Source organism: Anabas testudineus, chromosome 23, assembly GCF_900324465.2.
Source record: "Anabas testudineus chromosome 23, fAnaTes1.2, whole genome shotgun sequence".
Lineage (NCBI taxonomy): Eukaryota > Metazoa > Chordata > Actinopteri > Anabantiformes > Anabantidae > Anabas > Anabas testudineus.
This window is the reverse complement of record NC_046631.1, coordinates 12,210,106-12,317,245: the sequence shown is the minus strand read 5'-3', so window position 1 is coordinate 12,317,245 and position 107,140 is coordinate 12,210,106. Positions and strand designations below refer to the sequence as shown.

Sequence of the window (107,140 nt, the reverse complement as noted above, 5' to 3'; positions counted from 1 at the left end):
ATTGGATTTCCTGACAAAACTAAGATGAAGTGCAGAGCTGTTCTCTCATTTTTAACCATTCACCTTTAAAATCTCTATGTAGCACTTGTTCTTTCAGTCTGCCACCAGTTAATCATACACAAAACACAAGCTGCCATAATGCAAAACAGATTTAATGCCAGAAAATATAACATATAAATAGAGTAAACCTCAAAATGTCTTAACCCAAGCACCCTCTAATCCATTTGAACCCTAATCCTTTTAGTGTTCCCAAATATTCCAACACAGAACATTCACAGTCTGTTTTTTCTGCTGTTGATTTAAATTTATCTGTGAATGTCTTTACATCGTGGATTGATCGATGACTCGACGCTAGAATTTGAATCCAAGTTCTGCGTTTTTGTTCACACAGTGTGAGGAAATACAGCTGGATCGTCCAGTGGTGAGTTTATTATAAAAATAAAATATGTGATTTCAAGACAAAATTTCAAACTGTGGCTTTACCAGCAGAGCTAATATTACTTTTGGCCACGCGTTCAGCAGTGGCTCGATATCATTTCCTCGGAGAGTCCCCTCTGTAGGTGTAGGCTCTGTAGGCTCACAAAAAAAAAAACTAGCAGAACCACAAGAATCCTTTGGTGGGTTTCCACATGCATTGCACAAAATTAATCCTCCTGTAAGAGCTGAATTTGAGTAGCAGCAAATCCAGCAAAGCCCCCCCCCCAACACAATCTGTGTCTCTTTGAAGAACATGAATTTGTATGAGGAGCTCAGTCGAAAAATCTTCTTATTCTTGCACTTATTTATGAAATGGTGATGAAATGTCCATATTTTCTATATTATCTGCTGGTTTTCATAAAACATTTATTTTTAAGTTTCTCGGTTTGATGTAAAGGAAGGATTAAAAACACACACACACACACACACACACACACACACACACAGCGGACATGTAATTGTAAAACGTTATTCTTTTGTACAGAGCATCGATACGGGACTGAGGGACGAAGCTTGCACTCTTTTTTTTTTTACACACGTTGCCATGGAAACCAGCCCAGCAGCCAACCAGCTGCTGCAACAATCCAGAAACACCCCCCCCCCTTCCCCTCCTCCTCCCATCCATCTTTTACACACTGACACCCCCCCTCTTCTGCACATTCATATTGCATGCCAGCACGTGTATTATTGCAATCCGACCACTGTGTGTTTTACAAACTGAAAAAGAAAAAGCACACGCTCACCTTCTACCTGGGTACAACACACACACACCACACTCACCTTTGCACACACTTGCAGTGCAGCAAGCTGATGCATAACCAAACTGTGAACGGCTGTGCAGCAGTTGATAATACGGAATAAGACACAGCAGGAAATGAGTCAGCTATTTGAGAGCAAAAAAAAAAAAAAGAAGATAACCGCAAAATTCGCAGTGCAGGTAAAGTGAAACTAGTCAAAGTGTAGAATTTATTTAACTACCAGGTATAGGATGAGACAAACAGTTATTTGGTATTTTTGGTGAAAACAGGCCAGTTTATGTTCACACATGAACAAAAAAAACATAACTGCACACTTGGTGCAACTACTGTAGGCGTCTGCACACAAATAGAGCATGAGAATTGCAAAGCTGTGTGTTTAACAAATGGACAGCCCTCACTGTGTGCAGCACTGTATAAGACAATACTACTGTATGTACGCTGTAGTGGTCTAAATAGCAAGTGAAGATGTGTGAACAGCAGAAAGAAAATCAGGAAAGAATTAAGTATTTACATGGATAAATACTTTATTATGGGAAACCTCCTACATCTACATTATACTTATACAAAATTACAGTATCAATGAGTATTGTATGATTAAATGAATATAATGAAGGAACGGTGTCAGACATTTTGTTTGTAGCTTCTCCTGTTTTATATCATTGTGTGTTGAATATCTTCCGGTTTTTTGGTTTTGAAATAAACAGGACATTTGAATAAGTCACATTGAGCTTTGAGATCACGATTAGTCTTGACCATTATTAAAAGGTCTTTTGCTTTTCTGTTTATGTGCTTGCATTTGTTGCGATGATGCTGTAATTGTCACTGATTATTGAGTTAAATGACAAATAAGAAACCAGTAGAAAGAAAGAATGAAAATTTTTTTTACAGGCTTCACAAACTTCTTGTCATTGGATACCTAATACTGATTAAAGTCCGGGATCAGCCAGATAAATCTGCGCAGCCTCGGTTTGTTGTGTTGTCGTCTGTGACTCCGGTGAGGTTTTAAATTTCTCTGACACAGTGAGGAAGATGAGAGCTGTGTTTCCGTGACCTTCCAAAAATGGACCCTCTAACCACCAATACACACCTGGTTTCACATTACAGACATCACACACACACTAGAGGGATCTTTCTCTAGTCGATGAATCCACTTCAGTCATTCTCAATCTACATTTACGCCAGCAAGTAACAGCCAACTTATTATTAGTATGGTACTTAATATATGTATATTCATTTTGGGAGACTTGACTATGTGTACTCTAGTAGTGTACTCTAGTTGAGAAGGAAATACACCAGTTTATCTATTTGATGTTGAGTTACTGCTTACTTTGCATATTACTTTGTTACCTGGGAAAAATGTGCACTTTGTACTTCATACTATATTTTAAATATAGTATGAAGTAGATAATTAATTCCTGTCCTCTCCTAGTCCTCATCTCACAAACCATCAGATTTAAGTACTTACCCAAAAATACTCCACTACAAGAAAAAGCACGCTTTATTTCTTCTACACCCTCTAATTTTTACAGTAGATGGAAACTACTGAATTAAATATCCAACAGTAAACAGCAGTAGCTCCACCTGGTGCAGCTACAACAGAAAATTAAAGATGTTTAATTTAGCATTTAATTAACAAATAAATCAGAATCTTCTCTGGTCTCTGTTTCACATTTTGATTAAAAGGTTTGATTAAATGGAGGTGACAACAAGACTGTACCAGGAATCCATCTTTGATTTCACATCTCTGATGTGATGGATATGACGCAGGTTGATTGATTAGATAGTGTATCAATCATACGGATCAATATCAAACTGAAGCACCTGACCTGGAATCAATATGTATTGGAGATGTTAGTGCAGTTTCAACCAAGTATGCATACATAATCAGAGTTAACGTTAGTTTTTTAGGCTGAGATTATTTACTGAGGCCCTCTTTAGTGTACATCTTGATTAGAGTTAAGAGCTGCAGTGTGTCTCCTACTGTCTCAGCCGTTTGTGCATACACTGTAATAAAAATTACTGTGCTGCTGTCAGGATACCTTAATCATTTCCATGCACCTATTGCTTGTTTCGAGCCGTCATCATCCACTTTTGTATGGAAGCTGGGAGAGAACAATAAAATATTAGAAACACACTTTTCCATTATGTTTTTATGTAAAATAAAATTTCTAAAACTTTTGTGAGGCCGTCTAGTTGTCAACTGAGTCAGAGGGTAGCTTTACGGAGGGATTCTTTTTGAAAAGAAAATTCAATTTATTTTCTGTCACAAATTGTATCAGCCACTCAAACCACAGCTCCATCTACATATCCAACAGCTTCACATGGAGAAGCTCTGTTGCAAATTTCATTAATTTAGCACGAGTATCGAACTCTGCTGGAACACTGAAACTCAATTACTGGATTTCTGTTTTTCGCATTGTGAATATATTACATTTCCAGCTTGTAAAAGTTGGCATAAAGTAGAAGTGGCTTCAGTGAACTGAGATAAAGGTGTGAAGAAATGAGAAAAAACAATGTTGAAATTGCAAAAAACAAAAAACTTTTGCAGCAAATTATTCAGTGTGAATTTCCATGCAGGCAGGCTGCTCGGCCAACTCCTAATTATACATTTCTCTTTATTTTCTTTTTAAATTCTCTCCCCTGCCGCACACCCACAATACTCAAACACACTTCTCTCTTCCCACACCAGTCCCTCTTGTTTCCCAGTACACATCTCTCTCTCTCTCTGTTCAAAGCAGCAATTTATTTCCATTTTTATCATTTCATCCATTCCCCCAATGATAACATCAATGAATGCATTACCTTTTGAAAGAGAGATGAAGGAAGCTAAAGGAGATGAATTTATATCCTCCCTCTGCTTCCCTCTCACTCTCTCTCCACATATCAGATGTATGCTTCGCTTGGTCGAGCCGGGCATATGGAAATGGAGCCGTAGCAGATGGGAGGGAGTCCCACAGGCGGTCCAGATGACTAATGAATAATGAACAATAGAGAGGAAACTGCTCTGTCGTATAAACAGAGGTGTGATGTTCGAGATAGGCCTCGGTTCGGCCCCCGCTAACGCTAATCAATACTGAATCAAGTCTTGGTGTCTAAATCACATGAGCGCAGCATCAATTTGCCTCCACTCAGATGTCTATTAGCTTATCAAAAGCTCAGGGAGCGCATAATTTATGAGACATGCCTTGCTGGATTCAGATTGTGATCTGTCGGAGGAGAGGATACATACACATCTCAGTGCAATTTAATAGAAATAAGGACAGATTACTCCAAGAAAAAAGAAATGTGGACAAGTTTGGATCCAGTTTGCAAGAGGGGAAAGTGTCCACGCAGAGCAGGTTGGTTAATCAAGCTGCTGCTGCTGATGCACTTTGAATTTCTGGAGCTATTTTTTAAAATTAGTTTTTATTATTCCTGTGGAAACTGAGCAAATGCTGTGAAGATATTCCTACTGCAGCTGCTAAATTATGCAGTTTGTTCACTGTAAAGATTTTATGGTTTGTCCCTCAGGACAAAACAATGTCCTATTTATAATGCTGTTGTGAACTTTCAAGAAATATGTGTAACAAATTTGCAGTGATGCTAGTTTAAATATCATGTTGTGTTCACACTCATCAACTGACCTTCACTGACATCCACCACCTGGAAAGTGAAGACAAAACACAAAGTAGTACCCAAAATAAAAACTGACAGTAAACAACCAAACATCACATGTTTTTCAGTTTAACAGTATAAATGTCATTTAGCCATGTTATCAGGCCAAAAACAACACTAGCATTTGCTTGTTGTTGCTTTATTCTGATTGAAAGATAAAGTGTAAGGAAGCAGAAGCAAGTGGCCACAGAAAACGAACTGAACATAAAACAAACAAATAAAAAAAAACCCACCATTCAACAATTGTTTTTATTTAAGCTACAAACAGAGAGCGTAGGTTGGAAAAACACATAAAGTAACACTACTTCAACACTATTCGACCTTTGCTCTTAAGACTGTTTTTTCCAAAGGCCAATTATTAACCTCAGTTATGTTTCCATGAACATGTTTTGCACATTTAAGTGGATTGCCTCCACAATAAAAATTGCCTAAATACAGGATATTACAACACATGTATATACAGTATATAACTCTAGTAATGCCTGCTACCCCCGATTTTGTTTTTAGGACATCCAGCACAGTGGATGATTTTAACTGTAAATGGCAGCACAACATGGATCGTTGGATACATGAAAGTGCTGTTTGTCTTGCAAATTGTCCTCCTTAAGTGAGACAGAACCCTTTGTCTTTTTCAATGTTTGTGCACTATTTGGTCAAATTAATTAGATTTTTGCTAAGTACATGTATAGGTACTTATAGACAAGTGGAAGTCAATGTGTAGAATCATTTTTGTAATTTCATAACCATTATGCCCATTTCTTTTTACAAAAGCATTCTCAAAGGCAGCTCCGGGGACGTTGTATGTAAACTGAGGCTCCACAGTCTCTAGGGGATGTGCTAACAAGCAAATTACAGATCACTTCTATAAATTTTTTATGTATTTATTTATATAATATTATCTCATTTATGTTAGAATTTTGTACAAAACAACCAATGGTTCTGTTATTTCTGCAGCACTTGTTTAACACATTGACCACCATATTTTTAAAGGAAAAAAAATCCTGTTTCAAATATATTAAATAGAAAGCAGAGGAGAGTTCCTTTAAACTTTACACATCCCTGAAGACTCAGTCCACTTTGGTCTAACCACTTCAGCTTTTTGAAATTACAGATACAGCAGCGTGTCATCAGCGTAATAATTAATATATGTGACCTACGACCTGAAAACTGCCTTTTTCTCAGCTGGAAAAACCTACCCTGCTTTTGCCATCTCTGTGATCTCACTTCTAACCCGCAGCTCACTGCAAGATGTTCACACATTTACTGCCTTGTGCTACAAGGCATCAAGTCATACTACACAGAACAGGTTGAGAGAAACTGGCAGCAACAGAGAGAGCAAAGCGCAACACCTCATCAAAAACAACTTGTGAGAGCCTGTGAGAACTGAAACACTGATAAGATCTACGTGTTTTCTTCTTCTTCTTCTTCTTTTTTTTTTTTAGAGTGGGTGGATTTAGTGAACAGTTTGAAGTAGAAATAGGGGAGAATTGACAGATCGAGCGTCGTCTTCATCGCATCTGATTGTCCTCTCTTCCAGTTGAGCCTTTAAACTCAACTGTGTGGTTGCACGGGCCTGTGTAGTACCGTGACCTAGATTTCAAGTCTGCAGCGCAATGGAAAGGATGGTTTGTGTGTGTGTGACACAGAGAGCACAGTCTATGGTTAACCATACACCTCACCTTCCCCCCACATCCACACATACACACACACACACACACTAACACACATGTTGAAATTTACCATCATGCTCCTGTGTCGTGTCACAGAATTGAGTGTAATGTGTTTTTTTTTTTGTTGTTGTTGTTGTTTTTTAAACCAATCCGACCATGTGCCACAACCTTTATTATTACATCTTTGGTTTTGTGTGATAGATTTTTGGCTCCTTTAGTGGATAATTTGTATTTTGGTTTCCATATAAAGATGATGTTGTCTGTGGCCACCATTATGAGGATGTACAGTCTGTTAGCATTTGAGATTATCTAGATTTTAATTATATTTAAACAGTTGTTGCATGATGTAACAGGTTTTTACAAATCCAAACTAGCTTTAAGAAAGCAACAGTGCATAATTAGTAAGCATGGATTAAAAGTTGTTTTGTGTCAACATAGCATTGGCTTTACTTCATCCTTTTCGCCCCTTTAATCATTTAAAATGCAGTTAGACTACAATAAATACTGAAATGATTTGTTAAAATCTGATTTCTTGTTGTCAGTAATTTTGTGACAGTCGCCTCTAAAACTGTGGTGACGTTGGAGCTTCATTACAGTGGCACCATCCAGTCTTTTTCTGAGTAGTATTTGTATCTGTTCTTATTTTGGTTTCTAAAATGAGAATATTTTCTGGTTTCTTTTCTTTATTAGTAGTTTAAACAGGAAGAAGTTTTTATTTGCTCAGTGTTGCTCAGATTGCATGTGCAGGAATTTCAGTGTGGTCCAGTCCTCACAGCATAACCACAAACACAGTAAAATAGATACAATAATAGTAATAATAATAATTATTATTATTAGAGAAATGGCCCTAACAGTGGCAGAGAGGTAATGATGGATTGAGTGCACACTGACATGTATATACAGACCTAATGGACACAGGTTGTGGTGTGGCTGTGTTTGCAGCCTCTTACTGTCCTCGTTAGAGATGGCTATCGCATGAGGTCTGTCACATGCCTGTCCGTTTTAAACGATGGATCTTTCTCTTTATTTTGCCTTTGTTAGTTTCTTTGTGTGAGTTTTTTCCAATTGAGGATCTAAGAATAGAAGGTGTTCTATGTAGATTTATGATCTGTCATTTTGGCTTGATAAATTAAATTGTCATAACCTGATGCCTCTGTTATTATCCTACATGTAGAATCAAATGATCTTTTGTCGATTATCTTCATTAGCTTAACATAAATATATGTTTTGTTAATTTTAAATTAATTCTACTTAACAATTATATATATTTCCAGTATTCAAAGTGTTTTAAACCTCAGTCACATAAAGTGTTGTTGAATTGGTTGTTTTTGAAATGTTTAATATACTGTACCATGCAAACTGATGCTTGAATGTTAAACTGATGATCAGAACACGGCACTAAAATGATCTAAAGATTTATCAAAATCTAAATTTGTTGAGTGTAGTTCAGCTCACTCACCAACAAAAGAACCTCGACTCAAGGTCGACCTGCTCAAGACAGAGAATACTTCACAGCAAAGAAACAGTGATGTGAAGTCATTCAGACTTAAATGACTTCTGCTATTTGATTCAGACGTGACAGCACTTTTATGGTAGGGGCGCTGGTGCTCGTGCAATATTTGGAAACTGTTGCAATATAGAGAAGCTCGCCGACCTTCTCACTGCAAATCCACCTTCACATTAGTTTGTTTTTCTAGAGAGTAAATTATTCTTTCTGCATTTCTTACTCATTTATGACCTGCATATGTGATTTAGCACAAATTTGATGTTGATTGATTTTGTTCATTTATTCATCCACACAGAATGAAAGCTTTTAAAGACTGTGTGTGTCTGACAAGGAGACAAGTGGCCGAGAAAACTGAGAAGAACCCAACAAGACAGAAACCATTAAACAGAACTTTATTTTCCAGAGTCAGGTCTAACTTTTCATAAAACATCAACCTCCAACTGATGCATCAGTATAAACAGTTTCTTTCTCGTTCTCCTTTCCAACCACCAGACCTCAGTTTGCTTGCTTTCCCTCCCCCTCACTCGTCCTCCAGTGCACTCCTCCTCTCCTTGTTGAACCTCTGCCTCCCACCTTTTTCCTCTCAGACTCACCCACAGCAAGAGTCCTTGAAGCTCCTCTCAGAGCCGCTCCAGGATAATGACCTGACATGGTGCTGAAGAGAGGCGGTTGTTGCAGAAACAGAAACGGCAAAAGCAGTTTTACTATGAGTGTAGACAGAATTGGATTCCTAACAACTGAAGAATTAGCTTATGTAAATAAAGTTTTATTACAAGTTCAGTTTCACCTGTGGAATCAATAGCAGCTTTTGTGTAACCACTGCACAGTGTGATTTCCTACATTACCCAGAGTGTCTCTGACACATAGCCCGCATAGCAGGGGGGCACAATCTTGTTCCATATAGCTGTGGGCTCAGCATGTAGGAGGAGCGAGCGAGAGCAATAATTTTCCAGTTAAGAAAAAATAAGAACCACATAGTCCACTGAAAAAAGTCTCCGACCACGTTGTCTTTTGGTCCCTGCTCTCTTCTTAAGGCTGGAAAAGACCCCACAATTTAATATATAACAATTTGGTCGTTAGTTTTTGGATTGTAATTCAGCTCAACCTGATTACTTTCCTCAAGCAAAGAACATCTTCACACTTTACACCTGAATCTCTGACAGAACTGTGGATGATCGAGTTGCATTGTGGGTATTGTAGGCACCAGACAACAACCACAGATAGACCGGTTTTGAGCCTTATATTTGCTTTCATTTATCAGCCCAACATCTTTACAGGAATGTAAATACACTGGTGGACTGACATTGTTTAGTTTATTGAGTCTAAATAAATTAGCAATGATCTCTGGCCTTCTTTGAATGAGATACACAGTTTTCTTTGTGCAATATTTGACATTAGTTTAACATCGATTGTACTGTACGCTTGTTTACTGTGCAAACACCAGGCAGCACAGCATCGAGCTGCAGGATATATTGGAATATTGGAAACATTTCAATGTCATGTCAAGTTGTTGGATTGTAGAAAAATGGTCCAAAATCAAAGCTGGATCATGAATAGCTGCTGAAACATGGGTCACTGATGGATTGTCCCTTCAACAAAGACGAGCTTTGATCAGTCAGAGTCTGACAACGTCACCGACAAGATATCTGCTCTCCTGTCAATAGTGTTGATCCGTTACATCTGTCACCGCCTTTAACTGGAACTATTAAAACCACAGCAGCTGAATATGAAACCTAAATTCCCTGTCTGCTCACATCCCGGGCTTCCCTTAAAATCAAACGTCTGTTTACTCCTCTGCTGTCATGACTTAGTTTGTATTCACATACAACGGGAGGAAAATCATGCAAAGCAGACGTTTGATGTGAGGTTGCCAGGCAACAGTATAAGGTAGCAGCTTCTCAGAGTGACTCAATACAAAGTGTCAGAGTTGGGGAAGTGCTCTGTGTGTGAGAGAGAGAGAGAGAAAGCTAATAAATTAATTCAGCTGCACCCATACACAGAGAGGGTGAGGCGCAACACATCGCTGCTGAATGTGAATCGCTTCTGTTTCGAATATCTATTGGCTAGAATAGTGCAAATGAATCAGCACATCAGGTCATGTGCTGCATACCTGACTAACACAGCATTACCTCCAATTATGCTGCTACATGAACCAGCCACCATCACCACGTAGGGGGGTAATTGCTTTTATTTAGCGACCACAAACTGTTCTGTCAATAAAACGCCTACCTAATGGCTCCATCATCTCACATATAGAGTTCACTGCTCCTTATTTTTCTCCATTTGTCTGTTTGATAAACAACAGCGGGTCAAACTAGAGTGAGATTCACCATCATAATGTCATTTTCTTTATCTCTAGACATGAGAGCGCTCCTAAAAAGTGTCACAGGTGTTAAATTTCATGCTCCTTTCAAGCACAGTGCAGCTTAAACTGTCATCGTTCTGTTTTCTTTTTTTCATAAAAATCACACAAATACAACCAACAAAGTAACTCTGCTGCACATATTCAGTGTTTGTTCGCGGTTGAGTCTCTGATGCCAGTAAATCTGATATAGTTTCCTGGAAACCTGATCCTAAGAGCACCTATCACGTGTCTTTCTGTACAGGCCTTACGTTAAGAAAATAACACTGGGTCTATGTAGAAGTTGTACCATGAGCTGTATGACAGCTGCAGCTCTGGTGTGCTGTGTTCAGGGACAGTACAAGCTGTAGGTTATCTGTGTTTTGAATATCCATGAGAGCAAGAATGCTACAAAACAAAAAAAAAACAGGTATAAAAAGGTATAAATAGAAGTAAATCTCCCCTTCCAGGACTCAGGATAATCATCTCCAGTGAAAGTTGAATATATCGAGCAGGGACACGTGTTTGCATTCACATACATACATGAAGCGGGTTTCATCTACTTCGACTTCACCTTTAACAAACTCTGCAAACTGGGTTATAGAGTAACAAACAGACCACAAATTATCAGAACGGGCAATCGCATTTCCTCCATCTTCATTTAGAATGCAGGCACACCAGAGTGTGCTCAGTTCAGTCGTCAGCACCTCCTTCACCCATGAATGCATCCTAGTTCATTCCTTTAATACTGTAGTAAAGTTCACTGATGACACCACTACTGGGACTCGTATGTGGCAATGAAGAGAGTGGGAGGAGAGGATGAGGTCCAGCATCTGGTGGAGTGCTGTACAGACAACAATCAGGCCTGGGACACTACAAAACCAATGTCATGGTTCCTTAACACCACCCACCCAGTGAACAGAGCTCAACAGAGGCTGTTCTTTTTAAGGAAACCCAAACGGCCCCCACAGTGAGCTTTTATTGCAGCACCCTCCTCCTCACTCCACCCAAGTGCTAATTACTAAGGACTCCAAAGTCTGCTTTGCACATCAAACTGCTGCACAGATCACTGCTATGAGCAAACATAGTTTTCTTTTAGCGCTCTCTTCTTTCCAAACTAGAATCTGGAACTCAACAGAGTAACAACTAACTATAAAAGTCAGGATTAGTGCTGTCAGCCATGTTAGAGGTTGAAAGCCCTTAAACACTTTGAGAGTGTTTCCCGTAATTCTTCTCTATACCTTCAAGCAACTGCCTTAAAATCTTTTTCTTTTTTCTTTTTACTTTTTATTGTTAACAAATTGAGACTAAAACCAACAAGCATGTGATTATTCAACTTTCTCTTGTGTGCTGTAGAGCTCCATTGTCTGAAAACTGTTACCCTTTAACTGAGCCTGATTTCTTTTATTAGCTTGTTCTGTTGTTTTTTTTTCAGTTTGGTCTTTTTACCAAAATTTGTTTCAGCTTTGCTGTAAAGATTTGTCTGCTCGGCCAAAACTGCAGCACAAGCCTAAATCAATTGAAATGAGGGATTTTAACTTTATGGCAGGTTTTCTTTTTCATGTGAAAGAAGTGATTTTCGGGGAGCTCTCACCCTTTGTATGAAAAGACATTTTTATTTCAAGGAAAAGAGATAAATTGCAGCTTTTGTTTACACAGTTTTTGCTCTCAGTGGCATTTCGCGTTGTTTGTTTTGATAACAGTGTCTGATGTCGTGTAATTGCACTGTCTGGTTTTTGAGGAATGCATTAGTGTCTGTCAAAGCTCTGTTTTCTTTTAACCAAGGAAAGCTTAGAAAGCCATTTTATAAACCATCGTGATTTTACAAGGTTCCTCTTCCTGCATTGCTTATTGAAATCCAATGAACAGCTTACAATTACAGTATATAAATTACTTTGACCAACGTTGCTAATTTCTTCATTATATTTTGATATTTCAAATGATTACCCAGTACTTTTACTCATTTATCTAGTGCTTTTAGCGCTAACGTGTGTCTCTTACTTTACCTATTTATCCAATATATTTAATGTCATTTTGGTATCCATTACTTTTAGAAATTTCAATAATTTAACCATCAGTCTTAGCTATTTAAATAGTTTATCCATTACCTTTACCCATTTATCCAGTAGCTAAGCTTTTCAACCTTCTCTACCATATACAGTATCCATTACTTTAGCTATTTCAGCCACTTACCCATGATTTTAGCTATTTGACTTTAGCTCAAATCATTTATTCATTTCTCCATCAACATTTAGCCCATACTTTAATCTATTTCTGTTTCTATTTCAGACATTTCTCTATTCTTTTTAGCTATTTCACTCATTTCACAAGTTAATTTGTAGCTTTTTCAATTGTTATCCATTAGTTTTATCTAACCTCTTGTTGCCATGCAGCCCTTACTTCAGCTTACCCTTACTCAACCAGTTTTCCATTACTGTTAGCTAATGTTTTCAAAATTTTCTTCATTATTTTATGTTTTCCAACCATTTATTCATTATCTTTAGCAATTTAACCATCTTGTTGTCATTTAGCCAAAATACGTTCAAGCTAAATCAATGTATACATACTTTTAGCTGACATTTTTAATTATTTATTTATTACTTTAGCTATTTTAACCCATTTAGCTTTTATCTATTTAAATCATGTATTCATAAAGCTGTTTTAATAAAAGTCATTTATCTATTATTTTACTTACTTGATCCATTATTTTGATCTAACTTTTTCAATCATTTATTTAATATTATTGCCATACAGCTGATACTTTTTGGTATTTTTTACCATTTATTTTTTATTTTTAGCCAACTTTTCAACCACTTATTTGCTACATCCAGCCGTATAGATATTGCTCTTTGTTTTTCATATAATTCCAGCTACTGTAGTTAGTTTTTCTGCATACACACTGACAATTGCATAAGTACTACATGGGGCTTGAGAATCACTTAATACGTTATGTTAGAATGTAAATAGCCTACTGATAAATGCATCTTGTTAAGTAATTCTAATGCTATAATTTTAATAAGTTAATAATTACAACACACTTATCGGTTAATAATTAAGCAGCCTAAACGTCTAAATGAAGGGGCAAAATGCACCAACAGGATGTTTAAATGTTTCAATAGGGAAACAGAAGTGTAGTTCCTCTTTAAACTGTGACTTTGTGCATCACACAGTGTTTGCTCTGTTAACCACAGTGAGATCTGACTTCCTATATCTCACCATGCAGGACGGAGTTAACCCTTATTTTTTTATTGAAACAGCTGTGGCTGTGTGTGTGTGTGTGTGTGTATATATATATATATATATATATATATATATATATATATATATATATATATATATATATATATATATATATATATATACATATATATATATATATATATACACACACACACACACACACACACACACACACACACACAAATATATACAAATATATACATATATATACCTAGTTAAAGCAGTAACTGTGAAGCAGTGAAGAAAAGTACAACACAAAAACACATAAAAATCAATAGAAATTTATTTTCTTACTTATCAAAAATATTTGCAACACATTTGCATAGATGGACACAAAATAGCTTACATGATTACTTCATGTGATTGTAACAATGAGAAGAGAGCAGCTGGGTCTGAACTATTTTGGAGTGTGTTAGCCTTTCAAACAACAAGTGGGGCATTCCCCCCCCCCCCCACAACCACAAACTGAGGTGTGAATCTCAATGAAAGCCTCTTCTAGTTTTCGTTTGTGAATTAACATAAATGCATTCTTTATATTTTGGTTCACAGAGAAGGAGTTGACATGATAAAACCATTGAATTATTTTTTTCTGCGTCCAAATAGATTACTCCTTGTAAATAAGGATAACTATAAATATTCCAAATATATTACTTCTTGGATTGTTAAATACTTTTTGAATATACTTTTACAGAACCAATGTGTCACACAAAAAGGGAAAAATTCTTACGGTCAATACTTATTTTTAGTTAAATTCTATAATGCTCCTCTATCACAAATAAAATGGAAATTAAAAGTAAGAAATAAACACAGACATCTTCACAAATGTGTCCTCAGCTTCTCATAATATCTTCTTCACAGATCAGTAAAGCACACGGATTAACTCCAACGGGTTTTTGTTTGAAGTTTGTGTCACATTTTGACCCCAGCAGTACCCAAGAAATAATCCTTCAACTCCTTTTAGGCAAATGTCCTTCAGAATTCACTGTCTTATCACTTAGTTTGTGCTTTTCCAATGCAACAGCTCTGAAAATAAGTTGGAAATCTGCAGCAACTCCACATGGCCAAAAGTCAAAAGTTTTCCACCAGGAGGCAGCTAATCCAACATTTCCCAGTCATGCAAAACCACAACATTCCTCTCGACTGTTTGGATGTTCAGTGGGAGTCTTGGCGTTGCTGCTTCTCGATCAGTTGGCGTACTGTCTGTAAAAGGCAACCTTGACACGCTCTATCTGGTGACACAGTTTGATGGCAGGACCGAGCTTCAGGTCCATACACTCCTGGACTGTGGGCAGAGTCAACAACAGCAGCGCCTGACCATCAATGTCCTGCAAAGACAGAATACAAGGAGCTGTTTAGGATGAGATTTCAAGTCCTCATATGTCTTTTTACTTTTCTTTCACCAGTAGTACTGCTTTCCTTCAAAGCCCACATATTGAGACATTTTTCTTTCTCCTCCCTCTTCAAAGTCATATTCAGACAGTTTCACCATGACGTGTGTGAAAAAACACTTGGCCAGTACATTTATTTGAAAGATTGAGTTCACGTAACTACACCACTGAGGCCTTCAGCAAAACAACACAGTGGAGCAGAAGTTGGATCATGTTCAAGTTTGTCTGCAGCAACACCCAGCAAGACCCTGTTTAGGCCAATCACGTGAATGTAAGTGAGCATTTATAGTGGATTACTCCACTATAATGACTCATGAGAATCAGAGAAAAAGTAATTTTACCTCTCTACGTACATAGAGCCGAACTTTTCATGGACACATACCTGCTCCTGGAAGATGTTGGCCAGAGAGGCACAGTCAGTAGAGTTGATAAACTGAACAACTTCGTCCACAGTCCACTCCAGAGGGTTTCTATCCAAAACCAGCTGACCCTCCTCCTCCTCCACCTGACACACAACAAACACACAAACAAATGAAAATCAAGCTAAGTTACTAAAACCCTTATAAACACAACATATTGAAAAAAATCTGCTTCAAGTCTTGTGGAACTGCTCCATATTTTTTCTAGTGAGATATCGTGATGCTGTAAATAAATGCTTTATTACTGGGCCTTTTCCGTTACACCTGTCTCACCTGCATGTCTTGTCCCTTAGGGGGCTGGTACTTGTTGTTGTTCTGGTTGTAGACTGACAGCGAGCGCGTTGACCTCCTGCGGCCCTCGGCGGCCTCCTGGCTGCCCATGGCGGTTCCCATGCTGATGGCCCTGCGCAGCGTCGCGGCCCTGCGAGGTCGGCTGGTGGTAACCTCGACAGAGGAGGCGTCGGTATGATCCTCACGTGGCTCTGAGCTGGTGCCTTCGCTGCCCGACTGCAACGCCATCTCTTCATCTTCCACCTCGTCATCACTGTCCTGAAGGAGGAAGACAATGCTAGGTGTGAAGCAGGTAAGGTGCTCTTTATTCTGGTGTTGGACAGCAACATCAAACTCTTTATTTGATTGTTGTTCATTAGTGTTCTGTTCTGAGTTTGAGCATCTTTTGTAAACAGTTTGGTAACAGACAAACAGATGGTGTCACACAGAAGGAGACATCTGAGAGGTGAGATAAGTCTGAGGTTCCCTGTCAGTGACGTCAGCCATGACTCATTGTCTTCTTCGTGGGTTTCAAGTTTCCACTAAAGACAATGATTTATGTTTAGACAGGAGGTGGATGACTTTGTTCAGCATGGCTAGGTTTCAGTAGCCTGGTCCAGTTTGGTAAAGCACACAGTTACAGATTAAAGAGTCTAAGCAGAAGCAAAACAAACAAATAAATAAACACAATCCCAAAAGAGTTTGTTGTTTAAGGAACAGAAATCCCCCTAGAGATGGATGAGGTGTGAGGTATAATGCTAAAAAAATGGGTAAGGTGTTCCACCATACTCCAAATCAACATTACATAGTTCATTGAGCTTTTTTAAGGCATCTTTGTGGGGTTTTGGACTTTTGGACAATTATGTGTATCTATGGAAGAAACTGCTGAATCTTTTCTCAGTTAAACCATTGAGTTGGTCTTTAACTGTCTTAATAAATAAATATTTTAACATTTAACTAACTAATTAAGGAGGTGATTTTCAGATGAAACTAAATAATTAGCCTCAGCCCAGTTTTCCTGTGACCAGAGCTACCAACCAGTCACAACTCTCCGCATTTGCCTGGTAAAACATGTACAAACACTCATTACAGAGTTGTTAAGACTATTTATTTCTTGTACAACATCACATAAAACCCAAGCACATATTCAAAGTTCGGGGCCTTCAATTTGTGTGACCAAAATATAACATGTAAATTTGTAGACTGTGTGAAGTAAACTCTAAATCACTGCCGAGCTACCCGTCTTCTCGCCTCGTGGAGACATATGTTTGTATATGTTGGAATGAAGGCCCCTGTTGACACCTGTTAACAGGAAAAAGAAAGACGGGGCGGAAAGTGAAGAAGAGAAGTGTTGACTAACCTGCGGTGAGCCAGCAGGAGTGTAATCCACAGCGGACGAGCGTCTTTTCTTCTGCACAAAGATAGCTTTCCTCTTCTTCCTGCGGCGCGTCGGCTTGGCCAGCTCTCCCCCCGCTGTCTCCTCTCCACCCATTGGCTTGGACAGCTTCCTCTTCTTCCCATAGTAATAGGCTGCGAACACAGAGCAGATGTTGAAAACAATGCGCCCAAAGCAAGACTTAAGCTACTCATCACGCCCAATTATACACTTTGCAGCGCCTCCTTCATAGCTGTGGCAAAGGAAGTGACGCATATAATTACAGAAACTCACTGTATTTGGTTTTTGTCTGAACAAAGCAGTTCTCTGGGCACTTGTCGGTGACGAGGATGGGACTGAAGAGGTTCGGGCAGCACTGCAGCTTGACGCACACCTTCCGGCAGAAGTCTGGGATCTGGTCTGCTAGACGTACGATCCGGATGGTGGAGCGATAGGTTTTCCCTTTATATCTGGAAGAAAATAAATAAAAGAAGGAGCAGGGAGGACATGTCGTGTCAGCCAGTGATTCTGTTTTTAAGCACTTGATAATAAATGATAATTGCCTGCGCAGCAGTGACGTGAAAGGGGGCAATTTATTTGAGAGCTGGCATGAATCCAGATTGTCTTGTTGTTGAGGGTGATCCAGGAGAGCTAAGTGCTCCACAGGGTCAAGTTTGTGATCCTTAATGGCTAAGGTCAGGAGAGGTGAGCTGATCTGTTGGCAGCTCTTCAGGACAGATCTGCAAACAGCAGTGAAGTCTGTCTACTGTACAGTATAGTGAAGCCACGATTACACTTTTCCAAAGGTTTTTGAGTTTTATATTCAGGATTTAAAATTTAATACTGAACTGACTGTGACGGATATAAAAAGAAAATGTAAAAAGATAAGGAAGTGTTCACTAATGTAAACAGAATAACAACTGATGATGTAAAACTTGACTAGTTGATCATCACAAATGAGCTCATGTAAAAACATATTTATGAAGAAATAACCTGAATCATTAATACTCATGAAAACATAATTTTCTGCTAATTAACTTATTTATTTTTATTTCTGATTACTGCGCTGATTAACATTTGGGTAATTCAAAAATGAATTGGTCCATAAATACTCCGGATAATTAAATGTAACCCCTTTGTCGAGTTGTGAAAACATTCATGCCTGGATGTGATCGCTGTGCTCTGCAGGCCAACTGCAGGTGACTCACTGGGCCTTATGACTGACCAACTGTTTCTCGTTTCAGCTGGAAAAAAATGGGGCAGTTTTTGATTAGAAAACGCAGAGCGTGCCGCCTGAAGCGGTGGAATAATTTGGCTCCATGCAGCCAGCAGTGGGAGAAAATGCAGACCCTCACACAAACTAGTGCAGCTAGAAAAAATAAAAACATTCAACGGATGGATGAAAACGACTCGTAGGGGCAGAGATTAAAAGGTGCGCTCTCCTGTGAGGCCTGTTAATGACTCTGAACAGCAGGAAAGATGTGATGATAGTCTGCGTTAGTATGATTTAGACAACATTACGCGTAAAAGTAATAGGGAATCAAACTCGAGTGCTTCATAGTTGAATTATTGCGGTGCACACTTGGCTGCACTTTTGTTTTGCATTTTGGTCTCCTCACTTGGCTTTGAGGGTCTCCTCCTGGCAGTCCCAGCTCGGATCCTCCAGCTCCTGCAGCTCTTTCAGGACTCGTCCAGGCTTGTAGGCAGCGTTAATCAGCATGCTCAGCAGCTGGGGGGCAAAAGCAGAACTCAGATGAATACAAAAAAAACCAAAACAAAATAAATTCCTGGTTCAACTGAACAATTCTCAAGAAGAATCAGCATTAGCTAGATAAACACAAAGCAGGAGCCAAACTAAACCAAAAGGATAAATGCAGATCACACTTGAGTCTTGCAAACCTACAAGCTCACACACACACAGAGAACGTGCACGTGCATATGCACTAACAGTCTCTAGAGAAATTAAGAGGCTGTTTTTCTGACTGTGTGTATGTGTAAACACACTTGACTGACAGGTCCCCACATTAAAATGAAGGCACTGCTGGGAAACTGCAGGTGGTTAACAAGACATCACTGTTTCTCTCGGCATCTTTTCACCTCCTCCTTCTTTCAATCTCTGTCGACCGTCCTCTCCCTTTGAAAGCGTGTAACTCTTTGATTAAACCTGCTCCTCTCCGTGCCCCCCCCCCCCCCCCCCCCCCCCCCTGCCTTGACATCAGCCCACCTCTTTGAGGACCAGCGTGCATTTTCCGGGTCCGACGGCCTGCGGCAGCTCTGCAATACGTCCCTTGTTGAGATAGGGTCCAGAGAAACAGCGGTGGTTGACAAAAATCTTGGAGCAGCAGTATCTGCCATTGGCTGAGCCTAAAGGAGGAGAGATCATAAACAGGAACATTTACCAGCATTTTTAAAAAGAAACTATTGATTTAACTTTGCTATTATTAAACACTGGTCTACAGGGATTTAATCATCTCTACACTTACTCATCTATATATCTATCCATCTATAAAAATGGCGTTCTAACCTAAGACAAACAAACTTTTATCAACTTTTGATTGCCAGATCTGAGTCTTCATATATTTCTACGGACTGTAAACTAGATTTGAACTGACCTCAGACTATTTTATATTTGGGTTTTGTAACTGTCTACACCTCCTGCAGCAGCCTGTTCCAGTTTTTGTGCTGTTAATTTGTCTTGAACTTTTCAGTAATCTCAGAACCAGGTCAACTAGTTTGTGAGCTATGTGTTCAGTAGAAGCTTTGTGACTACAGCTGTGCAGTTGTTCCACTGTGGCGGTGATGCTACAATGATTTTAATGCATATTCACTGCATGACTGATCAATTTCACACTGGTTGTTAGTATCAGTTGGACGAGTGTCCTCTTTTAAAACTCACTTTTATAAACCTGCTGTCACATAACAGTCTGATTCAGCAGCCTCAAAGTTTTCAGATTGAATGTCTTTAGTTACATTTTAAGCGTTTTAATTCACCATAATAACGTTTGAAGCCAAAAAACGCTTTTCTTATATTAATATCTAAATCTGATTTTTACACATACACGCCCCTAACACTTAACAGCATCATTGATTTGCTGACCTGCCTTTGACCCACAGACAAAAGCCTTTGTTCTTCGTTCTTTGTTCAGTATTACTAATAAATGAATCAGAGAAGAGGATATTATTAAACTATTATAATACTGATAGGGACAGTTATTCAGGTGGATTTTGAATAAACAATTATAATTTGACTAAACAGCATTTATTTCATTTACTGGAAACATATGATGCAGTGTGATCCAAACAATGATATGCACAGCTCTCAGCTTCAGGTCTAATCTATCTAGCAAATAAATGTTGATGAATTTAAACACACCTGGCCTCAGTCATTAGCTCAATGTGCAATAATCAAATTTACCCTTGGGGTAAATCCTGTGTATAAATAATAATTATGACATACTTTATTGATCCCCTTGGGGGAGTTGTGGTTGGACAACTGCCAGACAGTACATATCGGTGCTACTACGGAGGGTTTCTGTGTCTTATTCAAGGACACCTCGACAAGTAGCCAGGAGGAACTGGGAATCGAGCCACTAACCCTAAAGTCTATAGACCCCTCTACCCACCGAGCTACTGCCGCCCCTGAATTGTATATGTCTTTTTGCTGTTAATGTAATTAGCATGCAACCCTGCATTTCGCCACATACACCAGGTGAATACAGAGTCAAACTGGCCTGAGTACTGTTCTTATGACTTCACCTCTCGACCGTGAATCGAGGGTCAACTGGACTACTCTGTTCTCCGTCCTCCCTGCAGCCCCTGATTACCACTGGCACCTGGAACCGCACCGCCAGGGGTGAATAGTAATTAGTTAAGGTCATGAATATGTATGAGCAAGTGGGTGGTTTTTAAACAGGGAACTTGAAAAAGAGGGCAAGTGTCTCGTGGAAACAATGTTTAACCTTCTTTTCTCTTTGTATGCGAACAGACATGCTGTTTACATAGAGATCCACCACAAAGAAAACACTGGATCTTCAGGTTTAGTGTCTGAAATGAATCCAGGACATATACAGTACTTGACCAGACTTTGTCCACCACCAGTCTATTCAGGCCAGATAACTTAGTTATGTTTGGCACTACACCTGTATTTATCTACTTGTCCACTGCATTGCAACTTACTGTACAATGCATAAAAACACACTGCAAAGACAGGTGAAAATACATACAACATATACTGTGCATTCGTTTCCCAGAATACTATTAAAATAATAATATATGTTCAAAAACTTAACTGAATTAAATAACGGATCATAATCGTGGCTAAAACTGCACAAATAAGGCTATAAATAAATAAAAAAATGTAAAAATGTTTTCTAATGAGTGATTCACATTCTGCAGTTCATAGTCTAAATAAAGGACGCGACATCAGTGCCTCTAATCTTTTGTTTGTGGGCGTGTTTTTCTTCTTCCAGCTGATAAAACACGCACAGAGTAGTTTCACTGCAGCTACAATAATGCTTAAAAGCGTAATGTTTCAGCTTTCCTTTGCAGCAACATTCAATAAGCACAAAAGGAAATATTCTTCAGTTGTGTATTTTTTTGTAGCATGAGAGAGAGAAATAAGTGCTTCACTGAAGAGGAAATGAGACTCGACAGGCCGTAGTGCAAAATATAGCCACAAGTTGCATCTTGTTGTAGCTGCTCTTTGTGTTCTTTAATAATCTCTTGAATCAAACCAGGCACACACAACAATATTCAGTCACCAGTGCAGCTTTTCCTCGATTGATATGAGTTATACTGAGTCAGTGTTATTGTACGTTCATTGCCTGCCATGTAAACAACAGTGTTTGGGATGGTAAAAGCACTCTGAAGTTTTATATCCAACATGGCTGGATTAAATTGTACTACAACAACTTTTTACATGCACATGTGCACTTGTAATAAGACTTAGACCTGTTTTAATGTCCACTTGGCAGAGAAATCTACATGAAAGTTGGAAATCAGGTTTCTTACCCTGATTGTAATCAGTTTATTTACATTTACACATTTGTTTAAATTGTCTGTTCGTATTCTCAGAGTATGATCCAACATGACAGATCCTACTGGCAGACAGGTCTTTGTTGTTAGTAATTATTGTCCAAACTAGGCCTATTATTATTAGTAGCAGTACAATGCTTTCCACATCAGCACTGCTTCTCTAGATTTCAGATTTTTATTCTTGGCAGCTGCAGGAGTGAATAAATAAATATTGAGTGTTTTCTGTGAGAGCAAACATCAGTTAAACAGGAGTCTCAACATGTCATTCTATCCTTGAACATTATAAAATACACTCACACTATGTAATGAATGATTAAAAGGATGAGAATTTACTGACTGATTCACTCAAAACTGGACATTTTTTAGACTTTTTACACGAGAGCATGTGTAGGACAATAGACTGCAGACAGGGCAAGTAACAGACCAGAGCAGCTGAATGAAAGCCAAGATGTTAAAGGTGTCGTATTATGCTTTTTGTCTTCTGGTGTTATTTATATATATATACACATAAACTGCCCGTTCGAAAAGAAATAGTGGATTTAACTAAGCAAATAAGTAAGAGCCTCAAAGTGGATAATTACTGCATGGATGATTGTTTTTCAGCTGGAAACAAGTTATTTAACACTAACTGATGCAGTGAGTAGCTTCTCATTTCTTAAACAACCATGTCAGAAGACACATCCTGTGGTCGGAAAAGATGTTCTATTTCAGAAAGGAAACAAGCAAAGAAAACATCTAAGGAGATTGATGAAACTACTAAAACTGGGTAAAGAACTGTCCTGTGATCTGATGAGTCCAGATTTACCCTGTTCCAGAGTGATCGGAGCATCAGGGTAAGAAGAGAGGAGGGTGAAGTGAGGCACCCAACGTGTCTAGTGTCTACTGTACAAGCCTGTGGGGGCAGTGCAATGATCTGGGGTTGCTGCAGTTGGTCAGCTGACTACCTGAATATACTGAATGACCAGATTATTCCATGAATGGATTTTTTCTTTCCTGATGACATGGATATATTCCAAGATGACACTGCCAGGATTCACTGGGCTTAAATTGTGAAAGAGTGGTTCAGGGAGCATGACCCAACATTTTCACACATGGATTGACCACCACAGAGTCCAGACTTTAACCCCATTGAGAATCTTTGGGATGTGCTGGAGAAGCCTTTGACAGTGTCTGACTCCCATCATCAATACAAGATCTTAGCGGAAAGCTAATGCAGCTCTGGACTGGAATAAATGTTGTGACATTGCAGCAGCTCATTGAAACGATGCCACGGTAAATGCGTGTAATCAAACCTAAAGGCAGTCCAACATAATATTAGTGTGTGTGACTGTTTCCTTTGGACTGGATGTATATACGCTTTTCTGAAGTTGAATGACAATGTTAGATGTGGACAGAGGCCTTTTGTCTGATAAATTCTTTTTTTTTTTCTTTTCAAAGCTAAGCCATCTGACATCAAGTGCTGTTACAACTGGGCATAGTTTGCCCTACAGGAGGACTTCCACAAGCTGACCAATTAAAGAACAGAGTGTGATGGGAGGATAGGTATTATAATACGGCCACCCAAAGTCTGACTACAACTGAATCTAACATAAATTGGAAATCAAAATAAGTGACATCATGAACATTGTGAAACAGCATTGTTTTCTTTCACTAGTCACTGCTCTATTTCGCCCGATACTGTAAATATTATTTTCACCTTTGACTGAACAACATAAAGCCCCAACTCCAACAGATAAAAACAGTCAACAATGATTAATGTCAGACAGAGCTTCTAAAGAAGATGAGGGGACTTTTTTCAACCTGGTGGTGTTTATGAGCGTAGGAGTATTGAAGAGCACCGTTTCCCTTTACTCTCGATAGCAGCTCATTTGCATTAATTACTGCAGATAAATCATGTGCATCGTGGCTTTTGATTACCTGGATCCACAGTGATGAGCTGGCAGTGGTTGACAGGCGTTGTCTCCACTGGCTGGGATGGAGCCAATCTGTGGGAAAAGGTAATCAATCCAGTTGAACTACTCAATGAAATCGTCCTGCTGATCTAATCGAACAGGAAACAACAGAGTAACTGAAATGATGGTGCATTCAGCCAATCAAGAGCAGTTTTAGCCACTTTTAGAAGCAGGTGAGCTAAAAGGACTGGGGGCAAGAACAGAACGGCGAACAATATGGAATTACTGGTTAGACGTGAAAGCTGACAATGTTCCGCTGAAGACCTTGTGTTTTTCCTGCTCTCCTTCCACCATTTCCCCCTTCGTACTCCTGAGGCTGTGTTTGCCAGCCAACAGTGTAACACGTCATTTGTCAACAAAATCAATCAGCGCCCCAGGAAAAGCAATTTCTACTCAAAAAAACGCCCCTGTTTCAATTAATGGCTTGGAGTCAGAGAAAGGGACAAAAGCCTGAGGGTTTTTCTGAAGAAACCTTCATTGAGATTTTTGCTCATAGGTAGAAAGAGCTGTGACTGAAACGACTTTCCCGATCATAAGTGAAAAAGACACGTGGTTGTGGTTAGATAGTAAAATATCCGTTTATGATACATGTGGCAGCTATTTTTAGTTTCAGTTTCTATTTAACTGTTACTTAACACTAGAAAATGTCTTTGTGGAGTAGTGACAAACCTATTGACTTTAAATTCAAAGAGATAAAAAGCAGACCATACCCACAGTCCTTTAAAATTCACCAAACACTAATTTAAATATTTATTTAATTTTTAATGTCTGAGTGTGAATTTTATGATCTCTGTAACGCCTCGGTGTTGTTGGCTTTTAACTACTATCAGCCGCCTTATTTTTCTATTTACTTACATGATTAGATAAGGTTCATGCTTGCAGTGATACCAATACGAATATTACTACTAAACTAAAACCTTCCTATGATAATACACTTGACTCAACAGAAACAAAAATATCGTGACTGTGCAGCTAAAATATGAGATCACAATGCCCAGAGGCAGCTCTAGAATCTATTTGATTTGAAAAAATGACAAATATGCAACTTTATGACTTTTAGAACAATAAGAAAAAACAATAAACAAATATTAATAAACTCTAATGTGATGTTTTTCTTACTGTTTCTCTGGTTGGACCACTGCTATCTTCTTCTGCTTCTGGCCTGTGGGGACGACAATTAAAGAGAGAGTTTGCTTTAAGACGTCCATCCATGGGAAATGTGTGTGTGTGTGTGTGTGGGGGGGGGGGATACATACAGACAGGCTTGAATGGGGGGGTCAGGGGGTAAGCGTTGGCCTCGCACCAGCCAACAGGAAATATGTCCATGGATTCGACATCCACGATGCACTCTGACAGGGGCTTCGCCACACCTGGAGACAGGTAGACAGTGGAGAGACCCGGGTTTTAGCTTCACTCTGAGACACAGTGGGAGTCCTGACATTTAATCCTCTACACAAACACACACACACACACACTTCTGTACCTTCCAGTCGGAGCCACAGCAGGCGTCCTCTGACCTGTGTGATCTGAGCCACACACACCTCTGCCGGTTGGTGAGGGTTTACCGCCTCCAGCCACATGTCCTTGGCAAAGCCTCGGTTCTGCCAGGTCTAAACACACACACAGACACACACACACACAAGAGGAGACAGACTGTATTTTACATTCAGGACAATGATCTACCCTGAGATAACCTAAAGCTGGGCTCACATTACAACATATTCAAATTGATTTCACTCCGGTTTTCCCCTTGAAGGCCCTTTTTACAAGGTGCAGTTACAGTGACTTTGCAGGTTTATTGCATTTTCAGCTGTGCCACATCTGTTCCATCGTACTCTGTCACTTCGGAGGCAGGTTACGATTAGACGAGCGCATAGTCCTGTTTGGTTTGGTTTTGCTTATAAAATAAAATAAAACATACCGTTAGCCCAGACTTTGGAGATACAATCCATTAAATCAACTGTGAGGAACTTTCTGCAATTCTCAAAGATCTCAAAGAGTCTCATTCAAATTTTGAATGAATGAGATATAAACACAGTAAAAGGCCGTGTAATAATGACATTCAGTCGCTCTGGTCTTACATCTGGAAAGCAGGCATCAGGAGCCGCCTCGGTCCCACTGTGCTTCAGGTAGTCGGCCCAGTCAAAGTCTTGTCCCTCGTAGCCCCAGGGCCGCTCCAGACTCACGCCGTTCTTCAGACACCACTGGACGGGCAGGATGCCCGGCGAGTTGCTGTGACACACCACACACTGCGGCTTAGCGTCAGCAGACATATCGTCCAGCGTGACCTGGAAGTAGATCTCGTTGTAGACCTGAAGATGAAAAGACGGCAGAGAAACTTACATTTTCTTGTAACAGAGTGCTTTTAGATTTCAGTACTGCAGCTCTCAGGATCTAAATACTTCCTTCTGCGCCACAGTCTAACCATGGTGCTGTGGTATTACAGCGTCTTCTTCTGCAGACTTTTTTCCTTCTATTTATTTATTATTTAATTCAATTATATGTTTTTCACAGATAAGCCGCTGTTTTCATAGTGTTTGGCTGTGACTCACCTTGGTGACAGAAACAGGACAGATCTGGAGCTGAGAGCTGGGAGAAACCATCTCCAGCTTCATCCCCATCTTGAAAGAGTGCTTGGGCAGGTCTACGTGGTCCTAACACAGTAGAGTCAAGACTTTCAGACAAATGTGCTCCACTTTTGATAACACACACACACACACATTCAGGACAATGTAGGTCAGACAACCCTGCTGAGTGTAGTGTAATGAGTGAAGCGCTCAGTGTTACTCCCAGTTTAGTTACTGAAAAGGTGGATGAAATGTTTCATTAGACCAAACTAAATGAGATTTTTGATTTTTTTTTTATGGATAAATATGTAATTTTGTGGGATTTAGGTTTTTGTCTCTTGACACAGTTTTTCTCTTATTTCATGTTGAATACGTTTTACTTTCTGTTTGCCATATAGCCGCTCCACATGCCAACAGAAAAAAAAAACCCACAACACTTCCTGTATGACAATTATTTTGTTTTGGCTCAGGAAAGAACGACTGTACCACACAGTGAGTGTGTAGACACACGTATCAGTGATCCTGTCAGGTTTGGTGAAGCGTCTTTGTTAGTGGATGCTGTTGCGATTAGGACTCTCTGGCAGTTTTTAGACAGGAAACGATTGCTTCCTTTTTCTCTTGTATTTATTATTATTCGTTTTCTTGGAGCAAGTTTTGTTGCTGTTAAGCTTTTAAAAAAATATCACATTTGGACTCAAACTTCAAGAGACCTTACTTAATCTCCCTATTAACGCATACGATGGCAGTACAAAGAAAAAACAGCTGGTACCATTCAGGTGCTGTAGTGTACCTGTAGACTCACCTTGAAAACCTCGAGCGGTAGTGGACTCTTCTGTCCATCGAGCTGAGTGTCCTCCAGAGCCTGCTGCCAGTCGGGGGCGCTCTTTAGAGACCTGAGCTCTGAGTAGAGGAGAGAGCGTTCAGCAGCTTTTAACATTTAAATGCAATATGTTCAAGATGTTTAGAATTTATTTACTTAAGCCTGAATTAAGATAAATATTCTGCACAGTTGAAATGAAAAGTGCTCACTGATATATCTGCGTTTTTGTTTTATGCAACAAAAATCCAACGTATTAAATTAATTAAATATTAACTTATTCCATTTGATGGTAATAAACATACTTAAAATATATTTAAGGAATAAAATAATATATATAATATAAAAACTTGTTTGGAAACAGATTAGATGATATTATACCTGCAGGTGGTTCTAAGGCGAGATGGTTCTCCATGGCCCATCCAAGGGGCCGGAGTCGAACATCTAGGTAGAACAGCCAGGTATCCTGGTCCTTGCGGTCTTCAGAGAGACCGGCGTAGCGTAAACGAAGCCTTCCCCCGATGTTCTGGACGACTCGGACGGGCCAGTACAGGAAAGGATCAGACATATCCTGAAGCTCCAAGACCGAGCCCTCAACAATCAGGTCCACCGTGTTCTTACCTCGCAGAGGCTGATGGAGAAAGAGAGATTCCAATCATTAGGAAAAAATTTAGGACCCAGAAAATATTTCAGTGTTAAAGGTTTATTTTACGGTTAAACCAATGGATGGATTACAGAACGAGTCCCAGGGCTTCTGTATGATGTGTTAATATTTGTGTTTGAAATATACGTAGCTCAGTTTACAGGATACAAACTGACCAAAAATAATTGTAAAGACAAAAAAAAAAAGACAAAAATGACCACTAAGAGACATCTAACAATGATAAATGGAAATAAAAAGACTATAAGCATTTGAAAAATGACTGTAAGAGACAAACAACATCAAAAAATGACCACTAGGAGACCTGTGACAAATGTAAGAAGACACAAATGACCAAAAGTAAATATCAGTCTGGTTCTTCCTTCTAGTTCGACCTGACCGTACAGGTATCCAGGTAGGATGGTTAATTAGCCTGAAACTCTAAAGAAGCCAACTAACACAGAAAACACTTAAACTGCTCAGAAAAAGTGTTAAAAGCTGGTGTCAACATGTAAAAAAAGTCAACAGACCAATTAATTTTAACGAGGTTCCTTTCTAGCACCTTGTTTTTTAAGCTCTATGGGTGTTTTCTTTCGACTGTGTAGGATCCATCTTAAGAAATAATTTGACAATCTAAGAAATTCCAGCTTTTATGTGCATTTGTGCCCAGTGTTAGACAAAAAGATCGATAGCTGACATCTGAGTACAAATACAGACAGAAAGTGTTTCAGTTAGAAAATGGCTGATGGAGACTGGTTAGCTTAATAGTTTCATATTACAATGAGCTAAGGATGAAACACCTCCTTATGTTATTACTTCCCCTATTTACTTACAGGTCGCTGCAGTAACAGCCTGAATAACTTCATTGTTTATGAGAGGATTATAAAAAAAAGGATATTTTTAGTTGTTATTTCCCTTTTTGCTTATTTTTTTTACTTCTTTGTATGTCTGTTTTAATGTTTTGTGTTTATTTTTGGTAATTACCTACTTATTGCTCGTCATTTTGCATATATTTTTTGTTGTTTTGTCACTTTTGTGTTATTCTTCAACTGTTTATGGTAATTCTTTGTCTTTTGGGGTGTTTTTCATCTTCATGGGTAATCATTTTTTTGGTTGTTCTGTCACTTTTTGAAATTTTTTCACTAACTAACTCCATCATCATAGATAACAGCTAAAAGCACCACTAAAGCCACAACAGTCTGGCCTTTTCAGTGAGAACGTACTGTATGTTTAGGAAACATTAAACAAGAGAAAACTTGTCATTGGTACAGTTGAGTTGAGTTCTCGATGTAAATCCACACTCACCCCCTCCAGCAGATTGGCCGGTGCCGTTCTGGAGCCAGTCAAGTCCTGAATGAGGAACTCTGTCCAGTCGCTGTATTTCTCCTTGATGGCTGTGAAGAGACAAACAGTGTGGAGTGAGCATATCATTGTGTTCTTGTGTCATTGTTAATTATTAAAGAGCTTTGTTAAGTACAGCCACCAGATAACAGCACGTACTTACTTTCAGCATGTTGTAATTAAAACTACAGATTTGCTCACTTCGAACAACAAATAGCTCTGAATTAAATTAGTTTTATGCAAAAGAAGTGAGAATAAATTGACATGTTCAGTGTTTTTTTACTTTTTTCCTCTCATTTCTCAATGGTTTTGTTCACGCTTCAAACATAAATGCTGATTTATAGCTGCAATCAGACATTTATAGGCTTGCAAATGCAAAAGAGAAAGGTAAGAAAAGACATTACATACGCCAGCCTTCTGAAGAAGTAAACATCAAAATGAAAAACAGAGTAATGCTGTACTGAATGGTGTCATCTCAGTGTTTATGTGCAAAACAACAGCTGCAAATATAAGCAAATAGTCGAGATGTGAGACCAGCAGTGTGAACAGAAAAGTGTTTCATCCAAAAAATTCAGGTAACGCAGGTTATCGGGTTACTTGTAACTTCCTCTTGTGAGTGGTAAATGGTGCATGCATTTAAAAGGAATTAAATAATATATAAAAAATAGGACTGATAAGGCTGAGGTTACGTAGCCAAAAAAAATTTGGTTGGTCTCGGGGTTAAAAACCACATGTGGAAACGGCGCAAAACAAAACCGAAAATGTCAGATCCCATCCAGTTAACTGAACTAAAATTAAGTGGCGCTAGGGCTTTCCCCTGAAAAAATACCCAGAGGATAATAAATGAGATTAAAACCTGATTTTGTGATAAAGATGTAAGGGTAATGTCATGAGAAGAGGTGTAATCAGGCAAAATAAACTGCGTGAACTTAGCATTGGTCTTTTAAATGAATAAATTTATGTTGTAGTTTAACTATATTAATTACTCAGAGGGTTCCCTCCCCATTTTTCTCTAAACTGTCTTTTACTGGAAGCATTTTGTGAGCTGTCCTCAACACAGATGACGTTGTTTATAGTAAACTGCAGTGCAGAGAGAAAATAAATCTATTTCTGGAAGCACAGGAGATATTAATCCATGAGAAAAAATCTTACAATGAACTGCATGTGGGGACATGAGTCAGGAAACTTCTCAAACGTCATTCCTGAAAAATACAGACTGAATTTTTCTTTGGAATTTTAAATTTTTCCTTGGAGACTTGAGTTTTTACCTGGAAACTCATGGAAGATTTAAAAATAAACATAAACCCACATAAGTCATTTACATGGAATGAGTTGGCCTGTGAAGTAAAACGTGTGCAAGCAAAAAGTTATTTTGTTTTTTCTGGGTCAGCGTCCAGAGAAAAACCTTCAACAGGACGTGCACTTCGCTATGAAAACTTGACTTGAACTAATTTTGATATAGTCTTAAACTAAAAGGCTTGAGGGTAATGATTGTGCAGATCCACGGTTTGGTTCATAGCCACAACCGAGACATGGCTACAGCCCTTTAACCATCTTCATGCTCTGTGTAATGCCTCTTACCTTAACCTGAGTGTTATTCTAACTATTGACCAAACACACAGATGGTTTTTGAGCGTTTACATGTGGGTGGTATTTTTAATTATGTAGCCATGATAGGAAAAATGAAACCACTGCAACTTATATTAAACTGTTTGTCACAGACTGATCCTAAGGGGAAAAACCTGCAATCCCCAACATTAGCTGCATCTCCTGTCTCTTATAAGCACCATTGTTTCCCTCATTTGCATCTTTTTGCTGCTGTGAAGAGTTTGTATTTGCCCATTTACTCATTATCCAAATAATAATTAGAAAGCACAGTTGAAAGTATTATTATTAATAATATTAATATTGACAGCAGTCGATAATGCACTGTAATGTATTACTTAATTTCTATGTCTCTATGTTACAGAATGGAAATAAATATGGATGATACAGACGGGAGGAGATAACAGAAGAGAGACATCCATCAAATTAATGAAGAAAGCTGTTGAAGGGTCTTTTGTCCATCTGACCAGATCTACAGCCATTAATGAGGTGGTGAGTTTCAAAACAAATTAAACCTCTGAAGTCTGATATAACACATTTCAAGACATTCACATTCATGTCAGGTTGACCACACCTCCTCCTCCACAGTCAGGGCTAAAAAGCTCAACTGTGCTTTTTTATCTGCTTCCTGTTTCCCCTCCTCCTCCAAAATACAAAGCTAACAATCCAGGGAATTCAAGGAAGATGCTGAGTGACCTTCAGGGTCCTGCATTTTTCATCTTAGTCACTTACACACACACACACACACACACAAAAAAAACCCTTCACAAACTCAGACACTTGTTGGTGTCCATGAAACGCTGCCAAATGAGTCATGGTTGCGGAATGAGTCTAAAGGCGCCGTGGCATTCCCTGCAGCAACGATTAGCATAAAACTGAAGTGAAAGTGAAATTTAATCGACACACACTGGAGCATGCCACTGCTAATGATGAATAACTTTTTCGTTGTGAAGCGTTTTGGGTTTGTTGGGTTTGCTGGAGCTGAATGTGCATTTCCAAGGTTTCACAATATTATTTTACACTACATGTCTTTAGTAAACATCTGGAGAAAAACAGGAACAACAGGATTTTACGCAAACACTAATAAACCGGTATTTCCCAGAAAAAACAAGGATCCACATTAACAATTTATAACCATTGTCATTACAATAATTGAAGTTCAATTAACTTGTCAGAGATTTACGTAATTAAAGACACACACCTTTAGTGCTGAGTTACAACTATGAGACAGTATCTCATACATTTGTATCTCCAATATAAAGCATGAAATAAATTATGATGAAAATGTATCAACATGGTGAAGATTAAATTCCTAATCAGATTTCAAAATATGTCAAACCTGCGTAAATCATGATTATGAAATGCCTAAGTCAGTCTCAAAACATCTTAAAAGATTTCTAAGCTTTTTTAACTAATCCAAACTCCCTTCCCGTTCTATGCTGGTATAATGTTGCCTTTAAGTGTAATCACACATGTTGTCTTTCAGGAAACACTCCAAACCTGTTTGCTTCAATCAACTGTAACCTCCATGCAATATTTTACATGCATAGAATCAGGAACGTGCTGTTTCTTAAGGGCTTCAATTTGAAAAAAGGAGGCATCTGTCAATATTTAGGTGTCAGATTAATGTTACAGTGGAAATGTAACAAACTTTGGAGCAGGTAATTGGAAACGTTTTCAATTTTACTGAGGCTTCAAAACCACAATTTGCACATACTAAGTTTCAAGTTTCAACATCGACCATATTTTGAGTTCAGATGTTTTATGTTCAGAGATCATTAAAAGGTCTATGTCCAATGAAAACCAAATCACAGGGACAAGCAGCAGCAGGTGCATCAGTGTGTTTGTGTAAGTTAACAAGACATCTCCTGTTGAGTAGTGTGGAAAAGCTAATTTAAAATATAGCTGATAGTGATGTAAAATTGGTGCCAATATTTCTTAATGACATTTGCAAGAAGGCTTGTGGGTTAGAGTCATGCTGCAAAGTTTCTAATTCTGTTTCACATTTCCTTTTTTATTTTTCCTTTATAACAAGACATCTCTACCAGATAAATTGCAAAGATACCAGAGGGTTAATTAGCACTGAAGGGGAACCTTTTATTAATCTGTGAAAAGGAGCTGGGCTTGAGCCCCCACCGTCCCCCTTTCTGCATGTGCCTGCAACAAAATAACTTTAAAACACAGTGTACATCTGCAATTCTCAGCAAAAACGTTCCTCTAAAATGTTCATATCATATTCTAGTTCCACTTCTTTGGCTCTCAGCCTACAGGCTGTAAATAGAAATATTCCACTTCTTAAGAAGATGCACACTACTTTCTTCCTTCTGTTTTAGTTTAAAAAATACTTAACTCTTGCAGCACCAAGCGCTTAAAGCCTTTTTAAAAAATGTATATTTATTAAAATGACTTCTGAAATTATAGATTTGAGTAAATACAGCGGACAGCTCCACTGAGGCTGCTCAAGATTTCAAATACTGTACGTAATTAACTTGAAGCCAAATCAGTAAATTCTTTCATGGGTCTGGACTCGAGCAGTGAATCAAATAAACTGTGGAATTTTCTGGCAAATAAATCAAAGTGTCAACACAGCAGAAGCCATTTTTGTGTTAGAAAGGTGAACAACAAACATCTATGTGACCCAGACAATCTGTGTGTGTGTGTGTGTGTGTGTGTGTGTCTGTTTAATAATAGTGTTTTCTTTCCTGTGAGACTATTTTCCTTCCTCAATGGTGCTGCTGGACTTTGCAAATGCACACACACACACACATGGTACACACACTGTGTTGAACTCAGCTGTGCAGAAATAGATAAACTATTTTTACAGATCCTGCCAAGATTAGTCATGAAGCCATTTACAGCTCAGCTGAATGGCAACAGCAGAAGCTAAAAGATGCAAACTTCAGCTTCTTCATTCCTCTCTCTCTCTTTTCTCAGCAGCCATCTTGCAGTTTCATCCTGCTGCATATAAAAGCAATTATGTCTTTTTCTTCATTCCCATCCTGAAGGCAGCAGACACATAGAGGTGACTGCTTGACTTTCACATTACAATACGTGCATAATTAACCTTGAGGGATGAGATCTCCAAAACACACCACCACTCCACCTCCTCCCCTATTCTCCAACATATCTCCAAGCTACACTAAAGCCCGCTCAAGTCTCCGGGAAAATATTTTGCATTAAAAACAAACAACAAAAACAAATATGAATATATTTGAAACTTGATATTTGCATATGTGCCAGCTCCTCTATTCTGTAAACAATCACATCTCCATGCACAAGGCTTATTTAAACACTTTACTTCAGATAATCACTGTTAGAATTACAGAAGAAAAATCCTCTCTGTTTTTAGCCGTGATCACAGCAGTGCTGCAGATCCTAATCAGAGTTAATGGGAGCAAATTATGCTCGATTCCCCCTCTGTCTGGCATGGAGATGAGCAGCACAGCGCTGGAAACACCAAGTCGATTCAAACAATTACATACTTCCATTTTTAACTGACAGGCTTTCCAAACAGGCCATGAGCATAATGACTGCAGGTAAGATACCAAACACCACAATTTGTGAGTTTATTGAGAGACGTCTCTCTGTTCTGTTTGCCAGATTTATGCCCGGACAGTTTCAGACACCATGATGTTAACATTTTTATTGCCCTTTTTATGACAGGAGCAAAGAGATATTAGAGCAATTTGTGTTCATGAATTATCTAAGGGGTGTGTTCGTGGTGAAAAGCCCCACGTACAGTGAATATGTGTGGGTGCTGTCATTGTGTGCGTCTGTTTTGATCTACGCTGCCTTTGATTCTGCTCTTCATTCATGAAAAGTCACATACTGCTTATGAATATTAAACCTATTTACAAAAAGGCAAACACTCATCCACTGTTGTTTAGTGTGCTGCACAAGAGAAACACACAACCATTGTGAGTTTATGCAAATCTGGAGGTTAATGCAGGAAGGGACCAAACTAGAGCTCTGCCTCCCTCCAACCACCTTATTTTACATGATATTTGACTATTTACTAGGCTGGTAAGGCTTAATATAAGACACTCCAGAGCTGGGTAATATGGTTGAAATCATTATACTGTGTTAGTTCAGAGCACAAATACAAATACTCTTTACTGAAGGTGTAACGAAAAATACTGTTGTACTGGACTGCAGTAAAGTCAGAGGTGTTCCTAATATTTGGGCCCCTATATGTTTATAAATGGTAAAAACAAAAAAATAGACACATCACTGAATTTGAAAGAGATCGAATGACTGTAGATTTATATCTAAATGTGACTTTTACACATTTAACACAAAGATATACTCATCCTTATATTGTGTTTTACTATGATATTTATTTTTATACGATTAGTTGTAGTATTCAGAGATTTCTTGAATATCTGATGTTGTATTTTAAAGCTCTAATTTGACCTTTTTCCAGTGATGCTTTTTTTCTTTAATCGCCATTTATTCTGTTTTACACCAACTTGCGGACAGAATACAGCCATAAATGTATTGAATTAACAACTTTAATTATTTAAAAATATAGTATTAAGTCATGTAAATGTTGGAGAGGAGAGGTCATGCCTGTAGAATCACCCCTGGTATTTACTGGTACTGTTTTGTAGTAGGAGTGTTATTAATTAATTATTTTAACTATTATTACTAATAATTATTAGTGTTAATTCCTGCTGTATATAAGCAGAAACTGTCTTTCCACTTGTTCCCAAGAGTCACTAACTCAACCAACAACAATGTTAGCTGGATACAGAGACAACACATGGTGCGTGCAGGGTGTTCCTAATATCAAGTTAATGTTCACATCTGAACGGTGATCCAAGGTGCTTCAGTTTGGTGGAATGCTGGGCAACTACTGCAGGGCATTCATCTCATATTTAGTTGCAAGACTAGGTGAACCTGTCCACCAAATCTTACTAATATCCATCATTAACTAGTTGTCATATAGTTGAGCACCTCTCCCAACTCTACTTCATGCTCAGCACTTCATATAGATGTGTAATTACAATAAATAAGAACGCTCTAAAACCTACTAAGCAAGTCTGATTGGTTAGAGGGCGAGACTCAGTCAACCTTTAGAAGACCTGCTAAATTTATCTGGGCCTTGGGAGGCTTCTCCACATTCCGCCTTCCTCTCTTTCTTTCTTTATCCTTTCTTATCATAAAATGAGAATTTTCAGCTAAGTGGAGCGAAACTAGTGACATAAAGTCATCATCTTGACCTTTGGGAAACTGTAAATTAACAATTTATTGACCAAGTAATTTGTCTAATTATTTTTCATTGCAAACCACAGCCTTATCATGTACAAACATGCTGCAGTGGATCTATAAGAGGTCAAACCTAAGCCTGGAGCCACCTATTGCTGGACTGATGTACACCAGAATCCAGAAGCCTTAACCCTCCACCTTTCATCCCAGCTAAAGCAGCCTCTTGTATTTTCATACCACAGAGCTAATGTCAGTTTGAACACAGCCTAGGACTTAGAAAACACACAGCACAGCACACACAGAGCAAAAGACATGTCTGCCTCAGAGCATCATCTCCAGCAGGCCCTGGCAGGAAGCAGTGTGGTGAATTCATTATGCAAATGATCTCTGTTGGGATCTGTTAAGCGAGCAGCTACCTTACCACACGACCAAACTTGTGATTTAGGATTAAAAAGCCCTTCACATGAACAAGCAGGTTTGTTGGTTGCACAGAAGAAGAGGCCTGTTTATCAAAGCACCACATTTCTGACTGAGCTGCTGTGTTTTGCACTAGTTATCATATGAGCACAGCTTGGTCTTAGCAGGCACAAACAGCAGTGTGTGCATGTGTGTGTGCATGTGTGTGTTATCGCTCTGCTAAGACGCTCACTCAGCACTCGGCTAAAAACATGCAAGAAGAGGCAAGCGTGACAAATGAGCTGTGAGGTCACTTCCTGTAAAGAGGTTAAAAAAGGGAAGAGGAGAAGGAGGAGGTAGCACACTGTACTGTACATGCAGCTCTGCGGCCTAACACTGACACAGAGTTGATTTTATGTTAGCCACTAGCGAGTCAGACAGGCGAGTTAGTCACAGGCACTGTTAGAGCTGCTTACCTTTTCTTAGGTAAATGTTATCTGAGAAACGAAACACAAATAAAACAGGTGACTGTAACACAGGTGTAAGCACTCAAAAATACACACTCTCTCTTTACTCTGCTCTCATATTCTAGCTGACTTAGCTGAACACACACACACACATACACAAAAACATGTGCAGTAGATGATGCAAAGGCTTGAAAGAAGCAACAAAGTTCTATTTCTGGTCACATTCAAGTTGACAGTATCTTGCAGAAGCTTCATGAGGGAATATTGAGCTGCCTTCATTACAGGAGTTATGCTCAGGTTTGCGTCATTAAACATGCAGCGATATCCGCTGTCTGTCATTAAAAGAAAAAGGAAAGAGTTTGACATAGGAATCTGGTGGAAGAGACAGTTAATAGCAGTGGTCAGTTAAGCTTTTTGATGTTTTACATGCCTCCAGATTTTTATTCAAGCAACTCAAATACATCTGTTAACATAATACTACCCTTCCTTAACCAGATCTGCTTTGGAGGACGTGTAAATACTGCATGGCTTACTTTCACTCCCAAAGGTTGGAACATGCCTCTGTGGGGCGAGGTGATCGTGCATGGGTGTCATCTACAGATGATTTTTGTGCAGTTCTAATGCTTGGGTTTGGTTTAGGTGTTGAAGTTTTTCAGGTGTGTGTATCAGGCTCTGCAAGTCTAGACCCACAGCATCTTCAGAAAAAATAATTCCAAAGCCACATGGATCAGTGGACCAAATTTAACACAATAATAATAAAATAAAATAAAACAAATACAGTTTTGCTTAAATAATAATAATAATATCTTTCTGTTTTCTTATTGGTGCTTGAAGTGCTTTAAGTTGCACATGCTGAATTGCACAAGTTACCACAGGCTGGTATTTAGAATTAGAGTTCCTGAGATTTGCAAGTGAAAGTTAATTGCATAAATTATTTGGTTTTGTAAGAGAAAGGATTACTCTAATACATTATATTACAAAATAAAGCCTCATTAGTCATCACTGCTGAACATCTGGGTTTAGGTTTAAATTTATTAAACAAGGCATTAAAATAGCACCTTTCCTTTTGTCCCGCTAAATGTGAACTTGCTGGATTTCTTAGATCCCAATCAGAGGGAGAAAGAGCACAATGATAAAAACTACAATTAAAAAAAAAAAGAGCAGCTCCCTGTATCTTCCTACTAGGAAACCACCACCGAGTCACTGTCCTTAGCCTAACTGCTATTCAAACTTCAAACATTTATATCAAAATGCATTTTTCTAAACAACAACAATAAAAAAAAAAAAAATTGTCTTTGTTATCTATAATTTGATGTAGGGAATATCATTATTTTCTTCCTTTAAAAAGATACTAAAATGTTCAGTAAGGCATCCAAGACGATGCCATTTCCTGTTGTCATCTTCGTTTTTGTAAAGTGGAATTCATCATCCCTGGACTGAAATTCTAGTTTTGCAAGAGTGAAGCAGTTTGTGTTTGACTCCGATCATCTACAATAACCTATGAGGATTCGGAAAATACCTTCAGAGTTTAGACGATGTTGTAAAAACGGTGCCATGTGCTGCTTTTCAGGGCATCAAGAGAGTTAACATCGACTCATGCGTATGTGGTGGAATACATGAGAAGCACAAGCTCAGGCTAAATTTTTCCAGGGTGTTACTTAAAAAACTAGCAGAGAAATGCGACTCAGCAACACAAAATCAGTGAGCAAAACACTTCACTCTCATTGAAAACAACTACAAACAGCTGCTAAAAACCTCTCTGACTGAGCTGCACCTTTATACTAAACTGAGCATCTCTGATTTTCTGCCAAAACAAGCCATATGAATGTGTTAACGTGCCTTTGGAGAGATTGTTTCATGGATAAATAACTGAAAGAAAGTCATTGACAGATGGATTGATGATTAAAATAATCCTAGCTGGATTCAGTCGTCTTATGATTGGTGAAATACAAAAAGGAAAAAAAAGCTACTCCACTGCAGTATTGAAAAGAAATTTAATGGATGGCTTCCCTGCTTGATAGATAATCCACTGAGATGTGAATAAAACAGCTTGTGCATACAGACATTCAGGAACCGCCTGGTGCTACAAAAGGAAAAAAAAAAGACTGGTGCTGACTGAAAAGGACATATGGGGCTGGTGTGAGGGCAAGGACGCCCGAATCAGGTGCGAACATATCCAGGTCATCTCCACAACAACAGAAGCGCACGCTATCCATCAGCGAGGAAGTGTCGAGAAGAATAAATGGACTGAACGAGGCAGAGGAGGGCGAGTCATCCATTTGGGAGTGAGGGGAGGGAAATGTCTCTGCTGAAAGAGCTTTGGCAAAGTTGTGACATTGAGAAAGAAGCAGCAGGAAGAATAGCCACCGGAGAAGTAAGAGATGGAGCCTTGTTGTGGAAAGGCTAAAGCGGGAAGTCAAAGGTGCTCGCAGAGGCTAAACACAGTTGTTTTAGAAAAATAGGCGACCTGTCTTGCGTTCAACCGGACTGAGGGTGCATTTCTCTCAGGGTGTGATGTGTCAGGTAGAAAAATGGCAGTTGAGCCGTCTTTACAATCAAAGCATTTCAAGGAAAACCTGTCTTTCCACTTAGTTTATTTGAAGTATTCTTTGGAAGGTAAAGATGGGAGGTGTTCACACGTGTACAGGTGTGTGTTGAGATCGCGCTGATAAGTTATTTAATCAACTATATTTCAATAAAAATCTACTAAAAATGTCCCTTTTCACGTCAAACATTTGGATTTCTTGGAAATTTATCTTTTTCCCCTATAACATCTAAACGATATCATTCATCTGCACTCACAGTGAACCAGTTCCTGTTGTAACAAGCACTGCTCAGAAAATCATCTGCATACAGAAACTGAAGAGAGAATAGGGAAGAAATGTAAATAGAGTGGCACATTTTATGACACGGAGCCTTTGCAGATTCTGCCCTTACCTTTATTATTAATGGTTTTTATGTTAAAAATACCAAACGCTGATTAATATCTAGAAAAACTGAACCAATATCTCGCCTTAAATGATGTACAGTAAAGTAAAATGCAGCTAAATCAGGCGCAGAAAGCTGCAGATTGAAGCCTGTGTCATAAAGTGACATCATAATACAACAACTTAGCAATGTTATTATAAATATGTTATTATGCAATAAAAATAACTACGGTAGCTGATTTGGATCTAAGCTGTGTGTGAGAGACCCGGTGTATCCAAGTGTTTCTTCCTACCTTCAGGGGGCATTAAGCTCTTGTTGTTCTGGGTGCACCAGCCCACCGGGTGCAGCTCGGCGGTCATGACATCGCACCAGAAGTCGGCCTTGCGGTCCTCGCCGTAGCCGCTGAAGCGCAGCAGCAGCAGCTGGCCACATGTGGTGATAATGGTGGCCACCCAGTACGAGTCCGGGTTGTTCTTATTGGCCACTTCCAGCTTCATACCAGGCTGAAAGCTGCTCTGCAGGCTGATCTCCACCTGAGAGGGACAGAGATGCAGCACATTGGTAAATGAGTCTTCTTTTATTTCTATTGTTTTCGATTGTTTATGAGCGTTTTACTCCACGTCATAAACCAGTTAACCACATAAACTTGGAGGTGAAACCAAAATGAGTGAAATGCCAGGTGTACCGGTTTAATGCACAGAAAAACAGGATGTTCACATACAAAGTGACTAATATGTTTAATGCTTCACATGTATTCATTTATTTGCCTTTCAAATAAGCAAAGTAAATAAGTGAAATATGAAAATTTGGTCCTAAGAAAGAACTAAGCTGGTTTAAATGTGTTACTAAACATTGGTGGAAAATTGCCCTGAGTGATTGATGAAATACCACATAAAAAAATATAAGAGGAACTCCAGTAACTCAAACAAAGGTCACTTCATAGGAAGTACACAGCCTGTGTTGTTTAATCGGACGAGTACTGTAAAGGCAGAGGAAATAACCTTTGACGGTTTCACTGGGGTCATCTTGACTTGAACTTTAGATTTTTAATTAATAACAGAAAACTATGTATTACTATAAATTCATCAAACTAAAGGTTTAAACTTCATAAAATTAATAAATCAGTTTAATCTGTATAGTTCTGGACTGTCCGCTGAATGAACGAAGCATTTCTGATGAGTATTTTATTCACTAATCAACTGGTTCTTGTGCACTGAAAGAGATAAATCTGGGAATACAGCACAAGTCTATGCGTTTCCACCATAGCTACAGGCTGCCATACAATTCTTGAGCACACTACAAGCCCGACAGGATGTTCACATTCAACACTCATACAAATGCACACACTCACAAGTGAATGGAAAAAGCCAACATCTTAGAAATAAACACAATACAAATGGCCCCGTGACTTCCTGCAACAACAATGCAAACGTGCTGCATCACTCTGTTTGGCTTATGTAAGAGAGCTACGGGCAGCCTCAGCAGCAAACACTGACTGTGTGTGTGTGTGTGTGTGTGTGTGTGTGTGTGTGTGTGTGTGTGTGTGTGTGTGTGGACCCAAGAGAAATCACTGTTTCACTTTGTTCAGGCAGAGAGAGAGATGAGGGCTCCACTTTACTGAATCACATTTTACTGGGGAATTCATGGTCCGTTTCCCAGTGACTAAATCCACTTACCAACAAGACAATTTAGGTTCCCAGGAGACCTCAGCCACTCAGACCACAACAACACAACAGTGTGGCTTGCTCATACAACCTACATGTTCTAATCTTGCTGTTATTACTATCACTGCAAGTGATGTAAGAAGCTGAAACAGTGACACACTTCTTCAGATCTCAAATTACGAGCAGACACGTCTTCACCGTCCTGCTTGACGGCGGAAGACTTCACATCCAGGATAAACTGAATTCACCCATCTGGCCCTCTGCTGTGATGTAACATGTTAATGGAGGCAAAGCCTTGTAACTGTTTGGTAACAGGCTTTGGGATTGCAAGTAAAATTACGTCAGGCGGAAGCTTGAAAAAAAAAAAAACCCAAAAAACTAAAAGCAGAAGTGCTATGAAAAACAAAACACAACATTTTTTGCACAATCTTCTGAATCTTATCACATGAAAATGACAACAGCAGTAACAGTAGTATTTCTACATTTATAATGTTTGATCAAGTGTTTGGAAGTATAAATAAATAAATAAAAGCCACTGTGAAACTATATTAACATTTCATAATATGTGCCATAACAAAGAAACGTCATTAATTCAGGTTGCTGCCCTTTAAAGTCCTGCACCAGCGTCCGACAAGCTAGTGATGGATGATAAAAATATAAAACAAAAAACAACTGGAGCTCTACACTAATATTTCAAACTGTATGCATCATCCTTTTTCAGGCCAAGTATGATAAACGTCCTTCAGATATACAGATGTTAATAAGTTGGCGAAATGCCCCTTTAACTACTAACTCCAAATCTCACAGTTAATTCCGTGACAACTTTTGGTACATTATGAGTTCACTAAAATTAAATAAATTCACATCTGACCATTATTAACATATTCAAGAGAGCTCAGCTTTGCTTTAGGAAGTATCCATTATTCAAGTCATTGTTATTTTAGCACCATAAATCCCACTGAGCTCAACATTAGACAACGTTTGCTGTAGCAGAATTAAAAAAACAAACAATTAACTCATTCTGCATTTTTTTTGGGAAAACCCCTTGATTCAGTTGCTCGACGCCCACATATTGTAACACACAGCAATTATCGGTCTAATCAAATCAGACGCTGAATAGGAACATTTAAACTAAAAACTAATGCACAGTAGTCCTCTGTTGGGTTTGAGTGGTTCATAGCCACTGTGGTCATGCCTGATTCCTTTGAAATGTAGTGATTCACTTTTACTGTTGCAGATAACTGAGATAACACTTTTTGGTACTTTTTACTTTGGCGTCGATCGACGTTCAGTGAAAATAATTAGTGTTTTTTATTTAACACATGAAGAGGTAGTTTATTTTAAGGTAAAAGCTAATGTTATTCTGTTTTCCTAATTTTGAAGAAACAAAAGAAAAAAAGGCTAAAATCAACAATGAATTAATAAAACTAGATAGTAATACTAAAATAATGTGTGTGCATATAAACCTTCATATCTAATCCTCACTTTAAGAGCTCCAGAAGTGTTTTTTTTAATTCACAGCTGAAAATGATTCCCCAACAAAGTTATTTATAACTTTACTTTTAAGAGGTTGAGAAGTATACTACTTATATTAGTCAACTGTTTTTCTATATATTTACATCTTCTATTTGCTGATAACAAGATAAATAATGTGATTTTGCATACATCAGCCATGCATGTTACATGTATATCATATATATCCTTATATTATAATAATGATTTGAACCACACTGTCCACCTTTACTTCAGAGTGCTGCTGAAATTGAAATATGTGCCTCATAAAAGTGATTTACCAGGACTTTTCTGGCACTAAATCCTTTAAAATGACCTTCCTCTGAAGCAAAAATATGAGCCAGCAGGGTTCTTGTTTGTATTCATTGTATTACTTTCTTTTGTGCCTCAGTAATTACCCACAATTGTGTTTTCACAAACTGGCAGAGGTTGTCTAACGACATAGGCGTCATAGGGAAACAAAGCCAATGAGAGCACACTATTGAACAGCATTAATGCTGTGATAACAAGGCCTGGCTCTCTCCAGCATGTCATTAAAGTATTTGTGCATATGGTACTTATCTATGAGGCTGTATTTAAAGGATCTCAAATGAGATGGGATTAAAGTGTGAGGTGAAGATCATACGCAGCCACTCACATGTTTGAAGGTAGTGTGCGGGGCGGCGTTTGCTCCAGTCTCCTCCATGTACTCCTCCCAGTTAAACTCTGCCTCTTCCTCCATGGAATCTGCATCTAAACAAACAAATCGCTCGTCAGCCAGTCATCGCTGATTAAACGAGTCGCCTTAGCTGGAGGCAAAAAATGCATTTCACATGTGGGTTAGGTAACAGTTCAATAAGGCATGCGGATCTCGCACAGAAGTCACAGGAAGTTATCTGGAGTATGTGATGTGTGCGCATTACATGTTACAAGTCATCTTTCGTAATGCCACTATCGATTCTCCTGAAGGTGACACCTGTTCACTTTGCCTGTGGGACATTTGATGTGTCTCTGGGGACTCCTCAGTATGAGGAGTGCAGGACTGAACCTGCTCTGTCTAATGAGAGGGAACAGGAGGAAGCTGATGTTTAGACGGAGTTTGTCTTGAACAGATTGTAACGTCTGCTCGCTTCTTCTTCAGCGCATGCACAAGTTAGGACTGCTCCACTTCAGCACAACCTAATGCCTTCAAGTGTTTAACCTCAAAAATCTCTTTGAAGGTCTGTCAGAAAGGAAAGTGAGGACCAGCCAAAATGTTCTTACTCCCAAGGTATAAAACTGAAACAGGTTCTCACAAATAGAGCTTAACCCTTAACACCCAACTAGGAAAATGTATTAAAACCATTAAAACAGCCTCATATTCAAGAAATTAAGACCTTTTCTTTGACATTTAACAGTAATTAGGCCACAGGACTTTTCATGGTCCAGATTGACAAAATATAAACCAATATAGCCAAATAGGAAGCTGAGCGTCTGTTTAAATGCCATCACACACATTAGATAATAATAATAATGGATTTTTTTGAGAAGATTCAGTTCAGTCGTTCATTCATCATCCTGTCCAGTGACACTTTGACATGTGGCCAATCAGGGAGAATCAGGAGTCCAAGCACTCAGACGACTTCCCTTTCACCTGAGTGATGGTAACCACACATTGAATCACTCAAACCTACATGGCCATCAAAATGTAAGATTGTTGTTTTGTGTAAAAGTTGTTTTTTTGCCCAGAATCATTCATACAGCACGCTTTACCATTAAATCCAAAATTCATCTAAAATAGGTTTTAACGTATTTTTCCAGCTGTGAACAGCTCCTCTATCTCCTTTGTAAAGATGTTAAATACGTTTTGCGGCTTCGTATTTGTTGTGATGAAAGTGAAGCAGTGAACTTTAGTGAGTTAGTTTCATATTTCAGCTTTAAGTATAAACCCAAAACCTGATTAGAGCTAGGGTGTCAACATATTCACAGGTAAATAGGTAAAATAATTTCAGTGACAAAATACATAAAACTGCGTATTTTAAACTACTGTAACAATATGTTCACTTTTACGGTTTTATTGTGCTTTTATTTTTTAAAGAGCTAAACAGTTAGGGGTGGGGGTGGTTGTGAGTGGATAGCAGCGTCCCCTTGTCCCCCTGCAGATCAGCCCCTGCTGTGATGTCCCAATCTAGAGAGCCAGTTGCTCTCGTGGTGACTTGAGTGTTTGTACAGGGACATAGGGCAGTTACATGTCCTGATGTGTTAATGTGCAATGACGTGCGTAAATATGCCTCAGTGTACAGAAAACAACACAAGGTGAATGTTGGTAAGAACGACAATGAAGAAACAAATGCAATATTTCCTGTGTAGGAAAATAATAATCACAGAGAAAACAGCAAACTTACCAAATCGAAAAGTTGTCTTTCCACTGTTGTCTTTCCAGCGTTATCAGCAACAGAGAGATTCCTCGTATGCATTTTTGTCTAATCTGTCTCTACCATACTTGATCAGATAAAGACGGCTTCATGAAACCAAGCTGGCCACATTTAAGATAAAAACATAAAGCCATAGAGCCTAACCTGTGTTCAGCTCTTCTTCCTTCCCGTTGGTCGAACTGTATGTCTTGACTGTGGTCAGGGCCAACGGCTGCTCCTGAGAGTGAGACTGCATCATCCACTGGCGACTGTTACAATTGACCTGAAGTGTTTTTGTTTTCTTCACTGCATCGCTCACTTTCCTCAGTGACTCTGGAGGAGAAAAGATTAATTAATGTTCTAATTTAATGTCCAAAACATCCCACGGTTAATTTAGCTGCTCTTCACTCAGAGCAACACAACAGTGATTCAACTTGATATGTTTTTAAAAAGCTTGCTGTAAGATTTAGTCAAATAAACATGGACTATTTGCTAAGAATTTCTTTGGAAAAATGATGTGTCAGACAGGAAGTGATGCACTTTGCATTTCCACTTTCTTCAGAATAAACAAAAGAAGAAGTGAGTGGTTAGCATGAACAGCTAAGGGCCCCGGTGGCTGCATATGGCAAGCAAATAAACGCCACTTCAAGACGTTTTAACTTCATCAACACAAGCTGGAAAAGATTTCCAGGAGCTAAAACTCTGCAGCAATAAGCAGCCAAAGCAGATGTGAAGCGTAAGGAGAGAATCATAACAAGGAGAGAATTTGCAATTTTCAACACTCAAACTAATTTTCAGCATCATTAAAGCTGAGGGAAAAGCCTGGTATTCTATTAAACTGCACACCAGCCTGTGTTCTGTAATATCTGGGTGTGCATCCTTTCTGCCGCCTACTATTTGCATACCACAGTAAAACTCCATCAGAGTCAAACAAAGTAGAAAAACTGGAGAGACATGAATGACACTAGAGGCCAATTAATTAGTCTGAACTGAAGAAGAAGAGGCGAGATAATAAATATGTATTTGTGGGCTATACATCATGTAATGATACAGTATATTAAACACAATGAGTTTTACTAATGAGGCCATTAGTTAAGCAGATTAATGTGTTAACCTGCTAATATGTCTTTCTTAAAATTAGTCTTGAAATACAAATTTATGTTTTTATTCTGTATGGATCATTGCACAACCTTTTCTATTCTAAGTTATTACTCATGAGAAAAAAATGAATTTTCATTCCTTATTCATCTATTTTCTACATCCCAGTAGAGAAGCTGCATCCAGAGAATATTAGCTTTAAAAATGGATTAAAAAAATTATGAAATAGTTGCTGCTTATTTTTCTGTTGATCAACCAATTGGATCTGCTCTAGTGAAATCACAGTGATGGCCTGAAGCACAAAGCCACCAGACGTTTGCGTACATTAGCATTAGCACTCCAAATATCACTGAAGTTATTTCATTTGTGTATTTTTAAGTTCCTGAGCTCACTTACTTTTAAGGAGTGTCCAAAATATCTGATTTGGCCACACCTAATTTTTAGTTTTCTCTCTGCGTCTCTCTCTTTCATGGATTTGTTTTGATGTTTCAGCCTAATGATGGCTCACTTCGCTGACAGTGACAGCTCTTTGGGCTTCATTTTGACAGCTAACAAGAATAAATTCCAAATGCAAGTAAGATCTTTTATCAACTGATCACAGAACAGCTGAGCAGACAGTTGTCCAAATACTTTTTAGCTGCTAAAAATGAATAAACATGTCTGTAGTTCCTACATGGTTCATAGAATATTTTTCCATTTACCAAACCCTTAAATTAAATCCACTGTTTGTCACAGTCTAAATATAGACCTCAATCCATGTGGAAATAATTTGTATTAAATGGATAATAAAGCAGAAGCAGAGTGACAAACGGTATGTAATCTGACTTTTCTAGGTTTGAAACAACTGACTTTAATAATCAGTGCAACAATATATGAAAATTATCTTCACAACAACAACAAGGGGCCTTGTTTGTCACTTGCCTGGCAGTTGTCCTTGGTCATGCAGTCACATCACCAATGAGTCACTGACTTCCACCCACATTCATCAAACTGGTAATTAACACCGAGGCACGCTGCTGCTGCCACAAAGCGATCCTCAATCAAGCCAAAACACATAGTGGAAAATTCAAAATATTCGAAAAGGAAAAAAATATCCTTATTCTGTGATTAAGCCACCCCTACTGAGATATTAAGGAGGGGGGAAAAAGTGAGAATCCATCAGTCATCTGAAGAAAATAGACAAAAAACCCAGAGAAAATCAAAGCCCACAGAAACTGCTCCCGCTGCTGTTTGAACTGAGAGTATTTACAGAACTGTGAGGCTACAAAGAGTCTCCACAACCATCCCTCTGTCTGTGTGTGTGCCACCCCCCACCACCACTACACACACCCCCCTGACGTCCCAAAGTGGCTCCAGTATACATCCATTGCGTAAACAACAAGCTGAGCTAATTTGGCTCACATGACGCAGTTCGCTGCCCCTCTTCCCCCCCCCTCACAGCCTATCAGTGTTTCTTGCCTAAGTGGCCCACAATCTTCAGCTGCATTGACACATCGCTGTTGTCAAAGGGCAGTCCTCTACAGCGCTCATTAAAACTCATCAAAGTACACTCAGACACTTGTAGAGAGCGGCACGAGGAGTAGTTCACAGCATCACATGCATCTGCATCTTCAGGGAAACTATTTATAAAGACTGAGTGAACCATTCAAACGGCAGATGCCATTTTATGACGGCATTAAGCTCAAATGAATGTTGATTAACAGTTAAATCAATCAACAACAGATCATATGTCGAGCAAAAATGCTGAAGGTCTGCAGGTTCCAGCCTCTTTTATCATCATTTAAAAGCAAATACCTTCAGGGTTTTGACTTGTTCATCACATAAAATAAGAGATTTAAGCGGTTTCTGGGAACTTGTGTCACTATTTTCTGTTCTTTTCTAATCTTAAATGATCAGCAGACTTAGCAAAAATATAATTAGTGGTACATTAATTAAGAAAATGATTCTTTGGGAACCTAAAAAAAAGCTTATTTGATGTATATTTCTGCATTTTCAGTGCCGCCTTTATCGATATTCAAACATTTTTGCATTGTTTTGGCTCTTTCCTGTGGTGCACTGGATTTGAACTTAAACAGTGACTATGAGGTTCAAGCCTCTGAGCTTTAATTTGAGGGTTTTAACAACCACATTAGATGAACAGTGCAGAAACTGCAGCCCTGTCATTGTCCTCCTGTGCTGTCCAGAAAACATATGAGACAATATGTATGAAACACAAACGTGAACACTCTGAAAATGTCAAAACTGAAAGTAGATTCATTTTAGATCCAATGAGCTGGAATTCAGAGACTAAAAAAAGAAAAAAGAAAACAGGAAATGTGTCACCATCTAAATACCTATGAACTGCATTGCTCATTTTCCCAATGCACGCCCTGACATTATTGTCGTCTCGGCAAAGTTTTGGATGTTCTCTGGAATTTTACAGGTCAAATGTTTTAACCGCTTGTTTTAAAAAACTCCCGCTTTGCCTTAAAGTAGGTTCACATTTCATAGACGCAGGGTCCAACTGTATTTAGGGAGTGTGTTTCTGAGGGCGTTAACAGTTTGGACATGAGTGTCTAAAAGTGGATAAAACAGGTTGGAGGAGGTTAAGTTAATTGGAAATGAATTAATTCTCTTAAAACACCAAATGAATAATCAGTTCTAATCATCCTTCCTTCATTATTAGCTTCCTGTAAGAGCCTGTTGAGCTCTGCTGTTTGGTCCCTCACTGGTTAAACAAGCACATCTTGTAAATACGTTACAACCCTCGGGGAGAGAGAAACATCCACGGGCTTTTTGTTCAGACTGTGGTGGTCAGTGTCGACTATTTGACTCAGTCTTTGTCCCTGAAACAAGCTTTTTTTCATTAGAGTTTTGTTTGTACTTGATGAAGCTTACTGGCCTGAAGCGTTTCTGCAGAAAAAGCCCAGATTGGGCGCTGGGGGATTAAACTGGTATGGGAGAGTTAATCTCAGACGCAGGACATTTGTGCCTCTGTGGCCTTAGATTGGGAGGATTTTTTTATTGATTAGCCCCTGATGGGGCTCTGGTCGTCCATGTGTTGTCCTCCTGCCTACCCTAAACCCATCCACACCAGGTTCTCCTCTTTTAGACCCATCCAAGACTCGTTTCCTCCTGGCAACAGGAGGCCGATCCAACAATTTGCTCTCTGTTTCCTTCTCTAGATTCCTACAGTTTATAACATAGATGTGTACACAATGCAGCCAGTGTGTTTATGCCCAATTACAAAAGCCTGTGATGCTCACTGGGATCAGCTAACTACAACATGGTGAAGTGTAGACAGCAACTGCCCCTGGTGGGCCACAAAAAGCAGAAGAGGAAAACAGTGCAGCAGCCAAGGGGGAAACTCCCTCAGCCCAGAGTTTTCTTATTTCAACATCAATGACTGGAAACAGCTTCCTACAACACACACACACACACACACACACACACACACACACACACACACACACACACACACACACACACGTGCACAAGCTTTCTGCACAGCCTACAGCTCTGGGGCTTTTTTTATGTCTATTAAAAACGGGAGAGGTCAGGTCTGATATTTTCCTACATCCTCCCCTTATTCAAATACTAGGCTGGGAGTTAGTTTGCCAACAGCACAACAAAAAGAAAAAGATATAATCAATATTTCCTGTTTCTCTATCTCTCCCTCTCTGTTTGATGCAGACTTGCTGACTGTGTGAGTGTCTTTGTGAAGAAACATTCACAGAAAATTAACATACAATGCCTCATCAAAACCAGCTAGATGATAATAAAACAGGACGGGTACAAAAAGCCTCCATCAGTAATGTGCGCCAGAGAAAATGGATCCTACAGCAGATATTTGAATTTGATGTTTTCACGTTTCTCTTACAATTTGCACATTTTTTTGCGTGTTTCTTTTATCTACACACACATTCCCACTCCCAGCTCCATGGAAAAGATCTTTGGAGCAACAAGAAGTCTAAAAGCATGATTTATTCATAGTGAACACGAACGGCTCTCGTCGGCTCCGCAACGTGCGGTCTTTATTGTTTCTGTTCATTATGGTGACGAATTTAATCTGGAGGAGGAATCCTCGGAAATAATGCAAAGCTGTTAACCCCGGATTTGCAGACCGACAGCTAAAGAGAAATAATTAAAGAGATACGCGCGGTGTAACCTAATTATCTGCGTAATCTTTGCAAATGTACCCAAAGAGAAACAATACGCATGGGAAAAAGAAATCGCCCGCAACATATTAATCTAAGATGTACCGCGAAATGTCGGTTTTATTTGAGGAAATAATTTAAAATCTGATATAGCCCACTGTAATCTAGGAACAGACACATCGAATGAGCTACAGTATTTCTGATAAAAGTGAAAGAGGAAACGTTGGTGCACATAAGGAAGATGAGGCTGTGAGGGGTGTAGCCGACCAGCAGCCTGGCTGGCACTCCGGTCATGTACTTTGCACACTCAAAACTGCAGCGGAAAAAAACTCCCACGGAGTTGCCAAATGCACACTTTGAATTTAATTGATTAAACCTCGTGTATGTCCATCAAAAGAAACAGAACCGGTCGCGTTATGTGCCGTCATTTTATTTTTTCCTCGTTCAAAGATTTTAAGGCGCAGTTTTCTCCCACGAACACCAGAACCCGCCATGTTGAAAGTGGTTTGACATTTTGGCAGTGTCCGGTATTTTCCGATGGCTTTTACGCACCTAAGGCTGAATGAAACAAAAAATCCACATGACTCATCTCCAGGCGATTGTCGGTAATAAGTGGTTTCTAACAGGAATCCGTACAAACTACTTGGTGCTTCTTCTTCTTCTTCTTCTGCTTCTCCTCTTTTCTGTCTGTGCGTTAAAACACGTTAGAGCCGCTCCGGTGTTTTCCAGCACATCCGTCAAACTCACCTTATTCGCAGACAGACAGCTGATTACAGGACACACGTGAACACCGAGGGGGGAAATAAACGGTTTTACCGAGAGTGCCACGAGACTGCGTCCTCTGCACCGGGAGAGCGCGTGAGGCACTTTGAACAACTTGGGCTCGCGAACGACACGCTCGCGCCTCCTTCGTGGTTTCTACAGAAACCGCCTCGGGAGCACTTCGGGATTTTTAACGCGGAGGAGGAGAAAAAGAACTCTCCCTGTGCTTCTACCGTCGACACAGCGCGGAGAGGAGAGCGCAGCAGCCGCGGGGAAGCCTTCCGGGACCGCCGGAGCCGTCACCTGTCTTACCTGTCTCACCTGTCCAAGTTTTTCTGTCGCCTCTCCTTCTCGAGACCCCCTCGTTTTTTTTCCCCCCTCCTCGTTCGCGTGAGCTCCAGCAAAGCGACGCGAGCGACGTCTTTCTGCTGCTGCCCCCGTTCCAATATGGCATCTCCCGTCTGCGCATGTCCAAAAACATGTACAGATATTTTTAAGCCAACTCCTTCTTTGACCTTTTTGTGCAGTAGCAAAAAAGATATTTGGATTATAGCGATTAATATAAATAAGGGGAGCACAGCACAACAGAAACATCTGTTACACAATTATTACTGTTTATCTTCGCATTAAAGATTATTCTGACGTAATGGCATTAACCTACTAATATCTACTCCAAAATAAATCAATTTAACATCGTTGCTTGCTCAAATTATACTAAACCAATCGTTTATTTTAGTGTTAACAATTAGTTATTCGATCCCACACCCAAGACACAATATCTCCTTTATTACCAACAGGAAGATAAACCTCTATAGTCATCAAAACAATAATAAAATATACATATCTAGGTGATAGACAGCTGATACAGCTGCGCCACTCCTGCTTTATCATCATTAGCTGTTTCTGGAAAATCAATAATTTATTCTCTTTAGGATTTGCACTTTATTCCAATTGGATTTCCCACTTTCCTCCAAACAATTCTTCTCTTGTATCCTAATATTAAATATCATCAGACTTCTGTTATTTTAATAAGCCCGGTTCATCTCCTAATCAAAGTCAACACTATCCTCTAGTGGCAGGAGCCTTTTGCACATTTGATAAGCAGTCATACCACAGTTCAAAGTTTGGCAGTGTTTACATAAATGCACTGAAACTCGCAGATAATAGGAGTAAAGGATTCCCACGATCATACAGTTTTACTGCACCTCACAGACCCGTGCGTCAGGCTACATAATAAGTGCACGCCATTATGAGCAATATCAGCACAGCTATTCATAACAAGAGTTGGGTTTTATTTTGAAATTGGTCACGGGAAGTTCGTTGTTTTATTTACAGAGGTAGATGTGATTCATAAAGACGCAGAGGAATCATAAAGACAGGACAGGAGGTGCGGCTGTCGGTGTGATGCCGCTGGAGGAACAGATGGCTGAAGCGTGCGCCGTGCGCCATTAATCTGCCAGGGAAGGAGCTTTTCCAAGCGAGCTGGGGAAAAGGATTATGCACACACATACACACACTGTGCACAAGTCGCATGTGCACACAGATATCTATTTTGTTGTTTAACTCTTAATTCAGTCATAATACCTAAAGATGCATTTGTCTCCAACTGTTAGTTACTGTGACACAACTTTTCCCCGCTGCTCTTTACCTGGAAGCTCCAGTAGAGACGTTAATTCAGTAATTTTAATGGGACTAAATTGAGCCAGTGATGTTGGGTCTCAGTGTGGTTGTGTTCACGGACCCATTCTTTAATCAGATTTACCAGCAATTAGAGTTATTAATGACATTTAAGGGCCAACAATGGAATAAACATTTAATCATTGAGCCCATCGCATGGCTGAACATGTTCAACATACTGTTCGTGTTTTGTGTATAAGCTGAACCAAAATATGTCGAATGATCTATTTATTTTATTGCAGACTTATAGTTTAAGCCTGTTCTTTATTTAAAGTAAATCATGCAAAGACACAGATATATTTTATTTTGTTATTATGATGTTTATTGATATTGCCAATAACAACACACCCTCTCTGATGCATGCTGCATCTTCAGATATGCAGTAATTTGTAATACTTATCTACACCCTCTTTACCTCCCACTATTATTTATATCTCAGTATTTTCACCGGAAAAAGCTTCATCCAAGAAAGAAAAAACACACTGAACTTAAAATTTCCTTTATTGCATCTTTACATGAGTTATTTACCTCAGGGGAACGTGTGCGCGCACGAGCGAGGCCACACAAACAAACGAAGAGGCTCCGACGCGGCGCCGCGCACATTCAAGAAATTCTGCACCGAGCAGCGTCAGGTGAGCGGAAACACAACAGGAAGTCAGGAAGGGGTTATTTCAAAATAAAGAGGAGGGTACGTCAAGACTGCTGCTGGTTGGAGTAGCTGACTATTATTTGTTCTGGAGTTGCCCAGGTGAAGAAGGCACCTGTACAGGGGCTCCAGAAGCTCCATGTTTACTGTACGGCTGTGTGTTGTGGTCATTTGTGGATGTGTTCTATAACAAAATCTATTTTTAAGACCTCAATGGTTTTAATTTAACAAAACAATCCCAAACCAGGATCTACCTGCACTTTATGTCTGTGCTTTTAACTCTAGTAACCAGACAGATAATATGTTTTTATACAAATACATTTCTTTAATTTGGTATAAGATAACACCCATATAACACCTATGTGTAGACTACAGAGGTAATAAAAAACTGTCTTCAGATAGACTGCATTTAGAGGTAGTTCAGTAAAACAATCTGCCATGTCAACTGACAAGGAATAGTCCAAGAAAGATAATAAGAGTTATTAATCACTCTGTACCTGTCTATTTGTGTGAAATATATCCTTTCATCTTTTTTTTTTCTCTTATGCTATTTATTTATTTTTATGGATTTTTTTTACTCTGTTTTATAAAATACAAACAAACAAAAAACTGCTACTGGTTCAAGTTGACTATTGGATGCAGTTGTTCACATCTGGGGTTTATACAACTCAAATTATTTTGTATTTTTACTTATTTTAATTCATCAGGATAATCTACTCAGTGTCAGTACTACTTGGGTACATACAATATATAATAACACATAATAAAATACATTTACATATAATATGTACAGCATTTATAAATATATAAATAGAGAAAAAATTCTAAGGCGCACAGCCAAACCTTTTATTTTGAAATAGAGTTACCGGAAGCTGGACTTCCTGTTCCGGACACTTGACAGCTGGTGTCTTCGTGTCTGAAACATGGACGCGAGTCACCGAATTAATGCTTTTGTTTTGTTTTGCACCGTGAAATGTAGCATCAGCCTTTGGAGACACTGAAGGGAAACTTTATCTTGAATCGATCCCCGGATATTAAGAGCAGCGTTTTGTTTTTCTCGGGTAAAGAAAGTCTCCCTCCTTTTGTCTCCAGGGCTGCTGCTGTTTTTAATCCTCATCATGGACATGTACGGATTCAGCGGCGTCTTCTTGGTGAAACGATTCCTGGACAATGCTCCGTTTGAAATCACGAACATGTCCGACATCAACAAGGCGAACCCCCACGGCTGTGACAACGGAGCTCTGACGGACCGGTTCGGCGTCCTGATCCAGGGACTGCTGGCCGTCGTCGCCTTCAGTACTCTGATGTGTGAGTGTCCGGTTTGTTTCCATCGAGCTGCTGTTGTTTCTGAAACCTCTGCGGTGTCACAGTATTCCTGCAGACGATGGTGGAAACTCAGTCTGCACAAATAGAAACGCTTTAAAAAGCCACACCAGTCCACGTGGCGCTTTGTTGACGTTTGTTTTCACACAGCTTCATTAGCTTGACGCCGAACTCCATTGGAAGAGGCGTCGATTTAATTTTGACTTGCTCTTGGGAAACAAGACACAGTAGATTAAACAACGTGTTAAAACATTAACTTGATTACACAGATTTTCTGCTTATTTCGGCATAAATTATGAAGGATTCCAGCAAACATCTTCCACGTCCACTGAACAGAGCGTTGTAATGTGCCGTGGCAGCATATACGCAATATTTATGTGTATATTCATAAACAATAAAAAAAATAAGAGGCGTTTGGGACATAGCTACACCCCGAATTTGCCTTTAGCACCCAATTGATCCATAAACATAAACAGTTAATCCCATCACACCAACATGATTGTCCATAAGCAAAGCGATGACACAATTTGTTTTTTTTCTAATGTAAGTCTCGCCAGCGTCCTTCCATAAGTCAGAAAGCTTTATGGAGTAGCAGTGCTGCACTTTTCTTGCTCGTTACCAACCAAAGGCCTGCTAACAGCAAACTACTACAACCACTGTTTATTCAGTGAAATGTAATATTCAACAACAACAAAGTAACTGCTGCTCTGGAAATACATCATGATTGATTTGAAGAAACTTGAGATTCTAATTGAATGTCAGTCTGTTTTTAATTATATAAAGCCACAGACATTTAATCAGTAGGTCCCACAGTAGTGTTTCTTTTAACTGAGACAGAATTTGAGAATTTCAGTTTATTTCTTAGTGTTGTTGTCTTCCTTGCTCTCCTTTAACTCCTTGTGGATGTACTCAGACAGAACAATGCCTATTGACTCCTAAACTTGTGATACTGTGGCAGCTGATTTCAAGAATGCTCATATTTCACCGTGCTCGCTGGCACTGCAGGCACTTTCCACTACTTCTGCAGCAGTTTCAGCTGAACATTGTACTTGGTGCAGGGTCAGATATGAACAGTAAAAAAAAACAAGCTTTTACAAGAATGCACAAATCCAACCTCATATATTCCCTCATGATTTCCTTTGCAGCATTTGATAGTTCTAGTTCTTCCTCTTTCAGCATCCTGTAACTTTCCACTGACATCCTTTTTGTCTAGATTCACAGCCAAACTGCTCACATTCATGACCCCTGATAACTTAGTGTGCTACGTGGAAATGACATAAATTCAAATGCATGTGCACGCTGTGTAGTGCTGAGTTACTTTACGAGTGTGTTGGCGTATAATCAAATTATCAGTGTGTAATCTGTGTTTCAAAAGGTCAATGCAGTCATGATGATTAAATCAGCTAATCAAGCAGCCAAGTTCAGATTTCAGCAGATGAATCTGAATGAGTGTTGCAGAAGTAGGCCAGGCCATGGGGGTGAGTGTGATCAATGAACTATAACCTCCATTCGGTTACTTATTACAGTAGTAGAAATATCAATATTGCTCTCTTCTCCTTTCCCCTTTTGTGTTGTCAGCATGTACACAAGTGCACACAAGAGCGTGCATCTGTTAACATTTACACCTCATGCTTTACATGCAGCAGAGTGTTAATAGCCCTTCAGCCATGTCACAGCCAAGCCTGCACCATGCATCCCTGTGCTGATCTGTGTTAGGAGTGTTCTTCCTCAAAGCTATTTTTAGGAGTTTCCCTCCATTGACTCATTATGCCTGCACTCACAGTTCAGATTAAGGCGAAATCTTCTGTACAGCTACTAAAGGTCTTTTTAATGCGAAATATTTATGTACTCTGACATCTGAATTGTGCAGTGTCCCTTTTCGTCTGCATTTCTTCTGTCCTTGACCTACTCTGTGCTACAGCTCTGCAGAGAGTTGAAGCTCATGTTGGAGGTCAAACCAACTGCAGGGAAACTGTGCTACGCCTCTGCTTTGCAGGATAAACACACATTTTATTTTAACAAAGTTATTGTTTAGTTGACTTACTTTTATTTCTATTTGCAGTGAAGAGGTTCCGCGAGCCGGCAGGGATCAGGCGGCCGTGGAGAATCTGGTTAGAAATTAATATCTTCCTTTAGTCTCAGTTGCATAATTAAATAAAGTCAATAAAAACAGTGAAAACTAATTTTCAGGGATTGCAAAGGCTTTTTTTAAATTGCAGAACTCCTTTTCTTTAGGTTTTTCGATACATCCAAACAGGCCATTGGTGCTCTTTTCATCCACTTCGCCAACGTCTTCCTGTCCACACTCACCAAAGAGGACCCATGCTCCCTGTGAGTTATGTATCACCACAAACAAGCCATGATAAGGTGGTGTAGCCAACGGGAAAGTCTTACCAATAATACCATTTCTTGTTTTGCCACAGGTATCTTATGAACTTCCTGCTGGACGCCACGCTGGGAATGCTGGTCATCTGGGTGGCTGTCAAGTTGGTGTCCAAGTTGGTGGAGTACAAGCAGTGGACGCTGCTCATTTTTGGAGAATATGGTGAGTGAGGTGTGAAGTGCGTCTTGGAGGAGGGAGTTTTTAAATTTAAAATTGCCACTTGTGGGCAGTGTTGGCCAGCTGGAAGCAGACAGGGAGGAGAGCCAGCATCTCCAGCTGCAGCAGAGTCTGGAAAACATTCCTGGTGGTTTCAGAGAATGATTAACTCCACACCAGTTATTACACCAACACTCTCTACTGTCTTTTGCATTCCTCATCCGTGATGGAAATCTTTGCTGAAGCAGTTTGCAAGCCTGAGCTGTGATCACTTGTCTCAGAGGTTCAAGTTTAAATTAGATTTAGTCGCTCTGTTTCAAAGGAACATAAGATCCATTTTTAGCATTTCATTAAACTGGATAAGATGAGCTCCTTTAAGCCGAGAACAGTAAATGATGATCACTAGTTTGTGTGTTTGGTTCATTCTGTGTCTGTATTTTCTTCCCCTTCCTGTCTTAATGACAGACCTGTCCTCCTTTGTGTCTGCTGTGGCGAGACACCTGCATATTGGACCTCTTGGATAGGTGTAGACCAAGGGAAGAAAGACTACTAAACTTTTTTTTGATAGTTGCTGTGAGAGGTGGCTCATTAAATTAATCAAATCAAAATGAAATCAAGCTCAACTGACCTTGATTAGACAATAGACAAACAAAATTCATACTAACATTTAATATAAATAATAATAACAAAAGTATTATTTAACCATCACATTAACAGTAATTAAAGCTAGACGTCTTATTTAACCATGGGCTGGTGCTTTCTGCTCCTCTCTTCTGCTCCAGGTGACCCTCCTCAGGCAGCGGCCTGGCTGGGTCAGTGTGGCATCTACCTGCTCATCATGGTGCTGGAGAAAGGTGTAATCAGCCTGGTGCTGCTCATCCCTGGATGGTCCAAAGTAAGTAGACTGTAAATAGATTTGTGCTGCTTTCAAGTCCTGTGGGAAAGTTGGCATCCTGCTGTATTACCATACATCAGCGTAGTGTGACCTGCCAATCTAATATGTTGTGTGTCATAAATAAACCTCAGCGTACTTCAGCAGTAACCTGTGATTTCATTTATTTCTATTGCAACACATGGAACATGCCGCAACAAAACGGATCCTTTAATTAACCAGACTACTTGAAAAAAACAGCAGATTTTATCAGCCTTCCCGTATTTCTATTTTGGCTCTGTTTGGCTTGTTGTTTGGTATTCCCTGGCAACATTAAGAGATGAAAGTCATCAAGAATAAACAAGCAGAAAATAAAAAATGACTTGTCCTTTGATTCTAATGGGAACATTAAAGTAATTCTAATGTATTTAGAGGAAGGTTTGTTTGCATGACATTGAAGATCATATTTGTTTATTCAAATTGGGCCTCATCAGAGCAACAGCTACCCCTCCAAGGAATACAAGACTGTTTATCTGTTTACCTTTACATAGAAATAAGTTTGGATCTCTGTGCTAATTGGGGGACTTCCGCTGTTCAAACACTGACTTTGACAAAATGTTCAGTAAACTCAGTTAGAACTAGTTATTTCACATTCAAGGATAAGTTGAGGATTGTTCATATGTGTCACATGTGTCATACATATATTTGTTGTTAGTTCTTCTTCATTCTTAATAATAATCATATGAAACGTTGCAGTTGCAGGAGGTGTTGCTGAGCTACATTGCTAACCCTCAGCTGGAGCTGGCGCTGGTCATGCTTATTGTGCCCTTCATAGTAAATGTAAGTGATCCAGTTTCCACATCTGAAAAAAACACCAGGAGTTTAACCGAGTCTCTGCAGCATTAATAACACAGTCTCTTCTGTCCGGTGCCCCCTTGTAGTCCATCATGTTCTGGGTGGTGGACAGCCTGATGATGAGGAAGTACAAGACGATGAAGAGCCTGGACGACTCCTGTGACAGCTCGGTGAAGAAGGTGGACTCCCTCCCCTGGGAGAACAACGAGGAGTCACGGGTGAGAGGAACTGATTGTTAAGAGCTGGTTATTGTGTTAAACTAGCTGCTTCATTCCACACTTGATCTGTTGGTCTACTGAGCTTCATTAGATCCGTATTTGGAAAAAGACCAAAAACAGAATTACAACATGATTGTTAGTGTCTCAGTAGAACCATTATTTGTTGTTTTGGTACTATAACAACCAATAAGATAATATGAAGATGAAGAGTCGGAAAATCTACTTCAGTTCCATGTTTATAACATTCAACAGAACTTTTAATTATTCAGTACAGGTTGCATCAACCCCATGAAATAGGACCACTTAGACTTAGACACCCAAACCTATACAAACGGGAATGTGTCACTTTAACACAGTCTCTTTGCTTTTGATGAAGAACATTAGACATGTGTTTGACCACTCTGTCTGCACCTTATTTATTAAGAAACAAACCCAAATAAGTTCAGTCCAAAAAACACAGTCACACAAATTTTGGCTTTTTCTTTGCAGGATTTGTTTGCTCTTATTATTGTGAAATAGTTCCTTAGAATTTAGAACTAAAGAATTTTGGACTCTCTGAGTCTTGACAGAAATAAGTGGTTGATTTGTTCTCGATGCCGTTAAGATGTGTTTAGTTTTACAGGTTGTTTTAACAATACTGTGCATTTAGGGAAAAAATAAATCTGGTTTAATGAGCTAATGAGCACCACATGAAGTCAAAAGTTAAAGGGTTAGTTCACACAAATTAATAAAAAACATTATATTTGAATACATTTGATCACTTTACTGTACCTCCACCATCTAATCGAGTAACTGAGTGCTCCGAGTTGAGTTCTGTTGCTGAAGGTGTCTCGTTTATCAAATGTGTAAAACCTTAGCCGATCCAATCAGACCTTCTTTTACCTCTGATCATTTGCTACATGACATTATTACAAAAGAATAATGTGTTTTTGGACAATGAGGTAAATGACATGTGCTACTAGTCTTCACGACTCCTTGTTACAGTAATTGGTGCATTGTGTTTCTTGTGTCTAATCCACTGGACAAACTGTGGCACTGAGTTGTTGGCTCAAATGCTCCACATTAAGTTCTGGTTTGTCTGAGCTCATTCACACAGCACAGAAGCCTGTGTCATTTCTTTTTTCATCTCTCAGGAAAGATTGAGCTAAAAGCCTTAAAGAGGAGGTGGCTGTTGGGGTGCATGATCTTCATGTTCACTGGGATGAGTGTTTATCCCTCCCTCCCTTTTCCTTTTCCTGGGTCATCTGCCAGACAGCTATAACTCAAGCCTTCATCCCGGGCATAAAAGTGACATTTAGAAGTCGTTTCTACGTGCTGATGTTATGGAAAGAGAAGTGGAGTGGAGGAGGATGACTAACAGACGGGCATTGATTTGGATGAGATCTTTGTGGGGGTGGTGGTTAGAGCTAGAGCCACAATGCTGTTGTTGTGCCTGGCTCGGGATTATAGGGAAGATGATCAGATCCCTGTTTATCATCAGAATCATTCAAGACTTCTGCTCTACGGAGATCTGTAAAAAGACGTTGACCCTCAAATCCATCTCTTGCATAATTTAATTTGCTAAATTATGTTAAGCGTTAAGTGCCACAACAGAAAGACATTGTAACTTATACTACTACTTACTAATATTTGGTCTTTTTGTCCCATCATGTGTTTGATTAGTCTTATTGTCATTCTGTAATGGTGACACCTGCTGTAGATGCAGGTGCCTGACTCAGTGGCTCTATTCAACATATATTTATTATAACGCTGGTTCATCTAATAACCGGGAAAATATCCTGTACTGTCTCCATCATCTTCACCACTAACACGAAGCAAGTCAATTAAAGCTTAAGAGAGCAAAGCAAAAGTCAAACAACTGTTTGAGAGCGTGAAGGGATTCTCTGTATACTCTGTCACCTGCTGCTTCTAGTGAAAACAAGTCTCTGCAAATATCAGAACAGGGAAGCATTCTGTCCTCAGTTACCACAACTCGTATTAAAGTTGAAAAGTTGGTAATGGAGGTAGTGTTAGTGCTCCAAGCCTCCCAATAAAACAACACATGGACGTTGGTAAAGCTCTGAATTTCATACAGTTGTGGATTTTGACTCCTCTGAGATTTGGGTTCATGCTGCTGCTAATAAATAGAGACATTTTCCACTTTAGGCTGGGAATGCGGGGCTGAGATATTTCCCAGCTTTTTGTTTAAGATGCAAAATCCAAACACACCACAGCTGCAAACTCCTCTCTGTGCTTCGACTTTAAGCTGTTGGCTGCTGCTGTGCTCCTACCGTCGTGTGGGTTTATCTGAATATTGAGCACTAACAAAATCTCCTCTCTCAGGTCCTACTGACCGTTGATACAGACACAGATGAGGCTTCAGAGGGGGAAGAGGAGCCCGATGATGTGGAACATATCCCCCATGTGCAATATTCTGGAGGACCATTGAGACCCAGCTGGGTGACGGTGTAAACCCAGGTGACATGACCTCTTAACTCATCCGTCCGCTGTCTACACACACCACACAAAAGAACAACAGCGAAAAAATAAAACTTCCTTCCTTATCTCGCTTCCTAACAAGCATCATTAAAGGTCATATAACCTGTGAATGTGAACACTACAGCCTTTGCTGCCTTCTTCTGTACTTCAGGTGTGAATAGTCCAATGCTCACAATATGCATGTAAATCCAAAAGCATTTTGGGAAATACTTTAAAATGCCTCTATCTTCCCTTCTCCACACCCATGTTTGCTGCAAGAGAACATCAGAGTAACCACACCTAAATGGGAGCTAATTAAGGAGTGCAGCGCACGCAAGTCAAAGTGTGCGGGTGGTGCTTGACATTTAGGAATGATCTGTCTCTATAAGTCATGTATGGTGCACAAGTGGGAAACATATATATATATATAGTAAGTCCTCTAAAATGTTACATCATCAAATATAATCACACTAATTGAGTTGCAATTATAGCAACACTGCACGTAGTCCCTCTGACTGCTTTTAATGTCATAAGGATGGTCATTGATGTTTATTTTGAACCATGCACACGTTGATTCTTTGGCTGCTACTGTCTTCATGGACCAAACAACATGGGTAGTCAGGAGATGTGACCAATGATTTTTGGATATTGGAATATTCGTAATGTACAAAGGGATATTAGGACCACTGTTACAGTTGAAAATGTGTTTTTCTACTATATAGTATTTGAAGAAAAGGATGTCAGTGTTATAAGAAACAAGATCGTAAGAAATAATTAAAGTTATAATTCATGTGAAAAGGTCACTATAATATGAGAACAGTTCAATCACGGCCTTTGTGTTCGACTCTTTTAAACTGTGTTTGGGGAATACATGTATGTGAATGATCAGAAACGTTCTGCTTTTAGCTGTAAAACTCCTCCACATGATGTCATCTCCAGTCGGCTCCTCCAGAGCGAAAAACTCCATCTGATGCGAAGATGGAGAAGGAGTTTTTCAGGTAGAAGTAGAAAACGAATAAATGGACGTTTGGTACCGTTCATACCATTCATATCGTCTACACGTACTCCTCAGGCTAGAATCATCAGGCAGCTGGAAGATCTGTGAAGTTCTCTTTTAAAGAAGTAGCTGCGTATTGATGACAGTGAGTTGAGGAGATTATTACCATTCTTGTATTTGCACAGTAAAAGTGAGGCTACTGCTCGTGCCCGTCCATCTTATAGCACCTTATAAGTTTAATCTTTACAAAGTGTAAAAAGGACATGCTGTGGCTTCATGGAGACTGTGCAGGACTATTGAATAGCTTCCCATGTGCAGAATCAGCTGGTCGAACTCTCTGCAAAAAGTGAATCAGCTAATTTCCAAAAATATTTCTTTACAATGACCTCATGTGATGAGAACTGCCATGTTGGTAGTTACACTTTTTAAAACTGTTACAGCTTTGTTCATGAAATGCTATAACTTTATTATCTGGTGATTTTTTTTTTCTTATTACAAAGATTACAAAGAACTAAATTATACAAAACATTGTGAAAGTACTTGAAATCCCCCCTAGTACGATGTAGTAGCTGTATAACAACAATTTATCATCAGTATATTCCCATTAGCTAGTTTATTTTTACAATTTATCAGCCCAAAGCTCTACAATCTGACACATTCTGTGTGTAATGTTTTATTTTGTATTTTCTAAATCAGATTATGAACATGTGGTTGAAACGTCACAGCACGTCAACAACCGCTGTGCACCTCACCGAATGTATCTCTCCGGTCTGTGCTATGAATAAAGATGATTGACACATGAACCAGTGTTTGGTGTTGAATTCCTGCAGCGGCTGGGGAGAGGCAGCGCGATGACAGACGACCTGAGAGGGATCTGGACAGAGCACACCTGTGTGGGCGGGGCTAACAGCCCTGTGACCTCCAGCTGATGACAGGGAGGTGTAGAGAGCTGTGTGTGTGTGTGTGTGTAGTTGTGGGTTGCGTGCGCATCTTGTCATTGGCGCCGGGACAAGGGGTTAGTTAATGGGTTGGTCTCCATGGTAACCAGGTGTGAGCTTTACCTTGAGGTTGACATGGAGTCAACACACAGACTTTGAGTGTTTCTGCTGTGTGTCTCAGAAAACAACTGAAATATGAGTTTAAATGTTTTATTTACAAAAAAAAATAATACACATCATATAATTAAAAAAACATTGAATTCCTATTAGAAATAGTAAAAAAATATATTCAAAAGAGTGTGAAGTTGTGGCATTTTAAATAATTTCAATCTATGGGAAAGTGATAATTATAGATACACGGTGAAAGAGTTAAGTCAAATAATTAAATGCCACAGCTCTCATGCTCTGTTAGTCCCATGTGGCCAGTCCCCTGTGTCGAACATGTGTGACGCCAGATAGTCCTCGTACTGTCCGTCTATCAGTTTGGCTGCATTGTTCTTGGCGAACCAGCAGTCCACAGTCTGTGTCCCGCTGTAGATCCGCCGGCTCTTTTGAACCACCGGCACGGAGCGGCTGTTCACCTTTAGGACTTTGGAGGGTTTCATGTCGCCCTGTGCAGGAAGCTCTGCCAGTCCCACTTCCTCATACAGGAACTGACCTAAAAGTGAATCAATGGTGAAATTTATTTTAGTTGAAGAGTATTTGAAGCCCAGTCACTTGATTTTCTGATATTGTGTGATCGTCTGAAACCTTTGTGATCAATAGTTCCCACAAAAATAAAACAGGATTCAAGAATTTTGGTAATAAGTTTGGTAAATTACTGTCCACAAAGCTTGAAGAAACAATTTCACACTCATGCAAACCTGTGAATTTACACTGCTTTGAAATTGCGCGTCATTTTGATATTAACTTAAACTACAATTGTTATAGATCATGATGCCCCTTCAGGCTCTCAGACATATTCACCAACTTCATCTGTTCAAGAAGACATAATCAGTCAGCACATAATCATTGCTAACACGTACCTAGCAGGCCATGGCAGTTGTGAGACAGCCCTTTGCTGTTAGCGATGTAGAAACCCAGATGGTCTCTCTGGTAGGGGGCTGGGTTCTTGTACTGATGCAGCAAGATCACAAAGCTGATGTTCCCACCGACCACCACGGTCACGTTGGACTTTCCTACAATAGCCACTGACAGTGCACCGCTGTCCACTGAGGCAGTAGAGTCACAGGGCAGGACCATGCGGTCCCGTCCGTCCAGGATGACTTTCTTTGGGGTCACCTCGATGTAGGCTCGTTTGGGATGATCCACCACGATGGTGATGGTGCTGAAGTAGGTACGCTGGTGCTTGTGGCTGCCTGGTGGCGCTGGGGCACCGATTAGCTTACCATTCACTGTCACACCTGGACGACAGAAATTACCCATCAACAGATCGCGCTGTAAAATACGTTTAATAATGTTTAACAGTATCATGCATCTCACCAGAGTACTTGTGGTCAGAGACCAGGCGAAGGATGTGTCCAGGGTCACCATTGATGTTAAAGCACACAGTCAGTTTACTGAGGGGGAACTCCACCACAAAGTGAGGATCACCGTCCGCTAAAGTCGTAGGGAATAAGAGGGGTCAAGAAACACTGCTTTTAAAAAGCATATAGCAACGGAGTCTGTAAACAGATCATTCCTTAATTTGACTTCTTTCTGATTATAACAGAAGACGGTGAACCGAAGAGATCTGAGTAAGGGAGAAGAGTTTGATTCTGCATTTTTGGATACAAGACATGAGTAAACTCTCACTAAACAGAAAATAACAAAATGTAATTGGTGATTAGGACAGTAGATGTCTTGGTATGGACTAAGACATTAGTGAGCTCAGTTCTTGGAGATTGTTTTTATCTTCAGCTGGAGTCTTTTCAGGCGTGTGAGAACCAGCTAAGAAGAGTGATGAGATGACACGAGATGATAGAGCAACAGTAATGATGGGGTCATTAGCCCTGGCTAACTGCTTCTGATGGAGTCCTTCTCTTTACTGTAAAGAATCCACTTCTAAACTCTGTCTCATTTGCCCACTCAGTGTGTGTGTGTGTGTGTGTTAAAGTGCCACGTAGTGCCTGTCTTAGCATTTGAATTAGACCCTGCACACTCTTTCCTCTTTCCTTTCGTTAAGAGGCATCCTTGAACACCTCGCTGACTGTGTGATCACTGCCGACTGTCTGAGAAACATCCCAATTACAGCCTGCTCACACAGAAAGTGCAGGGAGAGAGTCTACTGTACGTTCCCTCCTCTCCTCTCTTTCAAGTTTTACCATGGAGCCATGTAACTGCACAGTATACAGTGTTCATTGACTATCAGATGAAGCAGCTAGGGGGATATATAACTGCTCATATATGAGAGAGAGAGAGAATGTGGAGTCACCTGATGTTTTGGAGATGATGATGGATTTCTTGGCGGGTCTTCTCTCAACTGTACCTACAACAGAAAGAGAGTATTCACCTATAGTGCATCGGACAGAGAGAGAGGCGTTGTATGGGTGCATGGTCTCAGCTCTTCACCAGAATTCATTGTCATCCCTTACAGTTTTAAACGTGTTTGTGCTGAAGACAATAGATTGAGTTAAACAGCTGTAATAAGCTAATCATGATACGCCCCAAAACGTAACCCAACAAACAGTACATTGTAAGTTATTTTGCTATATTTGGTGAAAAACCTCAATATTTAGTATGGACTGTTTTTCAGGTTTCTACCATCTATTCCAATTCCAATCTAGGTCGTCCTCCACAATAAACAATTAAACAGACTCTGTCTTTGTGTATATGCCTGGTAGGAGACCTTTCAAATACCCTGTGCAACCAAATCTAGGAGACAAAACCTCACCAATCATGTTGCTCAGAGGTGAAGTGTGGCTGCCTGGCTTCCCGGTGGATTTCTGTGACTTTCCATCCTCCGTGTCACCTGGCATCTCATTTGAAGTTGAAACAGCCATGCCTGCAGCCGGACTCATGGTGGGTGCTGGAGCCATGGTGCCATCAGCCAGGACCTCCGGCTTCTCCACCACCAGGTTGGTGAGGGGAGTGAGGAAGTTATAGGTGAGGGACAGGTTGGTGGCCTGATGAGAGTGGTCTTCTCTCTCTTTGCTGGTTTGGCTGCGCAGCTGAGATCGCAGTTCCTCCTTCACACTCAGGAAACCCCATACACGTTCCACAAAGTCTTCTGCTATTGAACCCAGAGCGTTTCCTAATCCCTGTGAGCCTTCTGATCCTGGAGCTTTGGGACCAGCTGCCATTGCTGCTTTAGCTGCTTTCACATGTTTCTCAGTCTCTAGCTGTCGGTGCTGCAGGGGCACATCTGTCTCCAGTGTGATGCTCTTGTCACTGTTGCTGGCAGTAACCTGGATGTGAAGGGATTCTGCACTGTGGTTAGTGAGCTTGCCGGCAATGACGATCTCAGAGCCGTTGAAATAGTTGGTGAAAAGATGTTGAGTGACGTACTGGACCGAGTCCTCTGTGTAGTTGATCCTTATATCAGACAGCAGAGGAGTCCCTATTTCATCATAGAATCTAGAAAAGAACATGAAGACATTGGATTGCAGCTGACTGTTGCAATAACTGTAATGCCGATTCCCCTTTCTTATCAGTGAGACCACGGCACTAGTGTGTTGGGTGTTACTGTAAAGTGCACTAGGAAAAAGATCCTGCATTTAACCAGGAGTGACGGAGCCAAATCAAATGTATTAGCCTTGTCTTGAATACGTCCCTATACTGAAATGGCAAATTGGTGGCATATTAGGCAGACTCATGACTTCAATTAAGGTTTGGTTAAGTTTGGTCAACTAGAACTTGGTTAGGTTTAGATTAATGGTGTGATCATGGCTGAAAGAAACCACAGTTTGTTTTTGGTTGGAGATGGAATGAAAACCACCCTCTCCAGGTCAAAGTCCAACATATTTGTGGTTTAGCAACAACAACGCTGTGCTCTGTCTGCCTTTGCTTCTGAAAGAACATGGTTATTATTTGCAAGACCACAAAGAAACTTAAACACTGGTTGTTTTAATTGTTTGAACAGATGACTAATGCTGCTGTTAGGGTTCTTGTAGGGACAGTCTCCAGTTGTAGCACTGTGCTCATTTTACCTTGCAAGAGGATTGCAAATTATTCAAACTTGACCTGCACAAATCATATTTCTTCTCCTTACCAATATCCTGCAGCCACATCAACATAGATCAGAACATATCTGTGTAGTTTTCGAGGGAGGGCTACAAGGTTGTTGATTTCATCAAATGTCTTGTTTATTCAATTAAGTCACCTCCTGGTCATTAGTGTGCTTGTCTAACCTCTGAAGCTTCTATCACCCCACTTCAGAGTCTGTGCACACATAAAGGAGTGTGTGTAAACTGTGTATGTGCATAATTCCCGTGTCCTGTCCTTGTCACGCCGCACTAAACTTCCTCACTTGTTACCCAGTGTGTTTGTTCAAGTAGGACGAAGGCTATTATCTGTGGAGTCTGTTAACCCCCCATACATACCCAGACACAGGTTTCACAACACAAACACACATTCCTGCTCAACTGAACAAACACCTTGGTGTGTCTGAGGGCGGAAGAGAGAGAGAGAAAGAGAAGAGGGCTGTGTGCAGAGGGTAAAATAGGTCTGACAGAGAAAGAGAGTGGCTGTTGTAGTCTGTGGCTGTCACATGTTGAAGCTGATTAAAGAGATCTGTTGTCAGCACCGTCACATTTACGGCCTCGGCTCCTTCGTAGATTGATGAAAGATGGAAGTACGTGTCAGAGAGGAGAAAGGAGGCATTAAGGAGAACTAATGGGCTCAGAAAGAAAGAATTAGACAATATTTCTTTAAGAGTTACACAATAATTAGGCTTCAGACCCTGGCTTAAGACCACATTTGGAGGAGTTTTAGTTTTCATAACAGTTGCAGTAAATTTCCTCTCAGTTCAAACCAGTTTTTTAGACCATTATCTTTCCTCATCTTCGTCACATATTGACCAATTTTAACATTTCACTTTCACCCCAGTGTTGAACAACATTTAAATCAGTCTTATGCTAATGGTGCCATAGTGTCAAGGCCAGTTTCAGATAAACAAACATTCTTTTACCCCTTGAGCATTGTGCTGGCGTCGGCCTCCTCGTGAATGCGTCTCATCATGCCACAGTTTTCCAGAGCCATTCGCTCCAGCAGCCGGTAGTCCACATCGTTCCCAATCCCAATGGTGAAGATGCAGAACTTTTCCTGCACGGCTGAGCGAGTGTTCCCCAGGATCGCAAAGGACTGGGTCTCCCCAACAGTGGGCCGTCCGTCCGTCAGGAAAATAATGAGGGAGACACTGTTCGAGTTGGCATCAGGACCCGAGAGATGATCACGAAGCAGAGAGGAGCCAGTCTGGATCGCCCCATCAATGTTTGTGCCTGAAGTTGTGGGACAGCAATGAAGCTTATGAGTCACACTTTACAGGTTTTATTTGCCCTGAAGCAATATGGAAACCAAACCTCATAACAAAAGAAGAACCAGGAGAAGAGTCCGGGAGTCAGGTCTCTCAAAATACAGGACTAGTGTAAAGAAGATAAACCGTGAGGACAATGAAGTCTCACCTCCATTTGGAACTAACGTGAAAATAAACTTCTTGGCGTCTCTGACAGAAAGAGGTGTTACTGGAACAAGACGGTCCGGCTGCCAAACTTTGATCTTGTTGGAGAAGCTGATGAAGTTAAACCGATCACCAGGACGCAGATCCCTCAAAATGGTGAATAGGGCGTCTTTAGTCTGAGGGAGAAAGAGAGAAAGAGATAATGACGGAAGGTTTGAAACGGAGGTTCTGTGTGGTTAGATTTTATTTGAAGGAACTTTTTTCCAGAATCAAGCACTTCATGTTGCACCCCTCCATTGGCTGTGGCCTTCACTAGGGAGCATCACACCACAAAACCTTTAGTTTGAAACCTATAGTCCTGTAGTCCTGACAGTTTTCATCTTGTGTAAACATCTATTTGACGCTGACGTTTGTGTTTTGTAGGATGAGTTATGGGTCGAGCTTTTCATGGATAATGAGGTTTTCAGCCTTATTGTAATACAAAACTACAACAGTGCAATATTTGGAAACAGAACACACACATCGTTAATCAGCAACACAGCCTTTTGACAAGCTGTGGTGTTTTCCTCATACACCCATTCCACCCTTTAAATCACGCTCTGGAGGGTGGTGTCAATAATGATGAAAACTGGTGTCAAAAATGGTTGTAGAGCAACAGAAAGCCTTTTCATCTAATAGATAATAGTCTTCTCTTTATCTTCACTCCAGTTATGTTTCATCCAAAAAACTGCGTTAGCTTCATTGCACAGAGACTGATGAGTGTAGACTTCTACTTAATAATCATACAACCTGATGTGCACGTTAAAGTAAAAAGAAAAATGAAAAACTAAAGTGATTTGCACTTCTCTGTCCTGAATTTTTACAGTTTCCACATTGCCAGATGTGCAGAGTGTGGGTGTGATATATAATTTGGTGCTGGGGGGGCTCATAGATATCTATACAGGCTGTATACAGCAGGGGTCAGAACCACAGATTGACCTACACTGAAACCCTCTATTGTGAAGCCACATCAAACACACTTGTTGTTCTGTTCATGTGGTCCGCTGGGGGCTGGCAATGGGTGGGGGGACAGATCAAGGGGTCGAGGGTGCTGTTGTCCACAAAGTTCCATTACCCCATAGACACTGACCTTCCTCCCTCACAGAATGGCCTTGTGCTTAAATCTGCTTCTCAGTTTCTCTGGCCTTTTTATGTTTCTGTACTCTTCGCTCACGGCAGCTGCAGCGATCAGCTCTGAGTCCGTCCAACGGGATTATCGTGCTATTGCAGACGGAGGAAAAAGTCTGATATTGATATTCCAGTGTGGGAGTGAGGAGTTGGGGGTTCAGGTTTCCTTTCCAATACGGCAAATGAAATCCTGCTTAAAAACATGGTGAATTTCTTTGCGAGCAACATTTCCTCTGACAATTGTTTCACACGTATGTTTCCAGGTGGAACTTTAATTTGCCATCTGCTTACAGTAAATTAAGACTCTACCAGATGTTCTAAATGCAGTAGAGCCAAGTTTATGAGTAACAAATAAAGGATAACATATCTGCACATTTTATTCCCTTCACATTAAAACCAAGATCATCAAAATGACATTTCACAAAGTAATCCAAACTCAAAGTCCACCTACTAACTTTTTCTGCATGTTTCAACTACATTTCATTGTTTTACCAGCAGTTGCTGTTTGTCCAGAACCCCACCCCCTGATGAAAATCTTTCTCAAGAATGATCAAATGTCTTAAATAAAAAAAAAATCTCCTCTATAGCTCACAGATACTTGCTTAATTTACCAATGGATTTCACTACACCCACAGGTATTTAAGCTTAACAACAGTTTTCAAGATCACGTTACCTGTCTGATCTTAGTCCCCAACATGGAGGCACTGGTGTCGATCACAAACACCACGTTCTTGGGCACAACTGGCAGGTCTTTGGGAGCAAAGTAATGGACGAAATGGCCATTTAAAACCTGGGAAGGAAAGATTTATAGCAGGCAGTGAGAACAGTTGAAGTAATTGTGTGTGATTAGTACATCATAGTAATAGAAGAGGTTGGCGGTGGACTGAAGCTGCTGGAAGGACGCCAAAGAAATGAGTGACTAGCAGGTGGTGGATGAGTGTGTGTGTTAAAGCCAGTTAATAGACTGCTGTTAAAGACATGATGTGCTCTCACCTGAATGTCTCCTATCCCCATGTCTCTCTGGACATCGTAACGGATCACAAAGTCTCCCAGATTGCCGTTGGTCGTGATCTTGGCCTGCTGGACGATGTTGGGTTTGAAGGTGATCTTGTAGACGTTCTTTTCATTTGTTATCACAGTGGTGATGGGGGGTTCGAGCTTGGCTGGACAACAAACACAGTGTTGTGTTTTAACTGGCAGCAGAACAAAACTCTGAGGTGAAGTGGCTGTGACCTAAAAGTGGACAGATGGGGCTAAACATGATGTATTTTTACTTGCATTATGATGATTGATATGTGAACCTGGTATCTTTGGTGCAGTGTTGGTGGCACCGTTGCTTCTGCCGTTGCGGAGCGGCAGCACTTTAAGGTCTGTGATGAGGGAGTGGTCAACAATGGTGACATCCAGGCTGAGGCGGCTGACCAGCTGCAGCGGGCGCAGGCTGGTCACGTGCTCGTAACGCCCCAGTCGGCGCTGGAGAAGCTCCTCGTAGGTGAGCAGGAAGACGGCCCGGTTCTTACCTGGTATATTAGCTGCCATTTTGAACACCTCCACCTCTGATTCAGCACTGGGGAGGAGGAAAGAGTGGGATAGACTGGTCACTTCACAGTGTCTATAGTTTAAAGGGTATGATAGGAAAGTTCCATATGTTCATGTTCTTGCTCTGCTCAATATATATTGTTCTATTATTACCAGTAGAGGTCACCATGGTGCAAAGTGCTAAAATTTGAAAGGCCTGCTGCTCTGACATCAGTTTCATTAGTTTATTTTATTTCACTGTTAATAAGAGTTTGTGTTTTGCCTTTAAACTTTATTACAGAGAGTATATGTTCGCTGTGTGTGTACACTGATGATGCTGACGACCGGCCCCTCTTCCAATTGCTGCATTATAAGTTCGATTTAAAAATTAAAAATAAATAAATCTGAAATTGAAAGCAGCTGTAAAATAAAACTCTATGTAAGAGAGAAGAGAAACGGTGGAGCAATTAGAAGAGGTGGAGAATAGGTGGAGCACCGGACTGCAGAGTCCAACTGGTGATATCATATCATAAATATGGGAGTTCAGCTTCTGCCTCATGTCACATCCTCCACTTCATCCGCCTCCTTTCTCCTCTGCTCTGTTTACAGTGCAGTCAGTGAATTGGAAAAATCTCATTTATTGAAATGTCACTTGTCACATAACAGCTGGAACATGATGTCACCTCTTCCATATGTCACTAGTTAGGTCACAGATTTGTTGACGGTTTGTTTCTGGACGTAGGATGTAAGTCTGTCACTTACTCTGTGGCAGGAGGAGACCACAGCAGTGGCCACTCTCACACACTCACTCTCAGGTTTCTCTTACCTTGCGTCAACTGACTCTTTGCTCTTGGATTTGCCGTTCTCCTGTTTGACCCTCTTCTTTTCCTTTGGCCTGACCTCACTCTGGTAGACACGCCCTCCAATGATCCTTATTCACAAGGGTCAAAGGTCAAGGATTAGAACAGTTCAGGACCACCTATTGTCACAGTTCAACTGAGTTTTCTCTTACAAAAGAGGACATTTGTGGACAAAATCCTGTCGCTCCCCATTTATGGTTACCGGTCCTGTGCATGAATGAACATGGCTGCTGTCTGAACAGCAGTATAAAAGTAGACACCCCGTTTTGTCTCTTAGCTAACATCTCCATAGCAACTGAAACACCATAAATCTACCAGCCACTAAATCCATTCATGAAATACCTTTCCAAGCTGCTCAGATTGGGGACAACCTGGATCAAACACCGACAGGGGGGGGGGTGTTAGTGCAGGTGTTTTATTTGTAAAGCAGAGAAGGAAGGAAACGGCAAGTTCTGAGGTTTATTATTTAATCTCTGATTTTAATTTTAATGAAGACTAAGGGTGGCAAGTACTTTAAAACTTGCCAACCATTGTTGGCTGTAGTCTGCCTACAGGAAAGAGAAATAACGTCTTAATGGAAACTCATTTAAAAGAACCTTTTCCAATACGGGTGATACTGCTCCAGGTGATACTAATGTCAATGTAAATCATCTGTCAGTTATTGTTGCTGCTCAGGTGACTCTTACATGGTGAAGTTGGAGACGTAAGCGCCTGCGGGGATTTGAAACTGGAACACGCCATCCGCAGCGGCGGAGTGCCGGTTGAGCATGGCGCAGTACACCGCGGTGAAGGCATAGCGGGAGATGATGGTGGTCTTGATGGAGAGTTCCTGGATGTGAGGCTTAGTCTCCTGCAGCAGAAACATTAAAACACAATTACTGAGCAGCCATCTAATCAAAACCTGGACCAGTGCCGCTGATGCTAAATATGGCAGGATTTTACGCGCCGTGCGTATTTGTGCGTATTTCCAGTTCTCTCTTTTTATTTTTGTTCACCAGGATACATAACTCATCCCAGCAAAGCTAGAATTCACCATAGTAACAATAACAAAATAGCAACTGGAATTTATTCCCATGAGCTGTGATCCAGCACATTGCAACTTCTCTGGCACATCTGCGCCTTTGGCGGATCACTGTGCGTCACGCCCAAAGCGCACACGTCTTGGATAACAAAATCAATGTCGAAATAACTGGGTCATGCATTCAGGGTCACGACCACATATAGAGAGTTTTGTTTAACCTTTTTTTTTTCTGTTGAGGTGAGATCATTATATTTACAGCTGACAGTTAATGAAAACCTGTGGGATAAGATGTGACTCTGTGTCTTATCCTCAAATTTCAAAAGCATCTATCTGCAGTAAATGTCACTTTACCTTGGACAGCAAAGTTTTCACCTGTCGAGGGACCCTGCGCGGCGCCTGTGGGCACAGAAATGATCAGAGACACAAATCCAAACACCAGAATGCGTAATAAAGGGTTCAGTCTTTAAATTCTTACAATGCCTAAATCAAAATCTGCCAAATCAGAATCAGTGTCATCTTCAAAAAGGGAATCCTCCAGTTGTCCCAGCACACTCGGACTGACACATAACAATAAAGCCAACAGCAGCATCTTTCAGTCCTGCTCGGTCAAAACTCAAAAAGATGAATGGGACATTATTTCCTTCACCGCGCAGCGTCCCCGACTCTTAGTCCGTGTGTCCAGATCAGAGCGACCTGACAGAGGAGTGACACAGCGTGGAGCAGTAAATTAGGCCCACCCACGGGAGGAGAGAGATGCTTTATGTTAGCCCCACTCTTGAGACTGAGAGGCAGATTGGGCTGGCTCTGCTGCCTTTAGGGGGCATGGGAATTGGTGCTTATTTCGAGCAATGCCGGATCCAGTCGTGCGGGACGGGGCCGTGAGACGTTCAAGATGCAGTGTGGAATAAAATATTTTATCTGAAAGATTTTTAGAAGTGAATGAAGCTGGTTTAATTTGTATAATTATCATTACTTATTCGTATTAAAGGTGTAGTACTCGTTATCACCACCAAGTGTCTGACATGCTCTTAAAATTCTTTACCGAGCTCAGGTTGAGCTGAGTCCCCCCCACCACTAAGACCCCGGACTGAAAGACACACAAAAAGACAGAGAAGGCTGTTATTCTTTGACATTTAGACATTTTTTCCTTTCTTTTTGATTGTTTTTTATTCATTTGAGATAGATTTTTAGTTTCTCTGGTCTATTTCTAGTTGCCCCATATCTGTTATTGGTCATTTTGTGTCTCTGTGACTTTCAAACAGAAAATATTTTTAATTATTCTGCTTGACACCTTGAGAAAGAGAAACCAGTGCAGGAATATTGTGAGTTTGTAGGTTCCTACATGGAGATTTTGGGTGAACTTGTGTGTTGTGTTATATGTGTTGGTGTAAATTAAAATACTCATATTTTTACTCTTAAATATCAAGTCACATGTCTGGAATTGAATTGAATTTAATACATTTAATACCAGAAGCTCTTGTTTTTTATTCTGTTTGAGGGTGAGAACAAAATGACACTGATGTACGTCACAACTTATTTCAATATTTACTCTGTGTTTTAGGACGTTTCACTGCCTCTTGTTTTCTAGGTTTTGTGTTTTTATTGTTTTTCTTCTATCATACTTCACATCTGTATTGTAGTTTATATCCGTGAATGTTACTGACCTGTTTCGTCTCTCTGTAGATTTTCCTTTCAACTGAGATTGTTTTAAGATGTGATATAAAAAATCTCATTATTTTCGTTCTTGTGTTAATTTAGATTTGTGTTTATATTTGCTTATATTCATATGTTTTGTTTTTTTTGTGTTGATGTGTTGCTGTTTCTGGTCGTGTTTTATTTTTATCTTTGCTTTTTGAACTGAGAGAAGCTGTAATAAAGTTTATTAAATCTTAAATTTAACTGTAAGAACCAGCTTCATCAACATTTCAACCTACACTGGCGTCATCTTGTGGGAAATATGCAGCATTGCATGTTTCTCATATAAACTGCAGTTGTTTGTATTTTGAAATTGTTCAGTTTTGTACCTTTACAATCATAAAGAATCACAGTGACGCTTCTTGTTTGTGAGACTTTTTATATCACATCTTAAAACAATCTCAGTTGAATCTGTGAATGTGTCTGATCTGTCCTGTTTACCCTGCCCACACTGCAGGCCAAGTTTCAAAGATCCTTCTCCTTCTGTGGTTTACACGAACACTACAAATATTGACTGGGGCCAGGAGTCGATCAGTTCATTGGATTTTAACCTTCAGTTTTCAGCCGTGCCGTGCTTCAGGAGGCTCCTCGCAGAAGTTGAATTGTTTTAATGAGTGTGTCTGAGCCCACAGGCCTGGAAACATGAGGCGACCGCTGCTGCTACTTCTGGGGCTCCTGCTCCTGCATCAGGGCCACTGCTTTGAGTTTGTCATAGATGGAGAATGGGAGGAAGAAGCGGTAAGGTGGAGGGTGTTAAAGCTTAACTGACTGTTGATTAAAGATTTTAAGTAGTATGATAGGAAATTAAGGCAAACATGCATTTCTATTCTGTATGTGTTGTTGTTTTTTTTTGTTTCCCTGACTCTTTAAAACTCACTGAAAAACTCATTTTTCTGGTTAGTTATGCAGATTTTTTGAAGAAAAATGTTCGATTTTAGATTTTAAATTAAATCTAGATGTTTGCTTTAACTCTACTCTGTAAAATCGTTCTTTCTCCCACCAGTCAGAAGTACAAGATCATCGACAGAGACACAAGGTGAGAGCTTCTTCCAAGTCTTTGAATATGGGTTGTTCTCACTGATGTTCCAACAGCAGCGATCACTGATCCTGCAGCTACATTACACAAATATAAAGAAAGACACCACTGAACTAATCAACTCTGATTGTGACTGTTAATCTGCATCAACTCATTTAATAACAGCAGCTTTTTGTTAGCTCAGAAAGCAGATAGTGATTCTCTGTGTTTGTTTCAGAGAGCGATATTGACCAGTGAGGAGGAGGAAGACTTTCAGGTAGGACTTGTGGAGCTTGTTGTTCGAGCGCTGTCCACTGTGACAGAGTTTAACCTTATCTGAGAATCAATATGCTGCTGTTTGAAGAGATTCACATGACTGACGGGTTACTGACTTTGTTTCATGAACACAGTGTCGTTAGAGTTTTAATCAGAAGTTGAATGCCTCAAACCACTGATAGAACAAACGTTAATAAGTAGACCTGTCATTAAAAACTCACACTGACCACGTTTGTTAGATTAGAGTCAAGAGCAACTCGAGACAGTGACGAGAGGTTTTTCTTTAACTGTTAAAGACAGATGTAAGATCTTAGAGTGAAAGAAATCTTTAAAAATTCTTCAAGTACAGGTCATATGTTGTTTAAAAACACGTCCTCTAAACTGTTCAGACTCATGTTTTCTGTCCCAGGCCATTCGTGGAGATGACATCACTGTCAAGAGCTACAGGGTGGAGAGCCGCATCACGTCCCGCTTCGCCCACGTCACTGTCAGGAGCTCGGTGGTCAACTCGGGCTCCAAAGCCCAGAGCATCGGCTTCAACGTCCAGATTCCCAAACAGGCTTTTATTACCAACTTCACCATGTGAGATCCACACACATCACATCTGGACATCCCTAAAAATTCTTCTCTACAGAGTCCAGTTAGAACTTTTCCCGTTTTGTGTTGCAGGAATGTAAATGGGATAACCTTTGTGGGCTCAGTGAAGGAGAAGACAGTGGCCAGGAACTTGTACACTCAGGCCAGAGCCAGAGGCAAAGCAGCAGGCATCATCAGGTACATGACTGTCCCTCTAGACTGGATTCAATCCTCTGTGGAGCTCAATAGCCTCATAAAGACTGGACTGATTCTGCTTTACAGGGCTAATTCCCAAGACATGGAGACCTTTAAGACAGAGGTCCACGTTCCCTCTGGCAGCAACATTGAGTTTGAGCTTCACTACCAGGAGATGATGCACAGGAAGCTGGGGCATTATGAGCACAACCTGTACCTGCAGCCCGGGAGGCTGGTTCCACAGTTCCAGGCAGGAATATCATTATAGAATATTTCTGTTTCTGCCTGTCTGTACGTGATCTTAGAAACGTGTTTGACCCGGTCCTTCTTTAGGTGGATGTATACATCTTTGAGCCAAAAGGAATTTCCATGGTACAAACATCGAACACACTGGGACAACAGTTTACAGAGCTGATCAAAGTTGTATCCACCGACAACAAGGTGACAGAACATTTATCTACATTTGATGTTTCAGGTAAAAATCAGTTAAGAAAGGGCAAAGTAGCAAATTATCTATTTAATGTGTCCGCAGGCTCATATCGTCTTTAAGCCCAACCTACAGCAGCAGAGGAAGTGCGACAACTGCACTGACAGCGCTATAGATGGCACATTTACCGTCATGTACGATGTGAAGCGAGACAGCAACGCTGGGGAACTACAGGTGTCGCACACTCATCCAAGCGCATCATTTAAATGCTCATTAACTAAACTCCTTTAAACAGTCCACTCAACTGTCTTCTGCAGGTCTCTGACGGCCACTTTGTCCATTTCTTTGCTCCAACAAACCTCTCCCCTCTTCCTAAAAACATTGTGTTTGTTATTGATGTCAGTGGGTCCATGTGGGGGGTCAAGATGAAGCAAGTAAGTCATAGTTTTCCAACAGCACTGCCACTCTGTGGTCCTCCTGCAAAATGCATTTAAATCATATAACTTCTCCCACAGACGGTCGAGGCCATGCAGGCTATTTTAGACGACCTGACCCTAGACGATCAATTCAGCATCATCGACTTCAACCACAATGTGCGTTGCTGGAGTGAGGATCTTGTATCTGGCTCCTCCATTCAGATTGCAGATGCCAAGAAATATATCCAGAACATCAAACCCAATGGAGGTGTGAGGTCATATTATTCTTCTGTTGAGTAAAAGGCTCTTTGATCGCTCTGATAAACCCATTCACACTAACATCTGTCTGCTGCCTTTGACATAAGGCACCAACATCAATGAAGCCCTGATGAGAGCAGTTCAGATGCTGCTGAAGGCGTCTAATCAGGGTCTGATCGACTCTCGCTCCGTCTCCATGATCATTCTGGTGTCTGATGGAGACCCCACAGTTGGTAAGACCGACCAGCTCAGTTTCTGGTCCTGTTTAATCAGCCTGTGACTAATTGGATTTGAGCTGTTGAGATGCTGTTTTACATGACTTTTATAACAGGAGAGATCAAGCTTAGCGCCATCCAGAAGAATGTGAGGAAAATAATGAGGGAGGAGTTTTCTCTCTTCTCACTGGGCATCGGTTTCGACGTGGACTTTGACTTCCTTGAACGCATCGCCATGGAGAACAGAGGCATAGCTCAGAGGATCTATGCTAACCATGATGCTGCAGAGCAGCTACGGGTACGACATCTTCAAGAAATACCTTCACTTTATATAAACAGCTGTTTATACTCATTTTCTCAACAACAAACGCAGAATGAAAAGAAGAATCTGTCTATTTTGGAAAACAGATGAAATTCTGAAATTAAAGGTAGAAACAAACTCTTTCCATTCAACTTGCTGCCTCTTCTGTTGCCCTGCAGACATTTTACAGCCAGGTTTCCTCTCCTCTGCTGAGGAGAATCGCCATTCAGTTCCCTGAGGATTCTGTGTCCGAAGTCACTCAGAACCGCTTTGATAAATACTTCAGCGGCTCAGAGCTGGTGGTGGCTGGGAAGGTGCTGCCATCTGAGAGCAACACCCTGACGAGCTTCACCACTGCATCTGCTGTAAGTATAACACTCCAGCATGCACCAACAGTCAGGTTTGCATCATCACATCTACACATATGTTATTTTCTACATCAACATGAGTATTTCTACTGCCCCATCGTGTTCTGCAGGCTCGGCTGGACATACGCATGGACACGGGGGCTGACATAGCAGAGCTGGACACAGAGTTGGTCAAGCATCAACACTCGTTCACCGGCTTCGCCAGACAGATGTGGGCTTACATCACCATCAAACAACTGATCTCTGACAGGTGAGAGACTTGAGAGTAAACACTGACTTGCACACTGTTGATACTTTAAATTGTTTATTACTATGTGCAGATCTCTGGCTCAGACAGCTGCCAAGAAAAGGATGGTCACCAAGCAGATCATGTCGTTGGCTTTGGAGCATCAGTTCGTCACTCCACTCACTGCTCTGCTGGTGGAGAGTGAAGACGCCACAGAGAGGCTGTTGGCCGACTCCCCAAGGGACCCAAAACATGGCTGCTGCTCAGGTGCCTGACAAAACCTCAATTACTTACAGTACAATAACCAAACCAGACGTAGTACGAGTAAAACCACTTTACAGGGGCTTAAACCATATCAAAGACAAAAGATAACAAACAAACATACATGTAAAAGTGCTATCTCGTGTATGCAGGAGGAGGGATTGGAGGACCAAGACATCCTGTGCCTAAGGTCCCTATCGTCTACCAGGTTCCACCCTGGGTCCAAATGAGCACTCCAGCCCCCCCGAGTTCAGTTGAGAAGGGTCCGGTGGAGTGGACTGTGCCTGAGAAGGTCACCTTAGGTAACACACACTTACACACTCGTCTGGTGACTGTCAGACCGCCGTTTAAACTCTTAGAGCCACAGTTTTAAATGGAAGCTGCAGACCACATATGTGTGCTTCTCATCCAGTGGATAACGACCCTCACTTTATCGTCCACCTGCCTGGAAGTAACATGGACGTCTGCTTCAACATCGACTCTAAACCTGGTCATATTCTCAACCTGGTGTCTGACAGGGGAACAGGTACTGGCTCTCCACACTTTATTTTCACTCCATGTTCACACCTTCTATCTCCTGGGTTCCACCTCCTCTATAACCTTCTCTCCTGTCCTGAAGGTGTGGTGGTGAACGGTCAGTTAATCAGCTCAAAGCAGGTGCATAACAGCAAACTCAGCACCTATTTCGGCACCATCTCGGTTGACTACCAGCCTGACGGAGTCAGTGTGACCATCACAACCGACATGATCGCCATGAGTGACGGCAGCAACAACCACTCCTTCACCTGGGCAGCCACTGCTGAAATTACACAGGATGGGTAATCACCACACCTTTAGTTTGTTTGACTTGCTTCTTTCACATCTGGTTTTTACTCTGTCTCGTATCATCATGTTTCAGGGTGAGGATTAACATTGTGAAGAACTCTCATGTCATAGTCACAGTAAATGATAATATCCAGGTGATGGTGCTGCTTCACCGTGTGTATAAGAAACATCCTGTCAACGTCGATTTCCTTGGTGTCTACATTCCCAACGACAACCAGTACTCCCCTGTAGTGCACGGACTCATAGGTACATTAAATCTCCATGGCTTTAATGTTGTGTCAGTACATCGCAAGAAAGCAGCAGAAGCAGTCGGCTAAAATCAAACACTCCCTGTTCTGAATAACCAAAGTTCCTAATGTACTGCATATTGTGAATTATGGCCAATGTGATATAATGCTGCTGCTGAAAGTGTGAAAAAGTTTTGAAGTAAACAAGATAGATGAACTAGTTCAGCCTCTGTCCAGCCCTACAGTTTAAGATTTTAAACACTAAACTTTGTGTGAATCCCACAGGGCAGTTTTCTAGAGAGCCTGAGGTGAATGTGTTCGACATTCACGAAGGCGCTGACCCTCTGAAAAAGGAGGCGACAATGGAAGTGAAAGGCAACAAGCTGCTCGTCACCAGGTACGTTTGAACTCACATAAAACCAAATTCAGTACAAATTCAACTCTTATTAAATAAAATGTGTGTGTGTGTTTTAGGGGCTGGCAGAAGGACTACAGGCGTGATACGAGGCAAGGCTCCAACGTCTACTGCTGGTTCATTCACAACAGTGGGAAGGGTTTCATCGACGGCCACTACACAGACTACATTGTCCCAGATCTCCACAGCTTCCTCTAGATGCTCTGCGCTGCCAGAGACAAGTACCTTGTGTGAAACCTACTGATGTCACCTTTGTAACTACATATGATATTTTTTCTTCAAGAAGAAAATAGATTCCTAAAGAACCAGAATCATTTTTGTTGATTTTATTTGGACAAAATTTACATCAGTAATGTTAACTTGAATATTAATACAAAATAAACAACAAACCGAACACACTGCTCTAAAGTTTCTCTGTGATAGGTCAGCTGAAATGCATTATGGGATATGTATGTACAGATGAATCATGGGGAAGTAACTCTGACACGGTAGAGTCCCTGAGGTTCAAACTGGAGGGCTGCTGGTTCAGGCCAATTTTGAGAAATCCTCATAAGCGATGTCCACTCTCTTTCCTTTCTGTGGACCCTGAGGGGGAGATCAAAGTGTCAGAATTTACTTTGAACTGTGAGAATATTTCATTTTTCAGTCCATTCTTTAGTAGTAGTAAGTGATTCTAGTGGAAACTGATGGTAGATAAGAGGCGACAGGTACAGTTTTTGCCACATGTGAGAACTAGAAATACTAACTGAGTCGAGTGTGAGCGTAGCACAGAAATTCTTTTCATCGATTCCCTCCAGCACTGCCTCTGTGTCTCTGTACGGACCGTTCAGGATCAAAACCTGTTTCCCTGCAGGAAGTTTGACAAAAACATGGTGAGGTCAAAGAAAAATACAGCTACAAAGTTTTAAAGCTGAGCATCCATTAAGGTGGTTTACCTGGTGCAGGTATGACCGTCTCTACGTGATTCTGGTCCAGTTTAAGTTTGTCTCCAGAGTCGACCATTTTCACCACAGCTGTATATTTGTCTCGCACCTCCTACGGCGGAAGGATCAACTGCTATTAACATCACAGGCCTCCTGATCTCTTCCCCAATGTGCACATTAACATAGTTTCTCAATAATTGTAACAGCACAGGCTTCACCCAGGCTCCTCCAGGTCACAGTGAAGTTTGCAACATCACTGTATTTATCTCTTTACCGTTACCCTCATTCTTGCCATCGAGCCTGATAATTGATTTTTTAGGGGAAACACTGATCACAAAGCTTTATTACCGTGACCACTGCCTTCTTCTTATGGTACTTCTCTCCCAGTCTCTTGGTGACAACTTTGACCACAATGTTAGGCTGCAGCCAGTAATCTGTTCGTTCCGACTGCTTCTTCTTCTTGTCCTCCATCTGAACAAATAGACATTAAACGTTCTAATTACGAATAATCACTCAACTGTAAAAAATAAAAACTACAAAAACTCTCATAAAATGCATGACAAAATCATCATCTTAACCTCCATGATCTCCTCCAGGGCAGATTTCTTCTTCTTCTCCCCTCTTGAGTCTGAACTGGAGGATGTTTCTTTTCTTTTAGCTGATGGTGCCGCTTTAAGAGCACTAGCAGCCAGGGCCGAACTACAGAGAGACAGAAAGTTACAATACAGGCAAAATAATTCATTTATATGTGCTTGATGTTTATGCAGCACAACATTAAAAGTCTGCCCAGGAGTATATGTACCTGGATTTGGAAGAACTAGCAGTTGAGGAAGATGCACCAAGTTTGAAGGCAACTGAAAAGAAAACACACAGTATTACAGTATTTATATAAAAAAAAGGGATAATCTGAAAAAACATCAAGGATTAAACCAAAAACAAACCTTTTTCTTCTTCGCTCTCGCGCTTGAGTTCGGTGTAAACTGGAGTTTCCTAAAAGATAATAAAAATAAACATTATTCTCATTGAAGTCGAGTCTCTTTGAGTCCTTGTGAAGCTAAAGTGTGTTCCCCTGGTACTTACATCCGTCTCTTTGCCGTCTTGACCTCTGCGGACCTGCTCCTCGATGAACTTTGCGCTCCTCTCTTCATCGTCCAGCTCCTGCCTCTTCTTCCTCGCCTGCTCCTCTTGGCGGCGGATGGTTTCCGGATCACGATCGATGTACTGGATATACCAGCCTTTTGGGGTCTCGTCAACTTTACAAAAACCTGGTACGGACATTTAAGGGATTAGTACATGTTTAGAATAACACTTCATGGACACGTGTGTGTGTGGCTGATGAAATATACAGTATATTCTGAATTTACTATCAGCTGACCTTCTCTGCCCAGCCACTTGGTGAAATCTGTGAGTGTCTCCCACTGTGTGGAGTTCATGTGGACGTGTTCCCGGTCACTGATATATTCATTATAAACGATGTTGTTGTGCACTCGCTTGGTCCCTGCAGACAAAGAGGAAACAATAAGACTCCAACAGAGTCATGATGCTACTGACAAACAGCTGCTGTTGGACATGAGCACTCACCAAAACGTCTTCTGAGCAGCTCCAGAAAGTCACTTTTGAACTCACTAACACAAAAGAGAAGTATATTAAAATCTACTATGTGAAGTTTACTTTGTTTTCTACTTCATAAAGTACAAAGATGAACTCACTCTGAGAAGTAGTCCATAAACTTGGTGGGATTCTCTGAGGCCAGCAGCAGCTGTCTCTGGTGGGACTCTGACATGCAGTGACACTTAAAGCCATTCTATCAACACATAGAAAGATTAAACAGTGTCCAACACTGAAAAGAATACATCAACATAAACAACACATGATTAGCTCACCTCATCTCGACATTGTTTCTGACACATCTGACAATACCACCTCAGCTTCTGGAGACCTTTCGATTTTATCCGGTTGCTAATCGCCTTGGGAGACAGAAAATCTGCTTTCCCCATTCTGATCGCCTACAATCTAATCACAAAACGCTATAAATTGGAGCCAAAGGGACCAAATTGTTCGAATCGCGGCCACAACATGAACCTCAGCCACCGACGTGAACAACTTCCGCTTGTTCAGCGTCATCATATCGCGGGAAACTGTAAAGACTCGCGATAACACGCGTTGTGTTCATAGGTTGCTCGAAATTGGCGGATTTCATCAAACACTGTTTTGCTTAGTTTGAGCTCGGCGGCGTTTTTCACATTTCTGGAACAAACCTCAGCCTTTAGGAAACTTTTGAATTTAGTAGCATACTCAAGTCTTAGAACATATGGCATATGATTTACTATTGAATCCCTGGACTTACATAATTAGTAAATTAAATTTAGACTCAATTATATTATATAATAAAAGAAGAATATCACCTGTGAAAATATTAACACGGACTTTAAGTGTTTATTCTTAAGGAATCACCTTCAATGTATTTAAAGTTAATGTCACAGCCGGTTGCCATCTTCGTTTGTGTGGGAAACTTTGGAAATAAAAGTTTTATTTGGCTGTGCAGCGCCAGACACAGAAAACAGTATGTTTGGATTCACGGAACATCTTCTAAACAGATGTAAGTATACTGTACTGGTTAAAAAGAAATAGTTTATATCTAACTCTAAAAACAGGTGCAAAGCTACTGAATGTAAAACGATGCTATGTACAAACCAAGCATCGAATTGAATTTTACATTTAATTTAAATTATTTTTAACTGTTAATCACTTCCTAACTATGGAGTTGATCTTTTCTGCCTATTAGCAGTCTAGTATCATTCCTCACATGACTTTATAGTTATTTTTTATAATGAAATGTTGAAATTTACGCAAATGCAAAACTAACAAATCCACTAGGGAAGTTCACTTTATTAATCACAAACTTAAACCTTATTTTATTTGCGTTTTATCTTCGTGGCAGCCTGGACATGCGTTACCAGACCTACAGAAGATGCTTTTAAATATTATTAACCCTTTGGTTCGTTCATGTACGTGGACCGTGAAGGCAGCATTCGTCCATTTTGCTTTTTATTTGCGCCTGCGCAGTCCTGCGTGTCTGACCTTCATAGGACTAACCATGTTCGCCAGGAGCAGCGCGGTGGTTTTCTCCCCACAATGGTAAAGTTTAAACGTTTAACCACTTTCCCACCAGTCTGTAAATTATTGTTATTTATGTTTACTTTGTGTATGTATGTGATTGGAACATTTATGCCGCTTCTAGGCTGTAGTGCATGGAGTTATTGAATGCAAGGACGCGCTAACGTGGAGGCCGCGGCTATGAATGGAGCTGCTAGCCGGCTGGAAGCTAATGCTAACTCACTTTAAAGTGCTAAAACGTTTTGACATTCAGAGAAAGATGCTGGTGATAACAGTAAACATGTCACTAATTAGTCCAAAGGCGGATTATGTCACTACATTGTCTATCAAGCATAGTAGTGACAGCCATATCGTTAGCTAGTGAACTGTCATTAAGCTAACTCATGCTAGTTCAAATGCAGCAAACCCAGCAAGCAACAAAGTCACTGTTCTTTAAGTGCTTTTATTAGAAACTTAAGATAATGATGCTGTTACTTGATGATAAAACTTGCAGCCACAGCTAATAATCACTGTTTCTGTTCACAGTGGGCAGGTCAGGAACATGGCTACCTTGAAGGACAGTAAGTACTACTGTTGATACAACACTAACACTGTCACAGGTTAGAATCTCATACTGGTAACACAACAGATAGAAAGGTTCTCAGGTGTTTGACATTTAATTATCTTCTATTTGGTAATAAGACTAGAAAGCTGCTTTTTATAGAAACACTGCAAGTCACTCTTTGCAGAAGTCTGGAGATTAATTGTTGAACGTATTCAATTAAGTGCATAACTTAGTCAATTGTTTTGTTACAGCCTTTTATTATTTTTGTGTTTGTGAAATTGAATATTACCAGCAGGCAGCTCTGTCCCTCTATCTTGTATTTTGTAACATCAGATATTGCAGGTGTAGACACCTTAATATAAATATGCACTAAAACTAAAGGTTGACACATTTGCATTTTCTTTAACAGTAAATGTAGTTGTTCATCTAACATCTAATTCTTCTATAATGAGTGATATTCTGTCTTCCTTCTAGTCACCATACGATTGAAGTCCATCAAGAACATCCAGAAAATCACAAAGTCCATGAAAATGGTGGCTGCTGCCAAGTATGCTCGTGCTGAGAGGCAGCTAAAGCCAGCCCGGGTGTATGGCACTGGTGCTCTGGGTATGTGCACAGTTCGTTTATTTCCTACATGATGCTGATCAGAGAGTTAATATTTTTGCCACTGGATTAAGATTCCACTGTCTCCGCTTTTCTCTCCAGCCCTGTACGAGAAGGCCGACATCAAAGTGCCAGAGGACAAGGCGGCAAAGCATTTGATCGTTGGTGTGACTTCTGACCGTGGACTCTGTGGTGCCATCCACTCCGGTGTGGCCAAGGCCATCAAGAGCGAGATCGCTAACCTGACTGGCTCTGGCAAGGAGGTGATGGTGGTCAATGTGGGAGACAAGCTGAGAGGCCTGCTGTACAGGTATGAATCCACCTCTTTGTAATATTAAAGGACACGAGTCAGGTCCAGTGTTGGGCTTCATTGAGCAGCTTTCCATTTCTGATGGTATGTCGTGACATGCAGATGACCTGAACATAGTAAGGTGCTGGGACGGTGCAGCTCCTCAGCTTCCCAAGGTTATGTTAGGCTGATTTGCCCTTTATCTGTATCTGTTCAATTTGGGTCTGTAAACAAGGTAATATACTTGGACCATATCCATCTGCAGGGTATACTGTGTTCCGCTTTGTTAGATTTGATTTACTGTGAGTAAATGGCGAACACCACACCTCCCTGGTGCCGGAATTCCCAGAGCACCGGACCTTTCAAATGCATTTTATTAACGACATTTTTCCAGTAAGTACAATTTTTATGTCGACATCCCTAATTAAATATCTACTGTCCTTCATCAGAACTCATGGAAAACACATCATACTGAACTGCAAGGAAGTCGGACGCAAGCCCCCCAGCTTCGGTGATGCTTCTATCATCGCCACTGAGCTGCTCAACTCTGGATATGAGTTTGACCAGGGCTCTGTCATCTTCAACAGATTCAGGTAGGATTAGTTCTTCACTTTGATCTGTGTAAAATCAAATGATGTGGTTAAAATACTAAGCTGTGTTCTCGTGATGCAGGTCTGTTATCTCCTACAAGACGGACCAGAAGCCTGTGTTTTCCACAGACACAGTTGCTAACTCAGGTAGCACTGTTTACTGTTTTTACTTTTATGATTTCTTGGTTATCATAGTTTAGATGTCTCAACCAGAGATACTTACCATCTATCTTCCCCTTATCCTAACAGAGAACATGGGCATCTATGATGACATTGATGCCGATGTGCTGAGAAACTATCAGGAGTTTTCTCTGGTCAACATCATCTACCTGGCCCTGAGGGAGTCCTCCACCAGCGAGCAGAGCGCTAGGATGACTGCTATGGACAGTGCCAGCAAGAATGCCTGTAACTATTTATATTGTTTGTTTCATATGTTTGTTATTAAGGGGGGATGATAATGATATTTAAGATAAACTGTAACTTTCTTTTTCTATATTTGGCAATTGGGAGCAACTAATCTCTACAGTTTAATATCATAGTAACCTGCTGGTCATTTTCTATACATAGGTTGAACTTACTGCATTCACAGATGATACAGAATGCCGATCAGAAATAAATGAAGCTCTAAATAAATAAAATAATGGATTTGGAGAATTGTTAAACCCTTAATTTCTCCAGTATGCTTGTTTTGTTTAATCAGTTTTCAGTTATTAATCAGAATTTACCTTCACTTGACTTTAAACAAGTCTAATCTCACATCTTAATGGTTTATCTTGGAGAAGGCGTCAAGTTAAAACCACAGATTTACATTTGACATTGATGGATTTCTCTCCCTTGCTTTCAGCTGAGATGATTGACAAGTTGACCCTCACCTTCAACCGTACCAGACAGGCCGTCATCACCAAGGAGCTCATTGAGATCATCTCTGGAGCTGCTGCTCTGTAAGTCTTGTCACTATGTCGAACATATTCTCTTCTTGCTGATTTTCCTCACTTCATTATACTTTCTCCATCATTCTTCTGCCTTTCTGACCTCTGAGACCTGTTTTCCCTCCATCTCTCTTCTCCACTATACAAGTCTCTACATTTCCAAGAGCCATTCTTTCATGACTAATTCTCCTCTCTGACTTAATCTTGCTGAACTCAGGGACTGAGGCTTGTCTTTACAGAGGAGGTAATGGTGTAGAGTTAATCGTAGTATTGTGCTAGTTTGCTGTAAAAGTACCTGAAGTATGTACCTCTCTGTAATTCTACTATAATGCACTAGATAGCTGTGAGGTTTAGAGTGACCAGCTTGTTAGATACTGTCCCCGGTTGAATTTAAAAGTCTGTTTGTTCAGTGTTTTACTTTTTTCTTCTTCTTTTCTTCTCTTTGCAGATAAACGATCTTCAGTGTTCTTGATGGATCATTTCCAACACCTATAGCTCTTCAAAGTACTGCGGACACGTTGTCGAGTCTGATGAACATTTGTGCTTCTATTTGTAAAATATATGGAGAAAATAAACCTCTTACACAGAACCATCACGCTGTCACCACTTCCTGTATCGTTCTTTCCTCACAATAAATTCTAATGAATGAGAAAAGTGAATGTTGATGACTGTGATATTCATATTTGTACATTAAAAGTCATCTCACGGCACTTCACAGTGTAAAGACCAAAACAGAAAGGTGTACAGAATTATGTGGAAGTCGAGTCGTGGTCTTGATGTTGAAATGTTTCACTACTCATTCAAGTAACTCCTTCAGTCATATAGGTGGTTAGAGACACATTTATCCTCCAGGTCGGTTTCACTTCACACCTGAGTCATTAGGTGAAGCGATGGAGGGGGATGAAGTGAAAACGTAGTAGTCACACCTCTAATTACTCCTACTCCCTAAAGTGGGTCATTAGGTGAGGTCAACCTGGTGGGTGTGTGAAGTGGGTCTCGTCTTTCTGGGGATGTATGAAAGGGCAGCATGAGAAATGGAAGACAAGTTGTGTCTTAACGCCTCCCCCTCTGGTGAGTGAGGGGGTGGTGTTCTCTCAAACCACTTGTCTTCTCTGTCCAATATTTGAACATCATTGTCATTTAGTTGAAGGTAAATGCAGCTAAATGAAATTTAAAAGCGGCTGTTTCCATACAACATTTCTCATGGACTGAAGATGAAGTATTTCTCGAGGACGAGCAGAAACAGCAGTGATATTTATAGAGGAGATTAGGTTCGACCTTGCTGAACTACTGTGGATTAAACCATGATCAGACCAATTCACCTACTTTGCAGCATCATTATAAAATTCTGGTATATTTATTTAGGTTTAGAGGGGGTTAATGACTTATGCATTGTACTTAGTTCAGTACCACACCTATACACACCTGTAAGGTAACTACTGCTACTGCTGCTTTTTTCTGTGCCAATTTTATACTCGGACACTGAAAACTTTAAGCAGTTGACGAAGTAAAGATGAAAGATGTTAAACACAAATTAAACCACCCGACAGCTTGAACAATGAGCCTTACTGTAGTGGCTATAACATTTTAAAGTACTTTTATTTTTTGTGCGTATTTTGCAGATATTACAGCATTTGTCATTTCAATTTGTTGTATTACTCAGTGAAGAGTCGACATGTTTTCTAGTCTTTGTTCTGAATTGATTGATGTAAATTCTTTTTAAACATCCTTCAAACTGACTCTATAGATATTTGTTTGTTTTATTTAAGCTACATTTTCTTTTTAAATCCACACTGCAGCACCCAGCCAGTGATTCCATGACTGACCACCTCCTTCTTGTCTCTTCCTGCAGTTTACAAAGTGTCCACCAGGCTGCGCTGTCGGATAAGAAACATGAGGTCTTTTCAGCAACAACCTGAAAGTAAGTGAAACGAACAAATGCAGAGTTTGTAACAGCAAAACCTTTTTTTTACTTGGCATGATCAGTGATTTATTTCAGTTACATTAATCCGTTAATTTCATTTTATTGATTTAAGTCCAGTCGGGTGTTTTTGTTCTTGTGGTTTCTTGTGGTCCCACACACCTGACCAGTACTTAATAACCAATAGGGACAGATTAGAATAAACAGAAGGTGTTTGTGGTTTAATATCATTCATTTGTCTGAGATGAAGTCCTTCTCTTCTTGCATGCCTGCGTCTGTGTGTGCATGGAGAGCTGTGTGCAGACATGTCCTGCAGGCCTTGTTTGTCTATTGTATTTGTGCTTGTTATTGTTTACTCCTGAGGGGAGTTGGGAGCGATTGCATCTGAACACTGAAATTACAGCGATGCCAGACTCTGATAAACGCATTCGGAGAGCAGCAGCCTTCTCATCTCCCCCTCGCTGGTGAGACCCAACGATGCAACGTTAAATAGATGCGGGTGAGGAGGAATGAGAACGTTTTGGGAATTCTGCTGAGCCTATGCTGGAAATTTAGGGATTTTTCCTTGATTCTTGGCCTTAGATGATGTATAGGTAGTTAGTTTCTTTCCTTAATATTCATTTGGTATGTCTGAAGTGGTGAAAAGAACAAATAGGAACCAGAAAGTCCAGTTAAAGGCTCATCGGTCATAGTGGTTTATTCTCCTTTCTGGCAGGTTAGTAGGAGCAGCAGTCATTTTACCAGTCACACACTACAAGTACGAGGTATCCTACACAGTATCAGTATATTTGAAATCGTATTACAGGGCGGCAGCTCCTGTCAACTCAAATCCAATTTAAAAAGTCAGTATAATAATCATTTGAACTAAATACGAGGGTTCTTGTGTCGAGGTTTCTTTGTGAAAATGTGTTTATAATCATTTTTAAGTACAGTATAGGAAAAGTAAATTAATGTTAATGCACAGGCCTGGTAAAGTTAAGGTGTAAGGTCTTCAACCCTCACTGTAGGTCATATCTCCCAGTAGTCTCACGTGTGTCCAGTCCTTAGCTCTGTGAGTCAGCTTGCATGTATTATATTGGCCATCACATACTTTTATTATTGTTATATAATATATATTTCACTCACTCATACAAAGTCGAAGCACATCATTAGCTTTTGATTGATTTTTATTATTGTTTCGTACATTTTCAAATGCTCAGCCCACACAAACGTCTAAAACACCAGTGTACAAAGACACCGACACTCGGATCCAGCCCCCTAAATCATTTACACCATCACAACTAAACAAACAACACTTCCTCTTCTTCTGTCTTCTTGGAAAACAAAAGCTACCCGACAGCTTTATTTCTGTCATGATCCCTCCTTCCTTTTGTCTGGTTGACATCAATGTTTGATTGACCTACAACCTGTAACATCTTTTTATCACTGTTGTTATGCTCTCAGTTCTCTGTTACCCTGGTGAGTATAACTTTACTGTGTTTGAATGGGAACGACGGCTGGAGGTTGGAAAATAAAACTCAAGTTATGTTAAATGATAAATGAAGCCTCATGTGCTTCACTCATATTTTATTCTTCTTCCTCTATTATAATGTTTTATGATCAAACTGTGAAAGCTCACGTGTTAATGTGAAGGTGAATCCAGAGGTGGCTCCATAATGAAATGGCTCAAACATCTGTGTGTGAGTGAGTCAAGAAAAAAAAGACTAAGTGTGTGTCTGCAAGCGAGCATGCGCATACGTTACTGCATTAAGGTGTGTATGAGTGTGTGTGTGTGTGTGTGTGAACGAGTGAAGACATCTGAACATTGTGTTCGGGGCCCTCGCCGCCGCTCTGTATTAGCTTCACCTCGTTATCGTTATCGCCCTTCTCCATTGTGGCATGACGGGCGGAAAATGATTAGAGGAACAGGTGACAATGGAGGCAGTGATTTCTGCCTTTACCTGGGGCAGCGCCACTGTCAGGTACAGCAGCATTACACTCAAAAGAAAAGAAGAGGGGCGCCGCAGAAAAGAGCTCCTTTCTTGCTTTAAAACACTCACGTCTTCTTCACGAGTGCAGAATGGGTGTTCATGGGAACCAATTGACTTCCTCCATCCCTCCATCCCTCACTCAGGTGATCGCGGAGAGAACAAGGAGAGCTTTGATAGCACTCCTTTCCACTCCTCCTCCTCCTCCTCCTCCCTGCCTCTTCACTTTCAGCTCCCTTCTTTCCCTCATCAGACAGATAGCGGCGAAGGAGGGAAGACAGGAAGCGAGGCCGGGGCGGTTTCCCACAGCGACGTCTGTGCATGTACGTGTGAGCGACACAAACTCTGATGTAGTAACGCTCGGGCATTATCTCATTCAACCCCCCCTTCTCTTCTTATCTCAATATGTTCCCCTCCGTCTTTTCTCCTCCTCCCTCCATCCTTACACAAAGCTATCTGCTCCATGGACTTTTCTGACTATTTATGTCGGACAAGGTCAGGATCGTTTAAACCGCTCTGCCTCTCTCAGCCCCTACAGATGAGATAGCGCGGGAAAAGGAGGGAGAAACGATCGATTCCTGCCACCACGCAGATTTATTCCCCTCATCTCCCTCCTCTCTCCTATTCTCCCGATGGGGATTTGCACCAATCCACAGGAGGAGGGTCGCCACTGCCTCCAGGCTCATCAGTCTCTTTAACACCCGTGGCATTTAAAATACAGTAGCAGCCCTTAAACTGGCCACTTTTCTCCTGGTCCAAATGAGAAGCATCCTCCCATCAATCTGGTGGCTGCGGTTCTCGAGCAGCGTGAATGGTGAGGCCTGTTTAGAGAAAGAGAGGGGGGAAGATTTAGACAGGAGAAGTGGTGGTCTGGATCATTCACGGCAAGCGGGACGCTTACTCAAGCTGAAGACTTGATTGTGTTGTGGGTTGTTTGAATGCAAACTGGAGGAGGATCAGTTTGTGAATGGTAGCTGACTGTTGATAGCTCATAATCTGTGTATCTGCAGTGTTCAGACAGTTAATCCTGTCAGTCAAACAGGATGTTTTGGCACCTTAACAAACTATCACTTCTATTTCTTTTGTTAAATATCTCTTCAGTAGCTGGATGTATATGTATGTGCACGCATCGTATGGAAGCGGGCACCTGCCGTCCAGGAAGAGACCGCTCTCATCTAGATAGAAAGGTTTCATTACAGGTTTTGGTTTGGAGACACCGAGCTGACATAAAACAACCAGAGGCAGCGACGAGAGCCAACTGTTGCATTGTCATTCTGTAAGAGAGGGTGGAGGAGCTACTCCTGTGCATCACAGGACTCAAACCATGGCAGCAAAATGCCCACAGAGAAACTAGAAGAAGTCCTAATCACCTAGACGCCTGGACACTGAAACACGTCTTAGTAATAGTATCAAAACTATTCATGCAGACGTGTTGAATCGACTGTAGCGTGATGCAGTGAGCGAGTGCTTGTTTGTCAGAATGCTTACATATGTCTCCTGTGTGTGTGTGTGTGTGTGTGTGTGTGTGTGTGTGTGTGTGTGTGTGTGTGTGTGTGTGAGATCCCCTGCCACTCATGTCTTGGGTTACGGTGTTTCTGGCTGTATGATAGATGGCTCAGCCCAACCTCAGAGCACCCAGCCTGAGCTGCTGGACAGCATGTCACTGCCAGTTTCCGCCAACTGAGGATGTGTGGGAATATACCTATAATTCTGTGTGTGTGTGTGTGTGTGTGTGTGTGTGTGTGTGTGCCTGGCAGGTTTTGACCCCCCGCTGCAACAGGATAGGTGGGTGAGGATGGTCTGGCAGCATGCTTTGTATGAGTGTGTGTGTGTGCAGTATGACTGCTCGAGGTCCATGTCCTGCTGAGTGTGGCGGCCCCAACCCTTTCCTGTCCAGACCACACGTCTAACCAAAACCCAATGTGTGCTTCGGTGTGTGTGTGTGTGTGTTTACAAGTGTGTGTCCAGGACAGTCAGACATTGATAAATCTCTCTGTCATCATTTCCGCTATCACTTAATGTGTTGGTATATTTCCTTCTGTAATTATTAACCTTTTTAACCGTTCATTACCTGAGTTAACTCCGGCTGCTGAATGCTCCTGATGATGACTTTTTGTTAGCTGGGTCAAGAATGAGCGTTCAGTGATACATTAAACTACTCAAAAAGCACAATTACCTTAGAACGGGGCTCTGTTCGCTGAGGAAGATCCTGTGATATGAACAAAAGCCCCATGAATATGTAGGGAGCTACTAAAGGAACGTTGCAGCGAGATATTTTTTTGTCATGTGCTGTTTTCAAGATGAAGAATGACCTGTCAGTCCTGACAGAATTTAATTTATGATGCTTATCAAGCATTTCTATTTGGTAACAGGTATTTATTGTTGGTTGTTGTGTGGTTTACCAGCCTTCATTTCCATTTTAACCAGTTCTCATGGTTACTTATGTTTTTTTTAAGTAAAAAATTAAATTGAGATAAAAAACAAATGGACATAAATCAACTGTTTCCTTCCAGCAGCTTTTTCCAAGTTCCATATTACCTTTTAAACCGTCTGGGATGAGTTCTTAAAGTGCTTTAAAATGGACATTTGAACATCTGCACTTCCATGATTCCATCTACTGAGGAACATGATGTTATTTGACTGAAAGCTCCAGAACAGCTACTAAATGGACTTTAATTTGGACAGTTGACAAACTCAATACACGCTTATTGATGATCAGAATATTTAATTAAAATAGATTATTATTATTATTCATTTTTCTTCATCCCACTTCCTCCCTCCATCATCATTTCCTCTCCCGTCCTTTTATTTTGAAAACTTTTCCCAGTTCCTCTGCCTCCATCTTCTCTCCCCAATCTGTGATTTTTCTTAAAATAGCTTCAGAGATTTTGCCGCAGATAGCAGACGAGCGAACGGCACCTGGAGGAGAAGGAAAAATAAGTAGTCAAATCCCGCTTCCCCTCCTTCCTCCCTATTCTTCTAGCCTCTCTCCAGTGCTGCCAGCAGACAGTGTGTTTCTCAGCGTAGTGGAGATTATAGCCGGGAATGACAAGCACGCCGTCTGATACCATATCCGCTCTGAATTACAGATCAGCCCTTTTTAAATGATATTTTAAATACTTGCTGCAGGCTGTGAGTTTTCACAGGGTCTTATTTCATTGTTATTATACTAGTACCATATTTTTGTTAGAAAATCAGTGTTGGCGCTTATTTAAATGAGGGAGAGTGGAAGCCGATATGCACTCCAGTGTGTTATTTTACTGTGCCACTTTGGAAAATCCCTCAGTACACCCCCTCCTCACGCTCCTCACATACACCCACCACCCTCTTTTTTTTTTAATGTGTTCTTGGTGGGAATTAAAACGAAGCACTGTGAAAAGGACAAAAGAGAAAGGACAAATTGTAATTAGTTTGATTTTGTGTGTGTGTGTGTGTGTGTGCTTGGCTCAGAGGTTGGTGCAGCCCATTAAGGGTTAGATTCCCACACAGAAACAAGACTGAAGCTTTGATTACTTCTCTCATGCGTTTGGAGACGGGAGGTGGGGGGGTTGGATTGGACTTGAATTGTTTCTTCGCTGCTCGTTTTGATCACTGAATGTGGATTTCCAAAGATGTCCCTTATTTTTGATTTTATTTATTTATTTGAGCGATGAGAGGCAGGTCAGGATGTAGAGGAGGGGGTGTAGTACTCCTTCTGGCATGCTGGGTGGTGCTGTTGCCCCAGCCTTGCTCCCTCTCCTGGATAAAAAGCTCCCTTGGTTTCAGTCGAAGGCTCTGAGCTCTTTGTGCTTTGGCGTTTCATGATGGGATTCTCTGGAGAGCAGTGGATGGAGAACGACACTCCTCCCCCCTCTAACCCTCTCCCTCTCTCTCTCTCTTTCCTTTTCTGTCTCCCCCCCTCCTCGCTCTCTGCTGGAGTACACCCCAACCTTGACATATTGAGAATGAAAACGACGGTTCCACATCCCATGCTCGCTTGTTGACAGCGTTAACACTCTTTTCATGTGTGTTTTGATAGCTGAAAATGAACCATATTAGAGTGTTGTGAGAAATTAGGTTTTGTGTCTGCGTGAGAGAGTCGAGCAGGACGTGCATCACGTTATAAGTGTGTCTATGTCCACATAACTCAGAACATCACTGTTGTTTGCTCCCATGCACTACATCCATACATGTACACAAACACATGCACGCCACTAATTGTTCTGTTTGTTTATGGGGTCTGAGAGAAAAGTATGTAAAATAGACCCGAGGGAGAGAAAATATAGCCAGTGGGGCTAAACTAACAATTTGAACCCTCCCCACCTCTGTCTGCTGTCTCACCCCAGCCCTCGTCTCACCCTGCTTTAACTTCTTACCCGTCTCTCTCCCCCTTGTGTATCATCTCAAACTTTTATCAGCCTTTATTCGCCACTGAATCAACTCTCGACTCGGACTGAACAGTGTGTTTTTCCACATGCATGTTTGAGAAAATTGCATCTGGAAAAATAAAAATGCAATTTGTGAAAAATGAGCGTTGTTTGAAGTTAGGTGACACTTTTGATTAAGATGTCGTCTCAGTGTTTGTCACAATAACAAGCACGAGAGGAAATCTGCACCAGCAGTTTCTCTGCTTTTAGTCATTCTGAGCTGAGATACTGGTGGTAGTGGGAGCTTAATACTAATACTTGCTCCTACATTGGTATTGAAACTAATATTGATACTGCTCTTAGTGCTACATGCTGCAATGCTTTATAATGCATTGGATAGTAACTGTAGCACCAAGTTGTTGTACTAATACTACAAAAAGAGAATCCTACTGTTCATAAAGGGGCTTATTGGATAGAAATACTGCTAATACAAGTTTGCATGCTGCATAATAATCAAAAAGTTGATTCAATCACACTGAACCAAGTCAGTTTTTAAGATGTTAAAAACTGAGTCAGTGCCTGAACGAAGTACTTAAATACTGTACTTAAATACTGTTACTCAACTTCACTACTTTTCAGAGTCCAAAATCGTACTTTTACTTCCCCACATTTCTCTGATAATTATAGTTATGTGTAAATTTCCAGATGACAGGTACAAAATACTGATACAAGTAATGACAAATACTAGCTACCCAGCAGTATGTGAACTAATTCAAATGAGATTCAAATAAAAATAATCAGACAAGCTTATAAAGTGTTCAGAGACATGAGCCGTTCTGCATAAAGAGCACCTTTATCTTTGGTACTTTTACTTGTAACAGAGTATTTTTTACATAAGTGAAGGATCTGAGTCCTTCTCCCAATGCTGGTGTGAGTAATACAGAGGAAACAGATCAACTCTGACCTCAGGCTTCAGTGGAGTCCTGCTCTAATGATGCTCACTTCCCCCTTGAGTGTGTGTGTGTGTGTGTTTGTGTGACGGGTTTTCCCATAAGTGTTTATGCCATAATTGAAGCTAGCGCCCCTCCTTACCCTTGTGAGAGCCATTAGACTGTACAAATGAATGAGGAAAATATTTATTGTGTCTGCGAGTGTGATACAGAGCATTCGTAGCCACTTAAGTCGACGCTTCATTTATTGACTGAATTCTCGTTTTAAAGCGGAGACATGTCTCATCGGAGTGAAATGAGTTTGAGCGACTCGGCCCTTTAAAGTGTGAGCCTATGAGACAGAGCTGAATGTTTTCTCCAGTGTAATGAGTTGTATGTGTGGGTGAATGTGTGTGAGGTCGACGTCCAGCCACCGTGCACTGTGGAGCTGCTGATTGAAAACACATGGTGCACATAACTCCTGTGTCTAAATCAGCATTTGACACCAAAACCTTTTAATTGATGAAATGATGATTTCATGATGCTACGCTGTGCGACGTGTGTGACGGTTGAACATCAGCACGGGTGTTATTGCATCAAATGAGGCCGACTCATCCTTTTCTTTTCTCCTCCATCTCCTCTCATCGAACCATTTCAGGTTTGCATTTCCACCTGCTTCTCTTCCATCCTCTCAATTTTCTCTCAACTTCTGCTTCGAGGTTTCATTTTCCTTCTCCAATTTTCTTTCCATCCTTCTTCTTCTTCTTCTTCTTTTTTTTTCTTACCTCTGGTCCTTTCCTTTTGCAGATACAGAGGGGGTGACCTCCATGTGCATAAAGATTTATACCCATGCATGAAGATGCACTGTACTATACATGAACTGGTACATGTGTTGAGCTATATGCTGTATTTTAGATGTAGATCACCTCAAGGCCTGAAATTAAAAAAAAATTTCACTTGCATAGAGTCACATTCTCAAATTTAGAAAATGCTTTGAGAGCTATGGAAACTCTACCCTATTTAATAGGTAAATGGTTTTGATATTTAGTTTTGGAGGACAGATAATTGCAAAATAGATGATTTTTTTCCTCTCACACATAGTGTGACGTTAATATTAGCATGTTAACGAGCTAAAGTCTGATACCGATCATGTGCTTCAGATATAATATGATCAGCCGTTAGAAGAAAAGGTGATACATGCTCACCTATGAGGAATGTGTGTACAAATTGTCATCATCTAGCTTTCTTCAACACACACACACACACACACAGACACTCTCTTACCCCACGGAGCCTTTAGTATACATATTAAAACCCTGCTGCCGTTCGTTCCCACACTCGCTCACCTTTTCCTAGCGCCTCAGTGTGTGCAGCCCAAATGAAACTGAGATATTCATGGCTCCTCTCCACAAGCATAAAGACCTGGCCCTCCTGCCCTGGCCATTCAATTAGCCACAGTGGCCAGTGTGTGGGTTTCTGTGTGTGTGAGTGAGTGCAAACTATTGCCCTGTCTGAGTAGCCAACCGCAACTAAGGGTCAGGCTCAAACACCAGCTTAAAGCTAACCAGGTCACAGCTGATGGTGTGAGAACCGGGGCTGTGCAGAGTCTAGTGTGTGTGTGTGTGTGTGTGTGTGTGTGTGTGAAGAAGGTGTGAGGGGAGAAAGAGCTCAAATCACTCCCTTAAACCTTCTGTAACCGTCAGTGTTCATGCCAAAAATACAACCTTCCCATGATGATGTGACTCACAGGTACTTCACATGTCGTACATGTGGAGTTCATGTGTGTTTTAAATGTGTTTTTCTGAGAGCAGCAGCTGTACGTGGTGGTCCTGTCGATGTTTTCAGATTCACTAATCAGAGCCCACTTCTGTTGATGCGCTCCCTCCTGACTGTCACACATTACTGTCAAGTTGTGACTGTTTGACCTTTTGCTTCATGACGGTGGAACGTTATTTAATTGTGTCATTTGTGGTTTGGTTTAGCTTTATTTTAGATTTGTTTGACCTTCTTTAGCAAGCTTGAAATGACTTTTACATGAGAGTGGAAGTTGTGGTTCAGTATGTTACAGTTACATCATTGAACTGAAGTGGAGGTCTGAGGCTTTTAAATTTAATATAATACAGTGATAATCAGTAAACCTGCTAATTTATTCTCATGCAGATTCATTGAGGGTAGTTTGTTATTAAAATTACAATTACACGCCTTTCAAATTGGAGGATTGAACTATTGGGCTATCTATGAAAACAGTTTGGCCTTTGTGGGCTTATTTATTCACTTTGTTTCCCGAAGTCTTGTCGTGATGACGTTTTTACTGACTGATTACATGATTGATGGATCTCTGTGACCCACAGCATGAATGACAGCATCTGAAACCAACAATTGACAGTGCAGGAGAAACCGTTTCTTTAACTTTCTGTTGCCAACAATCCGAGAAGCACGCCCACATCACACTCAATTAACCAGGGTTGCAGAGGTGTGAAAGTAGACAGCGTTTTACCACAGTATTTTTTGTGACTTTTAGTGTGTACAACCACAATGGCACAAATGCATTTTTCCTTCTCTGCACCTTTCTAGACCTGATTGAGCAATACTTCACACAAACTAGCATTTTTATGTTGCACACTGAGGCCTAATATGTGGCGTGCAGATATTTAACAGCAGGTTTTCAAGGACACAAAATAGGTGAATGAGGAGAAATCGACAAGATACGATGCAGAAAACATTCATCTTCTTTGAGGTGTTTTTACAAGAACAGTGACAAGAAAAACAAAGATCATTTTCATACATCTATGGCGACATGTTTTTGCGCTTCACTTCCCTGTTCATTTGCCAGTCAAACCAGGAATGCGGCATCATCCACCTGTGGGTGAAGCTTGAGATGTTCGTTTTTCCTTCTCGTCAGTCGTTGTCAGTCACCTGTCACTGCTCATGCCAACATTACCCACATCATTTCCTGCCTATTCCAAAGAACTAGAAAATGTAAACTGCATAACGGCTTGTGTATTTTCCTGTGAAATACTTCACTCATGCAATAAAATCTCTTTGTTTGTAGTTTGCAACATGCACACACCTCTAATGGAAACTATTTAAACAGACATGCATAATGAAGCCGCCCTGCAGAGTGACTTTAGTGCCCTGATGTGAGCTTGAACCCTGACAAACCACCTTCCTCTTCCTCAGTGACAGGCATTTCCCACCATCAGAGACCGTATAGTGTGTGTCTCTATAGTCTGCCATTCCCAAAGTTGGTGGAGTGTGAAGACATATAATTGCTTCATGAAACCTAACTAGGTGATATGAATAATCTGTCAGTGGAGGAGGCGACCGAGCCTCCATGCCAGTCACAGAGGTGTCTCGGAGTAGCGGAGCGTGGCCAAAACCATACCTGTCCATCCGGAAAAAACATATCTGTCCCTCAACTTCCTCTTTTCTCCCAAACCGCTGTTATCAGACCAGAGGGCTGAGTGTGTGTGGAGAGGTGCATGTGTGTGTGTGAAGTCGCTGGAGACCCTCTGCATGTCACCATGATCAACTCCACATCAGATGGAGAACTAGCCACTGATTAATATGTTTTTGCTGCACTCTCGTACAGAATTGGAAATTCTTCACGAGACAGCAGGAAGGGAGAGACAAGAGGGGAAGTTGAAGGGAAAGAGTTGAAGATAACGCACACATGCTCAGTCCAGCCTAGTTTGAGATCAGCTTTTGGAACTGGTGATGAGACAAACGACTGGAGACGGAAAATACAGATGGAAAAACTAAGTTATAATTAATTAAACACGAGAACATTATAAATATTACCTTTTAAGTGGGGTGTGGACCTTACCTTCGTACACTCCAGACAGTTGACTGGTGGAGTTCAGGAAATTCTTTTCTAACCTTTTCCAGTCTGGTGAGCATCAAGGTCTTCAGAAATCTTCTTTGTTCGACCCATAATGTACCTTCACAAACCTGTGTTGTCAAGATCAGATGTTGATAGTGAAGAGCCAGATTTCTCCTCTTTAAATGAGGCAGAGCCTCCAAGACTCTCGGATCTGATTCAATTGATAAACCTGCAGGTTCACATAGTTTTGTTGCACACAAATATTTAATACTGGACACGTTTCCTCAATAAATAAATACATAAATATACTTATGAACACGGATCAGGTCTAATTAAATACACAGAATCTTTCTTATGCTGCACCAGCAGCACTCTATCTGGGTTTTGTTGCAGACTTTAGTGAGTTTGCACCTGTAAAAACTGGTGTTTACACCTCCATGCCCCTTCCCATGATTCCCTGCTTTAACTGCCGTCCACTCCCCTCGCCAGCTCCCCTCCATCCATTACATAAACCCCATCACTCGGCCTGTCTCACCGATCTTATCAACCCCTTTTTTCATTTACTATGCCGAACTGGGCCGTTCACTTGTTCGCATATACACACAAAATCACAAATGCGGGCGTACGTTTGCTTTTCCGTCCACGGTGAATGTGTGTAGCGTTTGGCTCGTAGCTTGTGTGTATTTATCTGTTGAAATGTATGTGTGTGTACATGTGTATTCAAACGTGTGTGTGTGTGTGTGTGTTTCTGCAGCAGCATGTGTAGCTACAGTATATGGTGTGTTTGTTTTTATCAGAGATCTTTAAGCTGGGTCATGTGTTGTTGCTTCACATTTCATCATCCTGCTGTCTTATCTGCTGTTTTCATACACAACTGCTGTAATACTGTTATAACACACACACACACACACACACAACACACACACACACACACACACACACACACAATATACCAGACTCCCACCATATAACGGTAAGCCGGTAAAGATAGTTTGTAGGAGGGAGAGAGAAGGAGCAAATATGAGGCAAAAGAAAAGCGAGGAAAGCATTGACAGAGGGGATAATAAGGTGGAGGGAAGCGGCTTCTATCTGACGTCGTTGTTTTTGTTGTTGATGTGGACAGACAGATGCTGGAGCCTGTCGATGATGTGAGGAATGAAGTCCCTCCGATCTTTTCTGCAGATTATTTTGTCGTCGGACACACGCCTCATCACAACCTGCATGCTCCACCTGGCGTTGTTTTGTCTGTCGTGGCTTTAAATAAGAACGTTTGTGGATCTGTGCTTAGTCCCCGAGGGCCACTGCAGGGTCATAATGGCTGATTTTCATCCTGATTTACAGTTTGTGCTTTGAACATACAAACTTTTGCTTTTGTGTCATGCAGAGGTGAAATACCAACGCCCCTAAACCCCTTTAGAGGCCGTGACTGCAGTTTGTGTTGTGGTGTGATGAGAAATGAATATGTTGGGGAAACGTTCAATAAAAAGATTTCAAAATAAAATACAGGCCCTACAGAACACCAGCGTCCATTTAGTGAATAACATCTTTAGTATTAATGTGTATAAATGTCAGCAGACATTATGTGTTACAGTATAAAAGCTCTTTGTCATAGTTATATATCATCCTAGTACCAAAAGAACCAGTGTGACCATGGATACAATCACAAATCATTTTTTTTTCAATGACAGGTGTTAATATATATATATACATATATTATTACATTATAATATAAAGATTATGTTTTGTGTTTTGCAGTGTTCAACATGCAAATAGCTAGAAATGAATGTGCTGTAATGAAAACTAAACATGTTACTGCTTTAACTTTGATGATTCTTCTATCAACCCACAAATTTTAGTTTTAATAATTCTACTGTTAATTACTGTGATTCTTAGAGGAAATAAAAATCTCCACAGACCCATTCAAATCCAATATTACAATGAAAATATTGATGCTAAAATAATCCATATATTTTATTCATATTGTTTTTCCTGGTGAAGAAACGTTGGGTTGTGTTAACAGTCGTGTATTAAGGCTTTTGATGCTGCTAATACGAATCCTGACCTCCCCTTACTGCAGATCCAGAGAGACTTTCTGCACAGGAAGTATCTTTTGCATGCACTTCCTGTCTGAGCATCACCCAAGTTCCCATGAGCCTCTTCTCTCCCAGCTTTACTCGCTTCCCAGTGCACAGCTTGGAAGCTGATTGGATGATGACTTTAATTGTTGTTGGAGCAGGAGGAGTAGGGGGAGGCAGAGTGCGGGGGCGCATAATGGCTTCCGATTTTGGGGAGGAAACGAGATGTAAATGAGGTAATTATGTGTCTTAACGAGGGCAAACAGCGTTGACATTCTAGCCCTGGTAACCAGCATATTTATAGCCATAATAACCTTAAGTGGGACTGGCTGGAAGGCTGTCGAGGGAATCGGAGCTGTCTGAACAGCGCTGCCTTTGTTTTTATTAGGGTTGTGTGTGTTTGATTCATCATCGTTTGACTTGGATCAAACTGGAAAGAAGGATATTGACAGGCGCAGCTTTGAGGCCCTGCTGACGTGTCCACACCCCACTTAAAAATCTCGTTTGAGAGTTTTGATATAGAAAGAGTGAGAGGAAACTTTAATCCCCCCCCCCGTGGAGAAGACCGGGGAGCTCGTCCATCTTGGAAGCCGTTTCCTGTAAACTTCATATGAGCAGTTGAAAATATTTTTACTCCCAGATTTTTCTGTTTGTCCAACTAGTTAGTGCATAAAATAAGTCAGTTGCGAGTCAATGAAAACAAAACGAGCTCCATAACCAGATTGAGTTTCAGTGATTTTTGGCTTCCTTGAACACTGCCTTCCTCCTCAGCGTTGGACTCGGCCTCTTACGGTTCTTTTGTTTTCAGAACATAACATAAAAAGGTTTGGTTTAAAAATAAATGAACTGAAGTGGAGCCTGGTCGGGGGGAGGCCAGCAGGACTGTGGGTAAATGTTTTGGCATTAGGACTGTGCTGAGCACAGCAGAAATGGATTTCTGATGGAGTAAGCACAGGGGCTTTGGAGTTCACCCTATTTTCATACTCTCTCATACATCCATTTCTGTCCTCTACAGATTAAAATGAGAATTTAGACAGCACTTCTGCATTGGCATCGCACTGTAGGATTATCACATGGCACTGAGGGGGTTTTGGAAGCAGAAATGTGGCGATAGTGAATTTATTTTGAAGTGCTGGACGTTCTCTTGTACGAGATCACACATCCTTGTTTCGTTTAGAGAGCGGGAAATGACACAAAGTCCCAGTTTTTGGGGGATTTTATTTGTGCGAGGATAAACTTTGCGTGCACCGAGTGACTAAGTGTGGAAGTGATGTGTGAGTTGTTCGTCAGGATGAATCACGGTGACACTTGGCGCTGTTTCAGATGCATCATCGCCATGTTGGTGCAGACAATGCGGCCTCACCAGCCTCACCTGAAAGCCTTCACCTGCTGCCCTCCATGCTACTCACATTAAGCAACCGTCCCCTCCCCCTGCTCCTCAGTCTCACCCCTCCTGCCTCTCTCTCTCTCTCTCTCTCTCTTTTCCAATGGCACTCAGCCGTTACGTTCTCAAGGGAAGGGCAGACTGCTGGCGCCGCTCTGTTTCGGCTCTCACTGTACACACACTCAGAAGACCAGGAACACACACACACACCTCCACAGGTACACAGGTAGTCACACAGAAAATTAAGCATATTGTTGCGTTCGCCTCCAGCGTCGAGGTTGAAAAGTCATTCAAAGGTTTTGGTCTCGAGCCACATGAGGGGTTCAGGCCACCGGGAGTTTGGTTAAAGTAATGCTGGCGTCCCTCGAAGAGACGTCTGCGCCTCTGTAGCTCGTATTAAACATACAGGAGGTTGTTGTAAACGATAAGACAGAAGAAAATTTGTGCACAGTTTAACATGAATTTAAGAATCATGTGAAGACATTAAATACTACAACATCACTTCAGTGCTGATAGCATCGCTGTAAAAACAGTATAACCCCATATGTAACAAGAACAGCACTCAAAAACAACCTTTTCATGAATATAAATGAGTTTCCATGTCTTACATGAATACTTCAGTGGTGGAACACACTCTACGAGTACTTTTGTTACTTTAAGCAAGATTTGTTTAGGGTACTTTAACATTTGAGCCAGAAAAACTAAAATAGTTTCAGCTTTTACATTAATAAAAGTGTATTTTATTAACTTGATGCAATCGTAAAGCAAAAATGCAACAAATATTTTTATGTCAGAGCGCTTAAAATTTGTACTTTTATTAATTGTATTTGGTGGAGTTTAATTATACGGTTTGAGAAGTTTGACCTGTGAAATGACTTCAGGGATCTGTAGGTACAGTTGGCAGCGTTCAGTCAAAATCACCAAACCCTCATAAAGACATAAAAAGAAGTTTAATATTCAGTGAAAACCTGCATGAATCGTCTTTTTATGAGCTTTTCATTTTGAACCTGAGATTAGATCAGTGTTTATGAATTGGACACTTGTCTGGCCCTCCCTGTGTGTAAGTGGTTTAGCAGATTGAACGAGGGAGAAAATAGAAAAGTGGTTGGAAAGGAGAAAAATATTCATGACACTTGGAGTGACCTTCATGTGAATCGCAGCTTCCTTCGGCTGCGCAGGCCCGAGAGTGTTTTTGTGGTTTGCAAAGCATATTTGACTTTTGACAATAAGTTTAAAGTCGGTTGTTTAGTTGAGGGTAACGCAGGATTATTTTTCCAGCCTAATTTGAAGCAGCCCTCCCTCCATTTTCTTTCAGTCTCGCTCGCTCTACTCCTCCAGTAATCCGCAGTCATTTTGATCAGAGGCAGACACGGAAAATTAAACAAATAAACTCTGATGCTTCGGATAACATTCCCCTGCGTTTGACCCGACCTCGTGACCTCTGAGACACTCTGGCCGAGGTCGTGACCCCGGCGGTGGTGGCTCTCAGCGTCAGAGGGGCCTCGGTGTGTTGGTTTGGCCTCCGTGTCCTGACCTGTAGGAAAACATACAAAATAAAATAAAAAGCCGGTCCCCTCACACACCCAGAGACGCTAGAGCGACCTGTGGCAGCAGCTTCCTGCTGCTTACAGTAAATCACACTGACTGGAATAAATACTTTGAGGTCAAATTTAGTGATGCTTAAATGTTGGTGCCTTTACATTTGTAAGTTTAAACTAAAATT

At 40.6% G+C, this 107,140-nt stretch overlaps 6 protein-coding genes across 11 annotated transcripts; 3 read left to right on the top strand and 3 right to left on the bottom strand.

The window, feature by feature from the left end:
- Nucleotides 1–13,912: 13,912 nt before the first annotated feature.
- On the bottom strand, nucleotides 13,913–52,046 carry sfmbt2 (Scm like with four mbt domains 2). 5 transcript variants are annotated; one of them, XM_026361812.2, is made up of 21 exons: nucleotides 51,911–52,046; nucleotides 45,768–45,935; nucleotides 43,868–43,962; nucleotides 40,347–40,587; nucleotides 37,136–37,156; nucleotides 29,415–29,503; nucleotides 27,851–28,100; nucleotides 27,455–27,552; nucleotides 26,638–26,739; nucleotides 26,167–26,397; nucleotides 25,569–25,695; nucleotides 25,342–25,455; nucleotides 25,205–25,247; nucleotides 24,051–24,118; nucleotides 19,324–19,463; nucleotides 18,719–18,828; nucleotides 17,394–17,569; nucleotides 17,085–17,254; nucleotides 15,728–16,003; nucleotides 15,418–15,540; nucleotides 13,913–14,972 (listed from the first exon to the last, which is right to left on the bottom strand). In XM_026361812.2, exons 2-21 carry the CDS (start codon nucleotides 45,859–45,861, stop codon nucleotides 14,832–14,834), a joined length of 2,709 nt encoding a protein of 902 aa, XP_026217597.1. In that variant the 5' UTR covers nucleotides 45,862–45,935; nucleotides 51,911–52,046; the 3' UTR covers nucleotides 13,913–14,831. The 5 variants fall into 5 exon arrangements, with proteins under 5 accessions (XP_026217597.1, XP_026217598.1, XP_026217594.1 ...); XM_026361809.1 differs by having other exon boundaries at nucleotides 14,832–14,972; nucleotides 51,920–52,046; XM_026361811.1 differs by lacking the exon at nucleotides 51,911–52,046 and adding an exon at nucleotides 51,584–51,702 and having other exon boundaries at nucleotides 14,832–14,972.
- A 2,747-nt stretch (nucleotides 52,047–54,793) lies between these two features.
- On the top strand, nucleotides 54,794–63,981 carry tmem110l (transmembrane protein 110, like). Its single transcript, XM_026364357.1, has 8 exons — nucleotides 54,794–55,229; nucleotides 57,307–57,355; nucleotides 57,480–57,575; nucleotides 57,668–57,789; nucleotides 58,566–58,678; nucleotides 59,411–59,494; nucleotides 59,596–59,727; nucleotides 62,050–63,981. Exons 1-8 carry the CDS (start codon nucleotides 55,040–55,042, stop codon nucleotides 62,176–62,178), a joined length of 915 nt encoding a protein of 304 aa, XP_026220142.1. The 5' UTR covers nucleotides 54,794–55,039; the 3' UTR covers nucleotides 62,179–63,981.
- Nucleotides 63,982–64,371: 390 nt separating this feature from the next.
- On the bottom strand, nucleotides 64,372–76,408 carry itih5 (inter-alpha-trypsin inhibitor heavy chain 5). Its single transcript, XM_026361621.1, has 14 exons — nucleotides 74,757–76,408; nucleotides 74,633–74,677; nucleotides 73,947–74,110; nucleotides 73,227–73,331; nucleotides 72,184–72,449; nucleotides 71,876–72,045; nucleotides 71,556–71,672; nucleotides 69,720–69,891; nucleotides 69,227–69,536; nucleotides 66,992–67,674; nucleotides 66,533–66,586; nucleotides 65,602–65,718; nucleotides 65,145–65,522; nucleotides 64,372–64,777 (listed from the first exon to the last, which is right to left on the bottom strand). Exons 1-14 carry the CDS (start codon nucleotides 74,868–74,870, stop codon nucleotides 64,518–64,520), a joined length of 2,955 nt encoding a protein of 984 aa, XP_026217406.1. The 5' UTR covers nucleotides 74,871–76,408; the 3' UTR covers nucleotides 64,372–64,517.
- A 97-nt stretch (nucleotides 76,409–76,505) lies between these two features.
- On the top strand, nucleotides 76,506–82,371 carry itih2 (inter-alpha-trypsin inhibitor heavy chain 2). Its single transcript, XM_026361622.1, has 21 exons — nucleotides 76,506–76,714; nucleotides 76,980–77,012; nucleotides 77,230–77,268; nucleotides 77,677–77,849; nucleotides 77,937–78,041; nucleotides 78,126–78,288; nucleotides 78,372–78,479; nucleotides 78,571–78,699; nucleotides 78,783–78,899; nucleotides 78,981–79,149; nucleotides 79,247–79,372; nucleotides 79,471–79,652; nucleotides 79,835–80,020; nucleotides 80,134–80,273; nucleotides 80,344–80,516; nucleotides 80,663–80,812; nucleotides 80,923–81,036; nucleotides 81,130–81,328; nucleotides 81,409–81,581; nucleotides 81,848–81,959; nucleotides 82,037–82,371. The coding sequence occupies exons 1-21, from the start codon at nucleotides 76,619–76,621 to the stop codon at nucleotides 82,173–82,175; spliced, it is 2,826 nt and encodes a 941-aa protein (XP_026217407.1). The 5' UTR covers nucleotides 76,506–76,618; the 3' UTR covers nucleotides 82,176–82,371.
- On the bottom strand, nucleotides 82,289–85,004 carry kin (Kin17 DNA and RNA binding protein). Its single transcript, XM_026361623.1, has 12 exons — nucleotides 84,784–85,004; nucleotides 84,610–84,704; nucleotides 84,482–84,525; nucleotides 84,276–84,398; nucleotides 83,981–84,165; nucleotides 83,842–83,890; nucleotides 83,703–83,754; nucleotides 83,479–83,599; nucleotides 83,249–83,371; nucleotides 82,913–83,012; nucleotides 82,724–82,824; nucleotides 82,289–82,562 (listed from the first exon to the last, which is right to left on the bottom strand). Exons 1-12 carry the CDS (start codon nucleotides 84,895–84,897, stop codon nucleotides 82,503–82,505), a joined length of 1,167 nt encoding a protein of 388 aa, XP_026217408.1. The 5' UTR covers nucleotides 84,898–85,004; the 3' UTR covers nucleotides 82,289–82,502.
- Nucleotides 85,005–85,907: 903 nt separating this feature from the next.
- On the top strand, nucleotides 85,908–89,564 carry atp5f1c (ATP synthase F1 subunit gamma). 2 transcript variants are annotated; one of them, XM_026364374.1, is made up of 9 exons: nucleotides 85,908–86,038; nucleotides 86,543–86,577; nucleotides 87,036–87,167; nucleotides 87,267–87,474; nucleotides 87,903–88,046; nucleotides 88,126–88,190; nucleotides 88,293–88,448; nucleotides 88,888–88,984; nucleotides 89,421–89,564. In XM_026364374.1, exons 1-9 carry the CDS (start codon nucleotides 85,998–86,000, stop codon nucleotides 89,422–89,424), a joined length of 882 nt encoding a protein of 293 aa, XP_026220159.1. In that variant the 5' UTR covers nucleotides 85,908–85,997; the 3' UTR covers nucleotides 89,425–89,564. The 2 variants fall into 2 exon arrangements, with proteins under 2 accessions (XP_026220159.1, XP_026220158.1); XM_026364373.1 differs by lacking the exon at nucleotides 89,421–89,564 and having other exon boundaries at nucleotides 88,888–88,988.
- Nucleotides 89,565–107,140: the final 17,576 nt, after the last annotated feature.

Bases quoted from the DNA above. Each gene is read 5' to 3' on its own strand.
- kin (XM_026361623.1), bottom strand. From the start codon at position 84,897: ATGGGGAAAGCAGATTTTCTGTCTCCCAAGGCGATTAGCAACCGGATA. The intron at 84,526-84,609 runs GTGAGTTCATCT...CTTTTGTGTTAG, and splicing joins TTTATGGACTACTTCTCAGA to TGAGTTCAAAAGTGACTTTC. The intron at 84,399-84,481 runs GTGAGTGCTCAT...CTTTGTCTGCAG, and splicing joins GCTGCTCAGAAGACGTTTTG to GGACCAAGCGAGTGCACAAC.
- tmem110l (XM_026364357.1), top strand. From the start codon at position 55,040: ATGGACATGTACGGATTCAGCGGCGTCTTCTTGGTGAAACGATTCCTG. The intron at 57,356-57,479 runs GTTAGAAATTAA...CCTTTTCTTTAG, and splicing joins AGGCGGCCGTGGAGAATCTG to GTTTTTCGATACATCCAAAC. The intron at 57,576-57,667 runs GTGAGTTATGTA...GTTTTGCCACAG, and splicing joins AAAGAGGACCCATGCTCCCT to GTATCTTATGAACTTCCTGC.
- itih2 (XM_026361622.1), top strand. From the start codon at position 76,619: ATGAGGCGACCGCTGCTGCTACTTCTGGGGCTCCTGCTCCTGCATCAG. The intron at 79,150-79,246 runs GTGTGAGGTCAT...CTTTGACATAAG, and splicing joins GAACATCAAACCCAATGGAG to GCACCAACATCAATGAAGCC. The intron at 81,037-81,129 runs GTACTGGCTCTC...CCTGTCCTGAAG, and splicing joins GGTGTCTGACAGGGGAACAG to GTGTGGTGGTGAACGGTCAG.
- itih5 (XM_026361621.1), bottom strand. From the start codon at position 74,870: ATGCTGCTGTTGGCTTTATTGTTATGTGTCAGTCCGAGTGTGCTGGGA. The intron at 73,332-73,946 runs GTAAGAGTCACC...CTTGTGAATAAG, and splicing joins TACGTCTCCAACTTCACCAT to GATCATTGGAGGGCGTGTCT. The intron at 69,537-69,719 runs GTGAGACTTCAT...CCACAACTTCAG, and splicing joins CACGTTAGTTCCAAATGGAG to GCACAAACATTGATGGGGCG.
- atp5f1c (XM_026364374.1), top strand. From the start codon at position 85,998: ATGTTCGCCAGGAGCAGCGCGGTGGTTTTCTCCCCACAATG. The intron at 86,578-87,035 runs GTAAGTACTACT...TCTTCCTTCTAG, and splicing joins CATGGCTACCTTGAAGGACA to TCACCATACGATTGAAGTCC. The intron at 88,047-88,125 runs GTAGGATTAGTT...CTCGTGATGCAG, and splicing joins GTCATCTTCAACAGATTCAG to GTCTGTTATCTCCTACAAGA.
- sfmbt2 (XM_026361812.2), bottom strand. From the start codon at position 45,861: ATGATGCAGTCTCACTCTCAGGAGCAGCCGTTGGCCCTGACCACAGTC. The intron at 28,101-29,414 runs GTGAGTGTGGAT...TTTCTCCATCAG, and splicing joins CGGCCAATCTGCTGGAGGGG to CCTCTGCGAGGTAAGAACAC. The intron at 14,973-15,417 runs GTATGTGTCCAT...CTGTCTTTGCAG, and splicing joins CCAACATCTTCCAGGAGCAG to GACATTGATGGTCAGGCGCT.